The sequence below is a fragment of the Ambystoma mexicanum genome, chromosome 10 (genome assembly GCF_040938575.1).
Source record: "Ambystoma mexicanum isolate Mex_15411 chromosome 10, UKY_AmexF1_1, whole genome shotgun sequence".
Lineage (NCBI taxonomy): Eukaryota > Metazoa > Chordata > Amphibia > Caudata > Ambystomatidae > Ambystoma > Ambystoma mexicanum.
Window position 1 is genome coordinate 132929522 of NC_090932.1, and position 144179 is coordinate 133073700.

The following is a 144179-nucleotide window of genomic DNA, read 5'->3' on the forward strand; positions in this document are numbered from 1 at the left end:
CGGCTGATTATGGAAGTTAGTATCCATGAATACGCTGTGCGTCAAAATGGGTTTTGGCGCACGCGGCCGGCCATGAATTACCCCCAATGTATTTTCTCTTACAGATAACCACACAGTAACACAACCTTCTAAAGCACACACATTTTCAGATCACCTCACTGCAGCAAAAAAAAAAATTCAGATCGCCCCAAAAAGCACTTTAATATACACCATAAGTGATTCTAAAAGTTTTGCAAATAAAATCACATATGAAATCACATCTCTACTGATCTGCGATCATGTTTTTATTTTTAATGCAGGAACTATACTTAGTGAATCTATATCGTACACTGTACTAAAATACATTTTCCTTCCTAATAAACAACTTGTTCCCACCCATTTTCTACATATACAGCAGCTCCATTGTTAAAAAATACAGTAAGATACAAAATAAAATCACAAATCCCATTACCAACATATTATCAAATACAGGGTTTCAAGAAACCAATGACAAACAACTGATTGATACCAATCTTATTATGTTACAGGTAACATGAACTGCACAGTTCTGCAGTCAAAATAAAAAAAGTAGACAAAATGCTGGGTTTTATAGTTTCCAAAATCAAAAGCAGAAAAAGAAGACTTTATTGTAAAGAAAAACAATAAAATGGCTGACCATATTAACTGCAACCTATCACAAAGAAGTATACATTTACAACATGAACACTAACCAATTACCAACATTGAAACACATACAAAACCAATCCCGGCATCTCTAGGAGCAGCGACTATTCAACGCGGCTACACATATTTCTTGTAGTCGCGGCTACATGTAATTTTCTATAAACTGAAAACCAAACTAAGCCAACCATCAAAACTTCAGGTAAGACAAGGAAACACTTAAGCAGACAAAATAGCACACATTGATAAAACTCTGACCTGTATCGTCCACATAAAAATATGATTATTGAACAGAAAATGTATGGTCCAACAGACACGGCTATAACAGTAGCCATGTCTTCCAGAACAACCAATTAAAAGACGAAAATGCATTGATGCAGCCATGCATGTGCTTCTTATAGTCACAGTTATACAACAGCCTCTCTGGTTTGTCTGTTATTATCCACGGCCAAGACACATCCACAAACACTCGGCGTACCACTTGCTGGTATACAGCCGTGGCTGCGCCAGTTGCCACTTTTAACCGTGGAAAGCAATGCCGCGCAACCAGTGGGTGGTGGGTAGCTGTGGTTATCGAGCCAAGCTGGTTCGTCTGTTGCTACCTGGGAGCAAGACTTATCCACAAACACTTGACGTGCCATTTGCTGACATATAGCCGCGGCTGCACAGGGTATCACCTTTAACTGTGGGTAACAACGCAGCTAGTGGTTGCTGGGTAGCCACGGTTATTAGATACAAAAAATATATATATCTAAGTCTGGAATATTAATTTAAGACGAGACACTAGTGATTCCAAATTGAATGGAAGTGAACAAGAGTTATGTAAGATACATGATAATAAAGCCGGCACTGTAGTGGCCTCTGAATAAAACGTTCCACATATGCAGATTTAAGGTACAATTACACACACAACAAATAGTATGGGAGACAAACCACAGGCTGAAATACAGTGCATGAACATCTAAAACTAAAGGAAGATGGCTCCTTTTTCTATAGATTTTTCCAAACAATGTTTGACTGTTTTTCTCCAGTCTCACATGTAAGAAAGTCTGAACACACACAGCCAACATAGATAAGACTCCCAAATACTTACCATGTCCATGATTATGACCATGATTTTTCACCCCCAACATTACCATAACTATGAAAATAACCTTTAAACAGAAACAAAATACTGACATCCCAAAATGTAGAGCTGCGGCCACGAAAATACTCTTATCCATGATAATCAGTAGTCCTTCCTAGTCCTGAATATTGGCAAAACAGGTGGTAAAAAAAAGAAAATGTGTTCCTGCCCTAACCAAGTGCCCCCCTTATCTGTGCTAGCTTCCCCGCACTCCCCAGATGGCCTCCTCACCTGACCTTCCCTCTCCCTTCCCCCCACAACACATGCTGTTTCTGTGACGCAGTTTGATTTCAGATATCAGCTATTCGAGGCTAAAGCCGAGGCTACAGAAAGCTCTGTATTGCAAATTCATTCACTAGACGTCCTCCTCCAACTCCCAGACTTCTCTTGGTGCCCTCTAGCTTGATGGCATTTGCATGTTTTTTACCTGCAAATGGCTTGTTTCCTGCGTTTCATTTTCCAATATCCTCTGCTATAGCCGTGGATCTCTCGCATGAAGAGAAAAACAAGATGGTGGTCATTTCATTTCTAAAAATCATGATCCTGCAATGCACCATGGAAGATAGAACTATCCATTTATGAGAAGGAGGCACCCCCTTCTCTGTCACATTTGTAGATGACTACTGTACAGAATTAACCCAAACCATGCTTGGATCGCGAGTCAACGCTTCATGCCCAAGTTGTTTCGGACCTGGTCAAAATCCGTCCAGCGGTTTGGGCTGTGTGCTTTGGCAAAAATTCACCTTGTTTGTCTATTGGGAAATGAAAGGAAAGGATGCCACACTTTTGTAAAAAAAAAAATATTTTTGACTTTAAGCACTTTTATTTTTGAACAAATCTTTACAAAACTTTGCAGTCTGGAGGGGGGTCCTGCAAGTCCTTAATCACTTTCAACATTTAGTTCAAGTCTGTTACTCAAATCAAAAGTTAGTAACAATAGAATTTTGAGAGGTTCCTATGGGAGTCTCACTCACCTTAACTATAGGGTGGCTATCGCCACCTTGTAATATATATTCAAGGAAAAATATTTAGATGCATGGAAGTTTAGGTGAGAACTTAAGACAACAAAACGCCTGATTATACCCACCTTAACTTCACACCCCCTGTTGCGCAGCTGATGAGAAGAATGATGACATCAAAGATGGCATCACTAATTACATTTTGTAGGCGAACACTACCACCACAAATTGCATCACTGATGACATCACTGTTGACAACACTAATTAAATAGAATCTATAAATAATGGAATTAGTCAAAACATGATTAAAATGTTAGCTCATCAAAACTTCGATTTTCTTAATAACAATTTAGGTCCTGGACTCGGCCATCACCAAACACCATAGCTAGTGATCCGTTAGTGTTGCAAAATACTAATGTGCATGTTTAAAAGCCATGCCTAGTGGCCCGCCACTGTTTTAAAATATATAGTAGGCAACGTTGAAAGCTGTAGTCAGTGACCACAGATAAAGGCCACAGCTAGTGCCCATTAATGTGTTTGAATATACAGTCGGCACGGCTGAACGCTGTAGCCACTGGCTAGTATTGTTACACACTGATTCTAAGTACCTCACAGCGTTTACGTAACGTGGTCAGAGATTCAAGCACACAAGGTTGCCCAAGGGGTAGTGCAAATCTCAGAGTGATTTAGACAGGGTGGTTCAGAGGAATCTGGGGAATTTACATGTGTCCAGTACTGTAATTCAGTACGCGGACAATCTATTAGTCTGTAGCGCTTCAGAGGAGCAATGTCGAGGAGACTCTATTATACTGCTCACCCTGTTCACAGAGAAGGGGAACAAAGTGGACAAAGAAAAATTTCAGCTGTGGCAGACGGAGGTAGTATATTTGGGGCAAGTAATATCACCTGCAGGAAGGAAGGTAATTCTGAAGAGAGCCACCGTAGTTCCGAGTACACCTCACCCAGATACGGTGAAACAGATGCATCCATTTTTGGGGCTGTGTAACTATTGCAGATCATGGATCTTTGATTACTCAAGTTACATGAGGCCCTTACTTCAGGGACTCAAGGAAGCACAGAAGGTGAAAGGGCCGATAGAGTGGTCTCAGGAAATGGGGACTCAAGGCTACGATTAGCATTGCTCCGGTCTTGATGACCCCGAATTAGAAGAAGGGCAGGTAATGACAGCTGTCCTGACCCAGAAAACATTGCTGGGCCACAAACCTTTAGTGTATTACAGCTGATTCCTAGACCAAGTGATGAAGAGACAGTTTTCTTGTGAGCAAGCTTTAGCTACAGCGGCTTTAGCAATTCAATAGTCTTCGACTATTACTAAAGGTTGCCCGGTGACATTGTACATGGAGCATGTGGTCCTCTCTATTCTATAAAATTCCATGTTAATGACTCAGAGAGCGTCAGGGTATGAGGTCCTTTTGTCAAATGCATTGATTCATCCATTGAAATGTCCCCTACTAAATACCACGACACTTGTAGCAGAGCCAGTTCAGTCTGAGGACATTGTTCACGATTTTGCCACATGTGAGGGAGAAGAGGAAGACAGGGAGAATGTGAAAGAGGATGCCCTGGAGAGGGGGGTGATTTGTGTTGATAGGACTTCAACCATCAACCAGAAGACTGGTGACAGGAAGATGGGTGCAGTTGTCATGGGTCTTGTGGGTGGGGAGTACTGGGTCAGACTAAAGGGACGGTTGCCTTCTCATTGCTCAGCAAAAGTGGCGGAACTAGTGGCACTTATAGAGGTGCTAGAAATGAGCAAGGGGAAGGCAGTCACTGATTATTCTGACTCTGGGTACGTCACCTCCACTGTCGAATCTGGGTTATCAAGATGGCAGAGAAGAGGGTGTAGGTAGCCTGACGGGTCCCATGTCTAGAATTCTGTGCTGCTATCCTGGCTAATTGTGGTGTCAAATTTGCCAGCAGAGATTGGTTGAATCAAATGAGCGGCAAATTCTAACACCACTAATTCAATAGCTCTCAGGAATGAGGCTGCAGACAAGGCGGCAAAGGAAGCGGTGTATGTACCTTCTACAGATCCCCATAAAATGGAAACCATGTCCCAGCAGGTACAGTTACCAGCCCCGCACACTGCAGTCCCAGTACTCCAGGTAATAGACATTCAAGGGAAAGCACTGATAGAAGAACAGGAGCTCTGGAAAAAGAGAATATGTTTTCTCTCACCCACAAATTTGCTTTGGAGACAGGAGGTGATGGGGAAGGTAGTAATGCCTGTAGAGGTGCTTCTTTTGGCACTAGAGCAAATACACTAACCGTGGCATACTTCTCAATGACAAGTCGAAGCAGAACTCCAGGAGGACTGGTTTATCCCCAATTTGCAAGAGCAGGTAAGTAGATTTGTAGGGAATTGTGTAGTGTGCAAGGAGTTCAATCCTGGAAATACCATGAGGTCACTGAAGGGGGTCTTGCCCAGGCCCTGTGGTCCATTCAAGGAGCACTACATCGACTTGGCGGACATGATCATGAGGTGCAGTAACTTCAGATACTTAGTGATTGCCACTTGTCCATTCTCCTGTTGGCTTGAGGGTGGTCCCTGTGTACACCCTGATGCTAAATCAATGGCAAGGTTTCCGGTGGGAGAGGTGTTTCCGGGGTGGGGAATTTGTGAAGTTTTAAAATCTGATAACGCAAACACTTCTTTAATAACTTGTTTGCAGAGATCACTTTGCTGTTAGGAATAAAGCATAGGTTGTGCTTGGTGTACCACCTGCCGACCAAGGTGATAATGGGGAGGCACAATGGGTTCCTTAAGGCCCAGATGGCAAACTGTGTGCAGAATTGAAGAAATCCTGGTATGTGTGCCTACTACTTGCACTATTTTATTTACGTAATCAGCCATAGAGGGACCTACACATGAGCCCTCACGAAATTGTGACTGGGTCGTAGGCTACTCACACCTCTCACACACGCACACATGGTATCGGGTGCACACAAGACAGGTCCTAGGAACGGAGTTTAGGGAGTACCTTAGGGCATTAACACAATTTGTAAAGATTATGACTTCACAGGTTGTGTCTTCTCACCAACAGACAATAGCAGAAAATGATGTGACTACCAACGATTAACGCAAGACACAGCTAATCCCAGGAAACCTCATCTATGTTCGCACTTTCATGCGTTGTTGGAACGAGCAGCATTTTCATGGGCTGCACCGAGTGATTTTCTTGACTCCGACTGCTGTGAAGGTGGAGGGCAAAAAATAATTGGATATATCTTAGTGATACCCGTAGAGATACTGCCAGCCCTCCACCGGCACAGGAGCTGGCATACAAGTTAAGTACACCCTAAGGATTCATTACTTGTTTTAGTGCAAAGGCGGGTGCAAACTGAGATCTGGAATTTAAATCATTTTTGTTTAGGAAAATGTTTAAAATTGTGAATTGTGTGTAAATTAATGTTTTTATAGTTATTTTGGTTCATGGATCATGAATTCTCTTGAAGACAACTAATGTAAATAAATTGTCTAATTTTATGATGTCCGAGGAGAAAATGTTAAGAGTAAAAAGAAATGTTGATAATAATCTTTTTGATAATGATGATGATGATGAATTAGATCGCACAATAAATGCACATTGTTTCACAGCGGACAATGTATGGTATAGCCATATGAGGAATGTGGGAAGTGAGAGAACTGCACGATATTGTTACATCTGCTCTCTCATCCCCCATGCTTCTGGCATTCCTAGGGTATATATCCTGTGTGAGGTAGAAGTAGCAGATGCACTCTGTCTAGTGCACCTGGCCCTGTGCAGGGTTTGAGGGCCATTCAAAGTGCAGTCAATTATGGCATCAATCAAACCAATTAATGATGATTGTTCAATTGCCGAGAGTACAGAGTACAAAAATATAAGATGTGTTGAAAGAGCCCAATTGACCTTGGAATGAGCTAATTTTTCTAAAAATCGATGGGAGCAGTAGGTGAAGAGTTGCAGAGCTGGAGGAATGAGGGGAGCCTCGGAAGAATGGGTGACACGAATGAATAAAGAGTGTGCGTCAGTATGGAGAAATCATTTGAAGTATCTGACATTGCTAAAGGAGCCAGAACAACTTATTAAGATACAGACAGATACGCATGTATCACTGTGTTTTAAGGGCAATGCCACGGTCCACATTGGCACAAATGGGAATTGCAGCCACATGCTTCGCATCACAGAACTGGCTGGAGGTATGGCTGCTCTTCTTGATAATTTTGGACCTATGGACCGTACACGTATAGGCAGTTGCCTCCAGGCTGGAGAGGTGTGTGCAGTCTCTGTACGCTTCAAGTGTCTGTTCTCATTATGCGAGAGGAGCACCTGGTTTTGGCCTGTCCAAAGCCTGAAGTGACATCTGTGCCTTCTTTGTCCCCTGTGCGCTTTCCACCCCTCTCATCACCTCATATGGACAAATCAAGGACTATGTTTGATGGCAAAATCACAAACAATTACAATGTAAGAGAAGCTCTAACTACCTTGCAGCAGCACCATCACAGGCTTCAGCAGACATTCCCAATCGATACCAGCTGTTTAGCCACACCAAGACCTTATTAAGCTCCCTCCTGGCACCTGGCATCCAGGCAACAGCCAATGCCAAATACCTCCAGGTGACCAGGTAAGAACTATTGCTCTTCATGAACACTTCTGAGTAAGCATTCAGTGCCATTAGGGAAGATTTGCGGGCACTCAGGCTTATTGCAAAATTGGTATAAATTCGACCTTCTGACAGCAATGGAGGGCGGAGTATGCTGGAAAATTAGGAGTACCTGTTGCACATTTGTGCCTCCCAATGATACCGAGAATTATACTCTCAAGCAAACAATTGCTGCCTTGTATGAACTGAAAGTGATCATGGAGACTGAGGTTGGGATCACCAATGATTTGTGGAACAACTCCCTTTGCTCCTGGGTACCTTCTTGGTTGAGCCTCACTGCAAAGATTCTGTTACCTATTTTTGTCCTTTTCTCATTCTTTTCTGTTCCTTTCAAATGCTCTTACAGTGTTTTTTTTCAGATACCAACAGCTGCTGCCATGATGACTGTAACCCAGTCAAAGTCTAGGGCCACAACTGATTCATCCCATACAGGTACTGTTGTCTTGTATCATCCACCAAATTGGCATGCTTGTGTAGAGCATGGGTAGGTTGCAGAAATGGTGGGGTGACAAGTTGGGGTTCTTTGGCGGAGGAATATGCCCATATTGGCATAGGTATGGAGGGTGATTTGTTAGTTAAAGTTTTAACTAAAGGGGGGAATCTTGGGGTGGCCAGGAACCGTCCCCATGATTACAAGGAGTTCATGTTGCACACTGCATATTTATGACTGGGGGTGGCGGTGAACTGGGTGTGATGTTGAAACTACATATGTATCGAGTGTAGTTAATTATGGATGAGATTTGTTAGGAGGTTTTGATCACACAGGGAAACATACAAACATAAGCTTAAATAACAAGTTTATATAAATCTGCATGTAGTGTGGTTTGGTGAGTTTATTCACACTTCGCGATTAGCAGTTACACAATGAATATTTTTAGCCAGCTGACACATTCTGGTTTTTCTGGCCAATGGGTTGAAGGCAGAAGAATGAGTCATTCAGTAAAAGGTCAGTTTGCGAGCAGGACAGAGGTTTATGATTTAACAGTTCTGCAAAGGAACAGATGTAATCTTGCTCATTGCATTGAAGTCACGTAAAGGGGGTTGACCATTTGCTTGGGCCGGCAAGAAAGATGGGGGCTGAGGTTGTTTTCACAGAATGTAGTGGAAAATATCTATACTCATGATTCTGTGGATTGATGAACACTTTATTACTTAAGAAGTGAACAAATACATGACCAACAACAACACATGACTTTGGCACAATTGAAACCCTCTCCTTCCTGGGTCCAGATCTCTTATACTCACAGGAATACATGATTGTCAATGGAAGGGTTATGGTCTCAGACTGGCAAGGTCACAAAATGCAACATGAATTGCTGATCAAGACAAACCCTAATTGTACAGTCTTTTGATGCCACCCGCACTCAGCAGTGCTTTTTAGCATTATACATAGAAGCAGCAATCTGCAAAGCATTTCTTCAAGGTGAAAATACTCCCTAATGCTTCACACTCGCCTCAGGGCATGCGAGAGGTGTAGTAATATGATGACATCCTCCAGCTGAAGCCGCCTTTCAGTAAAAATGCGAGCGCAGGGAGCATGCTTAGCTATGCTAAAATGGATAAGTGTCAGAATCATGAATGGTGAAGAACATTCTTTTTATGTGTGCAAAGTGCTGTTTTAAGGGTGGCATGTGCAGGGCAGTGCACTCTCTACCTTTATGCAGACCAGCGACAGTGGTTTAAAAATGACGTAATGGCAAGCAGAATATATTGTCACACAATAATAGGGTAACAGGGGTTTACTTATATGATCATGCCTTATTCAATATATTCATCCAACAGTCCTGTCCATGAGATCTTCACTCCAGTCTCATTACACACATTTCTGATAGTGAACATCTTGTATCCAGGCATGTCATAAACAATTGTATTTTCAGTAACCTGGCAGTACATTATTTGAGCAGTTTGTGAAAAATCTGAACAGGAGCTGATTGCACGTTGAGAGAAGCATTTACATACCATGGACAGACATGAAAACCCTGTGAGTACAACCACAGCTATGAGCAGGATTTGCCCAAAAGATGCTCCTAGGGTCCCCAACAATCTTACAATCCATGACCAAAAGGACCAGGCAGACTCAATGGTGCTGTGTAAGCTGGTTACGGTATTATGAATGTGCATGATGACGTCTGTGATATTGCTAGTGTAATCTGGTGTAAAGGTACAGTACTCACCTTTTATGACTGTGCGGGTGCCCACCTGGGAGGCTAATATGATATCTACGGTCATACGATTCTGGAGTATCATTGTGCAGATGGACAGCTGTTCATGGGAAAGAAGCAACAGGGACACAGTGGTGGCATTGGCAATGTCTTGGATAGCCATGTCAAACAGTTTTGATTTATTATGACCCCAAGAGCTGGTACCCCTCTCCTGCAATAAAATACCCCTAGTCCGAGATTTTCTTTGAGCGGAGTAGAGCGTGGAAAGCGGGGATGTAGCACACTGCAGGCAGGACTTATCACAGTTAACAGCACCCTCTCTAGTTGATGGGCAACCATGCATAAGCCTTATCCTTAGAAAAGAAGTAAGTTCCAGATTATGTTGCATACCCAAATTGAATGAATGGGAACCCAGGGTCAAACAGAAACTTATTATTGTTAATTACCATACTAGAGTGGGAGGAGATATAATACTGACTTTTGCTTGTTCCCATATACAGGGACCCTTTATTGGGATAGCATAGGGTCCCAGTTGCCATAGAGGACAGATGAAGTACAGCAGGTTTATTCTGTACCTGGTCCAGGGTAAGAAATTTTGGTGGCCCCTTAAATCCTGTGTGACTGGGCATCCCGGCAGGGTCTGGGGCCTAAGAATTGGGTAATTAGCTTGAGGTCCAGATAGAGGTCTTGCCACTGGAAAGGAACGGGGCGATGAGAAACTTGGCAGACAGTCTAGAGGCAGCTAGGAGCACACCAAGCAGTCGGTAAGATTGTAAATGCAGGCCTACTGCCACGAGAGGTGCAGATAGGTATGGGTCCAGGGGTGTGCAGTGGGACCCTCATTTTCATGACAAGACGTGCGTAAAGAATCAGACACATTTACATTGGAGACCATTATTAATCTTACAATCACTACAATAACAGATAGATTTCCAAACACAGTGGCCTTGTGAGGGTCCCCAATGGGCTCTGCTCCACACAGTCAATCAGGCTCAGGGAGGCACGGAGTCAAGATGTAGAGATTTGGATGTGGTTTGTCATGTCACTCTGGGTGACAGGTGCCTTGGAGTAGACATCAAGAGTGACACACAGTTCAGAAAGTTCAAGAGTTTCAATGTTCCAAAGTTTAAACATTACAAAGTCCCAGGCTCCTTCTACTGGTATGTGCACTAGAACATTCCCACTTAGCAAAGCCAGATGAATAGGAGGGTCATTGTCACAAAGATGAAAACCAGCACGTGATAGCAGCAGGGACAACTCATAGATGTAGGGGCCATAGCAGCAATGACATCTACTCTCGGTTCAGTAACAGCCATGAGTGTCTAACTCAGTGATTTAGAACCAGCGGCGAATAACTGCACCAGTCACCACTTTTTTCAAAACGTTGGTACCTCTGGTCTTCTTCCTTTGGATCACACAGTGTACCTCTGGCTGGTTGGGTTGTGAGATTCAGGGGTGTCAGGTTGCAGAGGTGGTGAGTCAGCATGGAACTTGATGTGGGGTAGTTCAATCTGGTGCTTTGACCAACTGCTGATAGAGCTTTAGCAGTAGCTCCCACAGAGCACTCATTGTGGTAAAAAGACTCAGCAGCTGGGGGTTTTGTCTCAGCTCGTGAATGTATTGAATGTATTGGATAATTGCGGGTCTGTGCCCTGGCTCTCAGGTACACTTCAGTCTTCTCTAGAAACACAGGATGATTCTGACACTGACACAGGACTTTCACTGGGACCCAGTGTCCTTGCTGCAAAGGGTGGCAATGTCCCTCAGTTGGCTCTGGCAAGGCTTCATTGACGTGTGCGTGGAGAGATTGGACAGTCTTAATCAATGTGCGACAGTACTGGATTTATGAGTCATCCTCTTGTATTAAACTTAGGGTACGTGGAACTGTTGGTGGAGTAGTTCCCATTCTCATTGGGCTTCCTGTGAGGATTTCATGTGCAGACAGTCTGATTTTGCTGTGGGTTCTTTCTCATGGCCAACAGGACTAACAGGAAGGCATGGGGCCACTTCAACCTGTTTTCTCTACATACTTTGCTCAATTTCAACGTATGGTCGCTGTTACAGCATTGTACATGCACGCTAGAATGTGGGTGGGATGCACAATGAAACTGCTCTGCTATTCTCAGAGCTTTGCATACTTCCCTCATAACATGCCCAGTGAGTGGGTGCCTCAGTCACTGTCTATGCAGAGCACCAGTCCCAACCGAGGTATACATTCAGCTAGCAGTTTCTTGGCTATGGGGATTGCATCTGCCTTTCTACATCGGTAGACTTCCACCCACCCGGAAAACACATCTCCCATCACCAAACAGAACAGATACATCAGGCAGACGTGGAGTTGTATGAAATCTATCTGCACATGCAAGAATGGACCTTCCGGTATGGGGCTTTCAGATAGTTTAATCGACACTGCTCTTGCGGCATTATATGATAAACATGTTACACAATGTTCGCAATAGTGCTGGGCCAGGGAAGCTTACCCAGTCTCTCTGATCATGACATTTTTACCTGAATGGGCCACACTTTGAAATGGTCTGCATTGCGTGCTTGTATACGTATCCTTTGGGTTTTGTACATTGTGTCGCGTATCATGTGGCTGTAAAATCATGAGTTTTGCATGAACAAATGCTCAATAAATACAAATACATTCAATTGTATTAACTTTGCTGTAAAGTGTACAAAGTTGTTGAACTGCTTTATGAAGCTGTATGCAATTGTATGTTTGGAATGTTGAACGTACAATATGTGTGACCAAGAGTACATTGCAATTTTTAAAGACACTTTTAAAATTTAAATGTGCCTAATGAATATCAATTTAGTGCACACACAGGTAGAAGCTGTAAAGCGTCTGAAGCATGTAAAGTAATGAGTACACTAGTGCATAAATATTGAGGGCTATATAGCATTAAAAAAAGAAGTAACTGAATTGCCAGGACACTTGTTAAAAATGAACTGTCTGTAATACATGGTTATCAAGCATAAACATCTGTTGAAGCTATCACGTGTATTAAAGGTATGAAGTAGTTGAAAAACTACATAACACATGGCTATTAAACATACCCACCTGTTGAAGCCATGTAGTGCATGAAATTGTTGAATATCCAAACAGTATGCTACTGCATACAGTTGTATTTGTAGTTAATAATTATTGTGACTTAGCATAATGTTCACATATGGGTCTGATTTAATTAGCTAAATAAGTAGCCTAAGTAAGAGTCAGTCCTTTTTTTCTACTTACACTATTTTATTTAGCTTACCAAATTTAGTTTTATTTACACTATTTTTGTTGAGCTTAGTAAATCAGCCCAAATCACATATATATATATATGTGCGGCTGATTTACTAAGCTAAATAAGTAGCTTAATTAAGAGCCGAAGGGCCTGATTTAAAACTAAAAATTCAATGGGACTTTCCCATGTTAAAACATTTTTGTAAATCAGGCCCTAAGTCCTTTTCTCATCTTACACTATTTTGTTTAAATTATTTGAAGGCATCATGAAGTAAGACACGGACAACAGGTTCACTTCTTAATGAAAAGGACTTTTATTCAAATGCCAGGGTGGATTAAGACCTAACTTGCCCTACACTAAGGTGGGATTTCCATACCTAAAGAAACTAAGGATAGCCTGTGTCAGTAGGTTCATCTTAAAAGTCTGTATGTGTCCAAAACCTATGCTTCCCCTCACAACTAAAGGCATACAATGTGTGGGGATGTCAGCACAAAAAGCAACAAGTGCTAAAAATAAATGTTCTGAGCTTCTTCCAGCTCGGGATTGGTTCAGCTTCCCCTTTCCCAAGTTCAGATAGTTCCACAAAGAAAATCTTTGGGTTCCCTTCCCCAAGCGTAATACAATCCAGCAAGATCTCAGGTGTGTCTTCACCAAGTTCAACACAGTTCCAGGGTATCTCAGGGTTTCCGTCCTCAAGATCAACACAGTTCAAAAATTACTTGAGGTTCCTTTCCCCAAGATTAACACAGATCCAAAAAGGTTCAAGTCTCTGAGATGCACCAGTATTGCACAATTCCCACTGGCACTCCTCGTAACTTGTATCACAAGTGCGTTCTCTTCACTTCAGCACTTATATCACACAGCCTTGGTTTATGGGCTCTTTCCTTTCTCTTTCCCAGATTGGGCTAATCTGTCTAGGCACAGTGGTCAGACCACACGGTCCACCCATTACAGGTCATGAAACCGATAACCCCTGACACTTTGTGATGCTCTTGTTCCTTCTTGAGTAACACTGGTTTTCTACCTAGCAACAGTGTCAACACTTCACATTTGCTGTGGTTTCTTTCTGTAGTCATATGGCTTTGCCGCAACTTGCATTTTACCCTTTTTATATTGGCAGTTTTTTGGCTTAGCCACAACTAGCATGCAACTTGCTCTTCTGAGTTCAACAACTTGTTTCTCACATTTGTCTTTCAGTAAGTTCAAAATTGTTCATACCAACTTTCACTTTGTTGCCTAATTTTTGCAACTATTTTCACTTCTTTCAACATAGCACGTTATTCGTTTTCCATATGTTTTCATTAGTTCGTTATTCAATACTGGCCGTTGTATTTTACCCATTACTTGGCCCCCTTTCCATTCTTCATTATTCCTTCACAATCACTGGATAATTTATTCACAACTCATTTGCCTGCACTCGGGTTCCAAACCCTCATGTAACACACCTTTTGCTTATGCAGTAACTGTCTTGCATTCACCCAGAGCACCTCAGTACAGGTACTTTCTCGTACTCACCAGAGCTGCTCTGATACATCAGTCGTCCTCGTGCTGGTTTTTGTTCCTCTCTCTCCTCCCGTGTTGGTGCCAGGAGTCTCAGCGAGCAGCGCTCGCTCTCGGAGAACATTCGAGGTGCGTCCTGAGGCAATCAGGAGTTCTCTGTGTTCCCCAGCTCCAGATGGGAACACATAATGCCAGCCAGTGCTGGGGTTTACATACTATGGTGGCTCTCTCAGGGTGTGGCAACTTCTTCCTCCCCTGGCTACACACAGTGTCCTCTTTGCCAGTCTGGTTCACGTCTGTTCTTCACCACATGCCAGCCACCTTCTCTCCAGACAGGTTCTCCCTGTATTGCTGTGTGGGTCTGCTTTTAAGCATCTGTGGCCTCTCAATAAGCTGCAGGTGCCAGTAGCTTGCCTGACCATCATTCTGACAATTAGAAGGACATGCCTGACCCTTTCTAGGCATTTTCCTCATCTCAGTACTATAGTTGTGAAACTGACTAGGAGTGTGTATTACTCCTAGTCACCTCTTTCTTGTCCCAGACTTAAAGGGGCACATTTTAAAGTTATAGTGTGCGTGTGTAAGAGGTATATATAGAGAAAAAAACATGAAGGAAGATGGAGGGGAGGATTCATTTTCATAGGGAAAGGGGGATACCATGTTTTACCTGCAGACATCCTCTCCCTAAGGACCCTCCAACCAGGTCATCCTCCCTTGCATATCCACCCCCAGAGTCAGGATCAAAAAGCATTGGCCTTCCCCATGCCACCTAAGAGGAGGTTTCAAGGGAAGTAGATGGGAGGATGCCCTCGGGTTCCTCACACTTAGTAAATGTAGTCTTACTTAAGGTACTTCTTTAGCTCAGTAAATCAGCCCCACATGAATAATTGTTGCGCTCACTGTTAAATGTAGAATGCATAAAGACTATTTACTTAGCTTGCTCTGTAGAAGAACCTAAAAGAGTTATCGACATATTGGAATTTGCTGAAATAAAATAAGCATACATGAATTATTTTAAAGTAAGAAATTAGAAATTGTATACGTTTAAAATTCTTTATCTACACTGTTATTTTGCTACATACAGTTTGGCGTATATACCTGTTGAAGCTGTGAAGCACGTTACATGAGCGCAGTGCTGCAAACATTACATCAAGTGTACATAAGTAATTATTAAAAGTATATTTTCATAAAAATGGGACACTCTCTGAAAGGCTTAAGTGTCCAAGAAGTATGCATTTTAAAGTAACATAATGTAGAGGCGAATATGCTCATGATGTGAAGCTATCCTTTTTTAAGCTGCAGATTGTATTGTTAGAACACACCTGTAAGTTATAATTGTAAGGACATTTGTCATATGAAATGTGCCTAATGGATAGCTATTAAGCATACATACCGGAGAAGCTATAAAGTGTATGAAGCATGTAAATTAAATAGTACGCTAGTGCATACATTTGTACTAGCATGTAATATATAGTGCTATAATTTGTATGCTACTGCATACATTCATATTAGCTTTTAATATATAGTGCTATATAGCATTGCGAAAGTAACTCAAATGAGCATACATAATTGTTGAAGCTATGCAGCGTATGAATCATATGAACTAGTTGAACAACTAAATGGTGTGCTACTGTATCAAGTTGTATTTGTAGTTCATGTTTATTGATAGATTGCATTCTCTGATAAATATGGGTTTTACAATAATTATTTTAATAACCTGGCTCTGTTGAAGCTTCTAAAGGAATGGCTGTGGTTGCTATTTTCAAATGTGCTGCATTAAAATAAGCATACAGTAATTATTTTAAAATATGAAATTACATGATATACAAGTTTAACGTTATTTATAAGACCAGTGGTTATGCATGCATCCGCACTGGTTACTGTCTTCAATTGAAATGTTTAGTAGGCTGGTTGGAAATGGTTCACATTTTGGTGTGGTTCAAAGCACAAATGGTAAAAAAGTTTGGTGGAGTGTTTCTGTATGACAATTGGTATTACTTTAAAAACATAAAAATAGTTTATGCATGCACAGTTAGTAATTGTTAGCACATGTGTTTCTGAATGAAAAAGTGGTTGTTTTGTACAGAAGTTGACGTTGCAGCTTTTTCAATTGCAACACCGGGTAAGTGTGTGAGCAAATGTAGTGTGTATGTATTATGCATTGTTCTTTATATTTTAATGTATAATAAGTGTAAGTGTATTTAGTATTATGCACAGGTCCATATTTGTAGTTTTGCTGCATGATTCCAGTCTCATGAGTATTAGTATTGGTGCTGCTTTATTAGAGTATCCATGTGCACAATGTTTGTACATCAAATTCTGTGCATTTGGCACACAGACACATACAGTGTTGTGCACATAATGTACAGTACAAAAATGCTTTTGTAAAGCAAATTATTGTAGTTTACGTTTCACATAAATTGTTATGCACATATCTGTCATTACACATATGCTTTTATATGTATTTTTCACATTGTGTATGGTTGTGCAAAGTTCTTTCTTTTTTCTTTTAATATAGGGATAAACCACCTTAGTTGGTGACTACTGGGTTTTCTGGCTGGAACATTATGCAAGGTGAGTGCTAACCTTGTAATGATTTAAATAAATGAACGTGGAATGGCCTGGCTATCACTGTGGCAAATAAAAATAAACAATTCAGAAATGTGTCTTGTATTATAACAGTGCAACACAAAAATGTATTTCATTGCAATAGGAGCCGGAGGAAATGAATTGGACCACCAAAAGTTATGTTTTGACATTAAAACTCAGTTGGTACACCTAGCAAGATAATTTCCAGGAACTAACATGCTCTCCTCATGATTGGCAGCATGTAGAATATTGATGCATGGAAGTGCAAATTATGACAAATCAATTTGTGTTTTAACACATGTCATTTGATGTATCTATACATTTCTTGTTGAAAATGGTCTTCATTACATTTTTCACAGCAACATCAAAAGTCAAAATGACAGTCTTTTTGGGTAGATGGAGTTAATTTAAGTAACAAGGGTAATAGTTTATTTTTAGGCAATATCATTGAAGGCCTACATTGCGTTTTGCAATCGTGGGCTGCTTTACTTTTGTTTTTGTAGACAGCATTGTCGTTGTTGTTTGTTAATAAATGTGTATGTGTTGCCTTGCTTTAGTGTATGTTGTAATGTTTACGCAATGGGTGTGTGCGCGCATGTTGTATATGATCATGAAAATGTTGGCTGCATATTTGGCATAATTATGTTGCTTTAGTTTATGTTGTAATGTGTAATCAATGGGTGTGGGTGTGCATATGTTGTGTTTGGTAATGATAATATTGGCTCCATATGTTTGCCTGAATTATGTATTTCCTTGCTTTAGTGTATGTTGTAATGTCCACGCAGTGGGGGTCAATGTATACGTTTTGTGTCATCACATTGTTTCTTGAAATATGTATTTCCTGCATGTTATAATGTGTACGCAGTGGGGTGAGTTTGTGTGTTGTGTGTGGTCATCATAATGTTAGATGGATATTGTTCCTTGAATTGTGTGTTTCCTTGCTTTAGTGTATATCCTAATGTGTAGGAAGTGGGGTGAGTGCATATGTGTATGGTTGGCTTGGTCGCTGTGCATATGGTTGGCATTTAGTTTGTACTTTCTCATTGCTCATGTGGTGTATATAATGTTTCTCGATTGTGTATTTTCCTGCTTTGGTGTATGCTATAATGTGTATGCAGTGGCCTGAGTGCATGTGTTGTGTGTGATTCTGGCTGCTGTGCATATGGTTGGCTTGGTTGCTGTGTGTGTGTGTGGGTGGTGTGCAGTTTATAGTTTATATTTTTTCAGTAACATTTTTTATCATTGCGCATGCAGCATATTTAGATAAATCTTCAGTCGTTATTTTCCCAAAATGTAATTTTCAGTGCACCAATTCCAGATAAAATATAGGCACCTGCAAACAATTATGAAAATCAAAGCATTCCATTTTGAGATATTTGGACGACTTACTTTTTTTCCTATGGGAAAACCCCATGTTAAAACTATTCAAAATGTGATCAAAGTAAATATTTTTCAAACTATGAAGTCGTTAATATAGAACATGAGATTTTGCATGCAGAGGTGTCTGCCTCGAAATATTACTGTGAAATATATTCAGATTTTTTTAAAGCATGCATTCAAAAGTTATGGAGAGAAGTTATTTACTGAAATGCCATAGAGACTTTGGTCCTCAATACGAGTCCCAGAGGACTAACAGCAACCTTGGCTTATTGTTTCCGCTTCCCGATATCCCATTAATACCAGAAAATTACAGATGGTGGCAGAAAGGTAATTTCCCATTTCCACTGAGTCCCATAAGGTTGATTGTTCTACCGGTAGGGGCCTGAACTACCGGCAGATCAGGCCTGCCAGTTGCAGTGAGCCGGTACAGAAAAGGTGCCAATAACATTGTTACTAGCACCTTAATTCCGGACTGGCTCACTCCTAATGAGGCCCTTTGTCTGATCTGTACATTGCGCTAGCATGAAAGCATAATATATACATGAATATATATATATGTTAATTTACATTTTTGTAAAGAACATACATAGCACAAGGTTTAATTGGAACTATAAAGCAGCTGACAAATACTATGAAAACATGTGATGCACTAATAATTTTAAGGAAACTATGTTTTCAACTACTTCCTGAGAGTTAACTGGTCTTTACGTCAAGCTTTTAAGGCAAATGCTGTCTATTCATGATGTTTTTACTATATATGTTTGTCAAAGAACTCATATGTATAGCACACATGTCTGTTTTATGGTTGGAAAAACCTTGAAAAAGGGAACTAAACAAATATATGGGCACACAGAACAAAAACTATTGAAAACATGCAGTAAACTGAAGCAACAACATAAGGCTCTGCAGGTTACGCACCATTCAAAGATGGAAACCAGATGGGCGAAACAACGGAAGGTCATCAAAAAACTCTGCAAGGCCAAGGCAGAAAGAAAAATTGACAAAAATGTACATTACTTGTGGCCCTTGCTTGATAACGTTGTTCTGATACAACTTGTTCCCAGGTTCTGAGACTTTGACCATTTATTTTTGGTTTGTCCCATTGATGTTCCCCCTTTGTGTTGACCGTTCCATCCTCAAGACTGGCATTATGTCATATAGCAGACCCCTCAAAACAACAGAGGTGATGACTGGAAGTTTTGAAATGAATCCTAACCTATGGCAACCCTCCAGACCATCGGTCTTCGCCTGCTAAGCAATTACAAAAGGGGAAACTTCATATGTAAATCATGCTTGGTCCCACCCAAAAAGGGGCAGAGCAGCCCACACTGCTTGATCACATCCTTTCTGCATGAGACCATGAGCATCCCCAAACATGTTTCAGCCTAGTTGGGCTTCATCAGTGAGGAGTAGCTTGGGCCTCTTGGCCCATTAGGCACGGGACCCATATCTCGGCATACACGTCGCACTCAGGTTGATTTACACAAAACAAATGAGGTGATGGCTGGAAGGTTTAGAATTAATCCTAACCTCTGGCATTGCTCTGGGCAAGTCTCCAGACGAATGTTCTTTGCTTGCTAAGCCATTACAAAAGGGGCAGACCAGCCTGAACTGCTTGGTCCCATCTCTTCTGCACGAGACCACAAGCATCCCCAAAGATGTTTCTGCCTAGTTGGGCCTCATCAACATTTGACCACATGTTAAGAGGCTATCACTACAAAAGGGTTGATTGTACCCACAGATTCATCGTATACATCACAAAGAATGTTATGCAAAAAATTGCATAATGTCTTGTTAATTTCCGAAAACCCACCTGAAACACCAAAAGATGTGTAAGAATGTGAAAGTCAAGTTTTATTCATTGGGCCTCATTACGAGTTGCCCGGTAATACCGGGTTCATTACCGGCATGCCGGAATGAGCGTGTCCATGCACGTATGAACCCGCTAATTGCGGGTCATCACGAGTGTGCGAGCACGCGCGTTCCCCCATGCCGGTAGTGGCAATACCGCCATGCCGGTAAAGGGCCTCCAAGCCCCCTATACCGGCATCGCGGGGCCCGCCCATTGCGCTACCGCCTCACACTAACCCGTAAATACCGGCACGGTAATACCGTCATGTTATTACTGTGTTCGCAAAAAACGGACCCAGAAATTACGTCATCGCGCAGGAACGGGAAATGGGCCATCTTTAAAAACACAATCCATTGCCATCCTCCATTACTACCACTACACCCGTGTTGTTGAGTGCCAAAACACATCCAGGATGTCAAAGGCCACTGGAAAAAGCTCACAAAGCAAGAGGAAGCAGCGCTTTTCAGATGCAGAATTGACAATGCTAGTGGACACCCTATAACAGCATGCTGACATAATCCGAAGCACGGACCTGAAGCATGCGGCCCAAACGCGTAAAAAACAGGTGTGGCAGGAGGTTGCGCAGAGGGTAACAGCAGTGGGGTGCACCCCAAGGAGTGTCCGGGATTGCAGAAAGCGCTGGGACGACCTCCGCCTCCGTGTCCGGAAGATCCTTGCGGAGAACCGGAGGGCCGCAATGGCGACAGGCGGTGGCACACACTCCCCTGTTAAGCTCACCACATGGGAGGAGATTGCAAGTGGATTCATCGATCCAGAATCCATAGAGGGGATCGGAGAGCAGGAGTTTGGGGCAGCTACCACAACAGAGGAAGGTGAGTGAACCATCACATCCACCAATAACAAAACATGATGTGACACAAGTGAGGTGGGAGTCCGATTAGGAAAGGCAATTCCTTTACCCAAGGCAACATCAACTCACCAACAGAATACTGATTGCCACCCCCTGCACCACATGCATGCTGCGTGAAATATGTAAACCCAACAGAGGTGCAACATGACCCATCCATGCCCATGTCCCCCCCACCTAGACAATCCATTGCCACCATCCATGCAATCATTGCCAACATGTCCCCTCAGTACACCAAATGCCACACAACAGAAATGAAATCATGCCTGAATGTATCAAGATATTACACTGTAACAAATCAGAGCTGCCATTTGGCAATCTCACTGATGACCTGCATCTCTTCTATCCCCCAGGCACCGATGAGGAAGGTGGAACCCAGGACAGGGGGTCAAGCACATCCAGTGCACGCAAGGGGACCAGGGCCACCGCAACCCCCTCCTCTGAAAATTTCCCTGCAACCACTCCCAGTGTGCCACACAAGGCAGCATCTCTGCAGGGTGCACCTACTGCGATAGTTCCAGCTGTACCACCGGCCACCACAGACGTCGTGTCCACAGAGGTGGTCGAAGAGGCCAAAGAATCTTTGGGATTGCCCAGTCCAACACCCATTGGCACCCCCTCCCTCCCTGTGGAGATAGGGAGCCTGGATGACCCATGTCTCCATGACTCTGACCTAGGAGATTCGGACATCGGCATTTTCGCGGACGACAGTGCCCAGCACAAGGGCCCCACGCAGGTGCCTGCCACCACCCAGCCTTCCACCACCCTGCCTTCCACCACCCAGCCTTCCACCACCCTGCCTTCCACCACCCTGCCTTCCACCACCCCACCAGCCACTGGTACACCTGCGACAGAAACCACCTTTGAGGTCCGTCTTGCAAGGGTGGAGGCCCGCCAAGTCGAGATGCTGCAGATTATGCGGCAACAGGTCGTTGCCGGTAATGAGGCCATGAAGGCGAAAGCCACGGCCATTGCTGCAAATACAGCTGCCATGGAGGCGTCCACGTCTGCATTCAGGCAGTGCATGGGGTCACTGACCGAGGCCCTACTAGCCAACATCAGGCAAGTGCAGCAGCCACACTATGGGTCTGCAAGGGGATTGACAATTAACACATCCACCACGTCAACACCTTCCACCTCTGTTCAATCTAGCCCTGTGCGCTTAATGCGCAGGAGCGCACGGCGCATGGCCATGGAACCTCCAGACCCTAAAGTCGCCAAAAAGTGACTTTCTGAAAATTGGAAAAAATGTGAGGAGTAACATTGGTGAAGGCAACACTGTTTGTTGCGCACATGGGGACATTTGGGATCTGTGGGGTGGGTGAGGGAGTTTGTTTTGGGATTGTGGGAGGGGGGAGTGGGCACAGTTTTGCACTTTCATATAATACACAAGTTTTCTGGAGAACAATCCCTGGCTGGACATTGTAATTTTTGGTGTGCATCCATTTAATGTGTTACAGTGTTCAGTGTCCAAACTACAACATTCCCTTTGTGCATGTTCATATTGGCCCAGTGTCTGACTGACAAAAGTCATTCATGGTCCCTGTGTCTTAAAAGTATTCGTCAATTAGTGCTTGGCGTACAGCATGGCCGTCCCGTGCATCACGTACTGGCAGGGGGGCTCCTTCGCCTCCATCTCCATCCCCTTCATCCTCACCCGGGCCATGCATGTCAATGTCAGGTGGCAGTGGTACATTCCTTCGGACGCACATGTTGTGCAGCATGACACAGGCCATGGTGATCTTTGCCACCTTCTCAGGCCTATACAGGAGTGCCCCACCAGACCTGCTTAGGCAGCGGAACCGCGCCTTCATCAGGCCAAAGGTCTGCTCAATCACAACACGGGTTTGAGTGTGCACACGACTGTACTCCTCTTCATGGCTGTTCTGCGGGTTCCTCACAGGGGTAAGTAGCCACGGCCTCAAGGGATATCCTCCATCACCTGCAAGCAGATACAAATAGGTGTGTGTCACTCTGAACTGACACCTTCAGGGAGCACGGTCATGGCAGCAGCTATTAGGTGTGAGCATGCACATGTCCCTGTACGTGTACAAAATAGTCACCTATATGGAATGTATACTGTAAAGAGGTGTGGAACACTGGATGGGGTTGAATAGATAATGCAGGTTGTAAGCATGCATGCTGAGGCAGATGTGCTGTGGCAGTGCGACAATGTTTAGCCTCCAAATCATGCAGTATACTGTTTGCTATGCATGGTCACACTGGCCGCATTGGCACAGTTGCCACCCTATTCAGTCATGCATTGCTTGCCATCACCATGGTGGCCTGGTTGTGCCTCTGACTTGTTGTCATCCATTTGCATCATTTGTGATATGTGGCCCAGTGATGTGTCATTTTCAGTTTGGCTGTGTCAGGTGAGGAGTGTTTAGCTCTGCATTCATTCTACACTCACTGGCTATTGCCACCCAGGTGTACTATCCCTCCCCCTTTCCCACCCAGATGTACTATCCCCCCCCTTTCCCACCCAGGTGTACTATCCCACCCCTTCTGCATCCACACACATGAGTACCCCACAGCATGGCCATGGGCCTGTTGTGCAACTCACCGAGCAGCCAGGCAAGTGGTCCAGCATGTCGCTCCATGTGACAGGGTAGCGTGGAGTTGCGCAGTACCATGGCATCATGTGTGGATCCAGGAAATCGGGCGCAGCAATGAGTGATGATCTTGCTGGAGTCACATACCACCCCTCAAAACAACAGAGGTGATGACTGGAAGTTTTGAAATGAATCCTAACCTATGGCAACCCTCCAGACCATCGGTCTTCGCCTGCTAAGCAATTACAAAAGGGGAAACTTCATATGTAAATCATGCTTGGTCCCACCCAAAAAGGGGCAGAGCAGCCCACACTGCTTGATCACATCCTTTCTGCATGAGACCATGAGCATCCCCAAACATGTTTCAGCCTAGTTGGGCTTCATCAGTGAGGAGTAGCTTGGGCCTCTTGGCCCATTAGGCACGGGACCCATATCTCGGCATACACGTCGCACTCAGGTTGATTTACACAAAACAAATGAGGTGATGGCTGGAAGGTTTAGAATTAATCCTAACCTCTGGCATTGCTCTGGGCAAGTCTCCAGACCAATGTTCTTCGCTTGCTAAGCCATTACAAAAGGGGCAGACCAGCCTGAACTGCTTGGTCCCATCTCTTCTGCACGAGACCACAAGCATCCCCAAAGATGTTTCTGCCTAGTTGGGCCTCATCAACATTTGACCACATGTTAAGAGGCTATCACTACAAAAGGGTTGATTGTACCCACAGATTCATCGTATACATCACAAAGAATGTTATGCAAAAAATTGCATAATGTCTTGTTAATTTCCGAAAACCCACCTGAAACACCAAAAGATGTGTAAGAATGTGAAAGTCAAGTTTTATTCATTGGGCCTCATTACGAGTTGCCCGGTAAAACCGGGTTCATTACCGGCATGCCGGAATGAGCGTGTCCATGCACGTATGAACCCGCTAATTGCGGGTCATCACGAGTGTGCGAGCACGCGCGTTCCCCCATGCCGGTAGTGGCAATACCGCCATGCCGGTAAAGGGCCTCCAAGCCCCCTATACCGGCATCGCGGGGCCCGCCCATTGCGCTACCGCCTCACACTAACCCGTAAATACCGGCACGGTAATACCGTCATGTTATTACTGTGTTCGCAAAAAACGGACCCAGAAATTACGTCATCGCGCAGGAACGGGAAATGGGCCATCTTTAAAAACACAATCCATTGCCATCCTCCATTACTACCACTACACCCGTGTTGTTGAGTGCCAAAACACATCCAGGATGTCAAAGGCCACTGGAAAAAGCTCACAAAGGAAGAGGAAGCAGCGCTTTTCAGATGCAGAATTGACAATGCTAGTGGACACACTATAACAGCATGCGGACATAATCCGAAGCACGGAACTGAAGCATGCGGCCCAAACGCGTAAAAAACAGGTGTGGCAGGAGGTTGCGCAGAGGGTAACAGCAGTGGGGTGCACCCCAAGGAGTGTCCGGGATTGCAGAAAGCGCTGGGACGACCTCCGCCTCCGTGTCCGGAAGATCCTTGCGGAGAACCGGAGGGCCGCAATGGCGACAGGCGGTGGCACACACTCCCCTGTTAAGCTCACCACATGGGAGGAGATTGCAAGTGGATTCATCGATCCAGAATCCATAGAGGGGATCGGAGAGCAGGAGTTTGGGGCAGCTACCACAACAGAGGAAGGTGAGTGAACCATCACATCCACCAATAACAAAACATGATGTGACACAAGTGAGGTGGGAGTCCGATTAGGAAAGGCAATTCCTTTACCCAAGGCAACATCAACTCACCAACAGAATACTGATTGCCACCCCCTGCACCACATGCATGCTGCGTGAAATATGTAAACCCAACAGAGGTGCAACATGACCCATCCATGCCCATGTCCCCCCCCACCTAGACAATCCATTGCCACCAGCCATGCAATCATTGCCAACATGTCCCCTCAGTACACCAAATGCCACACAACAGAAATGAAATCATGCCTGAATGTATCAAGATATTACACTGTAACAAATCACAGCTGCCATTTGGCAATCTCACTGATGACCTGCATCTCTTCTATCCCCCAGGCACCGATGAGGAAGGTGGAACCCAGGACAGGGGGTCAAGCACATCCAGTGCACGCAAGGGGACCAGGGCCACCGCAACCCCCTCCTCTGAAAATTTCCCTGCAACCACTCCCAGTGTGCCACACAAGGCATCATCTCTGCAGGGTGCACCTACTGCGATAGTGCCAGCTGTACCACCGGCCACCACAGACGTCGTGTCCACAGAGGTGGTCGAAGAGGCCAAAGAATCTTTGGGATTGCCCAGCCCAACACCCATTGGCACCCCCTCCCTCCCTGTGGAGACAGGGAGCCTGGATGACCCATGTCTCCATGACTCTGACCTAGGAGATTCGGACATCGGCATTTTCGCGGACGACAGTGCCCAGCACAAGGGCCCCACGCAGGTGCCTGCCACCACCCAGCCTTCCACCACCCTGCCTTCCACCACCCAGCCTTCCACCACCCTGCCTTCCACCACCCCACCAGCCACTGGTACACCTGCGACAGAAACCACCTTTGAGGTCCGTCTTGCAAGGGTGGAGGCCCGCCAAGTCGAGATGCTGCAGATTATGCGGCAACAGGTCGTTGCCGGTAATGAGGCCATGAAGGCGAAAGCCACGGCCATTGCTGCAAATACAGCTGCCATGGAGGCGTCCACGTCTGCATTCAGGCAGTGCATGGGGTCACTGACCGAGGCCCTACTAGCCAACATCAGGCAAGTGCCGCAGCCACACTATGGGTCTGCACGGGGATTGACAATTAACACATCCACCACGTCAACAGCTTCCACCTCTGTTCAATCTAGCCCTGTGCGCTTAACGTGCAGGAGCGCACGGCGCATGGCCATGGAACCTCCAGACCCTAAAGTCGCCAAAAAGTGACTTTCTGAAAATTGGAAAAAATGTGAGGAGTAACATTGGTGAAGACAACACTGTTTGTTGCGCACATGGGGACATTTGGGATCTGTGGGGTGGGTGAGAGAGTTTGTTTTGGGATTGTGGGAGGGGGGAGTGGGCACAGTTTTGCACTTTCATATAATACACAAGTTTTCTGGAGAACAATCCCTGGCTGGACATTGTAATTTTTGGTGCGCATCCATTTAATGTGTTACAGTGTTCAGTGTCCAAACTACAACATTCCCTTTGTGCATGTTCATATTGGCCCAGTGTCTGACTGACAAAAGTCATTCATAGTCCCTGTGTCTTAAAAGTATTTGTCAATTAGTGCTTGGCGTACAGCATGGCCGTCCCGTGCATCACGTACTGGCAGGGGGGCTCCTTCGCCTCCATCTCCATCCCCTTCATCCTCACCCGGGCCATGCATGTCAATGTCAGGTGGCAGTGGTACATTCCTTCGGACGCACATGTTGTGCAGCATGACACAGGCCATGGTGATCTTTGCCACCTTCTCAGGCCTATACAGGAGTGCCCCACCAGACCTGCTTAGGCAGCGGAACCGCGCCTTCATCAGGCCAAAGGTCTGCTCAATCACAACACGGGTTTGAGTGTGCACACGATTGTACTCCTCTTCATGGCTGTTCTGCGGGTTCCTCACAGGGGTAAGTAGCCACGGCCTCAAGGGATATCCTCCATCACCTGCAAGCAGATACAAATAGGTGTGTGTCACTCTGAACTGACACCTTCAGGGAGCACGGTCATGGCAGCAGCTATTAGGTGTGAGCATGCACATGTCCCTGTACCTGTACCAAATAGTCACCTATATGGAATGTATACTGTAAAGAGGTGTGGAACACTGGATGGGGTTGAATAGATGATGCAGGGTGTAAGCATGCATGCTGAGGCAGATGTGCTGTGGCAGTGCGACAATATTTAGCCTCCAAATCATGCAGTATACTGTTTGCTATGCATGGTCACACTGGCCGCATTGGCACAGTTGCCATCCTATTCAGTCATGCATTGCTTGCCATCACCATGGTGGCCTGGTTGTGCCTCTGACTTGTTGTCACCCATTTGCATCATTTGTGATATGTGGCCCAGTGATGTGTCATTTTCAGTTTGGCTGTGTCAGGTGAGGAGTGTTTAGCTCTGCATTCATTCTACACTCACTGGCTATTGCCACCCAGGTGTACTATCCCTCCCCCTTTCCCACCCAGATGTACTATCCCCCCCTTTCCCACCCAGGTGTACTATCCCACCCCTTCTGCATCCACACACATGAGTACCCCACAGCATGGCCATGGGCCTGTTGTGCAACTCACCGAGCAGCCAGGCACGTGGTCCAGCATGTCGCTCCATGTGACGGGGTAGCGTGGAGTTGCGCAGTACCATGGCATCATGTGTGGATCCAGGAAATCGGGCGCAGCAATGAGTGATGATCTTGCTGGAGTCACATATCATTTGCACATTGATGGAGTGGTATTGCTTGTGATTGCGGTACACCGCCTCTGTGGCATGGGGGACTACCAATTCCACATGGGTGCAGTCGATGGCACCGACACAATTGGGCATGCCTGCCAGTGCATGGAAGCCTACTTTGGTTTCGGCTATCTCCTGGGCAGTCCGTGGTAGGGATATGTGGGTGCTTGCGTGCTTCAGGAGGGTATCCAGCACTTGGTTCAGCATGCGTGAGAATAGTGGTTGTGAAATGCCATGCAGCTGGCCCACTGTGTGTTGGTAGGTGCCTGTGGCCAGGAAGTGTAGCACAGACACCACCTTCAGTAGTGGGGGGATGGCAGTGCGTATTTGTATGTGGCTGGCAATGTCGTTCTGTATCATGTCCACTATGGTGGTGATGGTGTCACGGTCCAACCGGTACAGGGTGTGGATCTGCTCAGGGGTTAGGTTGAATGGGCTGGGTCTGGTGCGAGGGATTTGTGGCTGCCTGCAAGGCGCTGGTGGATGCGCTGGTGGTAATTGCTGGGCCTGTCTCACCCTCCTTCTCCTCCTGCGTCTCCTCTGTGCTGCCTGTTCTTGCTGCTGTTGTTGTTGTTGTTGTTGTTGTTGCTGTAGTTGTAGCAGTATAGGCATGTCCTCCTGCGCCATGATTGCAAATGCTAGTGGTAGCATTTTGGTGTAGGAAGGGGTGTGGTGTGTGGGTGTGCTCCTTTTGTACTGGCCCACTCTGCATTGCCTACACATGGGGGTGGGGGGTTGTGGTGTGTGGGTGTGCTCCTTTTGTACTGGCCCACTCTGCATTGCCTACACCTGGGGTGGGGGGTTGTGGTGTGTGGGTGTGCTCAGTTCATACTGGCGCAGCCGCCTTTGACTCCACCTGTGGGGATTGTGTGCACCTGTGGCAGCTGCCTTGTATCTTGGTTGCTGTTTGCGGGTGGTCCGCGATGCCTGTTTTTCCGGCATCATGCAGCCCATTGTTACCATGTTCGCGATGCCGGTATTTGCATGTTTGCGTGGGTTGTGATTACCCCCTATTACCGGCATGCCGGTATTTACTACCTGAAGAGGCGCGTGTACGCGCCTCTGCCGCTATTAGCCGCACCGTAAATAACGGTGCCGTTCATACCGGGTTTGCGGGTCAGAATGCTACGGAACGTTAAATGATGCCGGTATTTACATACCGGCATCATTTTCCCCTTACCGGCATGACTCGTAATGAGGCCCTATGTGTTGGCTCTTTTATTGATGGATCCGGTGTTCATGAAATGAGGGATGTCTGCTACAGTAAGATCAGCGTGCAACAAATCATCACGTGCAGACATATACGTGCTAAAGAAACACAGAAATGTACACTTGTTATACAGACTGTCTGCTACCTTTGAGTGTTCTTCAAGAAGCAGATATCCTTAGAGAGATAGAGTATTTACAAACCAAATGTGTCAAGAGCTGTCGTTTTACAAAATGCTAGCAAGTATGCGTATGAACAGATGAAGGTGTTCGACAATGTTCAAGGACACCTTTACTAAACATGTACATTGCAACAGTGGAATTGTTGTTGAAAGTAATATTATCTGTTAGATGTGTGGATGAAATGTCCATAATTAATCAGCGGATGCAATCATTGGGTATTTCTTTGCATTAGGCATTCATAATTACTCTGGCATGATGGCTTGCTACCTTGCAATTCATGCTTAAGCGCAAATATGCTGACAGTACCTACAAGTTTTTTAGTTTTTGGCTGTGTTGCAATCAGTTATGCTTGCCAGGTTAATTTATTATCAATAATAATACCTAGGTACCTGTATTTGGAAACTTGCTCCAGCTTGACATTTTTTAAGATCCAACTAAAGGGTTTAGATTGGGATTTGCTAGGAGTAAACACCATCATTTTAGTTTTTTCCATAATGATTTTTAGGCCATTATTATTGGCGTACGTACTCAGGAGATTCAATTGTGCTTGTAGACCTTTAGGAGTGCAATCCACAACTACAGGGTCGTCCACGTAAATAGGCCAATAAATGGAGGAAGCTCAGCGTTTGGGAATCATTTTAATTGATGGTTAATGCAGATTGGCGATAAAACAGCTGCAGGTTAAATAATGTAGGCGCCAGTATGCAACCCTGTTTCACCCCCTAGTATATAGGAATCCAGCCATCCCATATATCAATAGTCAATAAACAGTGATCTTGAAACATGAACAATTTATAAAGCACCAATGTCTGACCTGAATCATCCGAAGTGTTGGAAAGTGTTAGCTTTTGGGCTGTCTACTCTGTCCCTGTTTTGATCGTGGACTGCTTGGAGTCATCTCCGTCTGCAAGTGGAAGTTTGCACCGTGCAGCAACGCCACACAGGACCTGGAAAAATAACTGACTTTCAAATCCTCCTTTGTGTCTGAACCCGCCCACTGCTTCCAGCCAGTCACTACAAAGCACCGGTGCATGCGCATCCTGTGGGCGCATCTGAAGTGCTGGGAAGTGTTGGGTGTTGGGCTGTCTGTCTGTCCCTGTTTTGATCGTGGACTGCTTGGAGTCATCTCCGTCTGTAAGAGGAAGTTTGCACCGTGCCGCAACGCCACACAGGACCTGGAAAAATAACAGACTTTCAAGTAAATGGACTTATGTTTACAGACTCTGCTTTGTTAAGTTTGTTTTGACCGTGGGTCTTGTGTGTGAGCGTTAGTTACATGCGTCACACCTAATTCATTGCTTTCTGTTGCCTGCAGCTCCTCCTTTGTGTCTGAAGCCACCCACTGCTTCCAGCCAGTCACTACAAAGCACCGGTGCACGCGCATCCTGTGCGTGCATCCAAAGTGCTGGGATGTGTTGGCTGTTGGGCTGTTAGGCTGAGGGGTGAGGTGGTGAGGGTGAGTACAGCACTATAATTCTAATCTAGACATTGGCTACAGGTAACCTGAGTGTGTGTACAATCTACTCCATTGTGCTTGGTGCTACTTGTTTTATTAAAAAAATGCTCCTCTACTTGTTTGCATTTAAGTAATAATTCCTAGTCGATACGTCCTCCTAAACCAACTACAGTGAATTATACTGCAATTGTATGGTCTAAGGGAGACGTAATCTACAATGGTAAATGGGTTGAGGAGAGGCAGAAAACTTATAACGGGCAAACAGAAAACTTCTCAAACTGAAAGCCCTGTACTTTCTACCGTGTCCGTGATGTCGAGCTCTCATCCCATACTTACTGAAGGTGGACCACTAATGAGTCAAATGTGTTGGCCCCTATTTGGAAGGCCGCAGAAACGATGCCTTGCACTCAAAAGGAGTTTGAGAACTTGGGACCCATAGTGAATGTGGCAGTGGGTGGCACTCTAGCGAACCTGTGAACGAACCTGTGCTACATCGGTGTCGATACAACTCTCATGCCCTTAGATAAAAATATTGAGCCCCGATTTTTGCATCTAGCGGGAAGTAATAAAAATGACCCAGATGATCTGATTGGAGCTCATTTACACGGCGACACAACTCATCTGAGGCAAACAGTAATAAGGAAGTGCATTCAGATAAAGCACTTCCATTATATGAGAGTGAAACCTTAAAACCTTACAAAAATGACCTAGATATTCGGACTAGTGCTCCTTTACAAGGAGAAATTAGCTTCCCTGAGGAAAACTGCAATGAGGAAGTTCCTTCATTTAAAGCACCCCTTCTATATGAGAGTGAAACCCCAGGATCTCACACAAATGTACCCACTATAACAAACGCTACAGGTGCTTTGACTATTAAAGAAGATAACAAAATCTCGCCTGTACGATGGGAAAGTGACTGTGATGAATTGGGTGATAATCTTGATAGAGACATGATTCGAAGAACAATGGGTGTGGTTGGTTTCGCTAATCATCATGCTGACATTTCAATGCTAGCTCCAGCAATAGAATCTTAAATAGGAAACCGGATTAGGCTCTGGAATGAGCCCTCGACTCCTGTCACTCAAAGGAAATATGGGGGGGAGAATGTTTTTCTTTATAACAACTTACCAAACTACTCATATACTGTACCCTCCCGCTACATTCCACGTACAGATGGTCGAGATATTGACAGTATTTTCACACCAAGAATCCTGTCATCGGTTGCTGCAGCAAAGCAAAACATTAGTTCTCTGTATCTGAAAAGTCTGCTACACACCACATCCATGATTTGAATCCTCTTGAACACTCAATAGTCTAACAACCACTTAGCAACGAACATAGAAATGTTGAGTTTGGCCCATCAACTGTGCCCAGCCCCGATGAGTATCGATTGAGTCCAGAAGTGTTCCCAGTACTCACTCGGATACTCAACTTGTTGGACAAGGGCCATGAACAAACGCATGGTGAAGTTGGGATGCTTCAAATACAGATGACTGATCTGATTGAGAAACTTAGCAGAATTGAAGGAATGCTGTTTACTTGTGTTGCGATATCTGTTTTGACCCAGAATCGCGTTAAGGGGGTAGGCACCAACTCTACTGCGACCCAGACAAAAACATTTGCTGAGAGAGCGGCACATAATCCTTACACTGTGCGTCCTTTAGAGCTGGGCTCGAACTCGCAACTCCCGCAAATTGTATCAACTAATGCTGCTAAAATTGCAGAGCTGACATTGAAAGTTAAAGCATTGGGTTCTAATCAGGCACTTAAACTTAGCTCTAATGAAGTGGGCGCCCCTCCACTTTGTGTTTCCCCAGAGAGTGTGTACTTAGACAGCCCGTCTATGCTAACTGATCTTATTGACCTTTCCGGTGACACGGTAGAGTCAAAAGAGCCTCAAGAGATGATTGTGAAAGAAACATGCACCGACGAGGCCCCTAAGGCAGTCCTCACGCGCAAACAGAAAAGAGCTGAGAACCGTAAAGTTTTTGAGAAAAGACTGAAGGGAAAAACGGAAAAGAAATTAAAAAATCAGCCACTTGATAAAATAGATAGACACAATACTCATATGAAAGACATATGCAACTTGTCTGGTGGGTACATAATTACTGACTTGAATCAACTAAACAAAGAGTCAAAAGCATTACTTGATCTTTCAGAGCCTCAGCAACAGGCTCAACCCCTAATTAAGCCTTCAAACGATCCAGAAAACTAAAATCAACAAGGCACTAGAGGTGTGATGGGGTTACTCCCACAGGGTTTGGGTAAAGACGATAACAAAGGAATTAAAAAATCAAAAAAAGGGGCAGGTTTAGTCTTGAAAGTGGTGGCAAAAGGAACTTCCTCTCCGAATGTGCTGCCCGAACTGTCTGAACAAAAACAATCTGTGCTATCGTACTATTACCAAATTCTGGGAATCAAGAAAACAACAAAAGTAATCATTGGTGCAGGTAATGATCAATGTGCCAAACATCCCTGTAAATCAGTAGCAAGCAAAGCAACTACTCCACAAATCTCCCGTGTTGATTGCATGTCAGATACTGGTGAGTTATGTGTTAATTATGGTGAAGACACATTTGGGCCTCTGCCTCCACCTGTCAAACCAAATGCACAGGTGGTGTCGGCTCCCCCACCAAGGAGTAGTGGCGTGCAAGAGAAAGGGCCACCATGCAAGGGCTCTCATTATTCAATAAATCAGCTTAGTTCTGCTATATTGATGGGCTGGGTAAGCGATTATACACGTCATGGTAATGCTCGCCTGAACCAAGCTTTTTTGCTACATACCCTGCAGGACATTCCATCTTTACGTATCATAAGATCCAATGATATCGACTGGATCAAATTAGCATCTTTGAACAACAACAGAATGATTTGTACGTTTACCTCACATTTTATTATGAAACTCTTATGGGAACAAAGGGAGGATTTAAAATCCATTATCTGTTTTCATCAATGGAGGATGGAATACGTTTGTTAGAACCCCCCCCCTTCCCCTGTAGTTGTGACAGCACCTAGTGCTGCTCAGGGTAGTCGATCCGTATTGGATGAGAATAGAATGAAACAGCTCATGGCCTTTTTATCAGCAATTAAGGGAATGCCATGGATGGATCCGTGTATTGCTCAATCAGACACGAAATCTGAAAATGCTAGGAGATTCCTAGCTCTGCTAGCATTTCTATTATCGCCTGGAATTCCTGCGGCTTAAATAATTTTAGAGCTTGGTGCAGGAATAATAAACACTTAAAGCCAGACGTTTTTTTTCCTGCAGGAAACCATGCACCTACCTCCCTTCACCACCAAGGGTTAACACACCTATTTCGAGGTGGCTAAGCATGGTTCCTTGGGAAGACCATCGGGTGGTTTGGCTATATTGATTAATACTACCTGCAATTGCTCCTCCAAATTCATTAAAAGCTCTGATGCATTTTTGGTCATCCAGTTGACTTCTGACGAGGATCTATCCATTATTATTTTGTTGATTTGCACGTACTGGAATAAATACTCTAATGCATTATCTTCCACACTTGACGAATAGAACTCTATATTAGAAGAGGCTTATTTTGTAAACCCCACAGTAAGAGTAATTGTTGGAGGTGACTTCAATTCCTTTTGTTATGACCTTGTCTGTCACTCAGAAGCAACTATGCTGAAGCCTTCGGAATTGTCAAGAAAAAATTGGCGTGAATGGGTGAACCTTCTCCTTGACTAGGACATTCAATCATCCCCAATGAATTTTCAGCACTATATTTATACTTGGTCAAGGGGAACCAGCCGCTCTTTAATTGATTTCTTTTTTATTTCTTCCGGGCTTTCTCAACACACTGATCTTGTTAATATAATTAAGCCAGAACTAGGAGATCACATGATAATCAAACTGACGTTGCACATTCCTATTGCTCGCTTTTCCACTGACCATACCTTATCTCTGGTGGAACCTGACCGTCAGTCTCTGAGCATAAGATGGAACCCCAAAGCTTGCCAAAAGCTTGTTAAATGCCAAATTAGATGCTCAAATTATTACTAGACCAAGTGTCGGGGGCAGCCCCCCGTTGGATGTAGAAGCAAACAACACGTTGTGCATCCAAGTTCACGTAAATAGGTTGGGAATTGAAAATTGCACCCAGACTAACTTGTATCTGAGTCATGTCCACTCCTTTAATGCAAGTCTAGCTGCTCTAAAGAAGGAAAAAAAGATCATAATTAGACATCTTCTAAGGAAAAATGTATATAGCGAAACATTGAAGGAACAGAAGCATTGAAGGAACAGATAAGAAAAATTAAACAGACATCCAAAAATAAAATTATCTGGATGAGAAGACAATTACACATTATTGACAACCAAAACATTATTTCTGATCTTTTTAAACATGACACTAGGCAAGTATGGTCTATCCTGCGTACTATAACACGTTCTGATGCCACTTGTGTGGGAGCGAGGGGCCACAGCGGGTTCGCCCCTTGCCCTTATGCAATGTTAACTTTGGTTGACTTTCGCGTAGATGGGACCACTGAGCAGGACACGGGCATCCATTTTTGTACCCCCCTTCGTCTCCATCTTGGTGACTAGGCCTCACTGCGATAGTACAAAAACGCTTCTCTTCCCTTTTCTCGCAGGGCACAGGGCCCCCACCCCCGTTCTCACTCTGACTGGAAAACTTTGCGTATCCATTCTCACGCTGAAGCCGGAGATGCTTGCAACACAATAATAAATGTAACACATCGCTCTTCCTCTGAGATCACTGTCCTGCATGTGAACCAGCATGAGCTAAGCACATAGCTCGTCCATCTCTACAAACGTGTTGTTGCCCCTCCCGCACCCTCGCCAGTGGAAACTTACTGCCATTGTGACCCTGTGTCCCTGCAAGATATTCATTTCATGTGCCAGACCACTGACCATGCCATGATGCCCACCCAGCAGATCCCCAGCTAACATTAGACCCCTGCTGCAATATATCATTGCCTACCACTAACAAATGCCGCATACCAGAGATTCTTATGTGTACGGACCTTAACTTCAACCAGTGTATTATAGCGGTCATGACCCTTAACCTAAGACTTGTATAATCCTATGTTATTGATAGTATAGACATATGTGTGACTTTTATAGAGACATGATAAACTACTGAAGGTCTTTTGAACAATTATTATTTTGTGCATGCATTTTTTGAGAATATATTATGTTAGCTTAGATAGTGACCACCCTGCCTCCCAGCAACCTGACCTTCACCCATGTGGAGCACAGATGACTGACGTCAAACCTCCCGCCAACCAAGCGACCAACCCGGATGAAGAGATGCCACCCCACCTAAGACATCGAGGGAACTGACAAATCCGCGACCAACGTAGTATCCTATGTTAGTTGCGTCATTTACTCTATAAAACGTAATGCAATGATAACTTGTGCAGAGCGCTCTCAGATATCTCTTGAATATTATTCATCAGATAAAACCTTTTCTTGAACTCTCGCAGCCTGCTCTCTTTGCCTAATTGCCCGTCAGGGGTGTGTTTGTTTTATTCTTTTGCACGTCAAAGACGGAGAGGGCACAAACATTTGGTGACCCCCTGCGACGTGATTTGGAGAGGTGCCTCGAGGCCCACACCGTGCTGCGAGATCCGGGACACCCCCCAGCAAAACCATCGCCTCTGCGGCCGACCAGCCTGTGCGCACTAAAAGAAAGGGTCAAGGGTTCCCGGTTGACGAATACCCAACTGAAAAGCTGCTCGCCGAGGCGGGCCACGGCTTGGTTAGGGTGCGGACCTGACTGGGGTCAGACCGAGAACGGTGACTCTCGGATTACCTAACCGAACACGTAAGCGCCGGTTGCGAAGGTTTTCAAGGAAAGGTAAGGGGGAAAATACGGGACCAAGGGAACGGGTGATAGTGGGTTAAAGCCAGGAGTAGGGACTGTGTGAGTGATGTTGAGGCTTTTCTGATCTGTCCTTTATATGGCCATTAGGTTTTGTGAAAAAGTGAGAAGAAGAGGAGAAGAGGTATTCTAGCCCGAACGGGATAGAAGGTGGCGCTGCGTAGCATTGTCTAGTCCAGTGCAGATAAATATGTGAAGATAAAGAGAAAATAGTACGGGTCTCGTATATTGAGAAGACTCGGAGTAGGTATTTAGAATATTCTTTTTCCGTGTAAGCAGGAATTCTTTGGGAACAAGTAAGAGGGTTTAAGAGGTGGGGAGTGAATGAGAAGAGTAGGTAAAACGGGGAAAGGGGAGAGGTGTTCAGTAACGGGAAAAAAGGAGATATAAAAGCGCGCAGGTAGTTCATGTGCATGTTGTGTGTTATATGTTTTTGCTTTTTGTCCATTTTGTGTTGCATATGCTGAAATATTGTAAGTGATTTGTTGGTAAAAAGTCATACATGCTAAAAGTGAACTATTGAAGTTAGAAATGCAATAGGTACAAAGGTAACATTGAATATTGGTACACAATAATTGCCAATAATTGAGAAACACTTGACATTGCTGATCTGTATAAGGGGACAAGTGGTTGGAAGGGGGGTGATTAGAAGGGAGGCTCAGGTGCAAGTGCACGTACAAGTGAAGGGAGAAATATCGTCATGGGAGGAATAACACCACTAGTTCATATTTGCCAACACGTCCCGCTATATAGTGATAGAATACTAAAATACCACGATCAGTGGGTGACAGAGTTAAAAGGGGACAGCGTGACACCAATTTGGCCAGAGGGCGGGTCGTTCAACAAACGGGTGTTAGATTTAGTGTCCACGCACTTATTGGCGAGGTATAAGGGAAAACAGTTGCAGAACAGAAGGGAAGTGCTAGATCTCTGGCGAATGTTTGAGGAAATAGCCCCCACAGTAGAGGTAAGTACAGGGAAGTCAATTGAAAAGGAGAAAACGCAGTAAGAGGTAAGCGGAACAGCGAAGGGTGAGTGCACAACGACCACAGCTGAGAATGGCACAACCAAAATATACCCCTTAATGACAAGGCCAACAGTAGGATACAGCAAGCCTCTGTACATACCGCCATTCCCCACCCCCACTCCCTATAACGGAGCAATAGCCACCACACCACCGCCATATGACAAAGGAAGCCTGTATTGCCCTACGAGTGCGACCCCTGTAAATTTAGCGAGATTAACCGGAGTTCTAGACCGCCAGCGCATGCACAGATGGAAATAACACAGCTGAGAGCATTGTGTGATAGGAGCCAAATGCTACCGGGAGGAGAGGAAGTACCACCCTTGACTATGGCAGATCTCACACCCCTGCTAAGTGCAACAGGGGAGTTAGCCCCAACCACACCAGAACCAGCGCAGTCGGTATTGTCCCAGGGAACCCCCACATCACAAGGGTGAGAAAAAGAATGGCGATCAGGAGAGTTCCTGTTCCATCTGAATGATAAACCAGTGAGAATCATACACCCAGCCACCCCAGAAAGCCAGCACGGAGAAGGACAAGAGGAGGATGGTGAGCAAGAAAAGGAAGTAGAGGAAGTGTGGAGCGACCTAGATGAATACGTGGAAGGAGTGGCAGCTGTAGGATCCCGAATGCCACATCATTTCGATGACATGGATCCACGATCACCCCCACAATGGCAGGGTAGATTAAGGCAGCGAGTAGGGAACATTTTGGTGAGTAAGATAAAGAAAGGGATGGTAAGTAAGACAGGAGAGAAACATAAGTTGCAGATGCCGCTGATACATAAGGGAGCAGGTAGGCCACACTACATTCCGTGGGCCCAAATGGACAAAAACAACCTGTTGAAGCTCCTCCCCCAACTTGCGGGAGGGGCAAGGAAATGGATACATGCATTTGAGAAAAACACGGCAGGAGTACCATTAGCGATAGGTGTTGTAAAGAGTTTGCTAGTGTCCGCTGTCGGTGATCAGGCAGACGCTGTGTGGGAAAAAGCAGGGTTTCCAGGAGTGACAATAAGCTGTGACCGCCATGATGGATCGCCCTTCAACAATGTTCGAGCGCAAGTATGGGACGCATTGCGGCGCACGTTTCCAGATATTCCAGATTTACATTTAGTGATGCAATGTACAATGGAGGAGAATGAGCATCCTACACAATTCATACTACGAGTGCAAGATTTGTGGAGAAGCGAAACTGGCATGGCGTGGAATCAGTCCACTGACCTGTTCTACTTTATTATCAAAAAAGGGCACCCGAAGGAGGTACAGAAGGCCTTGGATAAAATAGCTGGGATAGAAGCCAAGGGTTGGCCAGAAATTCAGAGTATAATTGTACACCACTGTAGGAGGATCAAAGAGAGAGAAAGAGATATAGCACAAAAAAGGTTGTCAGACGAAGCAAAACTAGTGCAGAACAAATTGGTGAAGGTCGCCGCCATAAACGCAAGCGTAACTGCTGATCGAGAAAACGAGGAGGACAAAAGTGTGGGAAATAGACCAGTTGGAATAGCAGCACTGTGGGCCGCAGGAGTACAAGGACAGTGGAACGAAGAAGAACCACAGAGAGGACCGCAGTGGCAAGAAAGACCAAGCAGAGGAAGAGGTGGGTACCACGGCCAGAGAGGGGGGTTCGGAGGTATGGGGAACAGAGGTTTTGGTGGGCAAGGGATGAGAGGGGACAGCAAGGGTCATGTTGGAATTGTGGAAGATGGGGACACTATTCAAGAGATTGTAGAATGCGGCGGTCAGGGTTCTTTCAAGGGCATCCACCCATGGACAATGAACAGGTATGGGTCAGCCCACTCTCAGGTAGCCCCTATGGACTACCAATGGGGAGTGGAAGGCCACAGGACCAGTGTTATAATGAACCCCAAATGCAACAAAGACAGCCACCCCCACAGCCACATCACAGTGCATCCCAGCCCATGGCACGACAAAACACTGTAGGGAACGCCAGCAATCACAGCTTTACAACGGCTGCAAACGGTGCACCTGCCCCATTCCGTGGTGTAACAGTAGTCGGAGATAATGTCTTTTCAGTGCTAGGACAAGAAACGTACGCAGATTAGGACAACCCACAGGGAGCACTTGCGTGTCCAGTCCTATCTACCACCCTACATGCAGAAGAGGAACCACTAGTGGGGGCAGAGATAGGAAATAAGCAGTTTATCTTTATGGTAGGCTCAGGAGCAGAAAAATCATGTCTCATGGAAGGGCGGTTTCCGCTCTCAGGCAGGAATTTGGAAACTCAGGGGTTCTCTGGGGCTATTTTAAAAGTTCCTTACATGAAATATCTTGATATAACGGTGGGGGAGAAACAGGGCACGCACCCTTACTGTACCATGAAGAAGCGCCAATCAACTTGCTGGGAAGAGATTTGTTAAGCAAATTGAATATGACCATTTCATTTACAGAGCGGGGGATAGTGTGTTCCACCCCAGGAGTGTGTCCAGTACGAGCAATGTTGATGATCAGTACAATGATGAATGAAGCGAGGGATACCCATTGATATAGATATGTTTATCTATGGCATAAAGGTTTTAGCCCGAGTAGTGCCTGAAATAACAAGAAAGGAGTGGAGGACACCATCAGACTTTATATTTCACCCAATCACAAGTGTAGATGCCGTGCCAGGCACGATAATGTCCATAGACATTGAGGCCGTTCAGGTATCGAGTAAACGTATTGTGGTCATAGGCTTGGACACGCATGGGTGCGAGTGGAGAACTGTGCTATGCATATGCATAGATCCCAAAATAATGCTCAGAGACATAACTAATGAAGAATTATTCACTGATAACGAAGACGACGGAGAAATAATAATGGAAATAAGTATACCATGTGACATTATGATCCAGTACAGAGAGGTACACAACCCACTTATAGCCAGTGTTAGTGCCCCACCAACAATATTTGAGGAAGGCATGGCAAAGGTGGCGAGCGAAATTTGGACTACAGGCCCCCATGATGTAGGTTAACTGCATGAAGTGACAACCATAAAGATAAAACTCAAACCAGGTGCCATCCCGCCGAGAGTGAAACAATACCCAATATCAAGAGGAAGGAATTGGGGAAACAATAAATGCACTCCTGAGCCAAGGTATCATAGTGCCATCAAACTCCCCGTGTAACACGGCAATCTTCCCGATCAAAAAAGCAAAAGGAGGGGCGTGGAGGATGATCCAAGATCTCCGCCCACTAATGACGTCATCCAAAAAGAATTCCTATTAGTGCCTAACCCGGCATCAATACTGTGCAGTATACCCAAAGAATCAACATGTTTCACTGTGGTTGACTTGAAGAATGCTTCCTTCTCTATACCACTTGATCCAGGATCACAGTACCTCACAGCATTCACACTAGGAAACAACAGATATGAGCATCGCAGACTCCCACAGGGGTACTGTGAAAGCCCGAGCATTTTTAAAAGGGTACTACGTGAAGATATTGGGAACATAAATGTAGAAGCACTATTATACAATACGCAGACGATCTACTCGTCTGCAGCAAAACAGAGCAAAAGTGCAGGGAAGACTCTATAACACTACTAAAAGTGTTAGCTGCAAAGGGGTACAAGGTGGATGAAGGCAAATTACAATACTGCCTTGCCGAAGTTGTATACCTCAGACAGTTGATATCGAAAGATGGGTAACGAATACTCCCAGACAGAGCAGCTGCTATACGTAACATAATCATACCAAAAACAGTGAAGGACATGCAAACATTTCTTAGCATATGTAACTATTGCCGAGCATGGATCCTTGATTACGCAGCATACACACATCCATTACTGCAAGCACTAAAAGAAGCACAGAAGAATAGAGCCCCAATAAAATGGACACATGACATGATGAGTCAGTACTTTAGACTAAAAGACCTCATTGCAGATGCTCCAGTCCTCGCAAACCCAGATTATGAGAGGGAATTGTTCCTGTTCTCAAACTGCAATGAAACACTGATGACAGCCGTACTGACACAAAAAACATCATTAGGCCACAAACCATTGGCCTATTACGGTGGAACACTAGACGCGGTGATGCAAGGTCACATTGCGTGCGAACAGGCACTCGAAGCTGCGGCCTTCGCCATTGAAAAGAGTGCCACAATTGTGATGGGATGTTCAGTGACACTATATGCCGAGCATTCATTATTTGCAATTCTGGAGCAGTCAAAATCGACACTGACGACACAAAGAGCAACAGCATATGAAATAATAATTTCATGCCCCAATGTACATGTAGTTAGGTGTAAAACGGTAAACCCAGCAACGTTCATAACAGAGCCATGCACAATGGAGGACATGCAGGAACATGACTGTGCAACGTATGAGGGGGAGGGTGACGATATTCCCAAAGCAAGTGAAAACGCCCTGAAGGAAGGAGAAATATACTTCATTGATGGCTCAGCATCAATAAATCCGGAAACAGGGGAAAAACATGTAGGGATGGCAGTAGCACTAATGGAGGAAGATAGCTATGAAACAATTGTCCAAAAGCACCCCCCATCCCATTACTCCTCACAAGCAGCGGAACTAACTGCATTAATTGAAGCATTACGCACAGCCAAAGGATGCACAGTGACGATATATTCAGATTCAGCATATGCAACTACCACTGTTCATTCAGGACTATTGTGCTGGCGTAGGAGAGGGTTCAGACGAGCAGATGGCTCGCCAGTACAGACCGCTGCACTATTGAATGAATTGATAGATGCATTAGCAGAGCAACGGTAGTGGCAGTGGTGAAATGCCAGGCCCATACCAACAACACAGATGCAATCTCATTGGGGAACGCAGCAGCCAACGCAGAAGCGAAGGAGGCCTCGTATTTCAATATAACACCAGCAACAGGATGCATTGTAAAAGCAGCCACTACAGAACCACTAGAAGAAGCTTATAGTAACACACTCATAGCACAGCTAATAGAGCTACAGAAGAGAGCACCACCGGATGAGCAAGAGTTGTGGAGCAAACGGGGGTGCAAGCAATCAGCCACATACCTCATATGGAGACAGGAGACAACAGGAAAGGTAGTGATGCCGGTAGAATTGCTAGAAGTAGCATTCCAACAGCTGCACATCCCAGCCCATGTAGCGAAACAACACATCACAGCAGACATTCAGGAACATTGGTTTGTCCCTAATCTAGAGGAGCATTTGTCAAAGTTTGTCAGAGTGTACAACATGTCAAACAAACAATTCAGGGATGACACTAAGGACATTGCGAGGCACCTTGCCACGACCAGTAGGGCCATTTAGAGAACTCCATATTGACTACGCTGACATGGGGAAGAGATGTAACGGATCTAGATATCTAATTGTGGTGGTGTCTCCCTTCTCAAGGTGGGCGGAGGCGGGTCCATGTCCCCACCCAGACGCGAAGTGTGCGGCGAAGTTTCTAGTACGAGAAGTGTTTTCACGGTGGGGAATATGTGATGTGATACAGTCAGACAATGGCACACACTTTGTGAATGACCTCTTCAAGGAAGTGACGACACTCTTGGGGGTGAAGCACAAACTGTGTTCCATTTATCATCCAATGGCCAATGGGGTGGTGGAGAAGATCAACAGCCTGCTCAAGAGCAAGTTATCAAAGTTATGCAACACACTAAAAAGAACTGGGTATATTGCCTGCCCTTAGCACTGTTCCAACTCAGAACGCAACCATGCAAGGACCACCATCTGAGCCTCCATGAAATTGTGACTGGGCGGCGAATACACTCACCGCTCTCCCCGATTAGGAGAGCGTCAGATGCACAAAGGGCTGCCACAGTGCTGGGTGAAGAATTTATGGAATATTTAACTCGCAGTTCGCAGCATAGCGTGCCAAATAGCACCACCATTCACTGAGAATATGGCAACTGATACTACCACACCAGCTACAGACAGCCCCCACGGGCCACTGATGCCAGGGTCACAGGTGTACGTCCGCAGCTTTGTGAGGAGATGGAATTCACCCAGTTTTCATGACCCCTACGAGGTCATATATAGTACACCCACTGCAGTCAAAATTAAGCAACTGAAATATTGGGTGCACCTCTCAGATTTGAGGAGGGCATGCGAAAATACACTCCCTCAGATCAAACAGGAATGTGCAACTGGTACTACAAACGATGTTGAGAAACAATGACAATGTGATTTAATGAAGAAAGAACATGAAAGGATGTTATGCCCTCTGGTTTGCTCTGCCATATGTTCGTATCAACTTCATTCCACTGCCTTTTATCTCTCTCTCTCTCTGTCTCTCTCTGTCTCTCTCTGTCTCTCTGTCTGTCTGTCTGTCTCTCTCTCTCTCGATAGAAATGCCTAAACAGAGGACGAAATTGAAACACAGGGCTAAGAAATGCATATAAAAATGAAATCACAAAATGGAAATAATGAGTAAATATGAAATGCAAATATATAAATAAATGTACATATTATGGTGACTTAACAACTTTGTATCGCCCCTCCAGGTGACAAATGGCCCAACGAAGTACAATTGCGACAAATGCAATTATGTTAGATAGTGATAGGGATGCCATCAGGGCAAAAAGGTTTAGTAATGTTGAATGTGTTTTGAAATGTGCTGCAATTTTGTTTTCAGTGATGCTGTTCTTTATGGCCTGGTACTATACTCTCTTATCTCTGGTTAATGATTTGCACAAAGGGGGGAGCAGGGCTAATATGATACGAGAAGGTTCCACCCTAATATGGATTGGAGTAAAGACAATGTGGAGAGAAACTTATAACATTGGTATTAACGGTACAAATGTAACGCAACCTTCAGAACACGCCATTGCAGGTCCAACAATTGTCTCATTGTTACAATACATTACATTACCAAAGAGTGAGCAGCCACAAGGAGGGAAGGAGAAGGAAAAGGGGGATGGGAGGGAAAAGATACAGCATTTATCATGACCTGGGGTTAGATGAAATAGAAGACGCCCGCCACCCTGACCAATCTAACAAATGGTACTCGGACATGAGTGCTACGACAAAGCAAGCAACAAATGAAAGCTGCTTATTCACTCATTCCTCATGCATCAGGGACACCAAAAATGTTGATACCCCAGGAAGTGCCCTTGTCGGAGGCTCAGTGTTTAATTCATTTAGTTCTGTGTAGGATAAAAAGCACCTTCCAGGCACACGCCGTCAGCCTAGAAAGAATGGAGAGTGAGAGAACACGCACGAGTCGGTGTCAAGGAGTGATATGCCTCAAAGAGCCATTTCTTGTCATAAAGGGGATGAGGTATGCTGAGAACAAATGGCACGATGAAAGTATTGAGTGCAGAGCAGAAGCACTCAGGTGGCTGGCCGAAGATGCATTCGAATGGATAAAAGATGTGTGCACGCCTATCTGGTCACAGCATGTTGCTAAGCTAAAATGAATTACAGCGCTGGAAAAGCCCATAAAAACGCAAAAAGAAATATCACACAAACTATGCTTCCGTGGAGAAGGAAAGGTGAACATGCGGAAAGCAAGAAAATGCAACAAGACAGTAATAATACCAGCCATGAAAAAAGGCACTGCAGCCCTGATGGACATGTACTGGGTTTGCAGCAAGCAAGCATGCCTGCATCTACCCACATCCTGGAAGGGTACTTGCGCCTTGGCAACTCTCCATACAGCACTGATGGTAATACCAGAAAGCCATATCCAAGGGGCAGCAGGGGATTCGGCTGGCAGGTCAGCAGGAGGAGATTCGGCTGACAAATCGGCAGCAGGGCAATCGGCTGGTCCATCGGCAGCGCCCCAATGAGAAAACACAGAACTTCCAGCTTATGAACTATTGTCAGAATATGAGATGAAAACAAAGTTGTCACAAAGAAAAGATCATCCAACTACATTTCGTCCGAATCATCAAAACTCCTTGCTGAGATCCCGCAAAAATACAAGCTGTTCTCATCTGCAGAGACATTTTTTGCATCGCTCCTAACACCAGGGCTCCAAGCGCGAGCAAACACCAAATGGTTGCAAATAGTACGCTGGGAGCTCATCCAACTGGCCAACGACACCGAAGAAGGATTCAACGTTATAAAAATAGTGCTCCGTGTCCTATGCCTAATGACAATGCAAAACAGATATGTTCTAGATCTCCTCACGGCGATGGACGGTGGTGTTTGCCGAAAAATCGGGGGGCCTGTTGCACATTCGTACCATCCGAAGATGCAGATAATGGGACACTCTCACATGGGATAACAGCAGTCCACAATCTAGGAGAGAAAATGAGAACAGATGGCGGAGCGGAAGAAAGTATATGGTTTGACAACTAGTTCAGCTGGATACCATCATGGGTAAATGTGATGATGAAAATACTAGTTCCTATCATCGTCTTTGTGTTACTATTCTTCTGCGTGTGCCAACTGGGACTCCGGTGTTGTGCAAATAGTATGCCTACCTCGACTATGATGATGGTAACAATGGGCCGACCGACAACGGTAGCAACTATGATAGATACCCAAATACAAACAGGGGAACATATCCCTCCAACGTACAGGATGACTGCCATCTACAGGCAATATGGGGACAGGGTCGATAATTTATACCACACCACCATCAAGGAACCAATAGAATTGCAATGGTATAACGAGGTATGGGTAGACTTGGACGGGGATGGTGGGATATACTTAACATGCACTCCAGATTAATATGCAAGAAGAGGGAATAGCTTGAGAAGTGTGTGCAGAGCATGGATGCCAATAAAGGGTACCCCAGCCTTGGAAGAAGCAGTCGCTGAAGCTGAGTACTACCAAAGGGAGAATGAAAAGAATAAGGTGTCATAATACGTTACTTTAGATGTAACGAAAGGGGGGCATGTGTGGGAGCGAGGGGCCATCAGGCCCCTCGCGTCCTCTACTTCTCAGTACAAAATTCGTACCAAGTGCCTCCAGTAGTGGGTTTGCCCCTTGCCCTTATGCGATGTTAACTTTGGTTGACTTTCGTGTAGATGGGACGACTGAGCAGGACACGGGGCATCCATTTTTGTACCCCCTTTCGTCTCCATCTTGGTGACTAGGCCTCACTGCGATAGTACAAACACGCTTCTCTTCCCTTTTCTCGCAACAGCCCGGCCAGGCGCGCAGGGCACAGGGGCCCCACCCCCGTTCTCACTCTGACTGGAAAACTTCACGGCTCCATTCTCATGCTGAAGCCGGAGATGCTTGCAACACAATAATAAATGTAACACATCGCTCTTCCTCTGAGATCACTGTCCTGCATGTGAACCAGCATGAGCTAAGCACATAGCTCGTCCATCTCTACAAACATCTTGTTGCCCCTCCCGCACCCTCGCCAGTGGAAACTTACTGCCATTGTGACCCTGTGTCCCCGCAAGATATTCCTTTCATGTGCCAGACCACTGACCATGCCATGATGCCCAGCCAGCAGATCCCCAGCTAACATTAGACCCCTGCTGCAATATATCGTTGCCTACCACTAACAAATGCCACATACCAGAGATTCTTATGTGTACGGACCTTAACTTCAACCAGTGTATTATAGCGGTCAAGACCCTTAATCTAAGACTTGTATAATCCTATGTTATTGATAGTGTTGACATATGTGTGACTTTTATAGAGACATGATAAACTACTGAAGGTCTTTTGAACAATTATTATTTAGTGCATGCATTTTTTGAGAATATATTATGTTAGCTTAGATAGTGACCACCCTGCCACCCAGCAACCTGACCTTCACCCATGTGGAGCACAGATGACTGACGTCAATCCTCCCGCCAACCTACCGACCTACCCGGATGAAGAGATGCCACCCCACCTGAGACATCGAGTAAACTGACCAATCCAGGACCAATGTAGTATCCTATGTTAGTTGCGTCATTTACTCTATAAAACGTAATGTAATGATAACTTGTGCAGAGCGCTCTCAGATATCTCTTGAATATTATTCATCAGATAAAAACTTTTCTTGAACTCTCGCAGCCTGCTCTCTTTGCCTTATTCCCCGTCAGGGGCGTGTTTGTTTTATTCTTTTGCACGTCAAAGATGGGGAGGGCACAAACACACTATAGTTGAGTCCGTAATTTCTGCAGAGAAATGGTTGTGGTTTATAAAGGATAAATATCAACTCCCTGCGCGCTTTTCACTGATTAAAGCCACTGAACCAAAGTTATTACCTGGTACGCAATCTATATGGTCTACTACAGATATTGTGGATGCTATTGGAAAATTAAACAATTCTAGGGCTCCAGGACCAGACGGCCTGCCTCCTTGTGTATACAAATCTGATCCTGTTTTCTGGGCCCAAATTTTAAAAATACGTTTTGACTTAATCGTCAACACAGGGGTAATCCCATCCTCTTTGTGCTCTACACACATCATTTCAATCTACAAAAAGGTCCTTCCCGACTCTCCCCTTAATTACAGACCAATTGTGCTTACAGATGCTTCCTCAAAAACATTTTCTATTTATTGTTGAGTCAACTACAAACACAGATCGACAAAAAAGCAATATTGTCTCCAAATCAGGTGGGTTTCCGTAAACACATAGGCTGCCCTCTGAATGCTACCATTCTTTCCCATCTTCAAACTCAAACCAACCACTCAAAGATGTTGAAATTAGGCATTCCTTTCTCTTTGGAAGCCTTAATTGCGTTACTTCATCATGCACTAACTACCGAATAAGACTGAACCGTGAGGGAGCTTTGACTAACCCTATTCCTACTGTCATCGGGGTTAAACAGGGGTGCAATATGGCGGCAGTTTTATTTAATTTATATCTTCTTGGTCTCGATGAGTCTTGGCAAAATGCAGTAGTCTTTCCTGCCAAACTTCGATCCATGAGATTGGACTGGTTTGTTTTGCCGACGACATTCTATTTATTGATAGAAATCCGTTCGGTCTCCAAAAAAAATTAGATCTCTTTGGTATATTTGCAAAAGAACATAACCTCCTAGCAAATCCTAGCAAATCATACATTTTGACTTTTGCAGATGGCAGATGCAAAACTGCGCATTTTGCTTGGACTCTTAATGAGGTTGTTATTGTCTATGCCCCGCTAATTCGTTATCTGGGCTATCCGCTAACTGATTCCTATTCATTGACTGTGGAAGAATTTCTTAAATGATAAAGTAAAAACATTGACTTTAATGATGAAAATCATACTTCACAAGTATTGCATGTTCTCCCTGCTTCCCCTTATTCAATTTTACCTATTAAAAGTTTAACCTATTTTGTTGTACCCCTTGGACATGTGCACCTTTGAAATAGATTCTTTCCCCAATTAATTACAGGGTAAATTATGGAAAAACATTTTGGGTTTAGCACCTTCTATACCCAATGTAATCATGTGTCATGAGAGCAACCTGTTACCCCTCTCAGTTAAACGCAACTAGCGAAGTTTGACCAATTATCTTATAGTGGTTGACCCCCCAAAAACACATTATATGTGGAACTCAATAAAATCATAGATGAACCCAATATTCCATCTTTGTGTAAACTATCATCTAAACTTAAGTTGATTCTTAAATCTATTAACAAAGCTCGGGAGTCTATGTGCGCGCAATTGCCAAGACCAAACAATTGTCAGAGATACTAGGTGCATCATATTAGATTTGATTGGCACCTATCACTCATTCTCAGAATACAATCTCTTTCGGAGAAAGTGGCGTGACCGACCCAAATACCTAATCCAATTCCCCTCTCCAATTGCAAGGAAATTGTACCTTCGCTTTAGACTTAATCAACTACCTTTCTATGCCAGAACTAAATATTGGCACCGAAGTCAGGGGGGTACTGGATCTGTTAAATGTCGCTTCTGTGCTAAAAATGAACACGAAGCACTTGGTGATTTTTTGCGATTCCTTTGAAGAACACAGTGTTCGAATTTTTGACCAGAGTATCACAAGTAACTCCCTAATTTCTAGAGAATTACTATGCAAACGATGTATGGAGGGATTCAGTCAACAACTTACTCTGAAATTAATTGAGTTCCTTCGGCATATAGAGGTTCAATTGTCAGAAGCAGCAGCATTGCATAACTAAATACACATTTCTTAATCTATTTAAGACAATAGTCTTTTCATGCCCCCCTTTCTCATTGTATTCTATGACCCTATCGGGGTCCTGCAAACAAATGTGGTTCCAATGTTAAAAAAAGGAAAAAAAGAAGAAACAAATAGAAATAATAAAAAAATTGAGAAATTATATAGCTCTTTGGCACAGGTTTGTTTTTAGAAATAGCAATGCATGTGAAGCATATTGGAATGTTGTAATTCATAGGTTATGTAATGTTTAAAAACAAATGGAGGATACATTTTTAATGTGTATGAAATATCATGTTTTACTAAGATTGTAGATTGATTTTATGGTTTGGGTCTTTTTTTAAGTCTTTGGCGATTTCTTTATTTTTCTTATTCTTTCTTCCATTGTGTGTTCATATTACACATTTTTGTTTGCTTGTTTTTTTTGTATTATCAAAAGTAATCTTATTTTTTGTAAAGGTTTTTTTTATAAACCGTATACCATAAAAACTAAAAAAAAGTCTGACATGAATCTGCTTGATGCTGTGATCTGCTTACAGCAGGCAATCAGGTAAATACCCTAAGGCAGCAAGTGCTTGAAACTAATGAGTACTATATGCGAAACCAAAATTACAATATTAAGTGTCACCGGAGGGGGTCCTGGGGGGAGGTAGGGGTGATGGGGCAGAGGGCAGGGCGAGCTCCCTCTTTAGCAAGTAAGTGAAGTTGAAGCCAAGCTTTAAGGTTATCCATGGTTAGGCTGGTTTTCCTTGTGATGCGCAGCGTGTACCAGTGAAGCGGGGTGAGTAGGGGGAGATAGCAGAAGAGACAAGAGGTAGAGGGGGGCTTGGGACTGTGAGGTTGAGTGGAGAGGAGGAGTGCAGGGAACTAGGTGATGAGCTAAAAATAGGTTGCAGGTAATAGAAGTAAATAATGTAAATGCTGGGAGCAACCAAGAAGTCAAGAAGAGGCGAGTAACCAAATGCAATGGGGAGATCCATCTTTCTTCTGTTAAATGACGTGCTCCGGTAAGAAACCACGCTGTTCAAAGATTGGAGTCCTGGACAAAGAAGTAGCCATTTACTTTCCTATAGCGAAACCAGAGATATGTGTGCTTCTCAAGTCTATTTCTGTTCCCAGGTTGCCTGAACTCACCTTTACAACATATGAATTCAAGCCTGAACCTCAACAATTGAAGATTATCCACACACGTTTAATAACAGTGAACGTTCAAGTTCATAATCAAAGACTGCAAATTAGAACAAAGCATTCCCCAAACATCCAAGAAAAACCCCTTTAGCTCCAATTCCTTTACTCTGATGTACTAATAGTTTGTCAGCTTTTATGTTGCTCTTTCTAAAGAAATGCGCATTTAACAAGGCTTCTTCAATGTCCAGTCACATCGCCAGCTTTATAACTTCATTGAAAATCTGCAAACATTTGGGCAGCTTTTCAAGTAAAGCACTGCTTCACTTGCAAACATCCTTACAAACATTGATTCGTGTAATAGCATAAAACATTTCCAGATTAGTAACAACGAGATCACATTAAGGAAACATCTGCCTTTCGTTAGAAGTCTTGCTTTTATTACATCCATATGTGCAATTAAACATTCTACAGGACAATAAGCTATCTTTGTTTTTATTTTTAATAACTGTCTGCTGATTTCCCTTGCTGTACAGGTTCACTTCAAGTATGTATTGCCTTAAAAGCACAGGACATTCTGGTTAGCTTTTGCCCTAGAAACGGATTTTCCTCCAGTGTTTTTTTAATTTCCTCTGACATTTTATGTTCTTGATTTCACGATGGCAAAGTTACTTGTTTCTTAATTACATCCCAGTAGACTTCAAACCCTGTCTGCTTGGGATGTTAATGCCCCTGTTCTCACTTAAGTTAAAAAGGTTCTGCATTCACATGAGAGTAGATTGTGGAACACCAGGGGCCTAATTTACAAAAAGTGACTTTGTGCCCCAAACGTTCACTTTGCGTCGTGCTAAATGGTTCTTCCCGATTCACAGATCGGACTTTGTGCTGGCCCTTCCCACTTAGCGCTGTGCAGGAGCGCTTTGTGCGACACTGAACGTAACTCGCAGGAAAAACCAGCGCAAACAACAAAATAGGGGGGTGGAAAATGCAAAATCCAGATTTAAGGAGGAAAAGTAAGAAGAAAATGGGCGGGTACAGGGAGGCACCATGAAAACAACCAAAATGTCCCATTAAGTGCTAAGTAAACCCTATTCGCAGAAACCACTGTTCTACTGCTGTGACTCCAAAGGAGTACGAAAACACCACCACCCGTTGCAAAGAACAAAGCACAATGAAAGTCCACGCATGCAAAGCGCAATGCAACAACCCCAATGAACATACGATAGCCAGATGCCGGATCCTGCATTGCTAGCACTTATATTACTAAACGGAAGGAGGAGGAGAAGGAGGAGGACCCGAATCTTCGATCCATGAACAACAATCTTTAGGATGCCAGACGAGAAGGTGCATGAAAGATATTGCTTCCCTCCCCATGTCATCCTAGACCTGGTCAGGGGTTATAGGTTAAAGGTTTGAATCAAAAGGTTCGAAATACAATAGGTTCAAATCAAAAGGACTGAAAACAAAAGGTTTGAAAACCCCCGTTTTTGTGGTAAAAAACACTTTTTTTTACCTATACGGAAACCCAAACAAAAATATATAATAAAAAAAAAAAAATTCGAACCTTTTGTTTTCGATCCTATTGACTCTCACCTTTTGCATTCAAACCTTTTGTATTTGATCCTTTAACTGTATACCCCGGTCAAGGAATGGGAGAATGTGCTCACATGCTGTGACAACACTAGTCAAAGTGCTATCAGCCTTACATGTCCAGGTTACTGGATACTTGCAGCATATCACAGCATATCACAGCCATTGTTGCGGGTATATCACAACCCACACAGTCTACTGCACCCGCGTAATAGAATTGTATTACACAATGGCCATCAAATTACCACCAGACCTATTTCTCAACTATTTGTATTTGTATGTATTAATTTATAGAGTGCCTTACACCAAAGCGCTGTACAATGGAACAACATGATACATAAACAAACAATATAACGGTTGAAGCAAATACAGCATGAATCAGTCAACAAAACAGTGAAAAGAGCAATTAACTGAATGGGATAGGTAGAGAAGGGGAGTGGGAGTGGATAGGGGGGAGTGGTGGAGAAGGGTAGGAGGAGGAAAGGGGAAGGGTGAGCGGGGATGGCAGAAGAGGGGGAGATAGTAGGGAGAAAGAGTAAGGAGGGGGGAGCAGAAGGGGGAAGGAGTTTCAGGGAGGAGAATGGAGGAGGAGAGAATTAAGGCAAGTGCGGAACTATGCCAGTGCCTCAAGAAAAGCTCTATTGTCCCTGTAACCAAGTGCCCCTGATGTTCTGCTGATCTAATAGGGATAGCAAGGAGAGCAATGTCTCTCCTCCTAAGATGCGCAAAAAATAGAAATGATGACAAATTCTGCTTGTTGTCCTATGACACTGCTCCTGAGAACTGATATTAATTAAAAGGATACAATCAAGGAAGGGACTTGTTCAACCTTTATTCTACCTCTTTCTTTAGCTTGTATCACACAATTTGTTTAAGAAAACGACCCGTGGGCGTGCCTGTTGGAAGTAGCACCCATTATGGTCTGCCAGTTCTCAGCAAAGTATCCCTTTTACTTTAAAAGGATATCAATGATGTGGCCAGCTGACCGGTTTTCAGTGGCCGAGCTAGCAGGTGCTAGGTGGTGACTCCACATTGTCTCTGAATTGTCTTGAGGTGCTGCAGGATTTTATTAGTTGCCACCCGATGCTCTCGCTGGACCTGCGTTTAGTGGCAAGATGGAAAGACCTCTACTGTGCATCATGACTTATATTCTTCCCTCCTCCTAAGGACGGAGTATGTCCTTCAGCACTTCAAAGACCCATGTATTCTACAAGGTTTGTACTAGATCCATCAGTGATCACTTTACTTTTCACGCTGAGGGAGCTTGCAAAACAAGTGGCTCAGTCAGGGATGCCGGTTCGACTGAGCCATACGTTGTGCAAGCTCCCTCTGCAAGAACCAAGACACCGATCAGGAATCCAACCAACCCAGGTGAGACGCGCTACAATGCAGCACACATAGCCACTAGGGGTATAGTGGAGCGCACATTCAGGGTGCTCATTTCATGACTATGCTCCATTGACCACTAAGGTGGTGTATTGAAAGTGGGGTCCTTCCTCTCTTCTATCTCTCTCTCTACCTGTGGTGTTCCCCAGGGGTCTAATCTTCCTCCCTGGCTGTTCAACCAATTCATGGCACCTCTTGCCCACCGCATAGCCGCCCTCTGTTCCAACTTCGAGTACTATACGGATGACACTCAGCTCTCCTTCAGGCTCCCCTCAGCCACCTCTATGACTTCTCTCTTTTCAGACTGTCTTTCTGCAATTCAGGAGTGGAGTGCCACCAATGATCTCTGCCTTAATGCCAGTAAGACTGAGATCCTGCTCATCAGAACACCAACTCTCTCCTTTCCTCTCACTCTCTGGCCACCCACCTTGGGCCCTGTTCCTTCTCCTACCTGTGAGGCTTCAACTCCTCACTCTCCATCTCTCCTGACATCCCCGAAGTCTCTAAGAAGTCAAACTACCGGCTGCACCTCCTCCGAGGTATTCTTCCTTCCTCATTTCCCCAAAGAAGCTGACTGTCTCCAGAGCTCTGGTTCTCTCTAAGCTGGACTAGTGCAACAGCAAGCCTCTTTCTGAATCTTCCTGCCTCTACTCTCCATCCTCTAAAACTCATCCAGAACAGGACTGTGAGACTTGTCCTTGGCTTCAAGTCCAGGGATCGTATCTCTCCAGCTCTGAAAGCCCTTCACTGGCTCCCAGTGGTGGCACGGATCACGTTCAAGACTCTTTGCATTGTCCACAAGGCTTTCTAGGGCCTGGGACCACACTACTTCCAACTCTCTCTTCCTAAATATCTGCCTTCTCAAGCTCTCTGCTCTTTCACCTCCAACTTTCTAAGGGTCAGTCGCTTTTCCAAGCAAAGAGTTGGGGGCAGATCTCTTTCTTCGGCTGGGGCCTCTCTCTGGAACAGCCTCCCTGCCTCTCTGAAACTTGAGCAGAACCATCTCTGGTTCCGTAAGCACCTCAAGACCTTTCTCTTTGCTTCAGCCTTCTATCTTCCTCTCCCTTGCTGATCACCTGCTGTTTCATGCATTGGTCACCTTATCACCCTCTGAATTTGGGCCCTTATCCCCACCTGTACAGCTGCAATCCTGCAATGCTCTTGGCTCCCCTGCACTAGTGTTCTTTATCTGAAACCCTACAGTCCCCTCCCTTGCACTAATTTTCCACTTGCTGGCTGCACTTATGATTACCGGCACTTGCCACCTGTTGGCTGCACTCTTGTTTTCTCCTTTGTCCTGCACTTCTCCATCCTCCCCCTACCATCAGCACTGCCCCCTCCCACCTTACCTGCTCTTGCATTATATGAATGACACAAGGTTTAGTAAGGTCATTGTTTTGTCCTCCTTTTGTTTTCCCCTCCTCGTCTTGTCACACCTAGAAACACGTGTGTACAGGCACGTTGTAAATGCTGTATCATATATCATATCATACCTGTAGTATGCAAAATCATTTGGCATGTTGCGTTCTGTATAATATTGCCACACGTCACGGCATAGCAGTATGGCTGCTGGAGGGCCTCCGCCCTCATCCACAGGCATCCCCCCATTCCCTTAGCAGGCTAAAGGGCACAGAGAAAGGACATGCACATCCAGGTAGTACAAACCTACTTCACATGAATTGTAACCCCTATTGGACACACACATTAAAGCCACACTCTTGATGGCCTTCAGTGATGAAATCAGGCTATTCCACCTTGCCTATAAGAACACCCTAAAGCAATTTTCTTGAAATGGCAAACAGGGTGTGCCCCATGATATGAAAAGTGCAATGCTTCCCCACTGTTATCCATCATATAAAGTGCACAAACTACAGCCACAGCAATTTCAGGTGGAAATAAAAGTTCCCACATCACAGGACAAGAGCACAAATAATTACAAAGCCAGCCACTGGCACAATGTCACCATACCATGACATGAGTCGTATGCATCAAGTGCACCAGAAATTGCTTACTTGACTGCCACCTTCATGCTGGGTCCCTCTGGACCATTGTTTCTGGTCCTGATCACTTCCACTTACCACTGCCATATATGTGCCCCTGTAATGCCTCCTTATGCATGGCTTTGATACCATCAACATGTCCCTTGTCCAATCACAAAGAAGCCCTCCAAATCTTACTAAAAGCAATGTAGCCACTTACAGAACACACAAACATGAAATAATCATGTAAGGTTACACCACCCTCACCATCAACATTTCTTGAACACATCAATGGGAACACAGCAACAAACTTACACGTGACACATGAGAAAGAGAGTTAGGCCTCCCATACCCGCACCTCGGATGAAATTCACTGCATATTTCACACACCATTCACATGCATACTTGTCATCTGGATCATCCCTTTACATGGACAGTGAGAGACAGGTGTGTTGCATGACCGGGGTGGACTTGGAAACAAAAGAGGCCCTAGTAATATTACTTAACGTGGCCCAATACCACAATTTTCCCAAAAAGCCTACCATTACCCTATTTTCTTTTTTTTTTTTTGTTACTTGACTTTAATCGAAAAGATTTTAACGATTTTTACAAGGACCTTTTTCTTTTCACACAATTCAATGCTAATTCCCTATTTCTTTAGCTGTGTGGACAAAAGATGAAGCTCGAACATTGGTCTTGGGTTTGGATCACTTGGATTTTCATCTACTACTAGTCTGATTAAAGAGGTATCGATGGGTCGACCCCCTCCAACGCTGTTATTCTTAGTTCAGCCTGTTCGCTAAATGAGTTGGTGATTGTTTCCAAGTGTAGTTCTATTAACTTCACCATAGTAATTGTCCATCTTGTTGTCTCTCTTGAGATTAGCCTATTCCACACAGCCTCTTCATCTAGAGTTACCGCCCCTTGCAAGCAGGAATGCAGGTATTTATCTCTGTTTTGTCTTGTCTTTGGACATCTTAGAACTAGATGTTTTAGTGTTTCCACTTCCCTTTTATCTTTACACAGACGGCATCTATTGTCCATCTTCGGTGTTCTAATTGCCAAGATTTCGTGAGTCCTCAGCAAATTTAATGTGGCTTTCAAAAAAGTTCCTTGCATGCTTTTATTCGGAAATTTTGTACAGTAATTCAGTGGCGTTTTCACTTTTTTAAAGGTCGGTGGGAGGTGTGAGCGTAGCTTATTTGCACTAGCAGTATCAATCGTCCTGATCCAGTCCATAAGTTCCATTTTTCTTTTTACTTGGTCTGGGTTGGATTTTAGATCTTCTTCCGAGCACAAAACTTCGCTCAGACTGTCTTGTACTGTTCTCGCCCACTTCTTGAGAGCCTTAGAGGTGCCACTTTTAAGCTCTTCTGCAATAATAGCATAGATTGGCAAGGAGTCTGCCATTACAATCTTTCTATAGAGTCTCACCTTACTCTCTTCTACCAGCGATGCAAGGGAGACCAGGCCCAGCTCCAGTCTAATTGCTGACATGGATGTCGACTTTGGGAGGCCCAAAACCGATTTCCACACATGGCCTTCAAGTTTCTGCCATATCACACTCGGCATCTTTAGCAATGCTTCCATACCATAAATAATGGATGGTACGACCTTGGCCTTGTAGAAATTTATCGCCGGCAGGATGGAGATTTTCCCACATTTTTTGTCTACCAGCCTTGTTTGCGCTGTTAGTCTTTTTACTTTATCCCATAGCTGATCTTGCATTGTTTTGTCCACTGAAGATCCGTCCATGGTCACCCCTAGATATTTAAACTGGGTGACTACTTCAAGCATGGTTTCCTCCAGATACCACTTATGCTGCTTAGACAACCTCTTCGTAGTTTTGTCTAAAACAAGGACTTTTGTTTTTGCTGTATTGATTTCAATTTTTTTTTTTTGTATACCTTGCCAAATTTGTCAGTTTCTGTTGCAAGCCAATTTGGGTTTGATCAATAATGATGGCATCGTCTGCCTAGAGAAGTCGCGAGATGGTAGACTTCCCAATTTTTGGTGGAAAAGCTCTTATTTTCTCTTTGTCGTTCTGATAGTCCCCAAGAAAAGCGATAAAAAGGGCTGGGGCTAAAGGGCACCCTTGTTTGACGCCCCGCTTAACTGGAATCTCCTCCGACAGTACACCTTGTTTACTCAATATCACCATGATCTTCGTTTGGGCGTGTAGGGTTTTTATCGGGCCCATGATTGACGTTGGGCATTTCCAATTGCTTAGTTTGTGCCACAATTTCGCCCGGTCTATATTATCGAATGCTTTCAATAAATCTACAAACGCCAAATAGACTCTGGGTGCTCCTTCTCTTACTTTCGCTTTGAGGATATTTATCATCAATATGTTTATTGCTCTGGTTCCATTTTTCTGGTAACCTGTCTGAAAGATGTCAAAACAGGGCGCATTTTTTGCCCAAATTCTAAAGTGGTCCAACAGCTGCGTTGAGTAGATTTTTCCCACAATGTCCAGGAGGGCTATCGGCCTGTAACTTTCTGGATCTTCTCTTCCGCCTTTTTTATACACCGGCACAATTATGGCATTTAGCCATGTTTCAGGAAACATTTTTGTTTGGCCACAATGGGCAAAGATTTTGCTGATAATTTCGGCCCATGCTTTCGATGACTGCTTCAAATCCATGTTAGTCAGGACATCTGGGCCTGGGCCCCTCGATGATTTCAGTTTGTTGATGGCTGTTTCAATATCAGCCGCGTTGGCAACGTCCACCCAAGATGTTGTAGTTTCAGGTTTTTCTTTGGTCGCTTGCATTTTTGGAAGCTCAATTTGTGCCGTTAAGTATGCTTTCCATTTTGTCTCAGAGACCGCATTTACCATTTCTATTGGTCTATGCGGGTTTGCTGCTTTTATTGTTGCCCAGAAGTCGCTAGATTTTTTTGAGCTAAGACTTCTTAACATTTTTTCAGCGTCTTGTTGGTACAACAGTAGCCTATGTTGTTTTAGCCACTGATTATATGTCTTTGACTCCCTGCGCCATTTTTCCCAAGCTTCCTGGTTATTTGTTTTTTTTGCGATTTTCCTCCATCTCCTGACAATTTTTCTTTTTTCCACAACCAGGCTATCGTAAACATGTTTAGGACCCGTGTTTTTCGATGGCTGGCCTCCCACAGGTTTTCTGTAAGGGATAAGTAGCGGTAGGTAATTTGGTCGCTTTGTGGGCACTTGGGTCATTGTTGCATCTGGAAGTATGTATTTTTCCGTTAGCCTTATTACATCTTCTTCCGACAGACGTTTCCTTGATTGTTGATTGTTCGACTCACCATTGTATTTATATAACTGTCTCTGTATTTGTCTTCCTTGCCATGAGCATGTCAAAAGATTGTGATCGCTGTGCATAGTTCTTTGCACTTTGTACTCTTGGATCCTGGATAAAAGACTGGTTGACACATAGATGTAGTCCATAGTGGCTTTGCCATTCAAATACTCCCATGTCGGGATGTTCCTTTGTTGTGGGAATACTGCTGCGATATTATACAAATTTCTTGGTTTGGTCATCGCTCCCCATGCTTTTCCTCGTTTCCATGTTGCTCCTTGTGGCCCACTCTGCTTCGTTTCCTCCTTCCATTCATTGCAATCTGCATTCAAGTCTCCACACACAATGACATCAGCGTTCTCATACTCCGCTTCGATCAAGTCTAATATATTCGCCATTTTTGTGCAATATGCTTTGGTTGTCGTTCTTTGCGGATTCCAGTAAGTATTTATTATGATGACTTGTTTGCTATCCACCTTCATCGTCAGGTCAGATTGATCTGTCCATGCCGTCAGGGTGACCAGCATCTCATATGATTTGTGTAACTTTGTAGAAGTTGACAAGCCTACGCCCATTTTTATATTTTTATTGCTGTCAAGAGACCTGACGATGGACGGCCTAGTAGGCCCTTGCATGCCAGTGATATTTCTACTACAAAGCCGTCTATACTCGGTTTGTCTTGAAGCCAGGTCTCTTGTAGGCATATGATGTCCAGTGAACCTAAATCGTCATCGCCAGGTCTGGTAAGGTGGACGTGACCTCTTGTGTTCCACGATCCCATGACAAAACTTTGCTTGCATCCTTCGTGTCCTGAGTTGGTATGTTCACTGCTTGTGGTTTTCTGGGTCATTATTAATTGCTAGTTTTCTGTGTTAAGATTCAACGTTGATTTTAACCATGCCCATGGGCCCCTGCCTGCTGACATGTTCTTTTTTTGAGTTGGTGCTGGGTTCGGACCCCTCTCGTTTTGGTGCCTGCTTGAGGTACGCTCTGGACTGTACTGCCGATGTTTATGATAGTCTTCCCCTACTGGACGAGACTTGTGTTTCTCTGTGACTGTTTCCTGTCATTCACTCCTTGCTTGCATGTTGTTACTTTTCTTCTCGTTGCTTGACCATTTCTGGCGAGGGTTTTTGTCATCTGGTCGTACATACTCTCTTTCTCGCCTTTTTTTCACCCTGCCCTTTACCGATCCGATTGTTTCGATATCACTCTTCTGTTCTCGATGTATAATGATATTGCCTTTCAACCTGCTCGTTGTGGGAGTATCCTTTCTTCTCCCACAGAGTTTCTCATTTTATTGCAGTCAACCAAAATCCCTTTTTCTCCATTTCTCTCACGGCGCTGTCGTCCGTAGGCTGCAGTCTTAAGGGCTTAACGTGAACATAAGCCTTTGCAATCTTTCCTCTGTGGTAAGGTTCCACTAGCTTAATGTCTCCTGTTTTTATGCTTTTCAACAAATTTGTTTTACTCATTAGCTTCAGGATCGTCTTCCTATTAAGGATCATCGACTTGTGTGCACCAATAAATAAAGTTTAAAAAAAAAAAAAAATTTAAAAAAAAAAAAAAAAGGATCATATTATTTATTTTTATTTTTATTTATTTATGTATTTATAACGCGCCGAAGCTCGCAAGCATCAGAGCACAACAAGAACACGAAAAAGACAGAGGTCACAGGACTACATAAAAAGAAAAGAGGAGGACTCAAGGGAGTCCAGGCTGAATAATTAACGAATTACCGGAAAAGTAACGTTTTCAGCTGCTTCCTGAATAGGGAGTGACTGCTTTCCAGTCTGAGGTTATCTGGAAGCTCGTTCCAGAGTGCAATGGCTTTGGTGGGAAAAGCTCTCCCAAGTCCAGTAGCTTTGACTCTGGTGTGGCTAACTTTAAGTAGCCCTTTTTTGGCTGATCTTAGGCAACGGCTTGGTTCATACCAGTGAAATTCCCTTTTGAGGTATGATGGGGCCGTACCGAATAGACAGCGGTGGACAAGTGTCAGCGATTTGAATTTAATACGCTCCTCTATGGCGAGCCAGTGGAGGCCTGTTCGATCGTGGGTGATGTGCTCGCGCTTGGATTTCCCGGTGATAGTCTAACAGCGTTGTTCTGGATTATCTGGCATTGTTTGATGCAGGAGTTACTTGAACCAAGCATCAACTCATTCCCATACTCCAGTCGGGACAGAATCGTGGCTCTCGCAATGGTGGCGCTATTTTTGGCGTTGAGATATCGCCTAATGCGGCGTAATAATCTCTGGTAGTATTGGCAGTTCTTTTTAAGGTACGAGACCTGTGCATCTGCTCCTAGTGAGGATTGCAGGTATATGCCAAGTGTTTTCACTTTACTTGAGACCACAATGTTGGAGTCCTTTATAATGAATGACGAATAGACTGGGCCTAGATTGGATAAGGCTTTTGTAGATCCAAATGTCATAAGTTCTGTTTTTGAACCATTCAGACACATCCAGTGGGCCTTCATCCAGCTTTCTATGGTATTATAGATAGCTGACAGCCTGTTGTTGTCTGTAGTGTGGTCTCCGCTGAGTTCTATAATCAGTTGTGTATCATCTGCGAAGTTGGTAAAGTAAATTCCCAACTGTGAGAGTAGGGCGCAGAGGCAGCGAATATATAGATTAAATAGAAGAGGGGAGAAGCTGGCGCCTTGTGGGACGCCGCAGTCCACAGGGTTCGTACTAGAGGACTATCCACCCCAGGTGATTTTAGATTTTCTGTCCTCCAGAAAGGAGGATATCCACTCGATGGCTTCCTCGGCACAGTTTCCTGCTTTTCCCAGGGCCTCACAGAGCTTTCCATGATCTAATAAATCGAATGCTGCTGAGAGGTCCAATAGGATGAGCAGGCCGGCCTTTCCTTTATCAAGGATTTCCAGCATTTTAGACTGAAGGTCGAGTAATGCCGATTCCGTGCTGTGTGCACTTCTAAATTCTGATTGCTGGGGGTGTAGCAAGTCGTGCTTGTCTACGTATTCTTGGAGTTGGTGCGTGGCTATTTTATCAAGAATCTTCAACAAGAAGTTGCAATTCGTGATAGGTCGAAGATTGGCCGGGTTTTGCTGGTAAAGGCCAGGCTTTTTAACCAATGGTGTGACTGTTACTGTTTTTAGACAGGTGGGAACAGTCCGGTCTCTAAAAGACGAGTTTGCCATACGGCAAAGGAAAGGTGAAAAAATGCCTGCGTTGTCTAGGATGAATTTGGGGGGCAGTATATTTTCAGGGCATGAAGTGCAATTCATGTTGGAGAGAGTGTCTGACATGATTTCTGGTGCTATTGGTGTGAATTGAAATTTGGATACTTTAATTTCGGGGCCAGCTTTGTTAAACGTCAGTGTGGTGTCAATGATATTGCAATTTAAGATGGTGTCTCTAGCTATTAAAATTTTTTGTGCGAATGCAGTTTAAAGTTTTTCACAATCCAACATAGTTGGCTGGAAGGGAGGGGTGAGAGTGGGCGGCTTTTCAAAGGTTTTTAGAATTTGAAACAGCTTTCCTGTGGAGTTGGATGCACCTGTAATTTGCTCATTATAATAGTTTTTCTTTGTTTCAGTTACTTTATTTCTATACAGGATGTCAGATTCCTTCCATTTGTCTTTATTAAGTTCTGTGGGGGTTTTAAGCCACTGTCTTTCGAGTTTCCTTTTGGCTATCTTAAGGGTACCTAGTTCCGCGGTGTACCAACTTTGGTGGTTGGGGCGCACTTGTTTGTTTTTCAGTGGGGCATTCTTATCTAGAAGCTCTTGGAAGTGGTTATTATAGGTGGTAATGATAATGTCACAGGGATCATCATCTGTGGTGTTATCCATGATGTATGAGATCCCCTGCGAGAGAATATCTGGCGTGATTCTCTTGAGGTTTCTGCTCTGGATAGTTTTGGGTGTGTTGTCGAGGTGGGTTTTTTCAAATGACAGGGATAGTGTGGCTCCGATTTTATAGTGATCGCTCCAAATACAGGGCTGTGTATTTGTAACTGTGAGGTCTACATTGTTGGTAATAATCCAATCAAGTTGGTTGTTTGAATTGATGGTAGGACCATTGTTGGCGATCAAGTGACTGATGTTGGAGAGGTTTTTTTCTAGGCTAATGGCCTCTTTGTCGATGGAGTTTCCCCTCCATCTATTTAGGTTGCCCAGGATGAGTGTGCCTGAGTTCTTTCCTTTGAGATTGTTAAGAATATGGCAAAGGTCGTCATTAAAGTCCGATGTGAGTGATGGGGGTCTGTAGATTACAATAAAATTGATACAATTGTTTTGAGAGGGGGTGAATTTGAGGATCATATATCCTGCTTTTGAGTCTATTTGTTCCACTTTGAATATACGTTCCACATTTTCTGCACTAGGATCTCATTTCCATCTTGATTTTCTGATCTTTTTTGCAATTTTTGATTTTCTATGTCACTTGTTTCTGGGTCTTGTGATTTTTTTTCTTTTGTTTGTTTCTCCATGCACTCCTCATTCTCTGAGTTAATGGAGACCGTCTCCCAATGTTGGGAGAGATTCATCAAGTTTGTGTCACTCATGAAATCGTCTACAGATCTCGGAGAACTCCTCATCTCCTCCCTGTTTGTAGGTCTCAGTGTGTTTTCTTGCGTATCCTTATTTTTCTTTACTTTTTTTTCTTTTGACCTAGTTGGTTCCTGCTGACACCCCGTCTCCCCTGGAGTAGACTTCTGGAGCAAATCTTTCTTCAATAATTTTAGTATCACTGAGGGTTTACTCGCTGGATGGTTTAGCAAGCCTGACTTGATTGGGTATAGTTGGGCGAGTTTCACTCGATCACCACTCGCTTCGTTTATCTCTTGCCTTGCCTCTGATTTGTCCAAACTTTCTCCCGTCTGGCTTCCGGCCTGATTGCTTTGTTGTCTCACTGGCTCCTTCACTTTCTCTGTTTGTAGAAGCACAACTTGCTTTTTCAAATCCTCTACTTCTTTTTCCCACCCTTTCTGGTGTTGATTGTTCCTTTCTTCCAATGCTGTAATGTAACCTTCTATGTGTGTCATTTTTGAGGACGAAGTTGCCAAGATCGATGTATTATCTTGTATACCGTTTTTTAGTGCCTCATACAATTTGCAGAATGGAGCTAGTGCAATCGTAATGGCAGACATGATGGTTAGCAGATCAGATTTTTTTCCTGGTGACTCTTTATGTGCTAGTGTGGCTATGTCGCTTAACCGTCTGTTTTTTGGTGATTTCGGTGTGCTCCCTGTTTTGCCCAGAGTTGAAAATGCTTCTATGAACTTTGGGGCCATCATTCTGTTGGTTCGTATCATACTGCTCTCTCCCTTTCACCGGGGTACTTAATAGTTGACCTGAATTCAGATTAATTTTATTCCCGTCTATGCGAGGGACGTTTTGGCGGGTATCTTGTGATTGCACCATCTGTTTTGGATGGCCAATTCCTTCTTGCAATGTTTTCTCTTGTGGGTTTAGTAACACGTTCTGCTGTTTTGGGAGACACTTTGCCCTGACCTGCTCTTGCCTTTGTGTGACTTTTTCATTCCTCTGCTCCTTAGCCCTTGTGTGGCACGTCTTGTTGTTCTTTCAAGGAGCTCAGCCTCCGGCTTTCTTCTCTTTCCTCTCTTTGCAGTCGCTTTAGCTGCATTTCTTTTTTCTAATAGGATCTGTGCAAGACCCGCTTCCTGGGGGCCTTTGGTACCTTCTTGGTCCCCTTCCATGTCCGTTAACCGATGATTGTTCAAATGGGTGCTCTCTTGAACCGCTTCTAGGATTTCTGCATCCGATAATTCATTATCCGAGTCTACTTTTCGTTTCTGATGGTTTAAAAAGAATGCTTTTAATGTTCGTGACAGCGTTGGAGGTGGCAGTCCTTTCGGCAGTGTTTCGTTTCTTTTCTGTAATTTCAGACTCCTATTCACTGCTTCCACTTTCCCTTTTTCTGTTTTTGAGCCACCATTCTCCTGTTTGTTTTTTGCTGATTTCAGTAGACTAATCTTTTCTTGGTTTTTTCTTTTATTCGTTATTTTGCTGATGTCTTTTCTTTTTTTCATTTTTGGCGAAGATGCCCTTTTCTCCAAGTCCGAATCAGTATCTGATATTACGTTTTCACTTTCCCTCATACCATTTTCTTTTCCGCTCTCCTCACTGTCCTGTATGGTAACCGTCTTGTTCGTGAACTGGTTCGGGTTACTGCCTTTAGGGTTTAGTTCATGCTGTTCGGCGCTTGCTTTTCTGCCTGACTCCTCTACTGGCTCTGTTTCCCTGTGTACCATCGCCTGAACAGACGATGGGCTGCTTCCTCCCCGTCCACGGCTGCGCTTTCGCTTCGCTTTCGCGCCCTGGTTTCGGGCTCTTTGGTGTTTTTGGTGCCGAGTCCGCTCCGTCCCGTCCTTCGGGGCTGCTCGACACACTTCAGCTTCTCTCGCGGTCGAGCCCCTCGTCGCTCTCCTTCCGCGTCTCCTTCCGCATCGGGCTTCCTCCGTTTGTCTCCAGTTCTGACGAGCCCGGAGTGCCGGCAAGGAGTTTCCTTGCCGACTCCACGTCGCTTCTTGACTCCCGCGCCTCAGCGCTGCAGCGCACCCGCTGAGGGTCCATCAGTGGCTGCCATTCGACCGCCCCTTCCGGAGACCCACTCGCCAAGCCGGCGGTACACGGGGCGCTGCACGCCTCGTGATTGGTTAAGACGTTTTCCTTGGCGCTTAGTTCCATTTGCGTGTCTATTTGTGTGTCTTGTATATATATCTTCGCCTTGAGTTTGATCTAAAAGGGCTGAAGCATTTAATACATCATCCGTGCTCTTCATGCTGTTTCGCTGCAACATGGAAGCTTGGGACTCTTCATGCGTTTCACAAACTGCTTCTTCACTTGAGGCAATGTTTGCCTTCCGCCTCTTAACTGGTGTTTTGTCGCTCCTTAGACGACGCCGGCTTTAGACCGCGTCTGATTCTGCGACTGCCTCTTCAAGGTGCTCATTTCTGGCACCTTTTCGTTCTTGAAGGGCTGGGAGCCTCGAGGATTTCTGAGTCGAGTTCATTTCTCCCGCTGACTCCCGCTGACTCCTGCAGACGCAACTCTCCTCACCAACTCTGCTCTGGGTGGGGGTTCTTGAGTCCTCCCACACACTGAGTCAGTAGTAGACGGGGGAGAGAGACTGCGACTCCTGCAGACTCAACTCTCCTCACCAACTCTGCAAGATTTGTACATCTGTAGGATTCTGATATTTGTGTCCTATGTTCAAGGGGTATGGGCGGGACATCCAGTGACCTTTTGTCAGGCAAGTGTTGTAGCCAAATTATGTGGGAGTGTAAGTGGTCTACTTAGGTGGACCGGGGATTAATCATGGACAAGCAAGATGGTTCATTAGACATTCAGCCAGTTATTTCACATTTCATCCAACTCCTGGTACATCCAACTCCTTGTGTCCATACTGTGCACTGAATTTGTAAGTGTGGGTGTTGTGGTATTGTGTGTATAGGGTGCATTATTGTGATCAGGCAATTTGTTGTTGCATTTACTATGTGGGAGAGGAGTGGGCGTACAGTGATGCAGATTTTGGGGTGCAGATTAGTGTCTGGGACGAGGGAGGAATTGTGGGTGCTGCCTTCATGTATGGTGTTGGGGCACAGATTAGTGTGGCTACTGGGACGAGGGAGGACTTGTGGGTGCTGCCTTAATGTAGGGGGTTGGGGTGCAGATTAGTGTGGGAACTACAATGAGGGCGTACTTGTGGGTGCTGCCCTCATGTAAGGGGGTGGGGTATAGATTAGTGGGGGTACTGGGTTGAGGGCACACTTTTGGGTTCTGCCTTAATGCAGAGGTTTGGGGTTACAGATTAGCGTGGGTACTGGGGTGAGGACATACTTGTGGGTGCTGCTTTAATGTAGGGAGCTGGCAAACAGATCTGTGGTGTACTGGTACGAGGGCAGACTTGTGGGTGCTGCCTTAATGTAGGACTTTGGGACACAGACTAGTGTGGGTATTGGGACAAGGGAGGACATGTGTGTGCTGCTTTAATGTAGGGGCTTGGGGTGCAGATTAGTGTGGGTACTGGGATGAGGAGTACTTGTGGGTGCTGTGTTACTGTAAGAGTTTGGGGTGCAGATTAGTGGGGCACTTGGACAACGGCACACATGTGGGTTCTGCCTTAATGTAGGGGTTTGGGGTTACAGATTAGTGTGGGCACTGGGGTGAGGACAGACTTGTGGGTGCTGCCTTAATGTTTTCTTTAACAGTGTAAACAACACCCCTTACTTACCGAGTCTTATTCACTAACCCAATTGATGCAATGATTATAAACATATTCCTCAACTCCACCTCCACCTTCCCACCCTAACAGCACAACAGCACACTTGTTGGCACTTGCAATGCGTACGTGGCAAGGTGTGTACACTGCGCAAGTGTTGAAGAGATTTTTCCCGGATGTTAGGGGGCGGGATCTCAGCGCAGGGCAGCTGGGAAAGAAACAACAGAAACGTGCGTAAGCGTTGTTTCGTTTTCCCACAAGTCAAACAAATGCAGGTTCAGCCCACAAGCCCAGCCCACAACAATTCACCCCCAAGACCAGCCCAGAAGCCCATCCCACAAAAATACACCCTCCTTCCCAGCAACAGCTTGCGAAGAGTCAATTGTCACCTTATCATGGAACAGTATATTTACTTTGGTCCTTTAATTCCACAAATCCACGAGCGTTTCGTCTGAAAGTTGAAGGCAGCTCTTCCTCTTGCGCATACAGCGCCTCAAAACACATGTCAGTCACAATGTTGGGCAGCGTTGGAGCGAGAGTCCGAGCACAACAGCACACTTGTTGGCACTTGCAATGCACACGCGGCAATGCGCGTGCACTGCAAGTTTTGAAGAGATTTTTCCCGGATGTTAGGGTGCGGGATCTCAGCGCATGGCAGTTTGGTCCTTTAAATCCACAAATCCACGGGCGTTTCGCCTGAAAGTTGAAGACAGCTTTTCCTCTTGCGCATACAGCGCCTCAAAACACAGGTCAGTCACAACGTTGGGCAGCGTTGGAGTGAGAGTCTGAGCACAACAGCACCCTTGTTGGCACTTGCAAAGCGTGCGCCTTAATGAAGGGAGCTGGCGAACAGATTAGTGGGTGTACTGGGACAAGGGTGTATTTGTGGGTACTGCCTTAATGTGGGGGTTGGTGCACAGATTACTGGGGGTACTGGCAGGAGGTTGGACTTGTGGGTACTTCCTTAATGTAGGGGGTTGAGGTACAGATTAGTGGGTGTACTAGGACGAGGACTTGTCAGTCACAGGAGAGAATTGGAAGTAATGGTGATTGGTGGTAAGTAATCCTTGATTACTTTTTTCAATGAGCTGCGTGCAAAGGTTGTTTGATTGTGTCATGTTCTGTTAGCCATGGGGAATTGTTGTGGGCCTGCCGGACCCTGATCTTTTTTCTTTGCGCTGCAAGTTTCTGGGTGCTGTTGATTCCATGAATCGGCTCCCAGCACAGTACATTTGTTCTGCGCAATGTTCTCGCTTGCTCAAACTAATTAGCACCAACTTAGTGTTTTTAAAAAAAAAATCAGGCCCTATGAGTTGCTGTGAAGGAATCACTAGGCATTTTAGAATACATGCACTATTGTGGCACAGAGTGAGGACCATCAAATGTTGTTGTCGGTACAAAGTACTATATATAGAGAGAGATGTGTGTATATAAATGAAAAATGTCTATTTTGAAACACTGTTAAAGTTATTGCCTATAAACATGTAAGGTCCAAACACGTTGGGAATTCCAAAGTTAGGGTTACTACAAACAGTCTGCATGGATGTTTCCCAGACATACATGTCACACATGACTTCACAGATAACATACACATACCCAGAGTTCTTACAGTGCATGAGGAAAATTATTAGCACCCCATAATTTGAGTTTATGTTTTGTTTTGAGGGACACATTATCTCAATGTGTCACATCACAAGCTTCAAGTAGCAGGGATGAGTATTGGTTGCTTTGCTAATCTGTGATTTTTGATTTTTGCACTTAAAGGCGTGGTCCAGTAAAATGTGTATTGTCCCTACGGGTCGGCCATGTTTTTTTAAGCCTAAGTGGCTCAATTTTAGAAAACTTTCCTATGGACCTTACCCGAGTTTTCGTAGATTAAACGCACGCGAAAACAGGCACCAGGGAGCCGCCATTTTGTGATAATCCTATCACTTGCCGCATCACCCTGGCTGACCTGCTTCTGCGGCACTAAATCAATTCCCCCGCCCCTGAGCCTGTCATCAGCAGACTCGTACCGCCCATTTCCCAACGCCAAATCACGTCTTGTGTCAACATTCGCTGCGCTTCAGCTAATGACGTGTCGCCATGGAAATGGCAGGACGCCTCTTTCCTCAATAAGTATAAACAGACCGTTTCACAACACACAGCAGCAGATTTTCGATTCCATTCCTCTCTCTGTGTTACTTAGAGTATTTTGTGACTCGTTTCTGTGCTCTGGTCAGCTACCTTTGCCGCTTGTAGCCCGTGTGAACACCTGTACCATCTCGGTAAATTATTTTACTTTGCTTACCGCACAATGGCTACAATAATGCCCTACATGTACGAGCCCGAGTATACCGAGGAGGAACTACTGGAAAGGGAAGCAAGCGAAAACGATGGGGATTCGGACGGCAGTTGGCAGGACGAATCAACAGATGAAGAGCCTGGGCCTAGTCGCATGGACGGCGTCTCCACCTGGTGCACATGCAATCGTTGCGAGCTAATGCCAACCGAGGAGGAGAACTGCTGCTGCCGAGAAAACTCGGGATGCCTGGCCTACATTTCGGAAGTAATATGTTTCAGGGAGACGATGGAGCCTCATTCCGTGCTGTCTATGCGGATACAGAAAATATAGTCGTTGCAGCGCAAGAGGAAGGGAGGACATGCGGAAACGAATCGGAGCTACAGTGTGCAGATGTTGAAGGTCGAGTCAAAAAAGTTGCAAAGAAAAAAACCCAAAAAAAGGTTAGTTACAAACAGTTCATAACTTTAAAAAAAATGTTGTGCTGGGAACTATTTTATGTTTTTTTCCAGTCAATTGGACTGCACTTTATCTTGTGTTTAAAATGAACATCCCTTTTCCAATCTCTCCTCTAGTTACCCGTGGGTGTCAGAACTATACATACACAGACAGTGAAGCGAATGAGAGATGTTGCTTACCAGACCATGTACACTATGGAGGAACTATTAATTGAGGCGAGGCGTGTTAAGGCTCGAGATGCTCATGTCCAATGGCCAGAACATGAATTAACTGTGTTTGGAGAATACAGCAAAGTTGCATTGGACCATTGCTACAGTGCGACCGCACCACCACAAGAAGATGATATTAAATGTATTGAAGATAGCTCTGAAGTAGTTGCAGACCAATTCACACAATCTACACCCGCCAAAAAATTGCCACCCAAAAACATGTCGACATTGTTGTGTTCTCCCATCAATGTTGAAGTAGCAGATGTCAAAATGACAGAGAATGAACCAGCCGCAGCATCCATAGATGCATCAGAACTTGATAGCAGCAATATTTCTTTCCAATGTGTTGAAATCTCCGCAACGTCACAGGCCGAAACAACGTTGACGCAGGATGACAGTCTAATGAAAGAGAGCAAATACATTGTATTCGACAGTTGTTTGATGGATATTATAAGTATGCTGAAATGTGGGCATTCAGTTAGAGGGAAAGAATGTGGGAAGCCATTGATTAATGTGACTCGTCAAATAAAAGGCATTAACGTCAAAATAAATGCCGCCTGTCGATTAAATCATAGGTTCTCATGGTCTGCACAAACGATGCTGGGGAAAATGCCAGCAGGCAATCTACTGTGTGCAGCTGCATCACTTTTTAGTGGCTCCAGTTTTAGAAAGTTAGAGGCTTTCTTTCAGTTTGTGGGACTCCATTTAATTTCTAAATCGCTGTACTACACATACCAACGTGATTATCTGTTTCCGGCCATTAGTGATGCTTGGAAAATTGAACAATTGTCTCTAGCAAGTACATTCGAAGGGAAACGTTTCAGGCTAGCCGGCGATGGAAAATGCGACAGCCCTGGATTTTCTGCCAAGTACTGCACCTACCACTTTCAGGACATGGATAGTAAGAACATTGTGAGTTTGGTGGTCGTGCAGGTAACACAATGTACATCCTCAGTGGTCATGGAGAAACTATGATTTATAAAATCAGTGGAATATCTACAATCAAGGGGAATGCACATGGACCTCATAGCCACGGACAGACACGTTTCAATTGCCAAGACAATGAGAGAGCAGTTCCCGCTTATTAATCATCAATTTGACGTATGGCATCTTGCTAAATCAATCAGTAAGAAAATCTCGGCTGCAGGAAAAAAAAAAAGGTTTTGAAAGTATTTTGCAGTGGTCACATTCTATCACCAACCATCTTTGGTGGAGCTCAAAAACTTGTGAAGGGTCAGTGGAAATACTACTTGAAAAATTGCGGTCACTGATGCACCACTGTACCCACGTTCACCGCTGGACAGCAAATGAACATTTCCACCAATGTGAACATGGCCCTTTGTCCCCAGAGGAGGCAAGGAAGACGAAGTGGTTGATTCCATCTTCACCGACACACAAAGCCATTGAAAAGATTGTTTTCGACAAAACTCTATCAAGAGATTTTAGAGGACTGACAGAATTCTGTCACACAGGAGATTTGGAGCTGTTCCACAATATGTGCCTAAAGTACAGGCCAAAGCGCTTGCATTTTAGCTTTCGGGGCATGAAACATCGCACTCTAATAGCGGTCTTGGCCCATAACAGCAATGTTGGACGTGAACAATCTAGGACTAGGGGTAAAGTAAGGATGCCTCGCTACACTAAGGTGTTTTCAAAACGAAGTAAGCAATGGGTGATAAAACCAGTCTATGATGAAATGCAGTTCGACTTTGTGAAAGGCCTTATTGTTGCTGTGTTAGAGAAGCACAGATATGGAATTTTGGATGTTTCTGTGCAGAGCAGTGATCCATTGCCACCGAACATTGCAACTGTGCCATGTCCACTCGAAGCACATCTGGTTGTGAAGTACAAATCCCGGTTTAAATAATTGCAATACGATTGTCTTTTTGTAAATAAATGTTATTGTACAGTGTACCTGTAACCCTAACCCCTACCTTCACCATCATGGGTGGCGAACAAGCTGGGTGTCATCTTTGAATTCTCTCTATTCACCTCATATATGTGTATGTATATATTTTTCCCATGTCTCGTCTCATGTAAATGTAAATGCTGCGCACTGTTGCGCACTGTTAACGGAGGGGAGGCTTGCGTATTGCAAATAATAAAACAAACAAACAAACAATAAATCTCACTTTTAACTCAACTCCTGTGGTACTTTATACTTTCCCTGACCTTCCGCCAAAAATTAAATGTCTCCATTTGGGCTGCAAAGCTCGCAGACAATGGGGACAAAATTGGGGGACTTAGAACGCGCCAAGCGGGCCGTGGCATTTGGGAGAGAAGCCAGTTCGCATTTGCACATTGAGGCGCACTACATAGAGGGATTCTAAACTTCAAGTTCTCACAGATGCCTTTACTATGCAATGTTGCAAATAAAGAATGCGAAGGACAGCGGCTTTGATTTTCAGCTCGCGCTCAGAAGAGGCCCACAAGTCGCACTGGAAGTATAAGGGTCTATTGTTTTTTGACCTTGAGACAGGGATCATGCCGAAAGAACTACATTTGAAGGGGGTGCGCAATAACGTAAGAGACGATAAGGCAGAAAATTCAGAAACTCGACCGAGTTTCATTTTAGTTCAGTATACGAAAAATCGTTGTCAAGAGCACGGTCCGTTTTACAGACTGCATTACGAAGAGACACAATGGAAATTTCAAATATATTGTGAGTAAATCTTTACACGCTTTTATACCGGAATGAAGATTTAATGAATGGATGCATGAATAAATGAATGAATGAAGAGCTGGGAAAAGCAAGGAAAACGTGTTCGTAGTGGGCACATGGGCATGCAGCCACTTTTCCCTGCACTGCCTACTGCCTACCTGCACTACGGGACTGTCTCTGTATCCTTCAGCCCCTTCTCCCGGCATTTACCTTGCACTTGCCACCAGCTGGCCTTATTATTTATCTTGTATTCGATTAACCATGTGCAGCACTTTTACCCCCCTCCCCCGTTCCCCATGCGCGATCAGAAAGACACCTGGCCTAGTAGGATCGTTGTCTGTCTGCCCTTGTTCCCCACCTGCCTCGTCGCGCCTTGAAACACTTGAGTATAGGCGCGTTACAAATGCCATATCATATATCATATCATTCCTCACGCATGTAGACTAACTGTCGTTTATCATTGTGTGTTGGCCTCGATTTATTTTGTTACTTTTCGCATTGATTTTAGAGCCGAACATACTCCATTGAACTATCCTTGCAAGCAAATAGTTTCTGATCGGCTGTAATAAATAAAATGAGTAATATTGATGAAGATCGGCTAGCGTGACTAATTATATTTTTTTTTGTTTTCATAACAGGTATTTGCTCCCCTTCTGCTACTGCCATCGGTTTGAGACACAGGCAGACGGTTTCTTCGTGAGACACCTGCAGCTTCGTGTGAACAACTGGAGCACACTGACAATTTCATGGGACGATCGCCAAGGGCCCACATGCCCTTACGCTGTACTAGTGGCTAGAAGCAACATATCAACCTTTACGATGGACTAGTGCCTAGTTGATGGAACAGCCTTGCGGTTCACCGTGCTTCCAAAGTGCTTCTTTTAATGAAAAGCAACACCCTGTGTACCATTGCGGATACAGATAAAAGAAAATAAATGGCTTTCGGAGTTCATATGGCAATTGCTGAATATTCTCTAAACATTTAATGTCAAATAAATGTACTTTACCAAATGTACTGTGTTGCTGTTTGATTTTAAAGTACAGTTTCATATTCCGAATTGTGGCGCGCTGTGTTGTGAGATGGTCTGTGTTGGTTTCCGGGTTCTGTGTGAAGTCGCGTAGAAGACGACTGGGCGCGTTTGCCTACGCAGCACAGTAACATCACGGAGAGAGGTGGGAATATGAATGTTTTGATAATGTCAGACTCAGGGGCGGGTGAATTGATTTAGTGCCGCAAAAGCAGGTCAGCCAGGGCGATGCGGCAAGTGATAGGATTATCACAAAATGGCGGCTCCCTGGTGCCTGTTTTCGCGTGCGTTTAATGGACGAAAACTCGGGTAAGGTCCATAGGAAAGTTTTCTAAAATCGAGCCACTTAGGCTTAAAAAAACATGGCCGACCCGTAGGGACAATAACATTTTTTACTAGACCATGCCTTTAAATTGGTGCGTTATGCCGCTCGATGGCAAATAATTGCTAGATAGAAGAGAAAGACATGAAGGGGCATTAGGAAGCTGAATATCTGCTTAGGTTGGCAAGTGGAATTATGTGACATTTCTTGTGTTTTCTCTCAATGCAAGAGCAGCCCTGTCATTTCTTGTGCGTCCTTTTTCTTAGGCAACCTAAGACCTTCCTCTTCGCTTCCACTTTCTCTCTTCCTCTCCACTGCTGATGTCCCGACTGCTCCATGCACTGGTCACCTGGCTACTCCCCTGAACTTGGGCCCAGTCTCCTGCATGTCCAGTTGCACTTTGCACTGCCTGCCGGCTACCCTAGCACTTGTGATCTGTATCTGCAAGCCTAGTGTCCCTTCTCTCTGCACTTATGAGCCACCCGTTGGCTGCACTTTTTGAGTTACCTGCACTTCACCCACCCCTCTCAGCACTTCTCCCCTTCCACTTCCCTGCACTTGTGCGATCTGACTGACACAGTGCCTAGTAAGATCGTCGTTTTGTCCTCCCTATGTTCCCCCCTTCTTGTCTTGTCACACCTAGAAACACTGTGTACAGGCACATTATATTTGCCACATCATATCATAAGTGACATTATGTGACATTTCTTGTGTTTTCTCTCAACGCACGAGCAGCTCTGTCATTTCTTGCACCTCCTTTTTCCTTTTTCTTCGGCCTCTCCATATGCTCTCTGCATACCCTTGCAGTGGTGCAGGGACCAGCACTGCCTGTAGCTCGAGCAGCAGAAGCCAGGGACTCTCCGAGTAGTGCCACTGTGGTAAAACATGGGCACTTCTGCATATTCCAGCCTGTAGCACAGGCAGCATCAGTAACTGCACACGCTTCCCGAGAATCCTCTCAAACATGCCTTGAGAATTATGAGCTGCCGCTACCCAGTCCTGAACACATGTTCCGAGAGGTCTGTGGCCTGAGGCAGGTGCTTTGTTGGTAAGGAGGGGGGCAGGGAAGAGAAACGTGCATGTTATTCCCACTCTGTTATGAAATCTTTATTTGCATAGCAGCTAAATGATAGAATGGCAGATGTTGCTTCTTGGCCTGCATCGCTCAGTCAGAAGAGCAAGGGTAAATTATGCATGAAGGTGGGCTGATTTCTGACCTCATGGAGGGACTCCCTCACTGCATAGCCAAGTGTGTGCGTGGTCAGATGGGCAGGAAGTAGCAGGAGCACGGTTTCAGAGAATGAAACATTCCCCTGCCCACAAAACATTCAAAGACTCATGTTTACTCTCTTGCTCTCTTGCTACTAGTATTTTCTCTCCTCACAAAACCAAGGTGCGCTGAGTTACAGCCACTGAGAATCATCTCCTGCTGTCAAAGCACACGCTAAGACATGTTCTAGCTAAGACATGTTCTAGTCACACCTGATAGGTTCTCTTGTCAGAGAACGTTACTGCTAATAAAAAGAATCCCCTCCAGTAGTCACAGAATTCCAAGGCGTTTTTTTTATCACAAACAATGGCTCATCGCAAGTAGCATTTTCTCTAGTTTGTCACATGCACATTCCACACTGGGTTACAGCCATTGGATATACTCACCTTGTTCCTCCCGACAATTCTAAGACATTTCCAGTCATTACCAGCATTTACACACGTTACAATAAAAAGGCGTAGTAAGTAGCGGCCACTGAGTGCAATCCCCTGCCTGCCAGCAAACAATTCTGGGTTGTTCTGCTCCTCACTCTGACCTGTCACGTGCTTTTATGCCGTGCAAAGTGGTCACTGGGATTCTCTCCTCTCCTAGCAGTAGTAAGTAACCACAAAACGATGATGCATCCTATTTCAATATTCTAACTTTCCCATGTTCTCCCTCTCCCTCAACTAGATACCAATACGTTTCTACCTTATTCATCTAATCTACACCCGCTAAACTCTTCCCTCAACTGGCCACCTTCAGTTTCTGCCTGCAAGACTGATCACGCATTAGAAACACACATGTCCTAGTACAGTTTGCCGCCACTAACCAACTAAAATGCTTTGCTTGAACATGAGTGAAGTCATGCACAGCCTCAATATAATGAAACAGCCAACGTTCAGGTGATTTAGAAGGTGGACGAATGTGCCATCAGGCTTAGTTGATACCATAGCTTGTCAAATTAATGTCACCATTTCAAAACTGTGGGGGTCATTACGAGATTGGTGGCAGTCATGGCGCTATTTGCCAATAACGATGCTGGCACCGGTGTTGGTCAATGGGGACTTACCGGTCCATTCCGACCTTGGAGGGACTGGTAAGTTCCCATTGACCAAACCATTCCCCATTCCCATTTGGGCCCCCACAGGGCTCAATGGGAATGGGGAGGGCGCAAATAACGGGCTTGCGAATGGCAAGCCCGTTATTTGCGCCCTTGTCCCCTAACGGGACCCGTAAGGTACGTTTGGTCCGACCAAACGTACCTTACGGGTCCCGTTAGGGGACCTCGGAATAGGGCGGTAGGGGAATACCGGCACCGGTAAGTCCCCATTCCGGGAACCATTCCCCATTCCCATTTGAGCCCCCATAGGGCTCAATGGGAATGGGGATGGAGCTAATAACGGGCCCGCTGTTAGCGGGCCCGTTATTAGCTCTGAAGTCCCTCAACGGGTCCCTTCCATAACGCCTGGTAAAACCAGGCATTAGGGAAGGGACCCGCTAAGGGACCTCGTAGTAGGGCGGTAAGGGATTACCGGCACCGGTGCGCTTGCCGTTGCCGGTAATCCCTTACCGCCTACCATGTAATGAGGCCCATTGTTTATATTTAGAGATTAACTGTCACCAGACTGATTAAAGCAGACAAATATAATATAGATCAGAGGTGCAGAACTTAAATTGCTATTTCTGCCTTCAGTGATTTTGTGTCCCAGCAAGCTCTCAGCGATGCACATTTGACCTTTGAACCTGCTCTATGTCACAGCAAAGCTGGAGCTGTCATATTAGTCAAGTGGTTACAGCAAGGCATCTGTGTGCACTATAATTTTGGCATTGAATATTTTAAAAGAGGGGTCTGAATCACAGAGCTCCCTCTCAGAAAACAAATTACCCATACAATGTCATATTATACAATTCAAAAGCTAGAGCTCTCACAGCCATGCCAGATGACATTCTGTCACAAAATGTTCCTGTCCTATTCAGCGTTTTGAAAGCATAAAACAACAATGTTCATAAGTGACGTTCCATTGAGGGGCAAAAGTAATGCGAGTGTGGATGCCAAAAGTTACATACCACATGCAAACTCTACAATAGCATCCACCGCCTATTTCCCTGTGTATAGACAAGACGCATTTCACAAATCATGAACTCGCTAAATATCATAACTTTACAATTTACCCTTGCTACCAGAGAATCTTCTAGAGTTACCTGCATGCAGGTCACAGACTTTGGTTCTGGACCACAACACCTAGCAAAACCCTAACGCTTACCACATGCAGCTCACACATTCCCACGGACAAGGCAGCACGCATGGCTTATCATGAATGGATGCTCCAACCACCCACCCATAACCCAACCTATTACTTGCATGTGCCAAAAGACCTTGCACATGACAAATCCTTCACCACAGGCACACCTGCTAACATTACATGACATGCACTATTTTCATTTGTATTTATATGAATTCGATCAGAAATGACTTGCAGCGGGAGGAGGCGTTCCTCCACAGGGTGCCTGTACAATAGCACAAAGATGAGAACAAGCGATGAGATGGTTTATGATGGTGGAAATCAATTAGACATAGAGCAGGGACATAAATAAATAAATAAATAAGAAACAGGCGACATACAAACGCTAACATTAAACTAAGGGGCACGTGCTTCAAATGAAGCAGGGGTGCTGTGCTAAAAAGCCCCCTTCGGCGTGGAATCAACACTTCATAATAAATAAAAAAATGTGAGCGTGGCATTCGCACACTTGAGCGGTAAATCTGCAGGCCCAAATGGGCATGGCTAGGCGCAGCTTTGCATCCCAAACTTAGAGTCATTTTGAACTATTCCAAAAAAACAATTTTGTGAAAGCGTTTACCTTTGGCTCTGTGGACGTAATCTCATGAAACTTTCCAAACAACATATACAGAAGATAAGTTCTCCGAAGTTTTTTTGCTTTTCCCATAATGCAGAATATTTCAGCAGAAACTAACCAGGACTCTTTATTTCCAACCCTGGGGCAAAGTTTCACACTTCCTACTCGTCTGTCTGGAGCAGGAAGCGGACTGCGCTCTCCTGCATTTCCTTGACAGGCAGGACGGGCCTCTAATGGCGCGCCTATCATCACATAGAATAAGTGCCTGTCTCCGGGCCAGTGAAAAGGACTTATTATTTCAATGCTTTCGCCCCTTCTGCTCTCCACGTCACTTCCTCACGTAGCTTTGTTGTGACATTGCCATTATGACTGTGGTGGCAGAATACCTGCGTGCTGAAAGCGTAATGGCGCCTAATGCGAAAATGACGCATAATGCCTGGCTAAGAACGCAGCCTTTCTGCAAGCACTGCGCCTCCAATCCGCAGGTGATGTTGATGAAGCTGACGCTACAGGAGATATATACGCATGGGGTCTATGCATCTATTTTTTTTTTTTTTTGCATTTAATTGTTTTACATTTTTTACAAAATCTTTCTGTTGGCGAGTGTTTTTTGGACGTTTCCATTGTGAGTCCATGATTTGGTGAAATTAAAATTCTCCCCTTTCTGTGTTTATTTCTTTAAAATTCTTGTTTTTTGTTTTTCTTTGTTTACTCTCGGCTTAGTTTGTCTTCCAGTTTTAGACCTTCGAAGAATTTGGCTGTTGCTACTGTCCATGTTGTGGATTCTCTGCTCATTAGCATATTCCACCAATCTTCGTCACTGGTGGTAAGATGTTTCATTTTGTGTGATTGTAAGTAGGTCGTTCTGAGACTGTTTGTACCCGGACAGTGAAGAAGTAAGTGTCGCACTGTTTCGATTTCTAGGGTGTCACAGTACCGACAGTTTTTATCTTGAACCTGTTTTCTGAGGTATAAAATTTCTTTCGTCTTTAGAATGTTCAGACGTGCTCTCAGGAAGATTATACGCAGAGGTTTGTCCGGGAATTGTTTTAAGTAATTCCTTGTCTGGTCTATCCTTTGTATGTTGATTGTATGATGACTCTGTGATGTGTGCTTCTCTGCTTTTTCCAAGGTCTCGATCCAATCATGGATTTTGAATTTTTTCTTGATTTTCTCTGGGGTGCGTTCTATCTCCCATTCCGAACATCCAATTTTTTCTGACTGATCTAGTAGGTTTTTGTACCATTTTGTCATCATGTTGTTTTTTTGGTTCGTCATTTCTTGGTAGATGATGTCCAGAATAGTAGGTCGTGGAGTTCTTAGAATTTTTCACAGGAACAAGAGACCGTTTCTGACTACTACTGATTCCAGTGATTTAAGACATAGTTCTCTTCGGATTACTGCTGTTGGGGTTGAATTGGGTAGTCGTAAGACTTTGCGCCAAAAAGCGCCTTCCAATTTTGTACACAGTGTAGGAGGAAGATGTGGCATTGCTTCAGCCCCATAAGTTAGTGCTGGAGTGACTTTGGCTTTGAAGAATGTTAGTACTGGGAGGATGGTGAATTTTCCAAATTTCCTTTCCAAGAGTGTTGCTTGTGCAGCCAATGTTTTCATCTTTAGGATAAGGTGTTCTTGCATCGATAGTTCTATTTGGCTGCAAGATATTTTCACTCCTAAGTATGTGAAGGTTTTCACTGTCTCCAGATTCTCTGAGTTAGCAAACCATTGTGATCTTTTAGTTGGCCTAGATGATTTTTCCAAGATCATAATTTTAGTTTTTGCAGTGTTCAGATCTAAATCGTTCTTCTTCAAATAGCTTACAAGACTGTCTAGTTGACGCTGCAGTCCGAATGGTGTTTGATCCAGCAGAAGGATATCGTCCACATAGAGCAGTCTTGTCACTTTCGACTCTCCTATTTTTGGAGGAAAGGAGCGTGTGTCAATTTCTGCATCCACTATGTCAGCCATGAACGCCTTATAGAGGGCCGGAGCTAGAGGGCATCCTTGTTTGACTCCTCTTGCTGTTTGTATACTTTCTGATAGTAGCCCAGCTTCGTTCAGGCGAACTCTGATTGAGGTGTTACTATACAGCGCTTTGATAGGGTTGAGGAGTGAAGTTGGGCACCTTTGTTTTTCCAGTTTGCTCCATAGTTTTCTCCTGTTTACACGGTCGAAGGCTTGTACCAGGTCGATCAAAGCTATGAAAATTGTTGGGTAGCCCTCGAAGACTCTGGCCTTCAGAATACGATCATCATAATGTTGACCGTGGTGCCTAGATTTTTTTCAAAGCCTGTTTGCAGTGGATCTGCTGTCTTTGCCATTTTCTGCCAGTCTTGGAGTTTCTCTAGCACCAGGGATCCGAAGAGTTTGCCCAGCACGTCCAGTAGGGCGATAGGTCTGTAATTTCCTGGGTCATCCTTCAGCCCCTTTTTGTAAATTGGAACGATGTTAGCTGTTTGCCATGTAGCCGGGATAGATTGTGTTGTCCTACATCTTTTAAAGATTTCGGCTATTAACGGGGCCCAAGTTTCCACCTCTTGTTTGAGGTGTAAGTTTGTGATCCCATCCAGACCTGGTGCACGGGAGTTATTTCATTTACTGATTTTCTTTCGAATCTCTTCCTCCGTACATGCCATCCATTGACTTTTTGCGGGTTTTGGTGATCTTTTTTCCGATGTCTCTGGTTCTTCAAATAAGTTTGTGAAGTATTTTAGCCATCTGTCTTCAGGGACATTGTTAGTACTTGTTTTTGCTGGACCTGATAGTAGAGTCCAAAAGTCGTTTGAGTTCCTTTTGCAGACTGCTCTAAGCATGGTCTCTGCGTCTTCTTGGTACAATTTTCTTCGGATTGTTTGAAGCCACGATTTGTACTTTCTTTTTTGTTTGTTTGCAGAGTCTAAGTTTAACTGTGTGGGGTATTTTTTGGCTTTCCTTAATGATTTCTTTGAGCGAATTTCCTCGTTGTATTTGTGACGATGGTTTTTTTCTGTTTTCCTTACATGCCTGGGATGTAGGTAAGGGGTGAGCAGCGGGTAGTAGTCCAGGTTTTTCAATGTGTTGTTGTTGTTACCTCCTATCTCTTTTTGTTTGTAGGTCTCTGTGATCGAGGCAATGCCATCTTTTGTGATTTGTAGTCGGTTTGTAGTCGGTTTCCTTGGGCGTTTATAGCCATCTTGGTTGACATGTTGAGTTGCGGGGGTTTGTTGGCGTGCCATGTCGTTTTGAGTAAGTTGTGGTCACTCCGGGTGGATACTATTATCTCAAAGCTTTTGATTTGTTGATATAAATCCCTGGATACAAAGATGTAGTCGATGGTGCTTGCATTTCCTTCCCCCTTCCAGGTTGGAATTCTAGGTCTGGTTGTTTCCAGGGAATTTAGATTATACAAATCCCGGGATTCCATCAGCTCCACCCATGCGAGGCCTCTTGCTGATGATTTTAAGCAGGGGTTTGTTTTATTTCCTAGAGTTTTTACATCATCTACCATTGGGCAAGTCGAGTTCAAATCTCCACATATTAGAATGTGATCCACGTCGAATGTTGTTGTAGCCAAAGTTAATATTTTTTCTATCTCGTTTAAGAAAGCAGACGTATGGATTATGGCCGGGTTCCAATAGATGTTCAGCAACAGGATAAGATCTTTGTTCTTTTTTCTTGTTGCGTTTTCTTCTTTTGCCCATTCTAGGACAGTCGCTTGGATTAGTGTGCCTGATACCAGGTTGTGGGCTATTCGAAGCAATCCACCCGTACGGACGGCCGTTAGAAGGCCCCCGATGTAGGGCGACCTTTTTCGCCTTTCTGGGCAGGAGACAGTTGGATCTCGTAACCGTCCATGCTGGGCGGCAACTGCAGCCAAGTTTCTTGTAGGCTTAGTAGGTCGAATCCGCCTAGGTTTATCTCGCCGGGTTCTGTCAGATGGATGTGGCCTCTAGTATTCCATGATCTGATAGTGATTGTTTGCTCTTTGTTGCATAGAGCATTTGCCATCTTTGTTTGATCCCTTTCTTCACCTGAAGGGAAGCCCTCTGACTGCTATTTTCCAGTATAGCGTGTTAGTGCCTGAGGAAGCCATGCCCATCTTTTTGAGATTTTTTCCGCTAGATCTAATCGGTTCTGGGTTGAGGTTGTTTCTCTCACAGTGTTTTTTTCTTTTCCTGTACCCTCCTGCGGCCTGATTGGGCCATTTATTTTTCTGGTTTTGGTTTTTTATGTGTCCTCATCATCGTCGTTCCAATGTCTTTTAATGTGGTGATCTTCTCTTGATTTTTCTTTTCTTGTTTCTTTCATAATTTCTGTCAAGCTTGAACCCTTAAGTTTACTGATTGTTTCTCTGTCTGCTTTTCTCGTATGTTCATAATTCATCGGGCTTGAAGGGTATTTTCTTTTTTCTTTCAGGTTATACTTTCTGTTCAGAGTATTCTTTATCCAGTCCTTGGTTTCACTTGTTTTGTCTTCATAACTGTGCCTTTCTTTTGTTTTGTTTGTTTTTTGGATCTTTTGACCTCTCTGTTCTAGTGTCGTTTCTCGCAGGAGATAACCCCGATTCGAAAATTCTATTGTCATCTGAAGCATGAGTTTTTTTACAGATTGGGACATAATATGTAGAAAGATGCTGTCTGTCCGTCCTTTATGCGCAAATTCTACTATCTTTATGTCTATGCTTTTGATTTGATCTCCATTTGTGAGTTTGTCCAGGAGCTTCAACATGGCTCTTCTATTCAGGATGGTTTTTCCTTCTGAGCTGGATCTTTTTTCTAGTTTTAGTGTTCGGGTTGAGTTATTTTTGCGAGTAAATATCGCTGAATTTCTAGTTCGATTTTCCTTTAAGGGCTGGTCCGAGGGTCTTTGATTAGACCTGTTTCTCTTATCTGAAGATTTGTCTCTTCTTCTACTGTTATATGTCTCGATAGCCGAACTTCTTCGTGGTCTTATCTCGCTTGCCTTGCCCTTTTGTCCTATGGGGGTCAAGTAAGTTTGTTGATATCGTCTATCACTTCTTTTTGTTTTTTCTTCTTGTCTCTCATTTTTGAACAGTCTTTTGCTGTACTTTGGATGAGCTTCCTCATTGGCTCCTTGTCTGTAATCATATTTGTTTAGCTTTGTTTTTGATAGACAGAACAGCGTTTTTCTTTCTGGGGTGATCCGATCTTTTTTGTGTTCTGAATCCTCTAAATTTTCTCTTTTGTTCTGCATTTCTCATTTGTCTTTTATATTGATTTTCCCTTCGGTTTTGTGGTGGCGGTTCATTTTCCGCAAATGATACCTTTCTTTTTTTTGCCATAGAGCGAGGTATTTCAGACTCAGAATTTTCGATTGAGTAAGTGCTGATGTTAGATATATCAATCGTACTCTCCTCTAGCTCCGGATTGAGTTCTCCCTTTTGATTTTTCTGAATGTTACTGTTTTCTTTCTTAGTTGGTTTTTTGTCTGTGATGGTTATCCATTTTGTCATTAGTTCATTTATTTTGGTTGTTTTTTCCGCTTTCTTCTGGGTCTGTTATATGTTGGAATTTTCCAGTTCTTGTGGAATTTTGAAGTGATCGGCTTTCCTTTCACTTTTTGTCAATGCCTCAGTTTCATTCAGCTTGTCTCTTGGGTTCATATGTTCTTTTTAAACTGGTTGATTCTCGTGTGTCTCCCTTGGGTTTGTCTTTGTTGCACTTTTGTGCTGGTCTCTCGATATGCTTTTCTAGTGCTTCTTGTGGCTCTTTTCCGTTACTGGTCTCACTTGTTTTCGTCAGCATAGTTTGAGTGGTGTTATTCATTGATTTTTTCTTAAATTGAAACACGTCGTTCATTCCTTGATCTATTTTATCCGTTTGTGTTCCTTGGTTTCTTGTACTAGCCTTCCACGATTCGAGGGCCAGAATGTATCCTTCCAAGTGGGTCAGCTTCGAGTTTACAGATGCTAATATTGAAGTGTGGTCCTTCAATGTATTGTTAATGGTCTCATATAATTTTTCAAATGGTGCTAGACCAACTGTCACTGCTGACATTACTAGTTGTAAATCCGGCTTTTTTCCAGGTGCATTTTTTTCTTTTGTTTTTGTGGTTTCTTGTCCCGGTTTAGTTTTGTTTGGGGTCGAATAGAGTGGACGCAGAGCATCCACCAAGGAATCTTCTTTTCTTTGCTGACAAATAGGTTTCAGATCTGGATTCAATTCTCTGCGCCTAACCATGTTTTTGTAGTTTAGTATAGCCTCTGCCAGCTGTTTTTCTTCTTGGCTTCTTACACGGATGGTATTCGGTTTCTGTATGTTCTCATGGCTCTTTTTTGCCTCATTTGTTGATGTTTCTTGGTTTGGTTTTCTAGTTTCTTCAGTTGCGTTTTTTTGCCGAGCGTAATTTTTTCTTTTGAAAGCTCTTCTGTCAGTGTGACTACCTCCTTGTTGTTCGTACATTGAGTTTTTGGATTTTGTCTCGGTTTCTGATTGTTCTAATTTTCTTTAGATGACACTTTGGTTTCCAAAATACTTTCTTGTTCCTTATTTTGAATCAATTTCTTTGCACTTGTGCAAGTTTCAATGTCCAGTTTTGATTTTTCCGGTTTATCTTGAAGGGTCTCATTTTGGCCGAAGTGCCATCGTAATTGGGGCGTCGAAGTTCCTATTTCAAGGAGTGCATTGCTGTTATTTGTTTGAATGGAATTCTTTGAGGGGATGGAAGGATTCCCTCTAATATTTCCATATCAGAAAGTTCAAATTGATTTGTAATGGGAGTTTTCCCTAACTTCTCAAAGAATCTTCCGATCGGGTTGTTGGTCTGGGGCATCATTTTACCTTGTTTTTTTTTGGTGTAGTTTCAGTGTGGATTTGGAGATTGGAGTTGATGAAAAAGTAACACCAGGAGTGCTGACTTCTGTTTTTTTTGAGTTTTGATTATTTTCAAGTTCTTTGGTTTTTAGTTCCTGATTATTTTCTTTTCCCGTGTTGTCGTTCTGATCGACACGTGAGAGATTCAAATCCTTTTGGGACGAGATCTTGTTACTTGGGTCTTTGACTGGGTATGTTTGTAGTTGGACCCAGTTGTGTTCTCTCAAGATGTTGGTGTCGTCTGTTTCTTGTCCATCTTGATCTGTCAATGATATGGTTCCGTTCATTGAACAGTTTTCTCTCCAATCAGTTATATTCAATTTGGGGCTTGATAGATCTGCCCTGGCTGTCACTGGGTGTGTCTCTGTTTGGATCAGCCTTTTAAGAATGGGTGGACATGTGTTGTACTCTTTTTGATTTTTGAAAGAGGTATGGTCTGATGAATTTTTTAAACTTTCTTCTGTGAGGAAGGTTTGTTGTAGTGAGTTAGCTGTATTCAAGGTATTGAGTTTATTTTGTTTCAGGTCAACCGTGGTCCGGCTGTGTTTTTCGCCGGTCTCTGTCTCATGATTCTTTATGGTGACAGATACAGAGTTCGTTGTCTGTGGAACTCTGGCGGGGCCGACCGGAATTTCCTCTTTTTCCTCCTCCGTCTTGTCTCGTCGTGCCTCTTCTTGGTCTACAGATAAACGCGAGCCCGGGATCTGTGCAGACTTCTCCTCTTGCATTAAACCTCTTTCACCACCCGTCGCCCCCCCTGATTCTGGATTCGTGCACCCTTTTCCTGCCCCTCCAACGGCAACCGCCGGCAAGGCGGTGCTGCAGCCAGATGTACTCCCGTCTCGCTCTCCAGAAGGACCGGCAGCACCAGGCATATCCGATGAGCATACAACATCACAAGTAGGTAGATTGTATCTGTGTGGGGATCGAAGAGGGGGTATTGGGGGTGAAAATATTGCTGTGGGGTGTGTGGTGGTCATTTCAGACTGGCTTTTTATTGTTAAGAGGCCACTTCGTAGTATACGTCCTGGTTCAAAGATTATGTTAGATAGGAGGGCTCCTGGGAGCGAGCAGCTAGCCTTGACGCTCTGGGTAGCCGTCACTAACTTCTTCATGTTAGTTTGTGAAGTTTTTTTTTTTTTTTGGTTGATCTGACTTTAGTTTAAGGATGGATGAATACAAGGACGATATGCCAGACCACTCTCCTTGTTTGGTTTTATGCAGCTGAACACTGAACAATTTTTAAGTCATAATCTCCCAGCACTTACACGTGAACCGCTGGGACCAGCCGGAAACAGCAGAAACAGTTGCGCCCTTTACTCCTGAGCGGGCTTCACGCCGCAAGGGTCGCGCTGTTCTGCTTTTATGGAGAAGGACTTCCTGAAGGTGTGGCCAAAGTAGTCACGTGACGGATGTCACGTGGGGATTCAAAATAATGAGCCGCTCGCTTCGAACTGCTGCCAGCTCCTGCTGACAGTCTCACGCGAGTCGGAGCGGCTTCTTCCTGATAAGGTGGAAAGTTCAGGGGATCATGGAAACGAAGTGCAGCAATAAACAGGGTCCCAGCCGAACAGCAGAAACAGTCGCGCCCTTTACTCCTGAGCGGGCTTCAAGCCGCAAGGGTCGCGCTGTTCTGCTTTTATGGAGAAGGACTTCCTGAAGGTGTGGCCAAAGTAGTCACGTGACGGATGTAATGTGGGGATTCAAAATAATGAGCCGCTCGCTTCGAACTGCTGCCAGCTCCTGCTGACAGTCTCACGCGAGTCGGAGCGGCTTCTTCCTGATAAGGTGGAAAATTCAGGGGATCATGGAAATAAAGTGCAGCAATAAACAGGGTCCAGCCGAACAGCAGAAACAGTCGCGCGCTTTACTCCTGAGTGGGCTTCTATTAGATCATGGAATGATGCGTTTCTACCACTATCTTCTTTTTTCTTTTCAGATCAGCACATTTGGCAAGTTATGTGACACTCAGCGTACTCCATTACAAACGCCTCCTTTCTTTCCAGATTTTGCTCCTTCTCCCTTTCTTCCTGAAGTCTTGCATTATCGTGATCTGCATTTATACAGGATCTATTACAGTGCAGGATTAGCATCTGACTTCAGAAATGCAGACAAGGGCTTGTGCTCTTTCTCACCTCTGCTTCAATCAATGTCAAAGCTTCCCATGCATACAAGTAATGGAGCAGTGCGCCTGTTGCTGGATGGTGGGATTGTAACAGTGTATTCATGCTGATCTACTGCTTTGTTTTGATAGGTTTTACCATACACTTGTGGAAATGGCCAAAATTCATAAAGTGCCAAGGACGAGATATCTCATCCTTGGGATTACCACCCCAGTGCCAAGGACGAGATAGCTCGTCCTTGGCACTTAAGGGGTTAATGAAGGAGAAAATGTTAGAAGGCTTTGCATGGTGAAATACTGAAATCACCAAAAAAGGCCTTGGCACTTGGGGGGAAAACCCATGGCAGTACAAGCATTGGCAAAGCCAACAGGTTTTGGCTTTTATTTTATTTATTTGCATTTTTAAAGCGCTCACACAGCCCGGGGGCATCTATGCGCTGTTACAGAATTTTTTTTTGTTGTCTTAGTTGCATATTTATAATGCGCTTAAATACCCTGAGGATTCTAAGCACGGACCCGGGGATCGAACCTGTGTTGCTTCGTGTCGTAATGCTTCCAAGGCGAGCACGTTGCCACTGAGCTATCCTCCCGGGACAACTGAGCTATCCTCCCAGGACGTTTGCGTAAGCATGGGATTGGGATGTGCCAGGCATTGCCATAATGGAACTACCTGTCCATAAAATGGCGATAGCCGCCCAATGGTATGCTTATCTGCACTTGCTATAGCAGTGTCTGGTACAAATGCCTATATAATACAGATACATAAGCCACAACTGTTGGGCTTGTCAATGCTTGTTTTTAACAGCACTTCAGTTCAGGGAACAATTATAAATCAAGTGGCTGAAAGCACACTTTGTTGAGATGTTTTTATCACACCAGTAGTAGGTCTATAGCTGCAATTAAGTCATTAACTCTCAGCAGCATGCTTAAAAATAAGACTATCAGTCCAGGGTTTGATGTTACTGTTTGAAAGAATTAGCACACACATATGCCATAAGGATGCAGTATGTGTGGGTGGAGCTGGTAAAGTGTGGGAATGGGCATAGCGATTATCATGGCCACATGGAGTTGATGGGAGGGTAAATGAACACAGATAAGCTCGGTACCTCTCATGTCATCTTTTCCCCCAGCTGTACCCAATGCAATCCTTTTGCCTTATAGGTTGCACTTTAGCACCACCTAAAAGGCAAAACACATTCTTTATTTCAGGATATGATAAGCTGAGGAGGTTAGTAGGGGGTAAGCTATGATTGCAAGTTGTTAGTACAACGCAAACACTGAAAAGAGCAGGAAAACTCTAGCCTCTGGACCAGAGTATAATATCATCAAAAAACAGAAAGGATTTGTCCAGAGAAAAGTATATTTAGAAAAAATGTATCAAATGTATTTAAGGTGATACAACAATTAAAGACTAGTGAATAAATCACAGTAAATTATTATACACTGATCATTTTAACATAGCAAAACAGCAGCAAAAATATGCCAAAATTCAGCTAAAACATCACACTCATACTCCACATACATGGTGCATTCATTCACACGCAACTCATCATACCATGGCATACATCCAAAGTTCCAAAAGACACAAAAAACATGCTAAGAACATGCAAGTTGTTAGTAGCCAGGCCCCTTTGGATATTTGAGTGTTTTACATACACCCCTTCAACATAGACTAGTTCTAGTAAGACAAGTAAATGGAGGGTTTGGGGCAGCCTGCCACTTGTGCAACAAGCACATGTTAGGTCTTGCGTTGCATGTGTGTTTCTAATTTGGGCACAGCAGAAGGCACAGGCATCTCAAAAGATGTACATATTCCCCTGGGACAGGCTTGAGACAGTACATACAAATGTAGGGTGAGAGCCATATATATATATATTCAGTAAAAAAACGTTGTTAAAGGGACGTTATGGTTCAAAGTAAAACCAAAAAACCCCTGAAATTCAGCAGTTATGGTAAAATAAGCAACCATAACTCGCGCCACCGTGCACTGCTAACACTAACACGCAGGACATCAAAGATGACATCACAAATGTCATTGATGACATCACTGATGACATCACATGTCTGGCTCTCCCTTTTTTCCCTTTACTGACATATCTAGGCCACATAGTTTTATTCAGTAACAGTCAGGAAGTAAACATTGAAAAGGTACTATATTTGTAGACTTAGGGTCAAGTCACATCATATGAAACATATACATAGCGGAAGACACAGGCTTGAAAGAGAGCAATGCTTTCTGTGCATGAAGATAATCATTAGGGTTATCAGCACTTTCTCATAGTTTTATTTTTATTACTCTACCTTCCCTGTATATGCTCATATTTGTATACATTGTACTCACTCTCCTTTCCTTTGGGTGCAGTCACCTCATGTGATACACATACATATGGTAAGTAGCAGCTTTGAAACAGAGCAATAGTTTCTCTGCATAAAGACAATCAGTTACGTTATGAACTCTTTCAGCTACTACTTCTGCTTTTTTGTTTACTTCACTGTCCCTGTATATACTCATATTTGTATGTGTTGTTGTCTCTCTGTGTTTTGTCTGTAATAATTATGTATTGAGTGGGTTTTATTATCTACTTATTACATGTTTCACAGTACGCAAAACTCTAATAAGAAAGCAGTTATCATTTCACTATTCAACATGACAAGATTATGAATATTGCACCTTCATCATGTATGCTGCACACACTGCCTATGTTTCTGCATGAGTAGCTTAGTATACTGTATAGAACTTCATAACAGAATGCTATTTATATCAATGCATTGCTTAATGCACTAATTAGCTCATGGTATTTATCCCAATGATCCTTGACAGTTTTTGGTCAGCATTATAAGAATCCCTTGTACAGAGTTTTCATGAAAAGTAAATGCACATGTGATGTCATCAGTGATGTCATCAATGACATTTGTGATGTCATCTTTGATGTCCTGGGTGTTAGTGTTAGCAGTGCACGGTGGCATGAGTTATGGTTGCTTATCTTACCATAACTGCCGAATTTCAGGGGTTTTTCGGTTTTACTTTGAACCATAAAGTCCCTTTAACAACGTTTTTTTACTGAATTTCATAGGTTTTTCGTAGTGCAACTTAACCATAACGTCCCTTTAACAAAGTTTTTTCACTGAATTTCATAGGTATTTAGTAGCACAACTTAACCATAACGTCCCTTTAACAAAGTCTTTTTACTGAATTTCAAAGTTTTTAGTAGCACAACTTAACAATAATAACTTTGACTTTATCTACATATAATATGGAACATACTGAATCCTTTCTACTGAATTTGACGGTCCGCAGACATGTTCGCACAACAGTACCACCAAATAAAAACTCTGGGGGAGTATGTGTTATAGTTATATCATAACATAGGAACATTTAACAAATTCACAAAACAGCACACATACAAAGTATATGTAGTAATACCTATAAAATGTAACCCATATATGTAACACACTAACCATTCATTTAAATACAATATGTTTTAAAATGGAATATAACAAAAGATGATAAAGTGGCTTCCACCATAATTACCTCACAGATGCTCCACAACCAACACCAAGACCAGACGTATAGACTACTGATTACATATCTCACCAGACATAGTAAGTGCACTTCTTTTTACTCATATATTTATAAACTTTCTATATTAAAAAAAAAATATTACTTTTTTGTTTTCTCACAGAAATGTGTAGTACTCTCGACTGGCTAGAGGAGCATTTCCCACGAGAGGAAATGTTAGAAGATAGTCCACCTCATGGTACACACTTTACTATATAAACCAATTAATAAATATTATTTTGTATACATTTAACATATACATTTTTTTTATTACAGACCATACAAAAATTCCAAGCATCTCACAACAACAATCAGAGGATATCACTCTACAACAGATTAATCAAAAAATGGATGACCTTATGCAAAATCTTATGGATTTGAAAAACTTTGTGGAAAATCATGTGAAACCACCAACAGCACACCATTGTCCAACCTGCACTTGTCCCCCCTCACCCTATCCCACTCAGCTAACCCCAAACCCTGTCTATGGACCAAAGCGTTTCAATGAGCTTTCCTTCCCTTCTTCACCTGATCCCAGTTATCTAGAAATCCCTAATTCTCCTGTTTTTGTTTCCGTTTTTGCCCCACCTTCCCAGTCATAATTGTATTTATATATGAAATAAAGTTACTTTTCTAATATATTGTTGCAATTACTTTCAGTTCTTTGTGATGAAACCAATTTAGGTGTCCACGGACAGCGCGGTTGTTCGGAAATGTTCGTAAAGAAACGAAAATGTAACTGTCCTGAGGACACTACATCTGTCCGTAATGTTCTCATGCAAGTTGAAAATGTTCTAAGAACACTCATAGTGTCCTGAAATGTTCGTAAATAAACGAAAATGGGGGTGTCCTTAAGGACACTATGCCTATTTGTAGTGTTCGCTAGCAAGCAGAAACTGTTCTAAGAACACTTGTGGTGTCCTGAATTGTTCGTAAATAAACGAAAATGGAGATGTGCTTGAAACGCTATGTCTGTCCGTATTGTTAGCAAATAAAATAAACTGTGCTAAGAACAAACGGTTGTCCGTAACTGTTCGTTTTACATGTGACACACTTTTAATTAGTTCAGGACCCGAACACTGTCCGTAGAACATCAACACGCATGCGCAAAACAATGTCCGTACATTGGGTGTCCTGCGGACGGCCGCTACCTTAGCAAACATGCTCATAAAACAATCATGTGACCGCGCCAACGCTCATCTCGTGCTCTAAATGCGGACACTGTTCGTGTCCCTGAACAGTTTAAAAGTACATTTCCAAGTACTCCACAATATTTCTCATTAAAAAATCACCATACCACAAATCCCACATACTAATCCTAACTTTCCACATAGTTTTTGTGACTTTTTGGACCTTTTTTGATGTTCGATCTGTCTTGCGGACGGCGCGCATGTCCGCGACCCGCGCACAAGCCCCCCTATATAAGACCACGCCCTAGAGTGCATTCTCAATGTATTTCTGACTATTCCACAGAGCACACTGCATTTTGCTGCATACTTTGCAGATTTTGAGATTTCCATCTCCAAGCCTATGACATCCATGGCTCGACTATTACCACATGGTGCTACATCTGTCTCAGCACCACCCCCACCCCTTCCACCACCACCATTTCCCCAAGGGCCTTAAGAGGGGAACATGAGTGAGGATACAGAGGAGGAAGAAGAGGATGACGAGAATGAGGTAGAGGAAATCCCTACTAGCCGCCCACGGCGTGATTCGTGGGTGTGGCGGTTTTTACCGTTCATGGGAATGGTCCTAAGGCTCGTGCGAACCGTGTCACCTGCAACAAGTGCAAAATGGTACTCAGTTGCAGGAGGCATGGTTCGTATAGCTTTGGGACTACGACCATGAAGCGACACCTGAACTCAATCCACACTGGGGCCATTTGCAAGGTTGTACCTTGCAAAGAGCGTAGTAGGTTGATTGCCTCTACTTCATCCTCCGTTTCTGATCCTGTCACCACAAGGAACACCTCTGTGGGACAGAGTCTATCTCAAGCTGCCTCACAGGACATACAGAATTCTGATGACCCTTACCTTTCGAGGGTCACAGTGTATGTATGTGCTGTGACACAGTACTCTGTAGGGGGAGCGACTTCGGAGTGCTTTTGAGACTATCGTCTCAGAGCACGAGAAGACCTGCTCACTACCCAAATAAAACCCACTCTACATCTTCCTCTCTCAGCTTTCCCTTTCTTATCCCTGTGGTTGGTGTCCCCCCTTTACCGTCCTTTCCCCTCCTCTGCTAGTGTGTCATGTCTAAAAAACCAAAAAAATACAAAATAACAAAAATATAAAAAAAATAAGGCTCTTTTCAGAGCCGCCTTTCACAGTAAAAAAATAGAAGTAATGATAAAGAATGCAGGGCCCTTTCTATTTCTTGAAAGTCCGCGGACAGTTCGCGAAAATCTAAAAAATTGGGGTGCTGCCCTATTGTAACCATTGCTTTTTTCTCTGGGAGGAAGTGGTGGCTCTGAAAAGAGCCTTTGGGAGTTGTTTGTATGTCAAAAATTATAAATACTTAACACCTACTTCAAAATAGATGCTGCATTTCTGAAAAAGGTCGCAATGCATTTTGTACATTTCTCAGAAAAATCTGATTGCCAGCATAAGTAAGATGGACTGCGAAAAATGTATGTAAGACGAAACATAATATTTTCATTGTGAAAAGAGAACATGCCAAAATCTCTTAGGAAAGCACAAACAGCCTTATTGACATTACGCCTTGCTTTCTCCATTTGTGGACCACATGAGAAAGAACAAAGCCACATTTGTCTCTGCGCAATCCGTGAAAAAATTACTTTGGAGTTTGGAAACATATCCATGATCTTCTGAAGTCCTTCTTTCGTTGCAAATTGCAAAGAAATCCCAGACACATGTCCTAAACTGTTCCCTCCACAATGAATTACAATTATGTCTGGATGTTCCTCTATCTTCAAAGTTGCACAGAGAGGTAGCAAGTCCAGCCACTTCATTCCACGCACTCTATGCCAGTGCACTGACACATGTGGGAATCCAAGATCTATAGATACTCCACAGCTTTCTGCATGCACCTTCAACCAATGTATCCACGAGTCTCCCAAAATCCACACAATCTGTTTTTAGAAACACTGAGCCATAGCTATCTGTTCTTCTCTCACCAAAAAGAATATAAGAGAAAACCTCAACACACTCACTAAACTTTACTGACCAATCCCTTGCTACATTCAATCTCATTTGCATGCCTCCCCACCCCAAATTCCCCGGATGTAATATGCAGTGTGCTGGAACTATCGCCATGTCCGCGAACGTATCGTGACATGAACAGCCCTTCTACCATTTCCACTTCACTCTCTGTGCCATTCCCTCATTGGATGTAGCTAAGAAATCACATGACCATCCACCAATCAAATCCACAACCTCTACATGTAACTGCATCATCATAGATCAGCACTGCAAATGTACGGTGAATCTCTCAGACTACAAGTCTCATACCATTGGCAACCACGATCTACGAGAAATACTAGACAAATCTCCAAGATTTCTACTTGCAGCTTCGTCCTTATCCATATGCATGAACACAAACTACAGGTATGCATATTTTCCATACAGTACATGAACACACTTTCTAACCGACTTTTACCTTGTATAATCTGTAAAATGAATCTACAATCATTTTTTCATTATCCTAAAATGAACTGTGACTTACAAACCTTTATACGTTTAATGTCTTCGTACACACATACACACTAATCTTTTTCAAATAAAATATGTAGACTACATATAATCAAACAAAATTACATACACACTCTATGATCAAATCTCAAAGAATAATATATGTACAAACACATATTTGGTTTTACTTTTTTTAGTTTATATAATTACTTACATTTATATAGGACAAGCAGGCTATGACATTCACTCACTATTACGTGGAAAAGCAGGCTATGACATGGACTCACTATTACGTGGAAAAGCTTAGTTGCAGGAAAAGTGGTATACAGTGGTACATTATGAATTTAACAAGCCATAGTGAAGATATTTTCTTTCCTACAGTTAGTCATAAAATAGTTTTAATGGTTTTAAGGAAGGCGCTGAACATTTCAATTTAAAAAATCTATGTCTAAATTAAAAAGAGTGCTATATACAAACCAAATTACTAATTTCTTTCTTTTACAATTGCAGTGAAGACCATTCTCCTGAAAAGAAGCAGCCGAATTGGAACTACAAAGAACAACTAAGAAGCAAACTGCTCATTTTAGAAAAAAAGTAAGTAGAATGTTACCATAATATTTGAATTATCACACTGTAAGCTTAATTCATGCTATTTCTGTGCCTAAAAATAGAGATTCTGCACTATTCTGACCAAAAATCCCCCGTCTGAAACAGTGATTTACTGGCAGAATGGCCCACAAATTCCTATTTTTCGACACACAAATTACCCAACTCAGCCGCTAGAATTTAGATGTTGTAGAAAAATCAACTGTTTTAATTGTATAGCTTTATATATACTATTTATAATTCTCCACACCACTAGCTTACCTTTTTCTGTCATCTGAACCCCAGTTTAGTAACACATTAATTCAAGAATAGCCATCCCTACTAGTGTTACTTCCCAATGCACAATCACACACCATTACATACATCTTTATCACCTTACTCAAACACTCATGCACACACCACACATGCATTGCAGAACACCCCAACCCATACCTTCTGTATTTTTTTCAACAGACCCTAAAGAATGCCTACCAAAAAGCAACTCTGTAGAAAGGGACGCAGAAGTAGAGCAAATGAAAAGAAAAGTCTCCAACATAAACATCCATCTATAGCAGAATTTGTAAAAAAAGTTGAAACACAACAGCTAATACAGTCATGTGGTGAAACAGAAGAAGTTTCTAGTACAAAAACTTTCCCTGCCCTATCAAAAAGTAAAACAACCCAAAAAACAATTAACAGAAAATCAACTATCACTACAAATAAAACTTCTTCTAAAAATCTTGATATAGTACAAAGTAAGCATACCAAGAAAAGTATTTTAGCCAAAATGTTCCATCACAAAGTCCTTCAAAATCTTATGAAAACAGGAGAGAAACCAGGTTCAAGACTTCAAACCTATCATAGGAAAGTCATCTTAGAAGCGTTGATAGCCAGTGCACTTCTTCTCAAAACAAAGTTATTTATTTTAGTGTTAAACAGAATGAAACCACTAACAAAACTAATAACTACATTACAAAAAAGACTTCTCAATAAACGAAATGTCAACAGAAATAACTTCTTAAATATCTGTGGAGGTGAATGGAGTCACACTACAACCACAGAACCATACTTTAATGAAGAAGCCTACAAACAAAAGCAAACAAATACAAATGCCAAACATAGCAGTAGTCGAGGTTATGAAGAAGTTAATAATACCATAATGGAACAAGAAGAACTCCTTACAAAAATATGCCCTGAAAACGTAGATTTACCCCTCCATTCAACTGAATTAGAACATCTAGTGTACAAATGGCCATGCACGTCAATATGTAACATTCCCAAAAAAATGTTCAAGTCTTTACGCCAATTCCTCAATCAATATGTGAAAAGCAAAGACAAAATCAAAATTAAACTACTGCAAAATATGGATTCTTGTCCAATACGCAAGTACACAGGACTACAAGGACATTCCTTGGCCTGCATTACAGGACCTACTTGCAAAACACCCTCCATGATATCAAAAGGATATCAACACATCATGCAAGTATAAGAAATCTAGTTTATAAACTGTACTATGCTAAAAGTCCTGCTTTAGTACTAGCCAATTTAAATAACATTCTTCTACATGGTACAGCAAAAGACCTCCTAGAAGAAATCGACTATATCCAGACAAAATATTTTGGAAGTAAAAAAAAAAACTTACAAGATGAATTAGCTGTCAACCAACTTCGTAACAATTCTGCACATGGCAACCTTTCACTACAGACATACAAAAAAGAATACTAAAATTTGAAAGTACTTCAGCTGAAGTACCAAACCACATGTGTGTATGTTGCCGCAGAACTTTATATAAAAGTAGCACAAAAACTATAGACCTATCATACAAAATAGAAGACAATGAAGATTCTAAATGGTTTGAATTAGCTCTCTACCTCATAGCAGAAAACAAATACGAAATAACTGACCCCATAATACTTTGCACTTACTGCACTACAAAACTTGACAACAACCAAACTCCTTCACGTGCTATCACAAATAACTTGGAATTGTATCCACTGCCAAAACCCCTTCAACAACTTAATTTATATGAGAGCATCATAATTCAAACAGTGCACCCATTTCAAGCAATAATACGCCTTCAACCAAAAACTGCTAAATTACCTTCCTCTGAATTAGTGAAAGGTATTCGTGGAAAAGTAGTGTATTTACCATTAGATCTAAAAGAAAATGTACACACTCTCGGAGTGCAACGTCCAATGCAGCAATCTTTAATTATCTTGGTAAATGGAGTACCTACAAAAGACAAAAAAAATTGGCAACAACTGGTAGATTTACATAAAGTTAGAGAAGCCCTACAATATCTTAAAGAGAACAATGAATATTACAAAGAAGTTAATATTGAAGAAAACTTGCAAGATACAAGTGAAATAATTGAACAGACACAAGAAGCTGGTCAATTTGAGCTCCTAGATCCTGCTACAATATCAAACACTTTAGACCATTATACAATTCATCCATTGCACTCTAATGACACCATAGAAGATGCACTGGAAACGTACCAAATGCGTCAAACAAAAGGATCACCAATCAGCATATGGGAAAAAAGTATAGAAGCACGTGCTTTTCCTCTACTCTTTCCTACTGGCAAAGGAGGAAGATACGATGATAGACCTATTCAAATATCAGCATCAGAATATCGCTCATTACGAATGTATCCTGAAGATCCCAGATTTCGACAAAATGTGGAATACATATTCCACCTACTCTTTGAAAGTGAACTAGCAACTTTATGTTACGGAGTTGCACACATATTAAAATCAGGATCACACTTTCAAAATATGACAGCTACACAATTATTACAAAAAGTTCAACAAAAAGATGAGGTTTTGCAAGCAAATCTTACAAATCTATTAGCAAATATGCGTGGTACTAAAGAGTACTGGTTTCGACGTCATGGGGATGTACGTTGTATGATCAGAAACCTTGGCCCACCCACTTGGTTTCTTACATTAAGTTGCGCAGAATATGCATGGGAAGATTTACATGCTTTCCTACGCATATCAAATGAAAACAAAACAAACATAGATATACTAACACCTGGAGAACTTTGTTCACAGGATCCTGTTAATGTTTCACAATATTTTCACCATCGCTTCATTGCTATGCTACATTTTATTTGTTACAAAACTGTTCCTCCCCTTGGAGAAGTGCAACACTTCTTTTGGAGAAAAGAATAACAAGCCAGAGGAGCACCACATATCCACATGCTTTTATGGATTAAAGATGCTCCTAAATTTGGTCAAGACAGTGATGCCACTGTTTTACAGTTTATTGAAAAATATGTCACTTGTGAAATTCCATCAGAATCCACAAATAGTGATCTTCATGCAAAACTTTTACAATTCCAAAGACACAAATGTGTCAAATATTGTCGTCGCAAATACAAAAACAAAGGGAAATACTACACCAAATGCCGATTTGGTTTCCCTAGACCAGTCACAAATACAGGTCAAGTGAACAACCTCATGTCTTCAGTTAGACATTGGGCCTCATTACAACCTTGGTGCTAAGTGCACCAACTTTACCACCATGGTGTAAACTCCGTTTACACCATGGTGGATGGCGGATTTACCGCCCCATTCCAAGGTGAGTGGGGCGGTAAATCCCCATTTCCCATTTTCCCTTCCCCATTCCCATTTTTGCTCCATAGGGCATAATGGGAGTGGGGAAGGCGCTAATTACGCCGCCGTAAATTACGGCGGCGTAATTAGCACCATGGCAGGTTAGCGCCATGGATTTTAATGCCTGCTGAAAGCAGGTGTTAAAATCAGAATCAGGCGTTAAGGGTTAACGGTGGCGCTAACCCTTAACGCCTGAGTTGTAATGAGGCCCATAGTGTTAAAGGTAAGTCACCTAAAAATACATATTGCATAAAAAGAAAAGAAGAAGAAAAATATATCAATGATTACAATGCAATCATTGCCTACTTATGGAATGCAAACATAGACGTGCAGTACATTGCAGACAATTCTACTGTAGTTGCACGATATGTCACAGCATACTTAACCAAATTAGAAAAGACAGAGCTCCAAGACCTCTGGAATGACCTGTCATCAGATAAAACAGTGTCTCGGAAATTATACAGCTTGGGCATAAAAATGCTGTCCCATAGAGAATGTGGATCCTATGAAGCAGCTGATCGATTAACTGGTACTGCATTGTATGGTAAATCTGCAAATATAGTATGGCTAAGTCTTGGTCCAGCTAAATCTAGAAAAAGAGTTCTAAAATCATACGAAGCTATAGAAACAATAGCCAAACATGATCCCAACAGCCAAGACATTTTAAAAAACAATGTATTGAACACATACTACCCAAACAGGAGTACCACTTTGGAAACCATGAGTCTATACCACATAGCCCAAAACTACACATACAAAAATAATATAAAACCTGATGAACAAAACCATAAATATAAAGTGACAAACTGTGAAGGCAGCTTAGTAAAACTCACCAAACCAAATTTAATTAATCATATCAAATTGTCGTTAAAGACTCCTCAACATAAAGAAGTATATTACATGTCCCTGCTACAACTCTTTAAAGCATGGAGAAAAGAAGAAGAAATACTAGATAACTATGACTCATATGAAGACACTTTCAAAGCAAATGAAAGCAGTATAACTGATGTAAACTTTGCACAGTACAAAACAATGTTGCACAATGAACAGCAACAGAAAGAAGAACTCCAGGCCCAACTAGATAAGGACACTCCTGACAGTAGTCAGCCTACTGTAACAGGAATCCTAGAACCACTGGGAGAACCACTAATAACAAATGAGGCAGAATTAGCTATGATAGAAGTACAAAACACCATGTGTCAGTATGAAGATAAAGAAGACTTAACTATACTAGAATCAAAGCTAAACAATGAGCAACGTAGCATTTTTCAAGAAGTAACAAATGAAATTGCACATGGTGTACAACATGAAAACAATGAATGCACCTGTCAAGATTACAAACCTATACTATTGTATGTCAGTGGTGAAGCTGGTTCTGGCAAAACATTCCTAATCAAAATCATCAGTAAGTTCCTTCAACAATTCACAAACAACAAACTGTCAGCTATTGTCACTGCCCCCACAGGTTTAGCTGCCTACAACATAGGTGGTGTCACTTTACACCGATTACTACTCCTGCCAGTAGAACACCAAAACAAATTAGATTATTACAAACTTTCTGCAGAATCTGCAATGGAACTATGCAGCGTATTAAAACAAATGAAAATGCTACTAATAGATGAAGTGAGCATGGTGTCCAACCTAATGTTGGCTTTGATTCACCTCAGATTACAGGAAGTACTCAAAACAAACTATGAAGAGCTCTTTGCAGGAAAACACATTATTGTTTTCGGAGATCTTCTTCAATTGACACCTGTAAAAGGTGAGCCTATTTTTAAAACATTAGGACACAAACTCTGTTGTAAAACTGTTGGCAGCATTGGAAATGTCAACCTTTGGCAACATTTCCAATACAGAGAATTAACACAAAACATGCACCAATCTGCAGATCTCACTTATGCCAATATCTTAAAAAGTATCAGAGTTGGTATACTTTCTAGAGAAGCAGAAGCAATATTGAAAACCCGGCACATTCATGCACTTTATGGTGATAATACATGTTCTACAGATGTTGTGGAACAATTAGCCCACAACAATGTCAATTGTATGGCCTTAATGCCAACTCTTGCAAGCTGTTTCAAATTCAATGAAATCATGTTAAGTAAAGAAATGCACCAATAATGGAAATTAGCGCCACAGACAAACTAGATGTACATGGAATGACACTACCCATGTGTGACCAAGCCACAGCAAGACTAAACAGTTTAGAAAAATCAATCTCAAACACAGCAGGCTTGGAAAAGATATTAAAATTATCCTTAAACTGCAGGGTAATGCTGAAACGTAACCTTGACGTAGACCAAGGACTAGTTAATGGAGCACTGGGTACAGTTGTTGGCTTTCAAACATACCCATGTGACAACAAAATTCAGTTTGACAATATTCTATTTGACAAACTTTCAGAAGTTAAAAGAATAGGACGCTCAACATCTCGATTCCTTCTCTTCAAAGACATGTATGTACGCAGAGAACAATTTTCTCTAACTCTTGCATACGCAGTCACCATTCATAAATCACAAGGTCTTACCTTAGACAAAGCAATGATAGACATTAGTAACACAGTCTTTAAAGAAGGCATGAGCTACGTAGCACTATCACGCTTATGTACACTTGAAGGTCTATTTCTAATGAACTTTGATGCAAGTAAAATAAACGCTGATATTTCTTGCATTTTAGAATACAATAGACTTTGTTCAATATACCCACCCCATCTACAAACATATCCTGTTCCACAAAAAGGAAAATGTTTTAAAAGAAAACTAAATCAAAAAGAAATGCAACAGGATGTCACTGCAAATCCTCCAAAAAGAGTAAAAGAAACTAAAACTTCATCAAGTACCACAATCAAAAAAGAATCAATTAGGGAAAGTTAACCAGGTACTTCTTCAAAGAAGGAAGACAAACTCCAAAAAAAGCAGTCAGATACAGAACTACATGGTCCATTTAAACTCTCAAATATAGTTGGTGTAAATTGCTACGCAAATGTAGCAATGAATATTCTATTTCAATTACCACCAATTGTTGAGAACATTTACTTACACAGTGCAGACCCATTGTGTTTGCAAATGTTAGTACTTCACAGAAATGCAGCAAACAATCCTGACAATACGTATAGTGTTTATGCAATAAGACAACAATTGGACTACTGTGCTGGAATGTGAAATTCACTATAAACTCACAGGAAGATCCACAAGAATTTCTAATGTACTTACTACAAGTACAGGAAAACAAAAACATACCTATAAATGAAATCTTCCAGATTTCATACATGTGGAAACATACATGCACTCTCTGCAACTATGTGACACAAGAACAAATCCCCAATTAGCGCTTTGTGTATATATCAACACCTAATTGGGAATCCGTTCCATTTCAGCAACTTGTACAAAATGCAAACCACGGTAGATTATGTTCCACCTGCGGTTCAGATAATCGCTCCACGTTAGTAATACAAACACATAGTTAATACGTAATACTAATGCTTCTACGTTACAATGCGGTTGGTACCAAAAACAACTGCAAGCTGACTGGATTCACACATGGTCAAATATCACTTGGTAGGAAAACCTTCACAACAATAGGTATCATCTACCACGCAGGAGCCACAACCAACTCAGGACACTACACTGCATATATAAAAAAGAAATGTGGATGGTTTGAATGTAATGATAGTACCATTATTCTAAAGCAGAGATTACCAGCAAATCTTACAAACGCTTATTTAATGTTCTTAGAACCAAAATTTGATAACTAAACTGTACTTAAACCTTCAGTACACTTGTAGTAAAAAAATATAAACTGTCACAATATTCCAAAAGCTATCTAACTGCCCAAAGATGCTACAACAACTAAACCAATACATTAGGACTACTCAAATAAATCAAAAAATAGACAGTTAGAATACGCCAATTGGTATCTAACTGTCCCATAAATTAGAAATATTCAAACAGATAAATCAATACCACGAAATTATATAAAAAATTAAACAGTTAGAATACGCCTACTGGTATCTAACTGCTCCAAAACTGTACAATATCCAAACAAATACCTAATATCTTACTGCTCCCAAAAACTGGAACAATCCAATGTATAAAGCATTAGCCAGAAACAACAAGTAAACACTGAAAACAAACAAACAAATAAACTGTAGCATAACAGAAAAAGGTTTTTTTTAATCCAACATGGATTTTTTTTGTCCCACAGACCCAATGATTTTAGCAACAAACACAGAAACTGAGCAAATTGCACAGTACTGTCGTTTGTCATCGACTAAATATGAGGGTAAAAAAAAAAGAAAAAATGTTGATTGTACAATGTAATAACTCTTTATAAAATACTAATACTAACATGCTATTTTCTTTTATCACAGAAATGAACAAGAAAAACAAGGACTCCCGTTACTAAACCAAATAGTAAGTATAACATCATAAATACAACCATCGCAGCATATCACACCCATACTGGCTTATAACATTGTTCCTTATAAATTTGTTTTTGACCCAAAGTTATAAGCCACTCTGAGTGTGATATGCTGCGGTGCTTCTGGCCAGGGCATAGACTCTTGGGTGCATGGCATATGACTATGTCACACCCATAGATTCAAGCATTGCAACCATTCTAATGTCCGCGTACACAAGGAAGGTCCTAGAACACATTCAACTTGCCAGAGGACAATACGGACAGCGTCCTCAGGACACCCCCATTTTCTTTGTGTACGAACATTTCAGGACACCGCGACTGTTCTTAGAACACTTTCAGCTTGCCAACGAACAATACAGACAACGTCTCCAGGACACCCCCTGCGAACATTCCAACACCCCACAAGTATTCTTAGCCACTATGTGTGTGATATGCTGCTATACTTGTGGCCAGGGCATAGACTCTTGGGTGCATGACATATGACTGTGATATGCTTTCTAGCCATGGCATAGACTCTTGGGTGCATGGCATATGACTGTGATATGCAGCGGTGGTTGTGGCCAGGCCATAGAGTGTTGGGTACATGGCCAAATGGCCATGCACCCAACATTCTATACCCTGGCCTCAACCACCGCAGCATATCACACCCATAGATTCAAGCATTGCAACCATTTTAATGTCCTCGGACACAAGGAAGGTCCTAGAACACATTCAACTTGCCAGAGGACAAATACAGACAGCGTCCTCAAGACACCCCCATTTTCTTTGTGTACGAACATTTCAGGACACCGCGAGTGTTCTTAGAACACTTTCAGCTTGCCAATGAACAATACACACAACGTCTCCAGGACACCCCCTGATAACATTCCAAGACCCCACAAGTGTTCTTAGAACACTTTCAACTTGACACCAAATCCATTCTGTTTATTTACGAATATTCGAGAACAGCCGTGTTGTCCACAGACAAATCGAACACAACAAAAGCGTCTAGCACATAAAAAAAATACAACATTGAACCTATCTCATACTCCCCAACCCGCCCCAAACACTCCTACACACCAACACACGCCACTAAATACAATTTTTAATTCAAGTTTCACTGCGCTGTCCGAGGTCGGCGGCGAATGCAAGATGGCGGGCATGACAGAAAATCTGACGCGCATCACGCACCACACCGCCCAATCAGCGAACACGTCGCATGTCTGCGGACATGACGCAAGCCCATGGGCCAATCGAGGTGCTGTCCGCGGAGCGAACAGGGAAGTCCGTCCGCGAAGCAAACACAGATATCACAAATTTTTTTGCCTTACATTTTGGTCATTTTTTAAAAAACTACTGGACGGATTTACACCAAATTTGCAAAAGCACGCTTTCTGGACCAAGCCGCCGCTCCTACTGAAAATTTGGTGTAAATCCGTCCAGCTGTTCGGGCTGTAGCCGTGCGCAAAGCTTTTTCCCATTATGTCTATAGACAAATCCCTTTACCTAACTCCATACCTCACTGAGACCTACTCACCAGATCGAAACAACGCGACGCCAAAACCAACTACACTGAACAACCTACCAACACCACGAAGAATGACAAACTCCACCAGATACAACATGCGCACAACTGAAGCGATAACACCATACATCACCAAAGCAAGAAGAACCCCCAACCCACAACCATGTCCCCTGGAAGACGAACCAGATGAAAACAAAAACCCTAGGCTAAACCTAGAAGTACTACTTGAGAACGCTGACAACCTGAAACCTGCTCCTGAACAAGATCAGAAAATGACCCTAACAAAAAAAGGCAAACCAAGCTACACCTCTAAACTCCACTGCAATCTAATAAATGCAAGATACATGTCAAAACACTCTACAGAGATCTTCGACCTACTCGACGACAACGGCATCGACATCCTCTTCATCACAGAAACTTGGCTGGACGACAACTACAAAATCACACTCCAAAGCTGCCTCCCAGCAAACTTTAAATGCCTTCAAATAAACAGGAAAAACAGAAAAGGAGGAGGCATCACAATAGCATTTAAAGAGCAGCTAACAATAAGAACAGACGAACCACTCAACATCCCCAACTGCGGGTCCATGGTCATACACCTAACAACTAGCCCAAAAACCAACATAACATTCATCCTGGTGTACAGACCCCCAACTTATGATGCATCCTTCGTCGACAACTTCATAGAAGCCATAACCAACATAGCCATCAACCACGAACACCTAATCATACTGGGGGATTTCAACATCTGGTTCGAAGACAGTCATGCCAACTCCCAAAACTCACTGATTGAACAACTCGCCACTATGAAACTACGACAACTAGTAAAAGGGGCAACTCACTCGGCAGGACACACCTTGGACGCAATATTCGCAGAGGAAAAACTCATCACCATCGCACCGCCGATACAAAAACTGTGGAGTGACCATCTCATCATCCCATTCGTAATCACTCTGCCTACTCAAGTCTACATCCAACCTCCCAAACTCACAGCCACCACAAAAAGAAACTGGAAAGATGTCAAAAAAGGCAATCTATTCGAACAACTGGAGTTAACCAAGCCCTCAACAACAGAACTAGACCTAGCTGACCTAGACGGGAAAGCGGAGATACTACACAAATGGATTGCAGATACAATCGACAAGATGGCCCCAGAAAAACCATTCACACCATCAAAAAAAAGAGCAATGGCAAAATGGTTTACCTCACTACTAAGCACCATGAAAAAGGAAAACAAAAAGATGGAAACGGAATGGAGGAAAGATTACAATCCAGACAAAAAAACAATGTTCCAGAAGCACATTCGCGCATACAAGAAGGAAATTCAAAAGGCAAAGAGAAAGCATTATGATGACAGAATCACAAATGCCACCAACACACAAAAAGAAATGTTCCGTATCATTAAAGAAATGAGAAACCCACCAGGCTGTGACAACACCCCAACCCCCTCGGAGAAACTATGCAACAACCTTGCAGACCACTTCAAAAAGAAGATCAATGACATCCGACAAACCATCCAACAGAGACCAACCAGCAGCGACTTACAACCAAACGAACCCAAATCAGAACCGCAGCACAAACTCAATAACTACCCTCAAATATCAGCAGAGGCATTCGCAATGCTAATAAAACACAGCAAGAAAGCGGGCTCACCGATGGATTCCTGCCCCCCGGACATCTACAAATCAATCCTCGGACAAGGAACACCAGCAGAATACTTCAGAAACCTTCTAAATCTATCACTGGCAACAGGGACAGTACCAAGGTTCTTCAAATCGGCTTACATCAAACCACTTCTGAAAAACACAAGCGGGGACGTAGATGACCTCTCCAACTACAGACCAATCTCCAACATCCCCTACCCAGCCAAACTCCTCGAAACCTACGTATACAAACTAACCCAAGAATACGTTGAAGAACACCACCTGCTAGACCAAGCTCAAGTCGGCTTCAGACCCACAAGAGGTACAGAAACAGCACTACTATCCATCTGGGATGACCTAAAAACAAACGCAGACTCCAACACAACATCAGCAGCCTTCGACACAGTTAGCCATGACACCCTAACCAAAAGACTAGAAGACATAGGCATAACAGACACAGCGCTACGCTGGACTAAATCATTCCTAGCAGACAGAACTGAAACCGTCTGGATCAAACCCTTCAAATCCACCCCACGAGTCAACGACTGTGGAGTACCACAAGGATCCTCACTATCTCCATTGTACTTCAACATCTACCAAACCCCTGTAATCAGAATCTTCAAGAAACGCAACATCAAATGCTACAACTATGCAGACGACACTCAAATCATCTACAAGATCGAAGACACCCAAGCCGATCATTCAAACCTAACCGACTGTCTAAAAGAAGTCTTCAACTGGATGAATGCCAACAACCTGAAAATCAACCCAGGAAAAACAGAAATCATGATCATATCCAAAGACCAAGAGAAGGAAACCGCCATCCCGTGGCCAACGGAAATGGGATCTATACCATCACCATCTAAGGTAGTAAAAAATCTGGGAGTCCTGATGGACAACACCCTAACCTTAGAACCGCAAATAAACGCAACAGTCAAGAAATGCTTCTTCCTCCTCCACACGGCAAGAAAAATACTACCTTTCCTCTCCTTCACACACAAAACACTCACCATCGTCGGCCTCCTCATGTCAAGTATCGACTATGCAAACAGCCTTTACCTCGGTATACCGGAATACCTACTGAAGAAGCTACAACGGATCCAAAACACTGCAGCCAGACTACTCCTCAAACTATCCAGAAGAGACCACATCACCCCGGCCCTAAAAACACTAGACTGGCTCCCAGTAAAACAGCGTATCATCTTCAAAACAATGTGCATAACGCACAGGGCAATCAGCGGACAAGGAGCTGAATTCCTACAAAAAAAAAATAACAATCTACAAGCCAACGAGACCACTCAGGTCAACCAACGAAATCCGACTGGAACAAAAACCTTACATCAAGAAGAAACTCGGAGGCACCGCTTTCTACCACTTAGCCGCGAAAACCTGGAACAACATCCCAAAATTAATAAGGAACACCAAAGACCACCTTAAATTCAGAAAATTACTAAAAACCTACCTCTTCAACACCGGAGACTAAAACCGAAACAACAATAAGACAAACGAATCATCAAAAAAGGACAGTGACAAACCGCTAGAACCGACAGAAGTACCCTGGGCACCAGCAGGGCTGACGCTGGACACAGGGGTCCACCCGCGAGACCCAGAGAAACGGATACAACTACTCCAGCCAACCCTAACCATCCCCCACCGCCCTTACAGCCACAACTAGGTCCCACGAGGCTGTGGAACAGACAAGATACCACCAATCACCACACAACCGGGTGTATGGACACTAGCAGCGGCGCTAGTCATGTGGAGGGGGGGAGGAGCATGCAAGGTTTATTAAGGGAGCGGGCGGAGGGGACAGCTAGATCCTCAAACGGCCTTGAATGGAAAATCGGGCATGTACCTCCTGAGGCTCAGGGTGTACAAGCATCCCGTCGGGTAAGATTACACGAGCCCAACCGGATCAGTCCAGGATAGAGATGACTAACGAATACCATTAACAATTTCCTTCTCTGCACACACCTCTCAAACTCCAAACCAAACACAACCACAAACCTCTAGCGCAGCAAACCGCACGAACTTCACTACACTGCAACAACAAAACAAAAAAACACATAGACTCGCACACCAGCACACGACGACTACCGGCCGCATACACCCCAGGCCCAGCCGACGGAACCACCGGGCTGAGGCTGCCAACAGCACATCACTGCAATCTTGCACTTTTACAGCCTCCACCCACTAACCCACCATCCCCCCCCTCTTTCAGAGCCGCCAGAGCGCCAGGGGACCACTCCGGTGGTGATAGTGCGCGGTACAAATGTCCTTTAACATTAACATTAACATTACATTGGCACTAAACTGCTGCACAAAGGCATTTCTCGCATGAAGTTTTCACTTTTAGCAATTGGCCCTAACGCAACCCACATACATGTTCTTTACTGTGCACAATTGGCAGAAACCTGTATGGGAACAATGTTGAAGAATAAGTCTCATTCTCTGTAACTATTCCATGTTCATTAATTATAGGAAACAGCAACATTGAGCAGACACAACAGTATTTTCTCTTATTTTCAAAGAGTGCCCAAAAAAGATTTTTTTTAATTTTTGTTTTTATTTGTTTCACAGATTTACATGGTTTTCCTTATTTTAAACCTTTAATCTGTTGTAGACAAAGTTTCCATTTTTTTGTCTACCACCTTTCTGTAGTTCATCCAACTTTGTTATTCGTTCCGTTGTCTGTGTCACTCCGAAGTCCTTCCAATTTTTTAAGTATTAAGATCACCATTCTTACAAGCGCTAAATTGATCTTCCACCAGTCTTGCCTTTCTACACACGTTTCTTCTGTGTCCATCTTTGTAGAACGAGGGCCCTGTTCTACCAATTTGCGTCTGGAAGAGAAGAATGCACCATTGTAGTGTTGTCTTCGGAGGTCACATGATTTATCTGTAGGTTTCTGTAACACATTTGCTCTGGTGATGCCTTCCACTGTTTTTTGTTTCTAAATAGCCACATCGAAATTGTATGCCTTGCATTGTGCACCTAATGATTTTAAATTGATCAAAGGTGACTAAAGAGAGGGAGGGTGCTCGAGAGTCTAAGCAAGAAGGCCGCCTGCTAGAGGAGCTACCGAGCTGGAAACCTGACCTGGATGCTTATTGACCTCACATGTCTCATCTCAGCACATATTTCACCTGCAGGACATAGAAAATGGACAGGGGGGCTGCATGCTGTGAGCTGGGTCCGATCAACTTGGCCCGGTTGAAGATATCAACCTCAGACGTTTGAAAGAGGCGACTGTGATGTCCACGCCGAAATGAGGTTTGGGTGAGCAGGCCCCCGCAGCCAAGTGGATGATCACTGTACGCTTGCACTCTGGGTCAAACACCACATGAAGATCCAGCAAGGTGCCGGTGAAAGTGGGATGCAGAGCGGGCATGGAGGATAAGAGGAGATACATATAGCTGGCTGACAGCGCTAATGTGCAAGTGGAGAGAGTGAAGCACCAAGCAGCGCCCTGGTCTGGGGCCTACCCACAACTGAACAACCCGCTGTTTGCAATAGCAGTGCAGGAGGATATTTTATCCCTTTCACTTAGTGAGTCACGAATGAAAGATAGTATATAGACGAGAACATAGGGGCATTAATCATGACAATGGCATAAAAGTATATAAGAAACTGTTGGAGAGGATTGGATATTGGACCCAGCAAAAGGATATTTAGCAGAATGACAACACAAGACCTGGGCTCTGTGCAACCTGGGGTGTACTCTCTGTGATGGGACTCGATGAGTGGTGAGGCACACATCTGTGACACAGAGCATATAGATGCGGCATCCATAGAAGAGGGCTCTTGATAAGTGGTCACTAGTCATCAGAACCTCATTAATTTACCCCAGAACAGTGTGGCTACCACTGGCCTTCAACAACATTTGGTGGGCCGGCTATTTGTGCATACTGGCTTGGGTGTCATGTCGGGACCATCATCTGAATCAGGCTCGACTCATGGCAACAGGAACACTGCAAAGGTACCCAATCCACGGAGATCCGGCAGGTGGCCAAACAAAATAGATGTACCGACCCAACTCCAAGCTAACCTTGCAGAAATGAAGTCCATCAACTAAAGCACCCAGGAGACCAACAGTACAGTGCAAGACATCATGAAAGAAATGAAAGCTATCAATGGCTGCATGAATATACGAGCTGAACAAAGTACTGACAATGAGAGAAGAATTAGCAAATTAGAGGACAATCATGAAACCCTCACCACTGAGTAGATGCCACCATCAAGGAAGTGCACAGACTAGGCCAAAAAATGGAGGATCAGGAAAATCGCATAATGACATACATCTGGTGGGGATCCCTGAGAACTTGGAGGGTGCGGATATGGATGGGTTTCTGTACACATATTTTCAAGAGATACTGTAACCCCTAAACTCATGCATATTCATCATAGAGAGAGCACACAAAGCACCGATTCACAAGCCCAACACATATGAATGCCCTAGGATAATAAAGCTGAGATTTCTGAATATCCAGCACTAGCTTGTGGTGATGAAAGCATATTGTTCAAAAGGATTAGTACAACTACAGGGCATGATGATCCGCCCGTTCCATGACTCCCTGGATGAACTCTCCAGATGGTGTAAGGACTTTAATTTACTCTTTGAGTCACATAAAGGATCGGATAGCCGCTTTTACTTGAAATTCACCATGATATGGTGTTTCCAACATCTGCAACAATGGCACACCTTCAGCACCCCATGGACGCATTAGCATAAGATCATTGCAGATGACTGCATACCAGGATCAGAAAATCAATCCACCCAAAACGAAGACAGTGTACTTCTGTGACAAGGTAGGAGCTCTCAAAACCACTGGATAAAGACAGGACGGAAACCAAGGGGCCCGAGAAGAGATGCAGATAGGTTAGCCCACCTTTGGCACTCCAACAGATGGCGAGTGTCTTCAACCCACAGTGATTATTCATAATGTGAACCCTACTAACAAAGGGCATGTGGCAAACAGTAGACATGGAGATTGCACCACACAAGGCTTGCATACCACTGGCCGATCAACTATGGAGCTCAACTATGCAAGGCAGCTCACCTGCCTTCCCCAGATGCAACAACTGTTATTGTTGATCTGTTTACACGTGTCTTACATTTAAGTTTTAGAAAATGCATGGAGTTAGGGGATGGACACTCTGGACCGTACCATTGACTCTTGCATGGATTGTTTTGTTTTCTTATTGGGGATCCTACTATAAGATATCAGTGTTTATGGATTTTTTGGTTACATATGAATGGCAGGGCTCACTTTATGGAGGTACGACCAGGCACATGTCGGATAGGGAACGATGCTGAGATATATACAAGGGAGACTTGAACGGTAGGCTAAAACTGTAGATGAACCCCACCCCAGAGCTACATACGGATAAAACTGTAGATGAACCCCACCCCAGAGCTACATACATCATATTCCACACATGCAACATTTCCAGACGTATTGACATATTCTGCCTAGCTAAACTGGTTACAAGATGCAATGGGTTGGGGGTCTCATGGGAAATAAATGATCAATCTACATGATTCTGGATGGCTACTCTTACATGTATAAGGATTAACATACACGGTCTGGGAGACCCGAGAAGAGCACACAATTAACAAACAATATGAGAGATAACCAGGCAGATGCCATTTACATACAAGAATTACATTTAGATGCTGCGGAAACGGCAAAGCTGTGTGGGGAATTGGTAGGCCAGGCATTTCACGCACCATGCCATAAGAAAAGGCATATCTCACCCAAAGTTCTGAATACGGTGGCGGATCGAGAAGGGAGGTATATCGTAGTACACAGAGCACTATGCAAATGACGCATTACCCATCTAAACATGTATTCCCCAAAGGATAACACTCCAGGATTTTTAACACAGGTGTTTGCTACATGCGCATCATTTATAGGTCAATTCATATTCATAGGAGGGCATATCGACATTCCCTTAGCACATACAATGGACTGATAGAGCATGGCAGAAACACACACTGTCTACCCTAAAAGAATAGAACTCTTCTCACACTTGTGAGCAAGCTTTATATGGTAGGTGCATGGAGAATGTTGCACCAATGCAGAAAGATTTCACTTATTACTTGCATCACCAATGTAGTTGGGCGAGATTAGATTTCTGGTTGCTCCCTACTACCATTATGCCCATCGTGATGTCATGTGGCATACTGTCCAGTCCTCTGTCTGATCACACCCCAGTCTTGCTGAACATCACTTTCCGAGCAGAGCTTACAGGCTCTTCATCTTGGAGACTTAACCTAGTGAACTTACAACACCCAGACTTTGTGACACACCTGAAGGAGAATACTGTTACGATTCTGGAAGGACAATCTAGAGGATGAGTATGACTTGATGCAATGCTGGGATGCATATAAGGCCTTTCTCAGAGTCTGCTATATAGCACAGTTGGCATACAAACATAGGGAATGGAAAATATGTGAAACAGACTTAACAACCAAACTACGCACAGCGGAACTCACACATATACAAACCAAATACCCCACCACATTAGCTTGAGTGTGCAAGCTTAGATTGAAGAATAAAAATGTCACCACAACATACACACAGGAGTTCTTTTCCAAGTTGTTGCAGACCTTTTTCTAAGTGGGGGATAGACCATTGAAGATGATGGTCTACAAATGAAGTACCAACTACGCACCTAACTGATAGAACAGATTTGAAATGAAGCAGGGCAGATGGTGATGGGGGATATACTACTATCAACACACAGTTCACAGAATACTATAGGGAATTGTATGCTGAACCATCACACAGAGAAATAACTCAGATCCAGACCTTTCTAAAATGTATTAATCTTCCCATGATCTTGGCTGAGGATCTGCTCTCCCTGAATACCCCAATCACAGAATCGGAAGCCTGTAAGGCAGTAATGAGCTTGGCCTTCGGTAAGGCAGCCGAATCCGATGGTGTACCAATCGACCTATATAAAGCAATGACAGAAAGTTTGGTCCCTAAACTGGTCATGATCAATACAACAGCATGTGAAGCAGGGCATCTACCAGAATCCATGCTGGTAGAAAATATAGTGATCTTCATAAGGCGGACAGATACTGCATTGCGCTTAGCTTATACAGGCCGAAATCACTCATAAAATGGATGCAAAAATACTAGCACAATGCCTCAAATGACTTTTACCCCAATTAGTACACCAAGACCAGACAGATTTTATAATCGACAGTCACTTCTCAGATAATGTGAGATGATTACTACATATAATTTCCGGTCCATCGGGTGAGCAGGAAATACTGCTATCCCTCAATGCTGAAAAAGCTTTTGATCGAGGGAGATGGGACTACATCTTTAGTGTCCCTCACAAATTCGGCATCGAGGGACGATTCTCAAATTTATCAGATTATTATACCAACTCCCTACGGCAGCGGTGGTCACAAATGAACACACTTCACCCACATTCCCACTATATATATAAGCAAGCAACAAGGCTGCCCACTGTCACAACTATGCACTCATCATAGAACCACTAGCTGCCAAAATACATAGAGGATGAACTGAAGGGCATCATGACGAATACAAAGCATTGGATATTTCTATACACTGATGATGTGCTGTTATACATCAGTGCATGTTCTGTGGGTCTCCTGCAGCTATGCACAATCTTACGGGAATATGGATCAGTGGCCGGATGCAAAATCAATTGGGACAAATCCGAGGCAATGTCACTCCGAATGGAAATACTGTGGGATACAGGGGATGTCGCCAAATTCAAACTGCAGTTTCAATCGATTAAATATCTGGGACTGCGGATCAGAATGAACTTTGGTGAGCTGAGAAAAATCAATTACCCACTTATAATGCTTAATATTAAGGGAGACCTACTTAAGTGGAATATCCTGCCACTATCACTTATGGGTCAGATTTATGAGGTGAACGTGAATATCTTACCAAAACTAGTATGTCTCGCAGAGATGATCCTGCTACCTCCACCGACATCTATGATTCGGTATCTAGAAGAGCAAATTGGGAAATTATTATTATTTCTTTTTATTTAAAGTGTTCTAGTTTGTAACAAACTTTTTTTACACATAAAGCAATTCAGATTTTTTTTTCCGGTCAATCATATTTTTTATCATTATAATCCTTTTTCGTGCATGTTCTCGTCGTTAATGCTTACTTCACTTCGTACTTCGACCTTCAAAGTCTGTGGCACATGAAAGCACAGTCTCTGTCAGAGTTTGCAATATTTTGCCTAAAAGGTTTATTCCAGCACATATAAAAGCTGTTTTTTCGCCTAGGAGAAATATGCTCCACCATTCATCGATAGCCAGTGAACTCATGTTGTAGCTATACATTCCCAAGTATAATGTTCCCTGTGCTGTTAAGCCTGGGTATTCAGTTATTAAATGCTTCATTGATTCTATGCTTGAGATGTGTTTACACAACCGACCAACGCTATCGCAGCAGTTCTTTTGCTTTCTTCCGAACATAATCTCTTTTGTGTAGTATAGGTTCAGTGTTAGTCGTAGAAATTGGTTCTGATGCTAACGACTCACGTTTAATCTTCATGGCTCATTTGGAAAGAAAGATCGAGGCTTGTACGTTCCTCTTTGATTTAGAGTTGCAATCCAATCTCTCTCTTGTGCTCTTTTTTTCACCAAGTTAGGGTTCTATCCATATCTAGGTCTTCTAGATGCCTTATGCACATATTGTGCCATACATCCATGGGCGACATATGTGTTCTTTTTGTTGGCTTGAATAAAATATGATATGGTGTCGTTGAGTCCTTCATTATTGTTTTTCTATAAAATGACATACTTTTCCATAGTGTTATTGAATATAGGGATTATAGGCCTAGTTAATTTCTAATAGCACTCATTGGAACGCATTTAGGTATAATACAGATTTCCAAAATGCCCCCTCAAGCACATGCCATGTTGTCCAAATTAAACTTAATGCTGCTTCTCTGCCGTATGTCAATACCGGAATCACTTTATTTATAAAACATTACTAGTGGCCAAATTGTGAATTTTAGGTAACATGCGTGGAGTATAGCACCTTTTGAGGCAAGCAGCTTGATCTTCGATTTAAGCAAATTTATCCAAATCACTTTGCCACACGCTTTGTTAAATGGTATGCCTAGATATTTAATAGACTCAATTTGTTCCAGCACTTCATTACCTATTTTCCATTCAAAGGCCCTTGTTTTCTTTCACCCCCGTACAAAACGTATGATTTTTAATTTCTTTCTGTTGATCATTAATTCATTTGTTGCCATATATTTTTCAAGCTGATTTAGTTTGCGTTGAAGTTCTATTTCAATATGGATCATCCGCGTATCGGATCCATGCAATGTGATGACTGTTCATTTTTGGTGGAAAATCATTCACGTCTTTGAGGCTTAGCGGCAAGTCTGCTAGGTAAAGATTAAATAATGTAGATGCAAGAGGACAACCTTGCTTCACACCTTTATCCATTTTTATTTCAGATGATAAGTCACCTTGTTTACTCAGATGTATACAGATTTAGGTGTTGGTATGAAGTGCCTTTATGATTTCCACCAATACATCGGGACAGTTCCAAGCTTGCAATTTGGCCCATAGTTTAGAACTATTTACACTGTCAAAGCCTGTTGCAGATCGATAAAGCCCAGATATAAATTGGTTTTATTTTTAATTGTTTGTAGCGTTAATACATTTAGAATGAAGAGATTAAGGTCAGTAACTGTACCCTCCGTGAACCCAGTTTGCCCTTTATCCATGATGTTATTTTTTATCTGCTCAGCTAACAATATGAATATGTGCTGCAAGCAATTTTCCGATGACGTCTAATAGAGCAATAGGTCTATAGTTGCAGGGGTCATTTTATCTCCCTGTTTGTAGATTGGCACTATTATGCGAGTCACCCAGGATTGAGGTATTTTGCCAAATGTTATTGTATTCACAAACATTTTAGATATAAGTTTGGCCCACTCACCCGCTGCTTCTCTTAAGATGTTGTTTGTAAGCCCATCTTGTCCTGGTGTTTCAATTTTCTAATGGCATCTCTTATTTCCAATTGATACATTTTTATCTTCCAAGGCTGCCAACAAATGCATGTGTACAGCGTTACTTTTTTATTCACATCAATAAATAACCGCATCTTGGTTTAGGATTGTTTTATTTATCAACGCCCAGGTTTCTCTGCCATTTGATTTACAAATTGCCTTTAGCATCGCCTCGCCTTGTTCTGGTTCGCGATATCATTGAAATGCAGATGTCCAATTGCGGTATTGTTGTTTTATTTGCCTAATTACGGCAGGTTTCTGCGATTGTTCAATCTTCTTGGCAATTTTGAGCTCATTCCTTAGTTCTTTTTTTTGTTGTGTCACTTCGGCGCTGTATACATGTTTGGGCTTATCAAACAGAGTTTTAAGTCCAGTATGTGTCACCTGATAAGATGCTAATAGTGGCATGTAAGGTTCTCTAATTTCTTTTGAGGACTCTATTTAATGTTCTGGTCACTTTTTGATGTCATTTTTTGTGAATGTTATCCTATTTCTTCCTTGATTTACCATTAAATGGGAAATTCATTTGGCCACATAAAAAGCAAGACATAAATTCAAAATCTTGCAGGCTATAAAGAATGACGGGGACGGGCACTTCCATCATTGAGGGCTTATTACATTGCAGTACAAATGACATTGGTTAAAATATGGCTCAACGAAGAGGATGACATTAGCTGGCACTTAATCAAGTTAATTCTCGTACAACCCTTTACTCTTCAGGAGATCCTTGCCATGTCACTCACGACAATACCGAAATCTATCAAGACAATTCCCGCATTAGGTCCCACGCTACGACAGTGTCATTGCATGCTCAAACAGATGGGAACTGAAAAACAAAATACATCACACCATTGCTCAGCATACATTCATTACTATCCTTTTGAACGGCCGATCGACTGAAATTCAGAGAGGAACCTGACTGGTATAATGTCCGAATCATGGACATGTATGGCTAAACCATACAGCTACCTTTCCCGAAGTCAGGGAAAAACTGGGCTTTGCACCCACTGAGTGGTTACATCACAGGGCACTGGTATCACTGGTGCAATCACACATTTTGGCTACCACACACATGAGGGACATTTCGACCTGTGAGTCTGAGCTTGCTAGAAATATCACTGACTTCCCCAGGATTGAGGTGTTTTATATACTCTACATACCCAATAATTTAGGTTGGAACATGTTCTTGCCTCCAAATGGTCACAGGACCTAGAGCTGACCCTAGACATAGCAGATATGTACTCATCTTACACGCTGATCAATACGGTCTCTCCCTATTTGAAGAATAGGGAAATACAATATAAACTGATACAGCGGCTATATTACTCTCCATCCAGACTGTACACAGTGAAACTAGAGAAAACCCCTGCCAGCTCGAAGGGATAGCAGCATATAGGACCTATAGGACACATATTCTGCACATGTCCACAGATGAAATCATTCTGGGTAGGGATCCTTGCGAAGACCTCACAAATATAAGGGTCATCTGTGATAAACTCACCTATGTCAGTATTTCTTGGGCTGGAGGTGGAGGATTGACATGAAAATGACACAGTGGGGAAAGTCATACTCGTTATGCTGTTTATGGCTTGATATGATATGATATGATATGATATGGCATTTGTAACGCGCCTATACACAAGTGTTTCAAGGCTATACTCCTTAAATGGCAATCTGAAAGACCCCCAGATAGGGAGCTGTGGTAAAGCATCCTCTCAAAAGCATGTGAATTTGAGAAACGGGCCTATAGGAAATGGTGAACAACCACAAGGCCGGATAAGCTATGTGATCTGTTGGATCAGTTTATATAATTCAATTATGGTCTCTGGGCTTGTCTGATGACCAAAGGGGTATAATAATGCATACACTCACTAACAAAATAATATCATAGAGACCATTACAAAAGCAGGGTTGTGGCCATATGAACTATGATCAATATGTTGATTTATGGTATGATGTCTAGGGTGAATGGTCCGCAATATGGAGGCCTAAACGTAATGAGATCCTCGCCTTTCTACATGCCTGACGCATTATAGTGTGAAAAGCATATGCACATAATGATGACAATAATGTCCATATGACATCATTTAATTTCGATCCTGTCTAGCCTGGTCAATGAAGAAGTGGTTGAAGATGCAATAATGTAACAGTCTAGTTCATTCTTGTTGTGGGAGAGGCGGAAGGGAAATATTAGATTGTAAGTGATTCTAACACCGGCTTATGTGCATAAACATGTACTATCTTTCCCTCTTTTGTTGGAATGTTAACATCTTAATACAAAGATTAAATCAAAAGGTAAATAAGGAAAGAAGAATGTTTCTAATTCATTTAGCAGTCAAATCCTTGGTTCCATGGTGTGTCGTCTCAAACTGAGTTTGCTGAAGCCCATTTTCTCTAGTTTGGATTTATTGCAGCAACGAGGCACCATTGTTGCACCCGCTACCCGTCTGGTCCATTTTCCAATGTGGGGGACTCCCCATGCAACCCCCACTCACCTGCTACCGACCTCTCCTCTCCTTATTGATAATTCTTCCAGGATCTCGTTCCTTGAACAAAATTACAAATGTATTTTCTTTCGGTGACATCTGCGGATTTTATAGGAGGGATCGATATAAGATGCTTGAGGCCAGGTAAGAGAAGTTGGCAGCATAATGGTTTGGTTAGCATTATTGCCCTTTTTCAAACAAGATCCTACAACTATACAACATTCTCACTGCCTCAAGCAGAGCAACTTTCCCCCAACCAAAGCCCTGTCTAATCCCAAATAGAATTTTTTATCACACTTGGGAGGTTCTCTTTATAACGCAGAGCAAGAGCCAAAAGCTCAAAGATGAAAATTGACGATTTCTTGTATCATGCTTAGCATTGTAAATGCTCATTTTTATTGTTGGATTGAAAGCTTTAGTAAAGAGGATGGTAAGGAAAAGTTAAATACATTTAAAAGAAAGTGTTGAGTAAAAAGGTCGGGGTTTGGGATTTAGGATATGGTTAGCAGTACTGGTTATGGAGAAAGCGCAATAAATAGAGAAACATAAAAGAGAACGGAGGGGGGGCTATTCAGAAGACAGCACTGAAGGGACAAGCACAAATTAAAGTAGAGGTGAAGATAAAAGATGCAAATACAATTCAAAATGTCTACATTGTTAATTATAAAGGTCAAAATGGGACAAACATAATTTAACCATAATAACCAGGTATGTCTCTCAGGTTAAAGAAATATCTCTGACATAATGCCTTTGGACCTTCATTAATCCCCAGTGGGTTCAATGAGAATGGTGTAAAGGTATTCGGCAGTAAAAGTAAGAAATATGCAGCAACAGCAGGATGCAAGAAAACAGAGGCACATGAGAACTCAAAGCAGTGAAGGGCGGACGTAATTGAGACATATGAACAGCTTAGCATGTGGTGTTTCCAGAGGGTACAATTTCTGCAGACAAATCTCCTTGGCCAAGATCTCTTTTGAGAGGGTTTATTATGTACACAAGAAGTGTAGGCTTTGGTTAATTTGCTAATTTCTTTTCCATTTAAATTTTACTAGACATATAGCAATTTGTGCCTTTATAGTTGTGAATTGGAGGAATGAAAAGGTGCAGAGGAAGTATTTTCACTAATTGGCCTGAGAGAAGTGAACACTAACAGCCGTGTCCTCCAGACATGATAATCCTCATCTCAATTAAATCTGAGAGCGTTAAACCACATTGCTAGTCCCTACCAGTGTAAACCAGTAGTACTCTTCTACGTCACACCTCCACCAGTCACAACATCTCCAGCTTGCCACCTTCATTATGCCACCCTTCCCTTTACAGAATGCCTCTCCTTTTAACAAGCACTTTACATTCCACAGCCATTTCCCCAGGCATGTGCTGGTAGCAAGAGATGAGTCTGGAATTCCCCTTCCATCTAGCCTTCTGAGCATCCTGCTGGATGGACAGTAGCTCCCTATTGGCTATTGGCATGTTGAGAACTGCAGCAGAGCGGAAAGTGGACGTGAAGTGTTCTGTGGTGTCTGCCGCAGTGTTTTTTCAGTGCCAGTGACTTTGGAGGCGTGTCCACAATCAAACCTGCATCGGCTTCATAAGCCACAGGAGTTCGCGGAAACGCGGAGCGGAAAGTGGACGTGAAGTGTTCTGCGGTGTCTGCCGCAGTGTTTTTTCAGTGCCAGTGACTTTGGAGGCGTGTCCACAATCAACCCTGCATCGGCTTCATAAGCCACAGAAGTCCGCGAACGCGGAGCGGAAAGTGGACGTGAAGTGTTCTGCGGTGTTCTCGGGGGCTCGAGTGGGGCGGAACATCGACTGAAACCAAAGCAAATCACCATGACATCGCACCAGGACCATGATCTCCCTGTAGAGGGAAACAGGGAGAAAAGACCCCTGCGCACCAACCGACAGACCCAAAGGTTTGGGGCAAATTCCCAAGACCATCTATGCCCTCTCCTTCAGTCGCAAACCCTTCAAACTTCTACTCGGGAAAGGCGGGATAAAACAAGATCACTTGACATCAGCCCGCCAAGGCGACAACCCCCCAGTGTATCTGGCAGTGTCCAACAGGCATAGTGACGACGAATGCGCCATAAACATTGCCACTAGCACTGACCCCAGCATTAATCAAAACAAATTTCAAAACAAAGCCCTCCCAAACACGGCAACGAGGACCACTTCGCCCTCAGAGAAGGGGTCAAGCCCTGGACGGCCGAATACAACAGAGTGCCCTCCAAGATGCACGGTTTCCCCCCTGCCTAACTCTGATTTCGTTTCCCGCCCATCACTAGCCGGAGGGCAGACGAGGGCAGACTACGAAGAGAGGGAAGCAAGGGGGATTACTGCGGAACCAACGAAAGAGGCAGCAGCCAGGTCGGCGCAAGGAAACAACAACAAAAAAATCCAACCCTACCTTAGAGGAGGCAGCTCCGGTTCCCTCTCTCTCTGCTGGAAGTGGTGGGGGTTCCGTGATGCCTCGTCCAAAGGGAGCCGGCGCTCCAGAACAGTCGGAGAGTCCCGAGCGGAGCGGGACTCCGGGACCAGTGAAGCCGGTAGTGGCATTAGGCTTGGAAGAGGCGCCCCGTGCGGGCCCAAGCTGTATCACAGCCCAAGTCCATTGGGCTGTGGACACCATGTACCGGCGCCACCCTCTGGCGAAAGACTTTCGAATCACACAGCCAGAGGGAGCAGAGGCGCAAAAGGAAATGGCATCAGATTAGAGGGAAGCGCCCTCGAAACGACCCACAAAGGACACTCCTCAAACGATCATAATAGACGAAATCAGTATGGAAGACGAAAATATCCGAGCAGCGTCCCCGAAAAATCAAAATAGCAAAAAAAGAAAAAAAAACGTTATCACAAAAAAGAAGACAATGAAGGGCCATGTAAGAACGGTAAATAAGAACAAGCCAAGCTCAAAAGCCATGTGGATTGAGATAGAGGAAGAAACAACCACAACCTCTCCCCTCCAAGAACAAAAAACAAAAGGTGGACAAACGAAAAGAACACCGGAAAAAAATGAAAAAAAAGCAACGAACAAGGAAAACAAGCAAAAAACACAGGCTAGCAAGACGCCTCTCAAAAAGGGGCAGTTCAACTCGCTGATGGACTTTTTCAAAAGCCAAGGAAAAAGGAAATATGACATCCTGGAATTATCTGACGCGGAAATCTTGGCAGCAATAACAGAAACAGAAACATCACTGCCGTCTAAACCACACAAAACGACGACAACTGAAGATACGCCAAGCGGAAAAAAAACAAGCTCGGAGAAGACCCCGTCTCATGAAGACAAGTTAGAGGCAGCCTCAGGTATCACAGACAAAGGAGGGGTAGCAGAACCTAAATCAATGCCTCCGGACACCTTAAATGAACACGCACTAGAGGTGAATAAAAAAGGCACTACGAACAGTACATGTAACATGGAGAACAGTGATAAAGATACAAACTCACCAATAATCACAGAAACCGAGGTCCAGAAAAGTCCAAAGCCTGTGCCATCACCACCAAAGGAGCCACAAAAGGCTCCTGCAAGCACTTTGCCATCATCAGCAAGTCCAGTCAGGCGGGGCTGTAAGGAAGATGCCAAAGACCCACAATCGTTAAAAGAACGTCCCTCCGGAGATCTTGGACTGCAGACTCACCACGTCCAAAAAACAAAACCGGAGAGGTAAGAATGAATGACGTGGAGAGCCCAAACCCGATAGAAGAAAGTTATCACATCATCAACAAGAAAAATGGGCCGAAAAGAAATTACAGGCTGTCCTCACCACCTCCACGACGGCAATCTCTCAACCCGTTCTTAGACTCTCCATCGGGTTGTTTACCCAGAAACGAAAGAGCTAGTTTGGGCCAAAAAGAGACACCAACAAATAAATCGGACCTGACAACCATCATGTCCGCCATTCCCATCACCCTTGCTCCATTCTGCAAATTGTACGAAGCTCTAAACGACTTGATGAAAGACCATACAACTGTCTCCGCAATGACACTGACAAAACTGACTTACTTGGAAGGCTACGTGAAGACATCGGAAAAACGCTTCGAGGACCTTATCGCCGCGAAGAACAAGGAGAATCAGAACAACCGTACCTCAGAAGAAAAGGAACATGCAGGAAAGAAAAGTCAGGGTAAAAAACCCCCATCAGAAAATATGTCAACACAGACTCTGGCCTTAACAAGTGCTATCGATTTGACCAAACAAACGACTAATGCTGAATCTCAAACACAAGGGGCCTTCAGCATCTTCAACATTAATCCGGGAAATGTTCACACCTTCCATTTGCCACAGAACAAGGTTTTTAACTTCAATCCAAATATGATAGAAGAGAACAGACCATCATCATCAGGCCTGCAAAAAAAGAAAGAAGAAACACCAGTAAAAAAGAACAACAGTAAAGAGGAAATCTTGACCACAAAGACAAACGGTCAAAAAACAAATCAAATACCCTTTAAAACAATGCAGGAAATGACAAGTAAAAGATCATCGCCACAACAAAAAAAAAAAAAAGAGGAAGATAAAAACCAACCTCAGAGCAGAAGCCCAATCCGAACAACAGGGAAAGAATCGGGGGCGACTAAAAAGAAAAACAAAACACATATGGATTCCACGAACCAATCACCGAAGCAACTGAACAAGTCCCCAACTACGGCTGAGGATTTTTTGAGGGACAGAGCAATGATGGATATCTCTGTCTATGAAGAGCCTGACGAGGAGGTTGAATTAAAAACTAAGGAAATGAGCCAACAGACACCTAGGGAGGCAGACCCCCAGAAATGTACCCGATATAACGAGACGACACGCAAAGGCTCTACAAATGACTACCAAGATAAAAGCGTAAGATGGGAGAGGAAAGAAAAGACACGTGAAGTATATGTCAGAACCTCCCGGACCAAAGAGCGGAAAGGCTTTCTGACAGACGAACTCAGCAACTGCCAGCTCAACCCAAGAAAAGTTATCAGCAAGATCATTATGCAGGGCAAGAAAAAAAACACCATTCCCACACAACCCTAGACGAGAGAAGGGACCCAAGACACCACGCCGACCACGCTCATCCAAGAAATACCCAGCCTGAATCTGGACACTCGACCATAATTCTGAAACTGGAACAAACAAGAGAGAATAAAGAGGCTATAATCCTGAACAGAAGTACAGTCTTGAAAATCTTCAGGCAACTTCGGTCAGTCCATCCCCTGTCAACTGAGGACCTAACTTTAGTGGAACCATACCACTCGGGGAGTAAAGCAAAATGCTACTTACACATAAGAGCAAAGAAATACGGATTCCAACTTAAAATGGCTCAAGACTTATTAGCAGAGAAAGGTCTCTAGTTTACAGAGATTACACCCAAGAGAGCCCCGAACACACCTAAAACAATGCAAAGAAGCAAGGAAAAGAAAATGCATTTTGTGTCTAGAACAGAACCACTCTATAGAGGCAACAGGTTGCAGTATGACAAAGAAGTCTCAGAGACATCAAAAGACAAGCGGACACAAATGAAAGTGGCACTAAAAGCAGCGGAAAAAAGCAAAATCGAGGAAAAGAGAAAAGAAGGCAACACACTATCTAAAACAATAAGCTCAAAAAGTAACAACTCGGTGGACGACAGGACTTCAGAACAAGCAGTCCACCTTAACAGCCCCTTAATGTGGACGGAAAACAGATTATGCCTTCGGTCATCTAGAAACCACACTGGGCGTGGTTACCAAAATCGCTCATTGCCACCTTGAACAAATAGCAACCAACAGCCTTGGGAGAAGGGGCAACAAAATCAACATCTCCAATGACTCGACCAGTGAATGAAAAATTGATTCAGATCGCCTCATGGAATACGTGTGGGTACAAGCACCTCATGACACACAGGGGCCCAGATTTGGGTCAGTTCGATATAATCGCACTACAGCAACATTCATTGGTTAATTAAGATACCAGCGCTTGAGGGCTACGAGATCGCTTTTGCTCTGGCAAATAAGAACAGACTGGGGCACCCGGAATCAGGACTCCTAGTGGCAATAAGAGTGGATAGTGGACTAAGCATCATAGAAACCATCACGTCCTCAAGCCACCACCAAGCGATCAGAATGTCTTGGACAACATACGAGAAACACTCGGCGGAAAAAAAAACAGCAAAAGAAATTGGTATCATCAACATTTACTGGAATCCACAAGCAATCTCTGACAAGAAATTCCTAACAATACTGGAAACAGAAATTAACAGGATATATGCGGTCAAAAATATCTCTTATGTCATCATCTGCGGTGATCTAAACTTGAAACAGAAAAATGGAAGCCAACCTAATATACACAGGAAAAAAACGGCATTAGAATCGAGAGAACAGTGGAACAACCTGATGTCTTCAAGAGGCTTCTACAACTTAGACCAGACTTTCCCTCTCCCAGTAGACCACCAACTTGGGAGAGAGGTGACCTAAAAGGCACACTAGATTACATCTATGCCTCGGAGGCGATGTTGGCGGTGATAACTGAATTCGAAGTCATCCGAACTGCACCAAGTGATCACAACCTCCTAAGAGCCGCCTGGAGCTCGACAGTGGTCTGTAACCCAAAAATGAACTCAGAGGTGGAGTCCAACGCTCGGGGCAACCGCCTAAAACTGACCGCAGCAAGAGTTGCAGATCTGCTGAGAAACTACAAATCGAAATTAAAAGTAACTGGACACGGCCAAGTTGTTATTGATTATCGACCACTGCTGAGCCCCTATAAAGTACCCCTCCACACAAGGTCTGGAAAGGCAGCATTAGGACTCCACCAATACAATAAATAAATTGTGACAAAACAGGCAAACATGAGACAACTAAAACGCAAAGTAAAAAAGCATTTCTCACCTGAACTAGCAGCCCAAGTAACATTAGAGGAAAGAAGATACAAGGCTTGGATCAAAACTCACCGAATAAATCTCTATCAGAAAGACTTGGAAGAGATTTTAAGAAATGGAGCAGGGAAAAACACCAGAGAATTCTGGTCACTCCTAAAAACAAAAACGGAACACAAACTCAATGAACCATCAAACTATGTGAGTGAAGAAAAATGGTCCAAGCACTTCGAAGCTCTATTCAGTAAACCAAAGGCTACTGATGGTCCATAATGTAGCCAGCAAGATAGCCCATGGGTGGATGTTTCCGATCAAGAAGACATCAGAGAGATAATCAGTAAACTGAAAGACTAAAGAGCACCAGGCCCGGACGGCGTCACTAACATGGACCTAAAAACCTTTCAGAAACAATGGACTCCTTTTATCAGTCTGGTATTCAAGCAATGTGAAAAATCAAGAGCCATACCAAGATCCTGGACATCTGCAAACGTGGTACCCATATACAAAAAAGGAGATAAGTCCGATCCCTGTAATTACCGGGCCATAGCTCTGCTCGATACAATTGGCAAAGTTTTCGGTATGCTTCTCTTAAAGAAATTCCAGTATGGGCGACGGAGGCACATGCAACGACCCATTCCAAGCAGGCTTAAAAAAAAATTAATCTACGACAATAAACATCATGCTCCTCAGCATAGTCAAAAGCAAAGCCATAGAAGAATCGATCACAGTCTTTGTAGCCTTCATCGACCTGACCCAGGCCTTCGACTGTGTGGACAGAGAGCTCCTATGGAAGAAACTGAACACCTGGAACTGTCCGCAAACTATCCTTGCTCTGATCAAAGCGTTACATACAAGCACTTCCATGAGAGTGAAGTTAAACACAAAAGGCTTACTGTCCAGCGAAATTCCAACACGGAGGGGAGTTAAACAGGGCTGCCCCTTGGCGCCAGCCCTGTTTGTTGCATTCATGGGAGATTTTAAAGACACATGTGCCACAGTGAGAGCCTTCCCTCTGAAAATAGGGAGCACACCAATGCCACGTCTGACATATGCAGACGACATCGTCCTAATGGACTTGACGCAGATAGGGTTGCAGAGACAATTAGACAATCTGTCAGCCTACATGAAGCGCTCAAACTTGGAGGTAAACAAAAAAAAACAAAAATCCTAATTTTAGGAAAAACAACAAAGAAACAAAGCACCTTCAAATGGACGATGGAAAAAGTCCCAATCGAGAAAATAGCAAAATTCTAATTTTTGGGAGTCGTCACAGACAATTCACCCCAAGAAGCGAGCATGCAAGCCCATCTGTGGGTGAAAGTGAGATCATTATCGACACAAGCCAACATTTGAGAGAAAACATACGGAAGATTCTCTCTAATTCCAACCATCAAGTTTTACAAGGCGAAAGTAGTTCCGGCACTTACATACGGTACCGAGGCAATGCCTGAAATTCCTGATGCCTTTTTGCTAAGGCTAGAAGGCTACTTTTGGAAGACAGTGCTGAACCTACCCAAATAGGAGGGAATTAGATCTTCGCTCAAAGCAACGGTGAAAGCAAACAGCATTGCGCTTTACCGGAAAACCATCATCCCGCAACGCCTTCCGTTATACCAACTAATCAAAGAAGAAAGCAACACAGGAAAGTGCAAAATGCTTAAGAAATGGACAGCAAAGATAAAGACCAAATTAGATCAAGTAGCCTGCACAGAAATGGACCTAATTCAAAATCCAATGAGAATCAAAAAGAAACTGGCTGATTTAGATTGGATAGCAACTCTGGAAAAGGCTTTGGAAAACAAACTCTTGAAACAGCTCCCACCGTACACATTAAAAAGGAACGAAACAGCTCAGTTCCTGAGAAGATTCCCGAGCAGACCCCTTCGGCAACTCTTCCTAAGAGCACGGTTGAATCTACTAGCCACAAACGAGAGTCTCCACATCAGAGGCCAGTCGGAAAACAACTTCTGTAGACTTTGCAAAAGATCAGACCAAATTGAAAACGCGAGACACCTGCTCATAAGCTGTTAGGCTATGTCCAAAACACACCTAGCATATCTACGAGAAGTGCTAAGCTTCTTTACAGAGCCGGAAGAAGAGCAGTGGTGGCCGCGTCTAATTGGTGGAGGCAGGACATCTTGGACAATAGCAACAGCGAAGATACTGCAAGCTGCGTTGTCAGAATGCAACCAGTTGACCAACGAACAAAGATTGGCCTCTGAAGTCCCACTAACGTAATTGCAAGAAGCTCCACAACCAAAGCAAGAGCCTTGTAAAATCTTAAATTAGAAATAAACAAGTAAATTAAAAAAAAAAATTAAAAAAAAAGAACTGCAGCAGAACTAAGCTGTTCATGTGGACCTTTAGCCAGAGATGCAAAATACGTTTTGGTCATTTCTGCTTCGAATCTAACATTCCAGCCTACCTCCAGTCTATTGTATCTGATAGTAATACGTTGTTTATTATTATTATTATTATTATTATTATTATTATTATTATTATTATTATTATTATTGTATTTATTGAGCTCAGACCTAGCATCAGGGAGCAACAGTGTGCTTTACAAGTCATGGTGGAAAGTACACAGTGTAGGAAGCACAGATGCAAGGGAGCTGTGAGCTAACACCAGTGCAGGGGGAAGGCCGGCAATTTGGCAGCAAGGGATCTTCAAGAAACCATGGGAAGAAACAGGGGCGGCAGTTTCCCCAGTCTCGAGTTAGGTGGGAACTGAAGGGTGTGTGGACCTAAGTATTACAAAGTAGGCATTCCCTCTAATATAGGGTTTCTTATTGGAATTCGCTGGCATGTAAGAGCTGTTGTATCAGGTGTTATTATTTCCCACCTTACACATTTCACATGCCACTTGCATGCATTCATTTTAACGTGTGTTGCAGAGATTTTAAAGTACCTTATATAAAAGCAAAATGAGACACCTGACATTTGTTTTAATGTCAAGCCAACACTCAGAACATGTGTCTTCACTGTAGTTGTATTGAAATTAGATGGGCATGGCTTCATCTGATGAAGATTCCTATTGACGTGGAATCTAAACAACTTCGGGAATTCTCCTCCAAATGAAGTGCGTTGAGACATTAATGATGAGCATCTTTAAGTCCATCAATGATCTGGACGGACATCTGCATTAATGGCAGGATCATCCGCACACTATTTCCAATCCCACGCAGCATTTATAACCACTTATTTTCCAATTTTAGAATAACCTGCTAATGGATGACCAAGTGCATGTGAGTCAGAAGATTAGAGCTTGGTGGCTGTTTTTCCCACATCCCTCTATTTCAGAGTAAGGAATCATTTTCAAGTTCAGCTTCACCAGGTGTCTAGGGTGGGTAGAAAAGCTCTTTGACTTTTGGAGCCATTGCTTAGAGGTGCGACATGGCGGAAATTAGAAGTTTGCACCAACCACGATGGAGTAAGGAGGTTTGGTGGAATTGTCCCACTGAGTCATTAATTTTATAAGAATGCTTTAGGGAGCTAGTGTGGTCACCAATATGGCTGGAGATCAAGTAAAGACACATAAAATAAAGATATGCAAATGTTTAAGATGAAACTATTTCATAATCACCAAGAGATTATTTTTACTAACATAGCAACACGTCACATAGCAATGGCAAACACTGTCCAGAAAAAGTTGTGAACTTTAAAATACTTGCACAAAATTTTGACCTAATCCCTAAAGATGTGAAGACTTGTCAATGCAAGGGTTTTGTAACCATTTATTATGAAAATGTTTCTCTTACGTGTTACAGCAAAATACAGTTAACCTTTTACCAAAAACTAAAGTTATTCTGAAAGTGCAAGTCACAAGTGTGGACTTTTGCACATTGAGACCTAATTTACGTTTTGAGAATGGTTTTACAATATTACATTCACAAACTATAAGAAGATACACTGAATCTAACATTTTGCTGAACACTGGAAGGCACGCTACATTTGTAAAATGAAAGGATCACGAGGAGGAATCTTTCATATGCACAAAAAAACAGTAGTGCAACACTTGACACAGTATTGGCACAGATTGCAGGATCTATCAGGGATGCTTTTGGAAGGTAACCTCTCCAATTAACACACAGAAGATTGTGGGAGATGAAGTTCCATGACAATGCTTGCGCAAAAAGACAGAGGTTTGAACATATATATGGGTTTTATGACAAACTATGGTCAACTTAACTTTGAGCCAAAGGCTAGCAAGTCAATAACATCAACAAAAATAAGTATGCACAATTAAACACATAGGGCCTCATTACGACCCTGGCGGTACAGGGTTAACGGCGCCGTAAAAGGTGCCAGTGCCGTTAATCCTGTACCGCCTCATTACGAGGTCCCCTCGCGGGACACGTTAAGCACGCCTGGGAAAACCAGGCGTGCTTACCGGGTCCCGTGAGGGGAAGAGGGAGCAAACAACGGGCCAACTCGTAATGGCCCGTTGTTTGCTCCCTCTCTCATTCCCATTCGGGCTGAAATGGGAATGGGGAAGGACCGGGTCCGGGCCCTTGGAGGGAGGAATTACTGGGCCTTCCGAACTCGGAATGGCCCGGTAATTCCTCATTCTGTGGACCCGGACGCGATTTCGGCGGCAGCCATGCCACCAATAGCGGCATGGCTACCGCCGAGGTCGTAATGAGGCCCATAGTTTATCAAATATCTTATGCTTAAATTCAGGTAAAAGAAATTATCCCAGTCTGTTATGACAATGCTCAATCTAAACTGATTTACCATTCATCACACAATTACATTTTGTGTCTTAAACGTTTGTCTTTATGACCATTAAGAAAAGTTATATATCACAAAAAATGAATTATTGTATTGATGTCCAAAAAAATATGAAGACTTCTTCTGTTAATGTATAACACAAATTTGAATTTAATTATGCAACAAACTGTGTTGAATTTATTGAGAGCATTGACTGATGCAAAGTTACATCAACTGTATCTCATACCTCTATGCATTTTGGGATATACCCTTCTTCAGGTGAGGATGCATTACAACTGGTAAATATTAGTAAGACTTTGTATCATGACAAGGCCACATTTAAATACTAACTAAGGGAAATATAAAATCAGTTCATATTTAATTTACACAAAAGTGTAGTACTGGCACTAAATGCTGGAAGCACATATATCTTATTGCAGACAACTACTAAAATGGTGCAGAACATGTATCTGGGTAATTTGTTCACTTGTGAAGCAATTCTTTATATGGAAAACACTGTTTCTTGCTTTAAGATTGACAGACATTCTATTTGTGGGATAAAATTAGTTAGAGGAAAGCTGTGTTTGGTAAAGTTGTCTTGTTTGCTAAATTTAGCAACAACTCACATTGGTGCATAATCTAAAAATGCTGTTTTGATCTATTTAGGCAATAATAAAACAACTAGAAAATAAATATGGGGAAAGAGAAACAAAAAAGTGACACATATATCTTAGTATCCAAAGTGGAGACTGCTGTACAGAGGCACGGAGGACAAATTATACATTTACAATATATTTTTGTATTTATTTATGGTCCTCCCGATAAATTAGATTTACAATAAGCACATCACTATTTCTAAGATTCCTGAGAGAAGTGGCTAATTATTGACAACAACCTCATCACATCCACTTGAATAGAAGTTTTTTGCAATAATACATTCCGAATTGAACCCGTATGTCAGCATACTTTTCTGTGTTTAGGATCACACAATATTTTTCAGAATTAATTGAACATTCCATGCTGAAAATGAATGAGTGTTTGCCAATGAAGGATAGATGAGTGATGCAGTGGTAATTGGCTAGGCTATCCGGGTCAGTGTGGGATTAAATGCACCTTGTAAGATGCCTTGCATGAGTGTTGTGTTGTAAATGTGCAAGGGAGGAGTGACAGCTTTTCCTATTAGGCCCTTCAGGATGGAGGCTGTGATGATGCTTTGCTTTTAGGAGGTGGCCTTGAGTGATGTGAATATATTTGTGATTTCTTCCAGTGTTTAGGTCTTGAATTTGGATCATCTTCGGACATGTTGTGGTGGTATGGCAGGTGTTTTATATATATGTTTTCAATGCTTCGGTTACAATTTTCCCTGTGATTAACAAGTTGATTGCATTGCATCTCTCCATGCATTTGGGTATTGCTGGGATGGATGGGTGGCTGACACAGTATTTGGTGACCTGCAGGGCTCTGCTGTTGTTGCAAGCTTTTGCTAAGGATGTTTTGTAGTAATGTGCTGTGGCCAAGGTGATGAAGGTCCTCAGGGCTGCATGGAGGTTATTCAAAGGGCTTAGATCTATTTGCAGTAGTGTTTTTCTCCAGATCTTGTCTTGTTTTCAGATGACACATTTACTATGAGTTCTTATGGAAACCACGGTAAAGGTATCTTGTTTTTGTTGGTTTGTCATTTCAGTAGTGTAGGGATGTTGCTAAATTTAGTTAGAGTGCAGTCGGGCTCGTTGAGAAGGATTTTGATGTTGGATGAAGAGCAAGTGTGGAAACCAGGTTGGTACGGTTTGCTTGAAAGGTATGTAAGGAAATATATAGCAAAGAAAAGGATGCAAAGTAAAACACCATGTTTAAAAACACACATGTGAACTAAAAGCTGAGCAAAGCACTTGAAAAAAACACATGCAAGGAAATGTACAATGTAAGCAGCGCATCACCAACTAGAGCATATGTTCACAATAATGGCAAGGCACAAAAAGAAATCTATTCAGTTACATGAACCCAGCAACCTTTATTAAAGGGAAACCAATCCAATCTGTGATGAAAAACACAGCATTTAATAGAAAAGAAAAAACAGAATTGGGGCCTGCATGGTGTATATTTCTTTACAGGACTAAGAATAAGCATTATAAAATCAAAATCTACAGAAACTCAGAGGCCCAAATTTATTAAGGAAGATACGAGAGGTAAGCCCAATTTACGGCCTAAATGAGTTGCAACTTATGTGATGGTAACTTACTCTTATTTAGGATAGGGAATTATGACTGAACAACAGAAAGGCGGAAGACAAGAAAAGAGAGCTTAAGTCAAAGCGGAACTCCGGTCATAGGCAGAAGTTATATAAAGACGAAAAGGTGTAAATAATCCCAATTACACATAAAAATACAAATCTCAGCCAGTCAATTAGCAGAAAATTCACAACACCCACAATCACCACTAAGCCACTCAAGAGGATAACAAAACCCAACACATGCCCCGTGATACACCACATAACACATCACACACACATACTGCCATATAATGTACGTGCAACCAATACAACGATCCTGAAAAAGGAACAACTCTATGCAAAACACTCACTCACTGCCAGAAAACAAGAAAAACACAGCTGCAGAACATCCCACATAAACAAGAACAAACCAACCATCACAGGGATGATGCACATCAACACACACACCATGCCTCCACACGTCCCATTATAAAGGCACACAGCGACACTCCATGCCCCCATCCCAGGAAATGTATCCTTATGATTTGGCAATATCACTCTAAATGCAGCAATGGCATGATGATGCTGTCACAGACGCTGCAACACGCCAGCCGAGGAGGAGATGGAGGAAGTGGGTCTTCTGCCGCACGGTCACCCTTTTCAGGCATGTCCGGCACGGAGGTCTACAGAAGGTATCGATTCCCTCCAATGTCATCATGGACATGTTGCAGGAGTGGGAGAGTGATTTGCACCCCACCACCGAGCAGTCACATGCCTTCGGGGCACATGTGAAGCTCCTGGCTGCCCTGCACTTCTTCATCACTGACTCCTTCTAGATGACCAGTGGCATCACTGCAGGCATATGACACCAATCATGCCCTTCTCCATGTCGGTCATGCTGGTTATCCATTGAAGCCCTACTTCATGACACCCTACAGGCGGCCCTCCACTATGCAACAGGAAAGGTACAATATGGCACACAGGGCCAGCAGGGGCATCATTGATTGGTCCATAGACCTCCTGAAGTCACGATTCAGATGTCTAGATTACTCAGGGGATCTTCTCTTGTACAGGCCACAAGTGTGTGCAAACTCATACATGCTTGTTGCATCCTGCATAATATTGTTGTGCACAAAGGTGTACATGCAACCTTAGCACCTGACCTCAGGCCAGAGCCACTAGCTAGTCCACAGACCCAGGGGGGAGCCCAGTGCAACAGCAGCATGAATGAGGGAGTGGTTAGGCAACAGCTTCTTTGCATGAGCATGCATGTTGCCAGAAAGGAACACAGACAGCTCAAGAGACGTTGTCCATGATGAAAGGATGACATGTGCCAGGCACAGCCTGCACACACGCACATGCCTGAGACACCCATTGAAACAGACATCTTGCTCTTCCAACACATAGCAAACATCCATTCCTCCACACACACAGCCCGGCTCTGCATGGAAGAGCAATGGACACATACCTGCAACCATCCTATCGCACCAATAAATCACATACCCAAAATCCCATAAGGGAAGGCAATAGAGAAAGTGGGGACCGACAGCAACTGAAATGCGCACAGCAGCACACAATCAACCATGTACCCCATAGCACCACCTGGACCAGCATCACTGAGCACATGTACACCCACGCCACCACACATGACATGACACAAGGGCAACCGTCTGCATGCCATACCCACACCAATGATCAATTGGGCAAAACACACCATTACACAGCAACAATACAGTCCCACAGAGTCCAAACACTCCCCAGTGCAGTAACCAAAACAACATTGGACGACCAACAGAAATGCCATGCGCAAAGAGCACAATATGCCATCCACTGCCGAAAAACCACCACACACCCACCAACCCGAAACAGGCAAAGGCAAGAAATCCCCACACAGCTACCACTCAAAAGGCACTCTAGCAGAAAAGAGCAGATTGACAAAAGGACACATGTTGAAAATACACATCACCATACTGCATGGATGTGGTGTCATTATGCACAACCTGAATCTCACTTACAATGTCAACACATGCACGCAAAGACAACTCTTGCACACAATACAAATGTATGGAATGGAGAGGTCACAATGTCCAATCCAAGCGGGAGTTGCAAATTGCCCCTGTGGAGTGAACAAAGAGAACATCCCACCACCAGAACTTCGACAGTGCTCGACTGGAACACAGTGTGCCTTGGGGTGCACATAATGGAAAACTGCCTGGTGAAGTGGCAGAAAGCACACAACAAGATGCACTAGTCCAACCAAGTACAAAGCTGTGAGGTAGACACATCATCCATGAAAGGGCTGTGGGGGTGGAGGCACATGGTTGAGATGAGCATAAATTCCAGAATCATCACACCAACGAACAGCTAGGTGATGCACAGATGACATGAGGCCTGTAACTGCAGCCCACAACAAGCTGAAATTTAGTAAGTAGCAATGTAGGCAACCACAGATCAAATAACTGACATTTAACTCTGCCATCGAGGGCACTGGTAGGGAAGGCTGGTGGTGAGCTGCCAATGCTGATGCACACAGCATACGTGCACTGCCTGGCATGACAAGTCAATGGGAAAGAGGGCACCACTTTGAAAAACTTTGACACACCAGAAAGGTTCACCCACCCCATGGCAACCACTCCACCTGACCCACATGAGAATAAACAGCACCACACCCACCCACAATGGATGACACCTATCTGCAAAGAAAAACAGCCCCCACATCCCACCACTCAATATCACAGCCCTTGACCAAGGCAGCACAAGTGTGACCATCAGTGCACCTTACTTAGCAGAAGTAGAGACACTGCCCCAGAAGACCTGTCGTATAGCACCATGACACATCAACCAGTAGATTGCAACATGCCCCCTGCATACACCCCATGGAATGGCACATCTCCCCACAAACCCACATTCACCAAACACCCCTGCATACTCACACATCATGCATGTGAGAGAGGCAGTAAGGAACCACGTTTGTGCAAGAGCACCAGCATGATCAAAGCTACCATGTACATAACACTCAGACAACTCCATGGTGCCAAGGGTGAGTGTAAAATGTATTGCAAATCACGCAAAACACATCACAGGGGTAGCACAAGTGTGTTGGTCACAATTCATAGCACAGCATGTGTGTAAATTAGCCTTTTAATGTCACTGTACATGATCAACAGGGAGTCACAAATTGGCAGGTGAATGGCTGTCACTTCTCCGAAAATTCGATCTATCTTATGCAACAAATATTCCACAACGGCTACAGACTGCACCAATGTATCTAGGGACAGGTAGAGAGAAGACATAGTTAAAAGTCAAAATGGGACATGAAACCCATCCCTCCAACAGCCTGCAGCGAGACACAGGCATGGAGCCAGGCTGGTAAAGAAGTGCACTTACATCAGATGTAGAGGTCATGCAGTATAGACACCTGACAACATCCTTGCCATGTGAATTGGTCCGATGCTGGCCCTACAACACATACAGGCATATGTTCATGCAAAGGCTTGCAATGCCCACAGTCGCACATCGTGGGATACACGGGACAGGTCATCCATATTCATAGGCATTCAGCAAAGGACTCATGACTCCCATACATTCCAAGGTGCCATCGAATGTACAAGTTCCACTCCATTAAATAGTTAAGGTAGGCCAACCGGCTTGAATGACAACTTGTCCGCAAAGATGGGACCTGCAACAATCCTTCTCTTGTCATTCACCCACCCTCTGGAACTCGATCCCCTTGTTGGCTCGGAATGCACCCACAATTCTCCAGTTTCTCAAATCTCTCAAAACGTGGCTCTTTTAATAACACGTGACCAAGGAATCATTCCAATGGACGTAAATATGGAAACACAGGCCTCACAGTACTGTGCTACTGTTAAAAGATGGCAGCCCAGAGGCTGGCTACCCACACTCTGTACAACGCTCTGCTGCTCTCGAGCTAGGTCTGTGCTTTAAACAATAAAAATAACGTTAAATAGTGTGGAATAAACAGTGTGTCCTTCACTGATGCAGAAGGACCTTACAGCCCTCAACCCCAATGCTGCTTAAACAAGGCCCCACTCACTTTATCGACATAGAAGGCAAGTACAAGGTCAGTGTGTTCTTCAATGATGTAGGCAGGTCGTGGCAGTTTTGCATCGGAATGCAAGGCCCCTAACAACCGCAAGCCCACCCATCACTTGCTCACCCTAATGGAATACCATGCCCTTGGCCCATCCACATGGGGAACTGCCATTGCTGCACGTACGGTCTTGCCTATGCATGGACGCCACGCAAGATGACGTACACCCGATGCAAGGACTCATCCATGGCTAGTACACTTCCATACCTGCACATCACACACTCAACAGCCTCATAGCCTGATGGCCACATCAATGGAGTGGACACACTGCATCAGGCACAGGACTACTCAACTGATAAATGTGGATTCCCATGTGCCTCATGACACAATTGCACAGCCGAGCCATGCAAATGTGAACATGTCGGGTAAAGACCATACATGCTACCTATGTGAATGACATACAATGCAGTGCCTGCAAAGGAACACACCTGCCATGACCATGTGCGGGGTCAGGTCGGACACCGTCCCACACACCACAATCTGCATGGCTACAAAGTACACACATATGAAAAAATTGACACAAGTCGTGGATGGTACCGGACAAAAGTGTATTGAAACGCAAAATAAAAAATCGACTGCTCTTTTCATCTAAAAATGTTTAAGTTCTACCTTGAACTAATGCCGTTTCTCTGAATTGCTGGTTCTTCCTGTGCGTTTGTCCTTTGCCTTTATGTTTGTCCACTGTGTTTTTGTTTGTGCTCCTTGATGCCCGTGGGCTTCGGCACCCTATAAATCAATAAGATACATTTAAAAAAAACAGAAGGGTGTGGAAAACAATGGGGCAATAGGTGCAAACCACCATGGTCATGGAATATATGTATGAAAGGGGAGTGCAGGGAAATAAATCATACATAGTGAAGGTGTATTCCACTGGAGTCAGTGGCACAAGTGGGCAACAACATTGTGAAGAATAATAAACAATATTCATGGCACACTGTGAAGGGAGAGTGAAATGGCATAGACACAATAGCATAAGTAGGGATAAGTCACTGCTCACCCTCTGACCCCTCACAATGACTGTCCCCGACGACGAACACCTCCACTTCATCTTCCTTCACCTTTCCATGCAGGGGTCACAGGCTTTGCGAGATGGAGCAAAAGAAGAAAGAGGGGCCTGCTGTGTGTCCCCACTGGCCACCCATATGCGTAGGAGAAGTCAGAGTGGCTGAGTGAGCAGGGAAGTTGTGACACAAGAGGGATGTACTGTCCAACGATAGATGTCATTGGATGACACAGACATCATCCTTGATGGTCCTCAGTTCCCCTCTGTCCACACCTCTCCCTCAAAGCCCTCTGTTCCTGCACTGTCTCTCTCCTGATTCCCTCACCTCTCTTGCCAACTCATGCATGACCCACAACAACTGTTGGTGGAAGGTGGCACTGGCACCTCTGGGCATGGAGACCTAAGCCATGGTAACATGCAGCCGGTCCCCTTAAGGTGCAGTGCCAGCGGTCGCTGGGGTGGAGGCAGTCTCCTCCATGGGTGGCTGAGCTGCAGCCAGCACTGATGATCTGGGTGGCCCAATGGGCAGTATGGGCCTCCCTCCAACAGATGTTGCAGGACACAGACATGCCATGTGCAGTGTCGAAGGAGGGGTAGACTCCCTGCACACTTGTGCTGGCCCAAACTCCAGAAGGGTGGCTGGTCTCACAAGAGATCAAGGTCATGTAACTGTCCAGGAAGGGGAACTAACTTAATGCAGCTAGGTGGGGAATACACAGACGAGGGGTGGGGGTACAGGTGGAGCAAGAGGAGGCACATCTGCTGTGGCAGACAGAGTCACAGTAGGTCCACGGGGGCTGTATGGCCCTGCATGCCCTGTGTTCTGCGGCTCCTCTGCAACTCATGCCACACCTGGGCCCCTACCTCTGACATGTCCACTGACATCATACTCCTCCTTGTGTGCGTCATGTTGGCTGGTCACAGCTCTGGCACATGGGCATAGTTCTGGGCCATGAGGTCACTCACAACGGAGGCTGCAAGCATGGAGAAATGGACACATGAGACAACACCCACTCGAAGGGGCATACATCATGGACATGTGGCACACACATGACATCAACATGGGCAACACACACAAGACACATTGGCACAAATGCGGATTCAAAGACAAGTCTTTCTAGAATAGGCTGTCGTGAAGCCTTGCAAGTGGCACACACATCCAGGGAACGATAGACATGGCAGATAAGGTGGAGAACAACTACCGGGCATATGCAGGAGCCTGCCGATGAGCGTGACCCTCTGGTAGTCCCTTGGCAAATCCGACATAAGACCCGAAGTTTGAGAGGACTGACGCGGGCCTGCCGCATGGGCCAAGATGGATCATCTAGACCCGCCTCCAGCAGTTTCCATGCCGTGATGCCAGTGACCCACCTGGGGTCATCCCAGCAATTGTTCACCTCCTTGGCGTTGCACTGGTAGACCCCAAGCTCACTGATGAGCCTTGCTACCTTGGCCTAGGATTTGACCCATGCAGCCACCTCAGTGTGCAGTGAGCTGTGACTGGTGAGGTGGTCATACTTGATGAGCAGCTCTGCCCCCAGGACCTCCACCGCATGTTGGGTGAAGTATATGTTTCACAACCCAGAAGGTGGGGAGGAGGAGTCATCCCCAGAAAGTGAAGAGTCATCCTGCAGTGTGGTGGAAGTCGAGGTAGAAGCTGTGACTGGATGGTGGAAGCAGTGATGACTGGCATTGAGGCAGGGGCAACCTCCCCGCTGGGCTTCTCTACAGTATTTCCTGCCTCTATTGGGAGAAGTAGTTGATGCATCACAAATAAAACAGGCAGGTCAATACCATTACCTTGGCCACCTGTGCAATGCACTTTGGCTCTCATGTGTCTGCATGTGCCAAGTGTACCTATGAGTTGTGCCCCCAAGCATCACCTGTCCATGATGTGTCTCGTGCAGCAGACATGGTTGTAAAGAAGCGCACTGGTGGGGGGTCTGTACTTCCGCTCTCTATGTGGTAGAGGAGAGGCACAGAGGACCCCAGCCAAGATTCTCTATTATTGGTAGATGTGGTCAAGCAATCAAGGCCTAGCTTCTCAGGAGGTGATGCGGGCTGGATCTTAAGTACAGTGTAGTCCCCAAGCACCTACAAAGGAATGTCCGCACACTGGATCGGTTAAAACACAGTCTTTATATAATCAATATTTAAAGTTATGTACAGTATCACGATAACTCACTTTGTACTCGGAAAATCGGCAATGGTAAATATATACAGTTCTAAAGTGGTACCAGAAACGTTATTAGATCTCATTAAAGTGCATACGGTCAGAATGACACACAGATCAAATAAAGGAAACCAACAATAGAAAACGGGAGGAAAGCAGTTGTTTGGAACAACTGGCAAATTACTGGTACCGATCCCTAGACACAGTTCTGTGTGGAGATCCCCACACCTTGGCAACCTGTAAAGCAAAGATGTATCACAAGCCCAGTCCATATATTGTTCCCTCTAGGCTTTCCAATAGTTATGCAACCCCAAAGTACCTGGCGTTGTAGCATTCCACGTCAGAAAAATCGACAACCCTTCTTGAGTGCCCTCCCTTTAAGGCAGGAGTCACGGGTCATCGAATGTCCGACGGAGAACAGGTCGAGCTACAACGGTGAAGTGGCTGCATCGTTCCTAGCGGTGCTCATTGACGGGGAAGCGTAAACGTCCTGCAAGGAAGAGGCGTGCGGGGCACCTCGGTGTCGATAGTTCTGGACCGCAGAGAGTTGAAGGACTGTGGCCCAGCAAGGGCGCAGAGTTGTCAGCGTCTCTGTGGTCTTGGGTGGCGGGAAACCCACCGGTGGATGCTCCTCGGCGCGTCGACGTTCAGGCCTTCTCCAGCAAGATACAGTGGCGACGATGCGGAGGAGAGGGTCCTTGGATCAAGGAAGTTTCTTAGGCAAAACAAGAGTTTGGTGGCTCCAGTCGGCGACGGCGGTCATCGACAGTGGCGGACAACAGTCCGGGTGCTTCTCCTTGGAGTTCCGCAGCAGTCCCCGTATCGGGTCGGCAGCCTGTCGAAGGTCGGTCTACCAGGGAGCCTTGGCAAAGATCAGCTGTGCACGATGGTCTCTCGTAGCTCGGGAAGAGGACGCTTTACCAGGTCCTCTCTGGCTCAGTCCTTGAAGGCACAACAGCTTTCAGTTTGTGAAGGAGAACAACAGCAATTCTTCTTGTCCAGCAGGGCTTCAGGGCCAAGCTTCAGTTACTCCAGTTACTCATCGTAGTGGACTTCAGCTTCTGAACATGATTCCTAGCAGTGTGAGGTCCCCAGATATACTGTTGATCTCCCATTCATTCCGCTGGGTCACACTCAAGCAACCAATTACGACTAAAGGCATTCATGCAGGCAGGCAGCCAATCAGGCACACAGTGCATTCAGGCCATTCACTTCTCTCCAGACACTCACAACAAGTTATGTGTATTGGGACAAGTACCGAGCCATTCAACACTCCATATTGCATTCAAACCGGTTTCGGGGAGGGCTGTCTCAGTCATTGTGTCAACTACCAGATACTAGACACCCATCACATAGAATGCGTATTCGTCACACACTACATTCACCCAGGTCCCACCCACAGGCGTACCCACAACATATGGTCATTGAGAAGGCTCCAGCCAGTCTGGTCAGCACTTCCCCACACTACCATATATGGAACTTCCACCCAACAGCCAGTCAGGGGGAAGGGACAGAGTCAGAGCTTCCCAGGACTTCGGGAAAATCAAGGTAACAGGCGATGGAAGACAAGAGACCATGGGGGCCATTTTGTCTCCATCAGGAATCTACTGATTCCAATGACAAGGCCTGGGCATCCCAAAATGGAGGACGCTCAGGGCACCCGTCATTTCAGCATGGAGCTGCCACCAGCCCATACCCTGCTCTGTGGGTCACAAACAGGTGCCCAAAAACATACACTAGGGGCACAGGGTTGCACCCCTACCCATGGGTGCCATAGGGTATCCCATGGGTCTGTTCACCAAACCAAAAGGAGAGAGCTGCACCGCCAGGAGTCCCACCTGAACTCCTGTGCGGAAAACACGACAGAACACACGATTAAAAGCAGTAAAGGACAAGGATACGGAGGCCCTGTCCCTCCGATGCATTTCCAGAATCACAATGGTCCACTGGTGTGTATGCCTGCCATGATTGGAATCACATTCATCCAGGGGGTGACTGTTAGTACTGGCTGAGGGTGTTGACTTTGACTGTGAATGTCATGTGCATGATATCCATGTGACGCAAACAGGATAATGTACATTCACAATGATTTGCATGATTCCATTGAGTGCCATCAGGTGATGGTGTGTTTGCTGAGGCCTGCACTGTGGTATGTCTGTGTGTGCGGTATGCACACCTTGTGGCAATAATCAAGTTTGCATGACACCTGTTTGTCTGACTCTGATGCTACGTGAGTTGTATGTCTCCGTATTATATGTGGCATGGCCTGCATCTCCATGTATGCACATGCATCATGGGCCTGTAACTGGTGCAGGTGGCATATGTGGAATATGATGGTCAACTGTATGTTGTGGCGTCTTGCATATGGAAACGTTGCTTGAGGTGCACATGGAAACTGTGGGTGTAGGTGGGTGATACTGATATTGATACACATGGGGACGGGACTGCAATGCTGCTCAGCATTCAATGTCACAGGACTGATCTGTGGATGTGTTCAATGGATGCATTTGAACTGCTGGAACATATGAGGGGTACATGATCCACTCCCTTTGTGCAGGTGGATATATATAATGATGTCATATGTGCAATACACATGTGTGTAAGTGGCAACGTGTTCTCAATGTGTCTCACTCCAGGCCTCCACTTGCACAGTTACAACTTTCACAGGCAATGGCTCTGAGTCTTGAAAGTCATGACAGATAAGTGTTTGTGGTTCAGTAAATGTATTTTGTGCTGTACAACATTTCTCAGATGTGATTGTGTGGCGCGGTACAAGGGGCAGCGGGGGATGAGCAGGGTTGTATGTCATGGTATGGTGCTCAGGGATGGTGTTCAGGATTTTGCTGCATGTGTGGAAGGCTGGGGTGAAGGAGGAGAAGAATGAGGTTAGTCCGATGTGGGTGTAGGGGGTAGCTTCCTGGGACTCCCACAATGCCTCTTGGCCTGTGGCTCAGCCTGGAATGCCTGGTATGCCGGCGAGGACAAGATACCCTCCTCTCCAATGTCTTGGCTGTCTCCAGGCTGAGTGGCACTCTGGCGAGTAGTCAGCCTTCATGCAGGTTTTGGCACATGAAGCGGGGGGCCAGTGACCTGCACGGCCCTGTCCACCTTCTTGGATCTCCTCATGGGTGCGCTGGGCATCATCAGCAGTTCATCAATCTCCCCAACACTCCCAGGTGTGCATCAGTCACGGTGTCTAACGATGTGACCAAATAATTTTGGTTGGCCATACGGGGTGACAAAGCAACAGATATAATGTCAAGGCCTATGTAACTCGAAACAAAAGCCGTGGCAGTAAAGGATTTGTGTAGGTCCAGCCAGTCATTGGGAGACCTTATGGGAAGGGTGTAAATACAATTGATGGACCTCTGACCTCTGTGTCCCTACAACTACCATGCATAATATGTCCACTTGATTGTTGTAGATCTTAAACCAAGGTGCCCAGAGAAATGTACTCTCACAAGCAATACAGTTCCTAGCATTATACAAGGATGAATTGGGATGTTAAGCATATGCTTATTATTATTATTATTATTATTATTATTATTATTATTATTATTATTATTATTATTATTATTGCTTTTTCTGGAAGGGGTTATGCCTGCCAGAGGTAACAGCTAAGTCCACTGCCATTGATAGGTGCCATGCAGGAGCTCTGAGGGTGAAATTAATAGTCTCATATAATTCCTTCCACTTGCCTACAAGCAGGTGTAACAAAAAGCATTTAGCTTGAGTCCATTTGAGCTTTGTTTGGGCCCAAAATAAGAGCTACCTTGGTCTTATGGAAGTAGGACTGGAAGTTAATGAGAGAGGCCCTTGCATCGTGTGGTGGATCATCTGTGAGGCCTCCTCTATACATTGATTGTGTTTTATTGTTGAATTCTTAAAACAAATCAATTTTCTGCTGCAGAAGATGTTCAAATATTCTTATAATGTATTTTTCTTTCTTTATGTCTGCAAAGTGGTGGCTGGAAATTTTATTCAGTGGGGGTGGGGTATACATATTTCATGAAAATTGGTGCTAGAAACCAAGTATCGAAACGGGGGCTGTTGCAAAATACTGTGGTTTGGGTTGGTCTTTCCCAGTAAAACATCTTTAAAAAAGTGTTACATAACTGGTTGAAATATTTGTTGTAAACAATTGAGAACAACACATGCACCATATAATTGGTTCTGTGTATATGCACTGTGCACAGATGCAATATGAAAAAATTCAAAGTCAAATTCATCAACAGTAGACAGGAACATTTTCCAACACATTTTCATGATGTCTCCACCCATAATATATCCCTACACTGCCAATTTAAGGCATATTGATTGATTGATTGATTGATTGATTGATATTTTATTTCTATCGCGCTCGTACACAAGTGTTTCAGAGCGCGACAAGGCAAG